This window comes from Henckelia pumila, chromosome 4 (genome assembly GCF_033568475.1).
Source record: "Henckelia pumila isolate YLH828 chromosome 4, ASM3356847v2, whole genome shotgun sequence".
NCBI classification, from domain to species: domain Eukaryota; kingdom Viridiplantae; phylum Streptophyta; class Magnoliopsida; order Lamiales; family Gesneriaceae; genus Henckelia; species Henckelia pumila.
The window spans coordinates 159,588,273-159,732,451 of NC_133123.1; the positions used below are offsets into that span (position 1 = coordinate 159,588,273).

The window sequence follows — 144,179 nt, forward strand, 5'->3', positions numbered from 1 at the left end:
CTGTAAATGTGTTTTAACAACTCATTCACCCCTTTTGGATAAAATATGAAATACTTATGATATTTTTACTCCAAGCTGGTCATAGTAAAAGTAAATCTGTCTCCATTTTGATATTTGATTATTTTGATCATCTTAATGAAGTTTTTGAAATTTCTTGTCTTCTACAAAGTTGAAGATGCCTCTTTTGTGATTCTACAGGATTTAAGATTACTCCATTATGACCTCTGTAGCTTGAGTAATTTTATTTTTACCAAACCTGCGCAAACCGTAAAATACAAAATTTTAGTAAAACATTTAAATATAAACACATAACACTAAAATAATACAACTTCATAATTTTAATTAAACTTTAATTTTAAAACTCACTTTTTAACATATAAATAATTACAAATTTTAAGTTTCATCACACCCCCAAACCGGCTAATTACTAGTCCCTTAGTAATAAAATTTCATAAAATCACAAGTTAGATTTTTATTCCTTAATATATATATTCAAATTTGCAAACTTTGAAATTTTAAAACATACTTGTAAGAAGATCATATGTTTATTTATAAATCTTGATATCAACTAATATATTAATATATAATTGGATGAGGTATACATATATATTTCACACAATATCAAAATATATATAATTTTTTTATATAAATCTTTTCTAAAAACTTTTTGAATAATATAATCAAAATGATAATAGAAATCCTTTTCATAACATGTATATCTTTAGGAATTTTAATGTAAAAGTCTCAACTTCATATTCTCTCGGGTTATGATATTTTTTTTTATATATATATAACTGGTTTTCACTCATGGAGTTGGAAGAAAATTATACACTCATTGAAAATGATTAATATGTAAAGCAGACAATCAAATAACCTAATATTGAAAATAAGATAGAATAAGATAGGATAATTTATAAAGAATAAACCCATTTTGTTTTATTTTGTTTTTATTTTTTTTCTTTTTTCTATTTTTCTCTTTTTTGCTTGGCTGCAAAATTGTTTTTACATAACCAAATACCTCCAATAAACTTTGAAAATGTAACATATTTTTTTCAAAGTTTATTTATTTGTTTATTTTTTATGAGGTAAATCTATTACATTGATAATTATAGTAGAGATATTAATACTCTACATCTTTACAATCAAACTTCAAACAATCTTTGCAGCCAATTTTCATATGCACAATATATTTTCTTAAAAAAATGGGTTTAATCTAGTAATCAACCATTTCTTAATAATCAATAAAAGCTTATAAGTTGTTTTCTCAATTCTCACCTCTCACTCACAAAATTTATGTGAGTAAATATTGCACTTTTACAAATTAATTCCCTCAATTATACATGTTATTATTCATTCAATCAATATCACTTTAATTATATACTCATAAAAGTTTTAAAAAATATGTTATTTGAAAAAACACAATTATATATTATTTATAACTTATATCCCATCAATTATATATTTTCTATTAAATTGATAAAAAGAAAAAAATAAATAAAAATATATACAAAAAGACTTCATTTTCTTAGTAGTTTGCAATTTAAATATATACGGAATATTAAAATCTAATCTATTGTGATAATATGATAAATAAAAACTAATGTGTGTCAGGAGTTTTTGACTCCTTACTCTGCCATTGAAAAATGAAAAATATATATTATTATAGAAATATTTTTTAAAAAAATTTTAAATTTTTTTTTTTAAAATAAACCCTCCCCCAAACCTGAATATGACATTTTTTTTAAAAAAAAAATAAAGAGTACATGATGAAAGAGATATCACCTGGAATTTATTGAAGATGAGGAACAAACACAAACCATTTCGTGACATGTTGAATCAATGATGACTTCAACATCTTCTTATGAGTTGAGGGTTGGCTTCCCATCTAATTTTCTTTTAACCCTCCTTTTCTTCGCATAAGTGTTTTTTCCTAATCCAGACATATTTCGAATAGGTAAGATTTTTGGAACTTCGCCACCTAATCGAACATTGGCTTCAATTATAAGACGAATATCCTCCGGAATTCTTTTTTGCATAAGAATTCTTAATCTTTCACGCCTGCATTCAAAAATCATTCTTCGAACCCTTTTAGGAAGAGAAGAAGTGAAAACTTTTCCATGTTCTTTGATAGCTTCTTCCATTTTGAAAATAAAGAAAATTTTTGTTTTTAATTTTTGGATCAGTTATTGTGGGAACCAATTTAACCGACTATAAGAGCCACGGAGTACCGTTATCCGCCACTTAACCGGGAAGTGAACTAATTTCTGCAAAAATAAAATGAAAATATTAATAACAATTAAGTTGGATCATATAAAGGCATAAACTCTTCATCAATAATTTCATCTTCTATAAATGGTTTAAGTCTTTGTCCATTAACTTTAAACACATTATTATTTTTAAGATTTTTAACATCAACAACACCATGAGTATATATAGATTTAACAATAAATGGTCCAAACCATCGCGATCTAAGTTTTCTTGAAAATAAATGCAAGCGAGAATTATAAAGTAAAACTTTTTGTCCGATTTCAAAATATTTTCTCATAATATTTTTATCATGAAAGATTTTTATTTTATCTTTATAAATATTTGCATTTTTAGTTGTTTTCTTTGACAACAATTGATCTCTACATACCTCAGAACGAAAAAATTTAATGACACTACTCATTGTCGGGTATGCATCGTCGAAAATTTTGATAAGGATAATACTTAAACAAATAAGGATCATCCCAATAAAATTTTTTTACCTCTTTCAAGAATTTGTTTTTATCTTGTGAACTACAATGAGAATGCATTTTATTTGTCACAAGAAAATTTACAATATTAGCAAACCAAGACATAGTAGTAGCATAAAATAGTTTGTTATCTGGAAAATTTTCATTTATTGGCATTTCATTTTGAGATGATTCAGAAATCATTTTTGATAAATGATCGACTATTACATTTTCTTTTTCTTCGTCAAGTTGATTGTTTTCTCCAAATTATTTTGATTCAAAAATATTTTCCAAATCAAAATTTTTCACTAAACAAACATCAGATTGTTGATTTAAGTTTTCTTGTTGGCATTCTTCCACGATATTTTCTATTGTATTATCATCTCCATCTTCATTAATACTTGGTTGTTTACTTAAATTGAACACATTAAGTTCTAAAGTCATATTTCCAAAAGACAATTTCATTATTCCATTTCGATAATTAATTAAAGCAATTGAAGTTGCTAGAAATGGACGCCCTAATATTACTGGAATTTCATTATGCATTTCTATTGGTTGTGTATCCAAGACAATAAAATCGACATGACATATGAATTTATCGACTTGAACTAACAGATCTTCTACGATACCTCTAGGTATTTTGATTGACCTATCGGCTAGTAGAAGAGTAACAGATGTAGGTTTTAAATCTCCCAATTTAAGTTTTTCATAAACTGAATAAGGAAGTAAATTCACACTTGCTCCCAAATCTAACAATACTTTTTTAATTTTATTTTTTCCAATAATACATGAAATTGTTGGACAACCAGGATCTTTATATTTCAAAGTAGAATTATATTGAATAATAGAACTTACTTGTTCAGTTAAGAATGCTTTCTTCTTTACATGCAATTGTCTTTTCACAGTACATAAATCTTTTAAAAATTTTGCATAAGAAGGCACTTGTTTAATAGCATCTAATAATGGAATATTTATTTTTACTTGTTTAAAAACTTCATAAATATCAGAATCATTTTTTTGTTTTTTATTATTAACTAATGCATGAGGGAAAGTAACATGTTTATTTGACTCACATATTATTTCAGATAATTTATCATCAACTTTCTTAATCTTAGGACTCAAAGTATCATCTTTCTCGAAAGTATCAAGATTTTCATCCTTACTCTTTGAGTTTGACTGATCTTTGTTTTCATCACTATATGGATCATTAACTATTTTACCACTTCTAAGAGTAATAACAGATTTTACTTGATCAAATTTTTCTTGATTTTGATTTTTAGGATTAGGTTGTGGTTGAGATGGAAATTTTCCTTTTTCATGAATATTAAGTGCAAATGCAAATTTTGCAAGAGTTTCTTTCAAATCATTCATAGATTGAATGTTTTGAATATTGATAGACTCTTGCTTTTGAACGTATGCATGAATTTCATCTTCAAAATATTTTCTTAGAGGTGGGATATAAGGAGCATAACCTTGATGATTTTGGTTATTTTGAAAAGGTTGTTGTGAAGGTTGTGCATTATTATCGTTCCTCCAACTAAAATTAGGATGATTTCTCCAACCAGGATTATATGTTTGTGAAAAGGATCTAATGTTGGTTTTTTAAAATTGTTAACATAATTGGCTTGTTCATGGAGGCATTCTTTAAATGAAGGCAAAGTAGGACAATTTTTGTAAGATGATCATGTGTGTCACATATATGACAAACAATTTCTTGAACACTTTTTAATTGATTACTCTTTTTCATTTCTAATGACACGATTTTTCTTGCTAAAGATGCAAGTTTAGCTTGAACATCTACATCATCTTTAAGATGATAAATACCACCCCCATTTGTTGAATTATTGGTTTTACTTGGTGGTTCAATTGAGCCTATATTATCCCAATTTTGAGCATTTTCTGCTAATGACTCCAAATATTCCATAGCTTCATTTGGGTTTTTATCTTCAAAAGTTACATTACACATGAATTCTATCATTTGCCTATCTTTAGGTATTAATCCTTCATAAAAGTGAGAAACTATCCTCCATATTTCAAAACCATGATGTGGGCATGTATTAAGTAACTATTTATATCTATCCCAACATTGATAAAATGTTTCTCCTTGTTTTTGAGAAAAAGTTGTAATTTGTCTTTTAAAAGAGTTTGTTCTATGGGAAGGGAAAAACTATTTTAGAAATTGTTGTTGCATTTCTTTCCATGATCTTATTGAACTTGATCTCAAATTTTTCAACCATGTTTTAGCTTTATCTTTTAAAGAAAAAGGGAAAAGCTTTAATCGAACAATATCCATGCTACAATTTTGATCATTATAAGTGTTTCAAACCTCCTCAAATTCCATTAAATGCAAATATGGATTTTCAGAATCTAGGCCATGAAAATTTGGTAAAAGTTGAATGATTTGTGGCTTAAAATTGAAATTAGACGCATCAGGAGGAAAAACTAAACAAGATGGTGTACTAGTTCTTATTGGATTCATATGGTGCCTAAGTGTTCTTGGTTGTTCATGTTCTTGATTATTATTATTATTATTATCATCTTGATTATTAGAATTATCCTTCATGTTAAAAGTATTTTCAGATACTCGAACAAGTCTACCACTTTGTTTACGACTCCAAACAATCATACAATTAAAAACAACATACTATTTACATAAATAACATAAATAACAAAAATTAAACTTAATTTATGCCTCCCCGGCAACGGCGCCAAAAACTTTCTACAACTTAAATTGTAATTCACCCAAGTGTAGGTTGTCTGCAAGTAATATACTCGTGAGTACGAGATCGATCCACGGAGAGGATGCTGTAAGTTTAATTTTAGCAATGATATATTATAGATGAAAATATTATTATAAAACTTCAAATACACAAATTATAAAATTTTCAAGGCTTCAAAGGTTCATTGTTGGTTTATTCTCACACACAATATTTATTTTAAAAATGAGGAATTCTCTACACTCTTGCACACTACAAAGCTTATACAACACATCTATTTATAGGCCAAATGAGATCAAGGGTCCAAGACTCATTAAATGTGGAATAGTAAAGTTGGTGGGTGCTTGTCTCTTTGAATGTCAATACATTGACCCAACTTTAATTGGCATGTTTGATGCCTTAGACTTCCGATTTGGCTTCTGCACAAAACATATAACACGTATCCCTTTGTCTGTAGATGTGTTTTGACAACTCATTCACCCCTTTTGGATAAAATATGAAATACTTATAATATTTTTACTCCAAGCTGGTCATAGTAAAAGTAAATCTGTCTCCATTTTGATGTTTGATTATTTTGATCATCTTAATGAAGTTTTTGGAATTTCTTGTCTTCTACAAAGTTGAAGATGCCTCTTTTGTAATTCTACAGGATTTGAGATTACTCCATTATGACCTCTGTAGCTTGAGTAATTTTATTTTTACCAAACCTGCGCAAACCGTAAAATACAACATTTTAGTAAAACATTTAAATATAAACACAACACTAAAATAATACAACTTCATAATTTTAATTAAACTTTAATTTTAAAACACACTTTTTAACATATAAATAATTACAAATTTTAAGTTTCATCAGATAACATATATCTCCGTGATGACATGGACCTTAATCACTTTCGTGAAGAGGCTCTGCGCAACCAAGTGATTAAGTCTGAAGAAGAGCATAACAAAACGAAAGGGTAAATGGAGGCAGCTGAGATAGAGCATAAGCAGACGAAAGACAGATTGGGGACAGCACAGGACACCATAGCAGAGCTGTCTGGTGTTGTTAGCCACTTGACTAAACAAGTGGAGCATGAGAAGCAGTTGGGGCAGCAGTCCTGCGCAGAACATGGGCAGCGTCGTCAACAGATGCGAGATCGTATCCAGCAGCTGGAAGCTCAAGTCCAGCAATTGAAGGGTACAGTGGCAAACTTGAATAATCATAATGCTATTCTACTCCAGGCTGTAAATCAGCTGCAAGGATAGGATTCTGAGGAAGAACCCGAGGAAGATCCGGAGGAGGATCCGGAAGAGATAGAGGTTGAGGAAGAGCCCGTCGAAGTCGTGGGGGATGGAGAAGTTATAGAATTAGATTAGTATGGATGTTTTAGTCATTATTCAGCTGTGTTTCTTTGTCACTTATTTCCAATTCTGTTGTTGTTTTAATTCCAACAAACACTATCAGTTGTTATTTTGATTCAGTGTTATGTTGAGATTCAATGAATGATCTTTTGATTATCTATGTGTCCAATTTTTCCAGTTATGTTTCTAATACATAAATCTATCAAAATCTTAGAAACTTTACGCGATTGTAGGACATGGATGAGAGGCCGGTACGCAACAATCGTAACCCACGCTATCGAAACCGCAACAACAACAATGAAGGAAATCCACCACCACCACCACCAGGGTTAGGCTTGAATCAAGCAGATTTGATGGCCATAGCAACCATTGTGGCTACCACCATTCAAGGGTTGGGAAACCCGCCTGCCAATGGAAATCCACCACCACGTGCAGTACAACAGGTGCAAGGGGTGAAGTATCATTATGAGTCATTGAGAAAGAATTGAGCCCAAACCTTTAAAGGAGATCCAGATCCCGAGGTTGGCCAAAATTGGCTCAAGAATATTGAGACTCAACTTCGCCTACTCGAGATTCCTGACGAGTTTAAAGTGGATGTCGTTACACCATTTTTGGAAGAAAAAGCAGCCAAGTGGTGGGAGGCAGTTTCACCACCTATGATTGCAGTCGGTCCAATCACGTGGCGACAATTTAAGGATGTGTTCCTGAAGCAGTATTATCCAGCGGAAGTCAGATTGCAAAAATTAAGTGAGTTCGAAAATTTCACTCAGACTCAGGATATGTCAGTGGTTGAGTACACTTCAAAATTCAATTCACTCGGAACGTATGCTCCTACTATCATGGCTGATGATATCTTGAAGATGCACCGTTTCAAAAGAGGTTTGAGTAGTCGTATTCAGACAGCTTTAGAAGTATACCATGCCACAAGTTTTGCTGATTTAATGGGAGCTGCAATTCGAGCTGAGAACGATATCAAGCGAAGGGAAGACGAGAACACGAACAAGAGACCTCTTGTGGGGCAATCTTCAACAGGAAAACAGCCATTCAAGAAACCATATCAGTTTACTGGAACAAACAAGAGCGCTCCTTCAAAACCAAGCAATCAAGAAATCAAACCAAGTAGTACCTGTGGATTTAAACACTTCGGAGAATTCCGCAGAGAAAGTGGCGCCTGTTTTGGATGTGGGAAGACTGGGCACCGCATTGCAGATTGTCGAGAAAACAAGGGCAAAGAAACTGAGGCAAAAGGCAATTCTACTCCGAATAAACCAAAGGAGAACAAGCCGAATGCCCGAGTTTTTGCCATAACCCAAGAGGAGGTCAAGAATGCAAATGACGTTGTAGCAGGTACCATTCTAATCAACAAAACTTCTGCTTATGTGTTGTTTGATTGTGGTGCTACGCATTCATTTATATCTAAGAGATTTGCTAAGAAGTTAGGACTTACTCCTGAGATACTTGTGGAACCTTTTAGAGTAGCAACTCCCACTAGCAACCCAATTGAAACACATAGGGTTCACAGAGATTGCGTAATTAACATTAGTGAACACATATTTCAAGCTGAACTCATTAAACTAAACATGGTAGAATTTGATGCCATCTTAGGAATGGATTGGCTAGCAAATAACCATGCTTTAGTAGATTGTCGCATGAAGAATGTCAAATTGAGAGCTGCAAATCTCGACGAAGTCATTTATCATGGCAAAGTCAAGGAGCAGAAGTCTCTTTTATCTGCTTCTCAAACTTGGAAAGCTATGAAAAGTGGCGAAGAAGTATACTTAGCAGTGGTAGGCGAGGTAAATGAAGAAGTTACACTTTCATTAGAAGATATTCCGGTAGTTCAAGAATTTCCGGATGTGTTTCCTGAAGAACTTCCTGGGGTAATTCCCGACCGCGAAGTGGAATTTAAAATTAATCTGGTACCTGGTGCTGCACCTATCTCGAAAGCACCATACCGAATGGCTCCAGCAGAGTTGAAAGAATTAAAAGAGCAACACCAAGAATTGTTGGATAAAAAGCAGATACGACCAAGTGCATCTCCTTGGGGAGCCCCGGTCCTGTTTGTAAAGAAAAAGGATGGGAGTATGAGATTGTGTATTGACTACCGAGAACTCAATAAAATCACAATCAAGAACAAGTATCCTCTTCCAAGAATTGATGATCTGTTTGACCAACTCAAAGGAGCAACAGTCTTTTCCAAGCTAGATCTAAGGTCAGGCTATCACCAATTGAAAGTCAAGACAGAAGATGTTCCAAAAACAGCTTTCCGAACAAGGTATGGACATTACGAGTTCATGGTGATGCCTTTCGGATTGACCAATGCACCGGCAGCATTCATGGACCTCATGAAAAGTGTATTCAAGTCGTTCCTTGACAAGTTTGTAGTGGTGTTTATTGACAACATTCTTGTATATTCACCAAGTGACGAGGACCATAAAGACCATCTCCGGCTCACACTTCAGACATTGAGAGAAAACGAACTCTACGCAAAATTTAAGAAGTGTGAATTCTGGCTAAAGAGCGTAACTTTTCTGGGTCATATAATTTCCAAAGACGGAGTGTCAGTGGATCCCAAGAAAGTGGAAGCCATCATGGATTGGTCTAGACCAAAAACGGTAACTGAAGTTTGGAGTTTTCTAGGCCTGGCTTGTAGTGACCCTGCATGGTATCACCTACTAACTGGCAACTAATAGCATGCATTAAATTTAATACAATAAAATAACTTAACAGAGTAAAACGTGCGGAAACATAACCATAAATTACATATCAGCTTAGTATAAAAGTGTCAAGCTTATTCATCAGTAGTGATACAACCATATCGAAATATTTAAAAGTAAACATTATACAGCTATATCGAATCCTGCTGTATAACTAACTCCTCAAGGCCTGCTCCCTAATCCTGCCTTGAACCACCTGCTCCATTCATCCTGCGACCTGCCCCATGGAATAGGGTGTCCAAGATAACAACTAGGACGTGAGCGCTAACGCCCAGTACATAAACATGAGTACACGTATAAATATGATGCATGCAACATGATGACTGGTAAATGGTCATCTGAAAAGTCATGCTCAGTACAGGCACCACATGAGTGCTGCCACCGCACGGATCAACCTCTGGGTGCAACCACACTCGTCAAGTACACCAGAGTAGTCAGACATAAATGTCTCCGCCGTCGCGGTACTCTCAGTGACAGACTATCGAATATAGAGCTGAGCGGCTATATAGTCAGGTATAACAAGGTATAGGCTCAACGTGTATATGCACATGACATATGAATAAAGAAAATGGTAAATCATATCTCATGCCATATAATAATGCCAAATAAATGCAACATATAAACATGTATACTCGCTGGCAATCTCAGTCAATGTGTACGTACCTCTAGGCTAGTTCAAGTATAGTAGGATCTTAGGTTCCAAGCCTATATTCAAAAGTTCACCGTATCACTACATAAATTTTATAAGCCTTAACTAAGCTAATAAGTACTCCCAACACTTAAATAGATTCCCGAACCATACCTTCGTCCGTAGATAGCCCTTTGGAGTCGCTAGTCCCGGATGACTATAACCACTCCTTGGTTATTCCAGAACCTCTATTATAACCGATAGGGCCCTCAAGTGTATAACTCACACTATATAACTGAAGAAGGAACCTCGGGAATTCGTATTTCAAATTATGACTCCGAAGAGTCCTTTTTATAGCCAAAAATCCATCGGAGTTCGGAGCCTCCGAACTGGGTTCGGACCCTCCAAACCTGCATGTACGACATTTGTCAAAAATCGCGGATTAGTCATCTAGCATTGCTGTCTGGGGAAGTTCGGAGCCTCCGAACTGTCTGAGTTCGGAGCCTCCTAAGTGCTGGGTTCGGATCCTCCGAACCCAGGTTCGGATCCTCCGAACTTTGTATTTGAGTTCGGATGGTCCGAACTCATTTCGGTGCCTCCGAACTGTCCGAGACCCCCAAGACCCTTCCTACCATTTTCGGACGTTCCGGAGCTGATTTTTCACTTATTTTTACCAAATAAGGACTCCTTAATCATGTTTTTCCACATTTAAAATTATATGCCATATCATAGCATGGAAAGTGGAACTTGGATATCACCCTTATATGCAGCGATCCCTCTGGTAATTCTGAAGTCCAATTATGCCCTGGAATTGGTTAATTACTAACCCTTAATCATGTTTAACATATCATTATATTAAAATGGAGTCTGGGTTACTACATTCTCCCCACCTTTAGATATTTCGTCCGCGAAATAAAATCTAAAGACAAATTAAGATAACAATATGAAACAGAAAACCATGTTTTATTACAACAACTGTAATTACATCTTACCTGTTCATCAAAAGTATAAAGCAAACAACTCAGGATATTCAGCCCGCATATAACTCTCGGTTTCCCAAGTTGCTTCTTCAACGCCTCGGTGCTGCCACTGTACCATTACAAGTGGTATAGTCTTGTTCCAAAGAACTTTCTCTTTTCTGTCTAAGATACGGATTGGTCGTTCAACAAAAGACAGATCTGGCTCTAGCTGAATATCAGTAGACTGAATCACATGAGATTCATCAGCTGTATACTGTCAAAGTAACGACACATGAAAAATATTATGTATACTGGAAAGATTTGGCGGTAAAGCCAAACGATATGCAACATCTCCGATCTTCTCCAGTATCTGGAAAGGTCTAATAAAACGAGGAGACAACTTGTCTTTCACGCCGAATCTCATCACCTTCCTGAAAGGTGATACTCGTAGAAACACATATTCATCAGGCTCAAACTGAAGTGGCCTGTGACGAATATTAGCATAACTGGCTTGTCTATCTTGAGCAACTTTGATCCTATGCTTGATCAAATCTACCTTGTCTACAATCTGCTGCACCAATTCAGGACCCTCGACTTGTCGTTCCCCGACTTCATCCCAGAATAACGGAGTACGACACCGTCGACCGTACAATGCCTCGAAAGGTGCCATATCAATACTACGATGATAAATGTTATTGTAGGCAAATTCGATCAAAGGTAACTGATCCTGCCAAGATAAGCCAAAGTCCATGACAGAAGAATGTAACATATCCTCCAATGTACGAATCGTCCGCTCTGACTGTCCGTCAGTCTCCGGATGATATGCAGTGCTCAAACTCAGAGTGGTACCCAACGCCTCCTGAAAACTACCCCAAAAACGTGAGGTAAATTGCTGGTTTCTATCACTGACTATGCTCACTGGAATCCCATGCAATCGCACTATCTCCTGGATGTATAAACGTGTCGTGCGATCATAAGAATATTCCCGGTTATAAGGAATAAAGTGTGCTGATTTCGTCAAACGGTCAACAACAACTCAGATAGCATCACACTGACGTGAAGTCATAGGTAAGTGGGCAACAAAATCCATAGTTACGTGCTCCCACTTCCATTCGGGAATCTCAAGATTCTGCAATAATCCACCTGGCCGTCGATGTTCAGCTTTGACCTGTTGACAAACCAAACATCTCTAAACAAATTGATACACACTCCTCTTCATCCCTTTCCACCAGAATCTAGTTCGCAAGTCCTTATACATTTTCATGCTTCCAGGATGAACTGATAATCGACTCCTGTGAGCTTGAGACAGAATATCGTTCCTGAGCTCCGCAACATTAGGTACGACCACTCGATTAGATAAGCACAATAAACTATCTGCCTGAAAATGAAATCCAGATGTATTAACTCCATTGGCTAAACGTGCCAAACGCTGAGTCTTAACATCAGATATCTGAGCATCTCTGATCCGAGAATACAATGTTGGCTCAGACAAAATAGTATACAATCGAATCTCATTTCTCCCTTTCTTGTGCTTGAGCGTAAAACTCAATGAACAGCACTCTTGAATCATATGAGATACTTCACTAGTCTGAAGTGCAGAAAGTCTCACCTACCAACTCAAGGCATCAGCAGTAAGATTAGCAGAACCTGGATGATATTTGATTTCACAATCATAATCCTTCAAAAGATCCATCCAGCGTCTCTGTCGCATATTCAACTCCGCCTGAGTGAATAAATACTTCAAACTCTTGTGATCCATGAATATCTCAAATTTCTCGCCATAAAGATAATGCCTCTAGATCTTGAGTGCAAATACAATGGCGGCTAACTCGAGATCATATACTGGATAATTACTCTCATGCATCTTCAACTGTCGAGAAGCATAGGCAATAACATGTCCATGCTGTGTCAGAAAACATCCTAACCCCTGACCAGAGGCCTCAGTATAGACAACATAACCTCCTGATCCAGAAGGTAGAGCTAGCACAGGTGCAGTAGTAAGACGTCCACGCAGCTCGTGAAATGACTCCTCACAATCCGAGGACCATATGAAGGCAACATCTTTTCGTGTAAGCTGTGTCAAAGGTCTAGCCAACTGTGCAAAATTCTCGATGAACCGACGGTAATATCCAGCTAGACCCAAGAAACTACGAATTTCAGCAACCGTCGTCGGACGAAACCAGTTCAGCACTGCCTCTATCTTACTAGGATCAACAGATATCCCTTCATTAGAAATCACATGATCGAGAAACACTATCCGATCAAGCCAGAATTCACACTTGCTCAATTTCGCATACAGCTGCTTATCTCGTAACGTCTGTAAAACAATCCTCAAATGTTGTGCATGCTCATCCTTGTCATGAGAATAGACAAGAATATCATCAATGAAGAAGATGACAAATCTATCCAGATATTCTCGAAATACCTGATTCATCAGATTCATAAAGACTGCCGGTGCATTCGTTAAACCAAATGGTATAACCAAAAATTCATAATGCTCGTATCTGGTCCTAAAAGCAGTCGTAGATATCTGAGTCTTGTACCCGCATCTGGTGGTATCCAGATCTCAGATCTATCTTGGAGTAAACAGAAGTACCCTGTAGTTGATCAAATAGATCATCAATCCGCGGAAAAGGATACTTATTCTTGATGGTGACATGATTCAACTGTCTGTAATCAATACACAATCGCATCGATCCATCTTTCTTCTTGACGAACAAAACAGGTGCTCCCCACGGAGAAACACTTGGACGAATATATCCCTTATCAAGCAGATCCTGTAACTGCTGTTTCAATTCCCTCATCTCTGATGGTGCTAGACGATAAGGCGCTCGGGATATAGGCGTAGTTCCTGGTACTAAATCAATACCAAAGTCAACCTCTCGCATCGGAGGAAAACCAGGAATCTCATCAGGGAATACATCAGGAAACTCACCGACTACCGGTAACTGATCAATACCCGTACTACTCATGGACATATCAACTGCATAGATAAGGTAGCCCTCCCCACCTGACTCCAAGACATGACATGCCTTCAGAGCCGAAACAAGTGGCATCGGAGGTCGCGCACCCTCACCATAAAAATACCAGCTATCACCCTTAGCAGGATGAAACTGTACCAGACGCTGATAACAATCCACAGTAGCGTGATACAAAGTCAGTATATCTATTCCCAAAATACAATCAAAATCTGTCATTGCTAATATCATCAGATTAGCTGACAATACATTACCCTCAAACTCTAGAAGGCAACCCATCACTAGATGCTTAGTTACTATCTCCTGCTCCAACGGAGTAGATACAACTAAATCCATATCTAATGATACATAAGGTAATCTATGTCTCTTAACAAAGCGACTAGAAATAAAGAAATGCGATGCTCTAGTATCAATTAAAACAAGTGCAAGAATACCACATAACAGAAAGGTACCTGCCAACATGTGATCGCTTCCCTCAGTAGCCTGTTCTTGAGACAGAGCAAATACCTCCCCTTGAGTCTGGGGACGGTAACCAGAAGAACTCTGTGGTGCTGGCTGCTGTCGTGGAAAAGTAGAAGCCTGAGATCCAACCTGTGATCCCGATCCACTAGCAAAACCCATGCGCTGAGGACAATCTCTCCGCAGATGTCCCTGCTGACCGCAAATATAACAAGCACCAGTAGCTCTCCGACATGAAGCTGCAGGATGCTTCCCTCCACAGTGACTACAAAACTCCTCCTTCTTCTTCTTCTTTCCAAAACGGAACATACCTCGTGAACCGCAAGATCCAGATGAAGTAGTAGGAGTAGAAGAAGACGTAGGTCCAGATTGCACAACAGATTAAGCTCTAGGCTCAAATGATCCACTAAGCTGTGCTGGCATCAACAACTGTGCACGCCTGTTGCTGGTCTCCACAAGACGGCAATGGTTCACCAAAGTCTCATAAGATACTGGGTCATCACAGACAACAACCTGTGAGTAGATATCTTGGTTCAGGCCTTGTAGAAAGAGATCATACTTCGATGCATCACTCTCATTAATATGAGGACTGAAAGGTAGCAGATCAAGAAATCGTTGCTGATATTGATCAATAGTCATTGATCCTTGCCTTAGAGTAAGCAACTCCATCGATCGTTCTTGGCGAACAGCTGGAGGAAAATACAGTTTCTGGAACTGCTGACAGAAATCTCCCCAAATCATCTGTCCTCTCTCAGTACGTGCCTGAGCAGCTTTGGCATCCCACCAAAAACGTGCTCGATCCTCTAGAACAAATTCTAGAACTTCCAATTTCTGATCCTCAGTACAATCGAAAGCACGAAAAGTACTCTCGAGTTTAGACATCCAACTTCTTGCTTGTTCAGGATTCTCGCCTCCCACCAAAGGTTTCGGTCCTACTTGCATGAATTTATTGATAGAGTAGCGACGTCTACCCTCATGATGACGATGTTGATCATCATGATGGCGGTGATGACGATGATGATGATCACCTCCCTGGCCAACACTACCGTGACTCTCGTCAGCCATATCCTAAAAAGAATTGCACATTAAAATCCCAAATGCGCAAGAATTACTCAAAACTAATTCTAAATCCCAAGTACTAATCCCAAAATCTAAGCATGCTTTGATACCAAAAATGTAGTGACCCTGCATGGTATCACCTACTAACTGGCAACTAATAGCATGCATTAAACTTAATACAGCAAAATAACTTAACAGAGTAAAACGTGCGGAAACATAACCATAAATTACATATCATCTTAGTATAAAAGTGTCAAGATTATTCATCAGTAGTGATACAATCATATCGAAATACTTAAATGTAAACATTATACAGATATATCGAATTCTGCTGTATAACTAACTCCTCAAGGCCTGCTCCCTAATCCTGCCTTGAACCACCAGCTCCGTCCATCCTGCGACCTGCCCCATGGAATAGGGTGTCCAAGATAACAACTAGGACGTGAGCGCTAACGCCCAGTACATAAACATGAGTACACGTATAAATATGATGCATGCAACATGATGACTGGTAAAGGGTCATCTGAAAAGTCATGCTCAGTACAGGCGCCACATGAGTGCTGCCACCGCATGGATCAACCTCTGGGTGCAACCACACTCGTCAAGTACACCAGAGTAGTCAGACATAAATGTCCCCGCCGTCGCGGTACTCTCAGTGACAGACTATCGAATATAGAGTTGAGCGGCTTTATAGTCAGGTATAACAAGGTATAGGCTCAACGTGTATATGCACATGGCATATGAATAAAGAAAACGGTAAATCATATCTCATGCCATATAATAATGCCAAATAAATGCAACATATAAACATGTATACTCGCTGGCAATCTCAGTCAATGTGTACGTACCTCTAGGCTAGTTCAAGTATAGTAGGATCCTAGGTTCCAAGCCTATATTCAAAAGTTCACCATATCACTACATAAATTCTATAAGCCTTAACTAAGCTAATAAGTACTCCCAAAACTTAAATAGATTCCCGAACCATATCTTCGTCCGTAGATAGCCCTTTGGAGTCGCTAGTCCCGGATGACTATAACCACTCCTTGGTTATTCCAGAACCTCTATTATAACCGATAGGGCCCTCAAGTGTATAACTCATACTATATAACTAAAGAAAGAACCTCGGGAATTCGTATTTCAAATTATGACTCCGAAGAGTCCTTTTTATAGCCAAAAATCCGTTGGAGTTCGGAGCCTCTGAACTGGGTTCGGACCCTCCGAACCTGCATGTATGACACTTGTCAAAAATCGCGGATTAATCATCTAGCATTGCTGTTTGGGGGAGTTCGGAGCCTCCGAACTGGCTGAGTTCGTAGCCTCCTAAGTGCTGGGTTCGGATCCTCCGAACCCAGGTTCGGATCCTCCGAACTTTTATTTGAGTTCGGATGGTCCGAACTCATTTCGGTGCCTCCGAACTGTCCGAGACCCCTAGGACCTTTCCTACCATTTTCGGATGTTTCGGAGCTGATTTTCTATTTATTTTTACCAAATAAGGACTCCTTAATCATGTTTTGCCACATTTAAAATTATATGCCATATCATAGCATGGAAAGTGGAACTTGGCTATCACCCTTATATGCAGCGATCCCTCTGGTAATTCTGAAGTCCAATTATGCCCTGGAATTGGTTAATTACTAACCCTTAATCATGTTTAACATATCATTATCTTAAAATGGAGTCCGGGTTACTACATGGCTGGCTATTATCGGAAGTTTGTGGAAGGATTTTCCTCAATAGCTATACCTCTCAAAAAACTCACACAAAAGAACTCTAAATTCAACTGGGATGAATTGTGTGAGAAGAGCTTTCAAACCTTGAAATAAAAGTTGGCATCCACTCCAATGTTGATTCTACCAACTGAAGGTAAAGATTTTACCATATACAGTGATGCGTCAAAAGGAGGGTTGGGATGCGTACTCATGCAAGAAGGAAGGGTAATTGCTTATGCATCAAGACAACTGAAGCCGTATGAGCAAAACTACCCCACACATGATCTTGAATTAGCAGCAGTGGTCTTTGCACTAAAAATTTGGAGGTACTACCTCTACGGGGCAAAGTGTGAAATATTTACTGATCACCAAAGTCTCAAGTACTTGTTTACTCAAAAAGAGTTGAATATGAGACAGAGAAGGTGGATTGAGCTACTGAAAGATTAAGACTTGACGATAAGCTATCACCCTGGAAAAGCAAACAAGGTCGTTGATGCGTTAAGTCGAAAGAATATGGGTAAAGTAATTCTAGCTTCACTCTCAGCACAACCATGTCTTCGAGAAATAGTCAAGTTGAAACAGAATCAAGATCCTTCTTTAATCAAACTCAAGGACCAATTCAAGGAAGGAAAGACGCCTAATCTCCAAATAGATCACAATGGAGTTTTGTGGATGAAAGGACGATTGTGTGTACCCGACATCGATAATCTTCATCATGAAGTGATGTCTGAAGCACACAAATCAAAATTTTCAGTTCATCCCGATAGCACGAAGATGTATCGAGATTTAAAAGGAAATTTTTGGTGGAATGGAATGAAAAAGGATGTCACTGAGTTTGTGTTTCGATGTTAGGTCTGTCAGAAAGTCAAAGCTGAACATCAACGACCTGGAATATTACTTCAACCTTTGGAAATTCCATAATGGAAGTGGGAACACATTTCTATGGATTTTGTTGTCGGCTTACCCAAGTCAAGGCAGAGTCATGACGGAATATGGGTAATTGTAGATAGACTTACAAAGACAGCACATTTTCTACCGGTCTGAATGAACTACAACCTGGATAAACTAGCTACCCTGTACATGGACAATATCGTAAGTTTACATGGCGTACCTGCTAGTATTTTTTCAGATAGGGACCCGAGATTTGCGTCCAGATTTTGGAAAAGCTTTCAAAATGTCATGGGAACCAAGGTCACTCTCAGTACGGCCTATCACCCTCAAACTGATGGCCAAACTGAGAGAACGATCCAAACATTGGAGGATATGCTGAGGGCTTGTGCTCTAGACTTTAGTGGTAACTGGAGTGAACACTTGCCTTTAATCGAGTTTTCTTACAACAATAGTTACCACAGCAGTATTGGAATGGCACCATATGAAGCCTTATATGGGAGAAAGTGTCGCTCACCTTTATACTGGGATGACGTCGGAGAGAAAGCCATCACTGGACCTGAACTGGTTCAAGAAGCGGTAGAAAAAGTAACCATCATCAAGGAAAGACTCAAAGCTGCTCAAGATCGACAAAAGAGTTGGGCTGATATGAAGAGACGACCGTTGGAATTTGAAGTAGGTGAAAAGGTGTATGTAAAAATCTCACCCATGAAAGGAGTTGTTCGATTTGGTAAAACTGGAAAATTGAATCCCAGATATGTCAGACCATTCGAGATTCTGGACAAAGTAGGAACCTTGGCATATAGACTGGCTTTACCGCCAGATATGTCAAGGATTCACAATGTTTTCCATATTTCTCAATTAATAAAGTACATTCCAGATCCCAGTCATGTCCTTGAAATTGAACCTCTGGTAATTCAAGGAAATCTAAATAAGGGGCTCAAGTACGAAGAGGTTCCAATTCGAATAGTTGATACTAAGGATCAAATTTTGAGGCGAAGGACCATTCCATATGTAAAGGTCCAATGGTATAATCACACTGAGAGGGAGGCCACTTGGGAATTGGAAGAGAAGATACGCAACCTATACCCATTCCTCTTTGAAGAACAAGCCAATCCAAGTTTCGAGGACGAAACTTCTCCCAAGGTGGGAGGAATGTGAAGCCACGGTTATATGCATGTACTTGAAGGCAAAAGTTGTAACTCTATCAGTCATATAAAAGCAAATGTAACTGATGGTGTAATGATTTTGAATTTCGAAATACAAAGGGGCAAGAACCAACTGAACATAAGGAATGGTAACAGTCACAATGATGGAGAGTAGTGGCTGCTGAAACTGATGGATTATGTTGTTAATTTCGAAATTCATGCTGCATATAATAGTCAAAAATGTAACAGCCACAATAATGGAGAATGATGGCTGTTAATATGAGTTATTGGCCATGAATGGGAGGCCCTTCAGCTGCTTTTTATACCTATAAATAGTGGCAGATTCAGAAGGAAAATCACACCATTTTCGAGCACAAAAACTAAGTAAAACTCTGCACATTTCGAGTTCCAACCTTCTGCCACTTTCGAAGCAAAGCAGAAGCAGCACCTGTTTGATAGCAGCTGTTCAAGCAGATTCCTGTCCAGAGTTTGAGCAAGGTTTCTGTCCCAGTTTCAAAGCAAGCATTATGTTCTATTTTGCTCACGTTTGAGGCTTACCATCAACATCAGTTTCTGCACGATTTTCTTACAAATCACTTAAGGTAAGAGGGCTTATACCTATATATGTTTTAAAAACGTTCATGATCTTGTTTGTGAAAGTTCAATCGTACATCTCCTGGTTCATATTTCTTTGAATTATGTACAAGTTTATTCCATGAAACTCCTTGTTATGCACTGTTAGAATTTGACTTAAGAATTGGTAAGGAATTCTGAAAACATGATAAGATATTATATGGCCCTGATGCGGTGGGTTATAATAACCGTTTAAGGCCTCGCCCCCTTAGAGGAGTAAAAATTAGGGACTGATCAGTAGCCATGCTTAACAAGATGAATAACAGTGTTATGTCTAAGTTTATGTTTCATTCATGATATGTGTTGATGCTCAGTTTCAAGTTTTGCCTTGTCTTGATCTATGTTGCGACATGTGTTGGAACATGCTCCCTTTGAACTCCTATATATATGTATATTCGACATTTGCATGTACGATTGGCCCCCTCTTGCTGAGTGTTTCCCAAAACACTCATCCCCCTTACTTCCCTTCCCAGATACCGAAGAGCATTTGGATGACGATGAGACTGCTAGCATTTCCATAATTTTAGACTTGATCACCAACCCCCGAATGCGTGTTGCTCATCCCCCTTACTTCCCTTCCCAGATACCAAAGAGCATTTGGATGACGATGAGCAACACGCATTCTGGGGTTGGTGATCAAGTCTAAAATTATGTAAATGCTAGCAGTCTTATTAGTTTTATTATATTTTATGTTTCGTTTCCGCTATTGTCATGTTTTGATCTTGTAAAGACATTTAGGGATTTGTAAAAGACTGGTTGAAGGCTATTTATACACTACATGGCTTGTTGTTTTACGATTTAAAATTGTTAACAACGCCAATGCTGCATTTCGATCTCGGGGAGTGACAACACTGCTGCTGAATCTGACTCTGAGATTGATCCTGCTAAGACATACAATCTTTAGTTTTATTCAAAGGAGTCTGCTGATGAATGGGAAGCTCTGTCTTGAAAAGATTGTTGGGAAGAAAGAAATATTGATGAAGCGTCCTTTGAAAAGCAAAATTTGGTGACATTCTTGAAACAGCAAAATTTATATTCTATTGTCACCACTGCCGAACCATTTTCAAGAAGAGCTGTGCTAGAGTTTTACTGCAATATGAATACAAGGACTGGAAAAGAAGAATCGTTTAAGTTTGGAAGAGTGTACATCCGGGAAAAGGTGTATGATTTCACTCCTGCTCTGATCAATGAGCACTTCAAGACTGCTGATGTCGATGATGATGCAGTTAATGAGGATATTGATTAAATCACTAAGGTGATCACTGGAAGAATGGTTCAAAAATTTCCACTGCATCCAGACAGGTTGTCAGCTGCAAAGCTTACTTCCTTCTTTTCTGTTCTTCACAAAATTGCAATCAGGAATTGGACACCATCTACCAATACAACAGTGGTTACTAGACCACAAGCCCTTGCTCTGGTTGCCATTGGAACTCAAGCTCCTTTGGACTTTGGAAATTTGGTGTTTGAAAATATTATGACCTTTAGAGAAGGTGGTTGGAAAGCAACTAAATTTTCGTTTTCTTCATTGATCTATGGTATGCTGGAATCTCAAGGCTTCAAAAAGGATGATGATGAAGAGTTGATTGGAGGAGATGAGCTTATCAAGATCGCACCTGATTTGCTGAAGGGAAATCGGAAAATTGATCTACCATGGACTGGTGTCATACCCAGTGTGGCCAACACTGAGGTTGTTCCACCAATGACCGTTCATAACACTGTTATTCTTGTGTTAAATTCTACTGCAATTCGAGCTCAAATGGCTCATGCTGAACTGAAAATTGCTCAAGACAAAGCTGATCTCGAGTACTATGAAGCCTTAATGGCTGAGTACAGGAATAAACTTGGACTACCAGGGCCCTCTGGACAAAAAGGGGGAGTAGGATCAAGTGCTGATCAAGCTGAAGAGGAATATGTTTAGACAATTGGGTTTAGGATTTTTCTTATCCTTATCTTTTATTATTTTGCTCTCAGCTCGAAATATATTTCTAAGTTGATTAGTTTGTGCTACTTATTACTCTCTGATATGCTATTAAACTATATGCTACTTTGATCTAGTAAGTGTTGAGAGTCTGTGTTGCCAACACGACCGCACCACACTATGTTCTGAGATGATTAAATTCAGGGGGAGCTTTAGTTGCATAAGATAGGGGGAGTTATTTGCATTTGTGTGTGTGTTTTGTCCAGAAAGGCAAAAAATATGAGTTTGAAAGATCATGTCGTGCACATGTGTTTTAAATTATTTTCTTATTGCATTCAATTTCTATCTTTGGAGTTTTGCCTTTCTTAGACAAGTTTTAAAATTGGTAATTTTTAGTATTTCTGATTCGAAATATTTGATTCTGATGATATATTGTTTTCATGCTTTGTAGGATCTTATTTACGGAAATATATTGAAGATCTATTTAAAGGAGTGCTTGGACCGATCAGAAAAGAACAATCGAGAGAAAAGAGAAACGTAGAGAGCAAAATACATAGAGAATTACTGAATAAATTCTAGAGTATTGAAGATCAATCATTGAAGAATTTATGAAGAAATACTACTGCTACATTGTGTTGCCGAGTAGTGTTGGAAACACTGAAGAACACACGAGTGAAGTGTTGTTCAGAAAGTGTTTCTTTGGTTTTTGTTTTTCAGCTTAGAACTTCCAATTGATATTTTATTCTAGTTTTTAGAAAGTCGTTTATTTTCTCAATCTGTTGAGAAAAGTAGTTTTTCATAAACAATCACTAGTTGGTTTTTGTAAACTGTTTTGAATTTCTAGTGATTATTTCGCCATGAGGCATCGTCCAAGTACTTAGTACTTGTGCATAAATATCTGTGTGCTATTTACTTTTACTGTTAGTTAATTATTTCGCTGCATAGTATTTTCTTGAAATGTTGACAACACTGAAAGATAACACACACTCGAAAAGATTTCTGGTATTATTGTGATTTCAGACTCTCCAAACTTTACAAGATAATAAATCGATCAAGTTGCCTAAGTATACTTGTTTGCCTAATTGATTCTTGATTTTCTTGCTTGTAGGCTTCTACAAACAGTTGGCAGGAGAAAGTTGATTCGTGACAGGTATAAAACCTTAAATAACTTCAATTGCATTTCATAAAATATTTATCATCACCCAAAGATCATGCATATGTAGGAAATTTGTGCAATATATGTAGTGCATACTACATATGACATATGCTTGCAAACACTGTATAGAACTGATGATACCTCATTTTCATCAGACGCTTAGCTGATCGCAAGAAAGGAAAGGCTGTCGAAGATAGCGGGGAGACCGAATAAGCTACAAGAGACGACTGCGGGAGGTTCCTTGAAGATGAGAAGTTACATGCATTGATCACGATAGAGAACACTTTGACCATACTATTATGTTTCAGAGCACTGAAAGTGAGTGACTAAAGAAACTAGCTCGTCTAATGAATGTTTTTGAAATCGTTCCATGATTTTTTACAATTATGATATTACTTCTGTCATAATATAAACGATAAAAAGAGATTGCACAAGCACAAGTGAGTCAATACACTAGTAATTATCAAGTCTAAGGATAATAGAGACAAAAGTTTGGTTTCAATGGTCTATATTGTTTTTTTTAAAATTCCATCAATTCAAATTACAGTTAATCGTCTTTAGTTTTACAATTTTGATATGAGCTCGTACAAAGACTGATATATCGTACCAAAATATTGAATTATCAGCATATCGTATCGAAATTTTTTCGATATACAAACATTATTTTGGTATACCGAATTTTTTTATGATATCAATATGGATTTTTTTTTATACCAAAATTTCACAATTTTGATATCGGTATGATTTTTTAATACTAGTATTTTTGGTACTGTATAATGAAAAAGCACCAATATATATATTCAATACAAATTGCAGTAGTTATGATATTAACTATTTTCAAATACAAATTAAGCTAATAATTAAAAAATATATATTGTATGATCGCGCAACGAAACATTGGTTTCACGTAGACTTGTCAAATTGGGCTAGGCCCGTCGGGCCGGCCCGCCCCGCCATGAAAATGGGTTGGGTTGGGTTGGCCAAATCTCAGCCCGTTTGGAGGCGGGCCAAACGGGCTGAGCCCGCGCGGGCCGCGGGTTAGGGCGGGCTGGCCCGTCGCGGGTTGGGGTGGCCCGCCAAATATTTTTTTATTTTATTTTTGCAAAATTGTATTTTTTTTTAGTGTTTTTTATACATATTTTTTTGTTTTATTGAACTTATTTTGAATGAATTTTGATGATAATAAACTATGTAGTATTTTTAAATTTTTTTCATATTTTTTTTTACTAATTAATTTTATATATTATTAAATTTTAATAGTAATATTTTTTAATATTGATTAAACTCTTTGATTAAATTTTATTTTTCATTTTCTTACCATTTCAAGTGTTTTTAATTTTTTTTTTGAATTTAAAAATTAACATTTATTTTATAAAAAAAATTAATAAAAAATTAGGCGGGCCGGCCCGCCCGACCCGCGGCCCAAGACGGGTTGGGTTGGGCTGAGCATTTGGAGGCCCGCCCAAATGGCGGGCCGGCCCGCCCCACCCCGCCTAAAGGCGGGTTGAGGCGGGTTGCGGGCCGGCCCGCCCCGCCGGCCCGTTGTGACATGTATAGTTTCACGTAATAATTGAGCTCAGCCTTGAAAATCAATACAAACATGTGTCACCACTCACCATAGAATTTTAAATTTGCCTTCCGTCTGGCGCCATGATGATGGTTTCCCTCAACAGCCGTTTTTTAACTGTGGGAACTTTCATCAAACACTTTCCCGTCCCGAGAATATCAGACTTCAAATTCATCCACATTCCCGGCGGAAAAGCAATCTCCGCGCCCACCGCCTCTGCCTCCGCCGCCCTGGACAACCGCCATTTCCAGACCTTGACTCCTCATCAGAGACATCAAATTAGTCTCTACATGGATTCCCTTCTTCAGTGGAACGAGGTTCTGCATACAATTATGTTACTAACGCTTCAATTGCTTTTGACATCTATCTATCTGTCTTTCAGCACGCCAACACTCAAATGAAGAGGATTTCGACACTGTCATAACATAGGATTAAATCATGAGCTGAATTACTGGTTTCGTCCCTCGTGCAGAAAATGAATCTCACTGCCGTCAGAGATGAAAATGAGGTGATGGAAAGGCACGTGGAGGATTCCTTAGCGTTAGTCGAGCCCATTTGCAGTTCATACATATCATGTTGCGGGAGTTCTTTCCAGAATTTGAATGTAGTTGATGTTGGAAGTGGAGCAGGGCTACCTGGAGTAATTCTTGCCATTGCGTGCCCTGGTTCATGCTAAATATTTTCTTGATACTGGAATTAAGTTATCGTGATTTTATATACACGACATCATATGTAAAAATTGGACCGAATTTGTAATCATTTCTTTTGTTTAAAATTTGTTTCTTAGGTTGGAAGGTGACTCTGTTAGAGTCCATGAACAAGCGTTGTGTCTTCTTGGAGCATGTCGTTTGCTCCGTAGGGTTGCAAAATGTACAAGTTATACGGGAACGGGCTGAGGTGTGGAATTCATATCTTACTTAATATTGCATATTCCTACTCTGTTTTAGCTTTTGCCTGCTTTTTTTTTATTTCACATAGCCAGCAGTGTGTGACGAGATAAGTCAAAGGTGCAACCTTTTTTTACTAACATTCTGCTATATTGAAGAATGTCATTCTCCAATTTTATGAGACAAAAATCACTTAGAATTCATTAGCCAACTCGGTTTGAATGTTCCTTGATTTCTGAATGGGAAAAACGATGTGAACGTTGCAATTATTTTCATGCATGATATGTTTTGCTTTGAAAAGAGGCACAACATTGGATTCATACCGAACCAACAATGGGAGTTGATATTGTTTATTAATTCAATTAACTCTATGGAATAGTCAGTCTCTTGTGGTTTTAAGCATTGTAAGTGAGGTTCATGAGCTCTAGTCAGTATTTATCATGCTCTGAATTTCATAGAAAATTTTCATTCATGATGAGCTAATAACAGGAGTCCAACTGGATGTTTGTTATGGAAAACCTGGGATGCATTTATTTTTGGATGATGATTAGCATCTTTAGGCAATCTCTAACCAGGGTTCTAAATTCGCTAGACGCTTGTCGGGTGGCGCCTAGGACGCCTAGGCGGGGACTAGACTCCGCTAGGCGGATTCCGCGAATTAAGCAGAAATTGAAGCATGAGTATGACATTATCAATTTTATTATTCAGTTAACATACACACACATCCCATATCTCCATACAAATGATTTCTCCGCCTTGGTTCGAAAGTTAGGGCAACAGAAAATTGAAAATTGAAAATTGAAAGATGAAGATGAAGTTTGGTGTTAGGACAAGCCGACTAATAGGTTTTCTTGTTGGACGTTAATTTAGGGCCTATATATTTGGGTGTTGTTTAAAGCCCAACACAAAAATATAGGTTTAAAAGTTTAAAAAAATTTACCTTTGAGTTTTTTTTTATTGACGTTTTAAATTAAAAGCTCAAACTAAAGCCTTCCTGGGAGCCTACGGCCGCCTGGACCGATTAGTCGGCGCCTAGGCGCCAAGGACGCCTAGGCTGGCCGACTAGCACTTTTACAATGCTGTCGGCCAACGCCTAGCGCCTAGGCGGCCACCTAGGCCAGTTTTTAGGATACTGGCTCCAACAAAGAAGTTGAGCTTCTAAACTATACAAGAAGTCCCTTGTCACCTTTCCATTGTTATGCTTGAACATTCATAATGGAATTTGTATATTCTTACGACGTGGTTTCTTACTTACTATGAGACATTGTTGCCAGTTCTCATACTTACTATGAGACATTGTTGCCAGTTCTCTAACGGATATTTTAACGTTGAATATGTTCACATGTGATCTGCTTTAGATATTTCATTCTTCCTCATATATCGCCTGAGCAATGTGAACCTTTATTTAGGACAGAATTTGGGACAAAATCCTGCCTTCAGAGAGGGTTTCGACATTGCAGTTGCTAGAGCAGTTGCAGAAATGAGAGTGTTGGGTAATCGAAAATAAGAAATAGCAATATTTTTATGCTCGAATTGGAAATTATATCTCTTTCTGAGTGTCGGGTTTTCTTTGGTTCACAGCGGAGTACTGTATACCTCTCGTCCGTGTTGGTGGTTTGTTTCTCGCAGCAAAAGGTCATGATCCTCAGGTATTCTGCTGTGAAGACGAGTCTGTTAAACTACTTCTGCTATGAACAATTAAATGCTTGAGCTTGAATATTTAGTTTTCTTTACTTTTTCATTTTTGAGTTTCAGCATTTGATGGATATTTGTGTTTTTATTCTCTTTTGGCGTGTTTATGTTGGGTAAATGTATTCATATGAATCATATTAAGATATTTTTTTATATGTATGTAGCTTTAGTAATTATTATATAACCACGGATATTCCCTTTGCAAAAACATGTATCTAGGAGGAAGTTACAAGAGCTGAAAGAGCTATTCATTTGATGGGAGCTTCTCTCTTGAAAACATGCTTTGGTACGTTTCTCTCTTGCAAACATGCTTTGGCACGTTTCTCTCTTGCAAACATGCTTTGGTACGTTTCTCTCTTGCAAACATGCTTTATGTCGGGTAAATGTATTCATTTGTACCCCTCATTTTTTTAAACTTTGTTCTAACAACTTATTTATTCTTGTAGTCATGATGTTCCAAGACTAATTTTAATCCATCACTCTTTTGCGACAATGTAGCATAATTGAGTGCTGCATAAGCCCCATTTTTCCTATCACTCTGTAGGCTGTATGGACCGTTACAATCTTCGCTTATCTGTCCTATGAATCCTATAACAACCAAAAGGAATCTCAAGCACTTGCTATAGGGTCTAGATTATGACTACAACCTCAGCATATGGCCTGATACTATGCTTTACATTCGACTGATCATCCTTAATAGTTAAAAAGTTGCCAACTATTAAATCTGGTTTTACAGCAACATTGGTCTCTCAAAAGTGAAAGCAACCAAGTAATGAAGTCACTTGTGTTGTCAACCGTTTACATTATTAACAGTATATTTTTATTTTATCCAGTGGAATCACATAACAAATATGGACAAAGAACAGCCATTATATGCCGAAAAAATGGTCCCACTCCAAAAAAATATCCTCGTGTTCCAGGCACACCATCCAGGGCACCATTGTGAAGTAGATGCTCAATTTGTATTCTGTGAGTTTTTTCTCGTGTTGTTCGTCAGGCATTATAATTTCACATTATACAGGGATTGAATTTTGCTGTTTTGCTATTTAAGTGGGTAACAAACTGGTGTACAGCTTATAAAAGTTTGTGGCTTGTCCCTCCATCGGCGGCTTGTCCACATTTACTTGCTCTTTCTCGTTTGGCACTCGAATAGTGTGAAACAAATTTAGAACGTCCCAACTTTCCATCCTATCCCACTTGGTAGCAATGATAACTTTGATGTGTCAATTTTATCTGTTACATTTGGTTTGGGTATCCTCTTACAATTTTGGCCGATGGCAATGTAATCTCATTTTGCAATTTCTGCAAGAGTCCCATTTTCACATGAAGGTAATAAACATAATGGTTTTTCTGGTGGATCCCTGAGCTTTATACCTCCTTATGTGTTTGTCTGCTAACACTATCTTTGTAGTGGACGCAGGTAATGTATACATCTGAGTTACGCTCTCAACGACAATGTCTTTAATTAGGAATTAGGATGTAATTCATGTTGGGAAGGTTAAAAAAAGAGTTGCAGGCAAACAAACTACATCCATGTGATAGTAATAAGTCTAGATGCAAACATTTGTGTGTCCAAATTTATAAATAGTATGATAGCCGAGAGGGGTTCCACACCTAGCTAGAGATTTACAGCCTTGAGGACAGATGCCTAAATGGCCAAATTGTATTCATCCCTTTTAGATTATAATTCAATTCATATGCATGCATATATTAGGAAACTATTCCAATTGAATATAACAAAATAATTCAACAAAAACTATTATAATTGTGATCATATCAAATCCAATCTCAGATGATAATCTTAGGTTATGTTTGGTTAATTTGTAAACAATCAGATCCCATCAAATGTTTGATTGAAAATTTATATATTGATTATGATATTATCCTTCATATCTTATTAACAAGGGTAAATTTTGTAATCAAGTACCTTATCCCAAGTTTAATTAATCAAAATAGAAATATTATTGTTTATCATTATTATTTAATATTATAATAATCACGCTATTTTGTCATATTAAATCCTCTGTGTGTGTTTGTGTGTGTGTGTGTGTGTGTGTGTGTGTGTGTGTGTGTGTGTGTGTGAAAACAAGGTTAAATTTGAAACATGTTACTGTGTCCAAACTCCAACGGAGAGCATACCACAAAAATTACATGTTCCATCTTTTGTTGAGCAATGCCAAATACTCGTTATGATTGTGCCCGTCAGAGGACAGGCAAATGAAACTAGCTACATAAAACATTAAAAATATATGAAAACTTTTTTTTTTTACAATACAAGTGACAAAAATTTTTTTAAAAAACATAAATTTTTATTTACTACTGTGATGCCATGATTAATTTTGAATATTGAAATAATGGAGAGGCAGCAAACATAGCATAGGATTCACATGCTTCATTCATAGGGCCTACATAAACAGACAAATGCCCATAGGCATAGAAGTCTAATTAAATTCTCTTAGTTGTGAACACAAATATCACTTAGGTGAGAAATTTTCAATTAAGTTGTAATAAGTTATATAATAAATTTATAAAAAAAAAAAATTAGTGACATCAAATTTGATTCCAGGTTTCCAACATATGTTCACTTTTGAGTTCTAACCATAGCGTTCATAATCATTTCTTATAACTACCGTATTGTGTGGTTTGTTTCGAAGCTATATGCAATTGCTTCATTTTTGTGTAAACTTTGATTGTCCAAAAGTATCTTCACAGTCATGATCTTCGATATAAGGCGAAAGAAAATTGAAAACCCAAGTTGCTTAATGTTACTGCTTGCTGAACTTGGAATATAAGATAAGATATTTATCTAACTTCTTCATGATATTGGATTTTAAGGCAAATCATTAAGCCTTCAACTTGTTGAACACTCCGTAAAAATATTGAACATGCTAGTTCTGCTCCTTATTTACGTCATGTGGGGGTGCTGAATTATTTTCTCATGAGAGTGAACAAAGGGAGATATGTTTTTGGAATAGCTTGTAATCTAGTTGTCTTGACTGATTTCTGTCATTATTAGGAACATGGATTCTATAACTGAAATTTCCTGCGCTTAGATATAGAAAGATTTTAAAAAGCAGTTCAAGTGACTATAATATATATTAAGTCGATGTCCAGTAGTTATATCAGGTGGAAAAGATGAATGCTTTTTGCCAAGAAAAGAAAAAGATGAAGGTTAAAATTGCACCATAATTCTATAACTTTCTTGCCTATATCTCCTTTTTTGCTAAAATTAGTGTATTATTGTGATCTACTTTTTGAAATGGGCTTTTGGGTCTGCCCAAATTTTACTTTAGCCTTGCACAAATTGGCTTTCTTCTCTCTTTATGATCACTTGTGAACTTCATACTATTCATGTAAGAAAAGTGATCTTCCATTATCACTTTAGAAGTTATAGAAGCAGAGTTGATTAATTGATTATTTGCTTTCTTAGGGAGACGTTTGCAAAAGATTATATTTTTGTAGAAGTGATTAAATTTATAAATTATGAAAAAGTGGGGAAAAATCGGAAATGTTTAGTGTTTGATAATAAGCTGAATTTTTTTTGAGATGGAGTCTTTGATAAATAAATGGTCGTCGTACTATATTTTTAATAAAATAACAAAAAAAATGTTATTAGAGAACACATCTCTCTCTTCATTTATTCGAATTAATGTATATAGTAATTTTGGATTAGACAAAAATATTGGGATCGGATAAGAGTGTGAGAAGAATTTCTATTTATTTACCAAAATATCGCAATCACTTTTGAAGAATCGAAAAGGTTTGAAATTTTGATTAAATTTAGCAGAAGTAGACGCAAAATATGCGATTAAGAAACACCAAAAACATTTTTTTATGTGAAAACTGAATAATTGCTTTTTTTAAGTGATTGCAAATGCTTCCTTAGTACTTTGATTAGCTTAAGATAGTTCCAAGCAGGGGTTCGAAACTTTTGGTGGTTGCAATTATTTGTTCTAGACTTTGGAAACATTATTCTTAGTTTTAGGGTTTATTTAGATGTTTGTGTGTAATTAGGAAATGCTATTTAAATACTTTAGTGCATGTTTAAGTTTAGTGGAATCTTTTCCCAAGGTTGTGTCTATGTTCATAGTTTTTGTTGAGAACATTGTAAATGTTATTTAGCGCGAGTGTTTAGATATATGTATCCATTAAAGTTCATATAGATAATGTAAGCCTACTTTTTGAGACATCCGCATTTTGGGGTGACTGGAACCTATGACTTGAGTCCTGGAAAACCAACTGCTTTCTTGAATAATTGGTTGCGTACATAATTACATTCCAGACTTAAACTTACTCCTAAATATACGGTGTTTATATTCAATCAATTATAACTACATAGGTCATAGGATGGGTTATTCTATGCTACATCGGAAGTGTTTCACCCCTAATTCAACACCATTAAATCATGTGGGTCCCTTGTATTTTTATGAAAATTGACATGTGTGTGGATGATCCAATGACTAATATTTGACCACATCATGGGGGAAAGTACTTCAGGTGTAGCATAAAATAATCCGTCTTAGGATAGGCCTAGCTAGAAAGCTGGTGGTTCACTTTTAATTTATGAACTAAATCATAGTTTGGTTATTTTTTTGTGAACTATACGCATAGTTTGGCTACATTCAAACGTCGAACGTGATCCAAATAAAATAAAATCCTCCTATTGCTTCATGGTTAACTGTGCTTTTAGCCAAAATGTATGCCCCTTGCACAGTTTAAACACTCTTTTTTCCTGTCTATAAGGAAATTGCAGTTTAAATAGCACCTCCCTAATTCTTGGTTGGAATTAGAGAATAAAAAGTTTATAACTATTGCTGTTTCGAAGTTGCAATTGCATACTGATAAGTGTAGAGGGGAGAAACTCTTCCTGCGGAACAACACAGAGGAAGCTACTATGATAAAAATGTCTCGAAAAACAAAATCTGGAAAACCCTGAAACACAGGAGTGTTTTCTTGTAATTACACTTTAAAAAATCTATCAGTACTTATGCCGGGGGTAGAAAAATCTGCCACACCTTGATGTCGAAATCCAGACTTGCACTATAAAGAAGATATGTTGATGTTGTTTCTGATGATGTAGGATCAAATGCCACAGTAATGCACTTGACTGGCCCTTTGTGGCCTTCAAGAACCGCTACACAAGAGTATGATTTCTCAGCCCCCCTCCAAATCCTCACCGTGTTGTCGGCGGAACCACTACACACTAGATCCGATACAGTAGCCAGACACAATATGGACTTAGTGTGCCCCCTCAGTGCCCCTATTGCCGCCATGTAGCCGCTGCCAGCCGCCGTTTTTGTCCAAACTAGGATTGATCTATCACCAGCTCCGGAGTACAGTGTTGATCCATCTCTGCTTAGTGCAAGTGCATTCACCCCAGACTTGTGTTTCTCTAGTGTAGCCACTAGGTAATGCTTCTTATTATCACCTGGACTAGTACTACTCTGTTTCCAAACTTTGATCTTCTTGTCTGATGATCCCGTGTAAATATGGTCGTCGATCGATGTGATGATGGTGTTTATTGCATCATCATGTGCTTTGGCTATTGATTCCAGGCACTTGAAATCCGCTGTCCTCCAGATTTTCAGTGTTCGGTCCCAAGAAACTGAGTATAGTGAGGATCCATCTCTTGATATGGCTAGCCCCGAAACTGTGTCGACATGATGGACCCATGTGCATGTCTTGTGCCTTCTTACTTGGACATGGTTCTTGGGCAGGAAAATTTTGAGGGCACGGTCACTTAGTGTTGGGAGTGTGGCTACATGTGTGAACTTGTGGCGATCGTTATCGAGGTTATCGATTTTCCATACTCGGATTTTGTGATCTTGATGAGCACTGATGATGATTTTATCTTCTGATGCTACTAGAGCTTTAACCGCACCTTTTCCTGCCACAACCATGTTATGATCATCAGTGATCAGATTCTCAAAGTCGTCTTCCGTCATAGACCTTAGAGAATCGTGTTTCCATAACCGAATTTCTCTGTCCGAAGAGCCGGTGAACAAGAATCCTCCGGAAAGAAGAAGGGATGACGTATAGGAGTTTCGTCCCTTAAGAGTCGCCACACATCGATGGTGCATGGTTAGGACGTGACATTGGTGTTGGGGCGACGCTGCAAGGGACGGAACAGAGGCGAAGCTCAGCTGGGAATCTAAGAAACTTGTCTCCTGTGATAATGGATTGCTGGAAAAGACATAGGAATCATTTCTTGAGGTACAAGTTTGGTCACATGGCTTCATTTCTCTGTGGGAAGAAACATGGAGAAATAGATAAATATATAGGGATTGGAGTTGTACTTAATGGAGTGAAAGCTGTTTGAGTAGCATGTGTTTTTAGAGTAAAGGTGGCCCCGTTTTTGATAGAGAGTGTGGGGCATTATCACAATTCACAAAACTACGAGTTCAGATATAAATATAATTTACGTGTACGGTAAACAAATTTTTACATGAGATCAAACCCTTGTTTGCCACCCTTATTTCTATGGATAACAAAATAATTGATTCTAGTTAATTTATATGAAAATTTACGTCGCACGAGTCTCCTGTATGAAACACGAACAGCTATTCGAGTCGTACTTGATAAAATGGCTTTGTGTCGTGTTAGATGGTAATTGATTCAGTAAATTAATTACTTCAGATATATAAAATAAAACTAACAAAATGAGATATCAAGATTGATAGAGAATATTCTTCCCTTGTCGATATCTACTATTCTACTCTGGGTTTTTAGAAAAAGAATTGATCATTTTTCTTCTCTGCATTTCCTAAATAGAAAACTCCAATGAACCAAAAAATTCCCAACAAAGAATTTTTTTCATTAATTCTCAAATATCCCAACCAAGAGTTTTCTTATTCACGACAGCAAATTTTTAGTATAAAATTCGAAACTCAAAAATTCATAAACATCGTAACAATATTATTGCTGCTAAATATTTTGACATAATTTTAGAGTTGTCGAACTATGGTTAGTATTTTACGATTTTCTTGCTCAAATATTCCGATTCAAACCACAAATCATGCAATAGGACCGGGGTTAAGTTGGGTTAGGATCACGCCATTTTCCGGTAGTTTTCTGGCGTCACTTGACCGTAAATTGGAACAGGGAAGGGCTGGAATCTGGATGAGAATGGGGTTGTGGCCTTGTGGGAGTGAAAAAGCAAAGAGTGAAAAAGTAACAATTTGTTTTCAAACTACCAATTTTTAGCCTTGGCTGAGAAAAAAAATTTAATTAAAGACTACTATATTTTAGCATGGGATAAAAAAATAATATAAAACTGAAAAAACAGAAAAAAATAATAATAATAATAATAATAATAATAATAATGAATGCATGAATGAATAGGCCCTTGTCTCCGCCCCTAATAAATTATTTAAGTTATATTCAATTCGTTACGTTATTTTAGTGTAACATTAGCTTTAAAATGTAATTTCTACATCAAATATCAAATCATTTCCAATTCATCAACTCTCAACTCTACGCTAAAAAAAATATTCTTGAAATATTTCCTTTTATTTTATTTACAACAAATAATTTACCCCATAAAAAAATAGTTATTAACACTTTAATTAAAATATCACCACTTTAACTTTATCTTTAATTAATTTCTATATTGTAATTTAAAAACCAATTAAATTTCTTTAAATATTACTTTAAATCAAATTTGAAGATTACATCGTATGTATAATTCTTATAGTTTATTAAAGGAAAAATAAGTTTTTTAGTTCAATAACTTTACTTCCTTTGAATTTTGGTCCATTAACTTTTTCGATATGAGGTTTGGTACACTAACTTTGCAATTTCATTGTTTTTTGGTCCAACTGCATACGTGTCGGCTTTTGATTGATCCACGTTATCATTTTGGATCAATCAAAAGTTGACACATATGAAGTTGGATCAAAAAACAATGAAATTGCAAAGTTAGTGTTGGGATCGGTTCAGAGGGTAGAGGGGGGGGTGAATACACTCTGAAACTTTTCTTCTTCTTCTTTAAAATGATCAAGTGAGGTTTAGTTCACTTAATCAGTTTTCTCAACTTCTAAAACGTTTTGAACAACTTAAATAGTGCGGAAAAAGTTCAGAGGTTTTAGTGATGCAAAGTTTATAATGCAATGTATGAGCAGGATGTGAGATAAGTGGCAGTAAATGCTAAAGCACGATTTTATGGAAGTTCGAAGGCTTAATCCTTCTACGTCTCCCCTTCTTCCACTTAGGAAGGAATTCACTAGAAGACTTTGGTTATTACAACGTCTTGTAATACACCCACTTCAGACTTAGGACTTATCCAATGCCTAATCCGAAACTCCTAGATTTACACAGATAAGATTCTCAGTTCTTATCAGACTGGTGGAAGCTTTCAGAGCAGCTTCAAGTCTCTTCAACACTGAGTATAGTTGAGTTGAGCTTCTCAGACTGCAGAGCGGTCGAGAGGCTTGAAAACCCTAGGATGATCCTTGACGATCAGATATGTGAACTGTAGGCGAGGGTTTATTTGAGCAGCAGATGAATGATCTTGTAAGTGTGCTCAAGTATATCAGATGAGGACTTCTGATATTAGTCAAGTGATTGAAATTTTTCTGAGTTGCTTGTCTCTCTTCGTTGTCTCGTATCACTTCTTATTGTTGTTTGAGCAATCTTCCCTTTATATAGGTCAATCATCAACGTCTTTATTTTGAACGTTCTGATGCTGCATTGAATGCACATTTAATGCTCATAAATGCATTGATGATTCTGCATGAGGATCGTACACTGCAGACAACTTCCAGGGTCCAAAACTGGAATAAACGGTCGAATGCTTTATCTGCAGTCATTCTGTGTTTTTGCCATTTTGGTACAACCTGTTGTCTTGATTTGCAGGAGTCAACAAATCTTCTGAAACGCCGGTTCTGCTTTTAATAAAAGATCCTGCAAAGAACATCTTGTCACAGGTACTTGTCTCGAGATATCTAGATAGGCAGTTGGCATTCTACCGGTAGAGATATTTGTCCTCTGCTGGTTTGAATAACCAGTCGATAAGCTTGTGACTTCAACCGGTCGAGAGATAAAGGCGGTTGACAAGCTTCCGGTAGATAGATTTATCCTCCGCTGGTTTTGATAGCCAGTTGATAGGCTTGTGACTTCAGCCGGTCGAGAGCAAAGGCGGTTGACAAGCTTTCGGTAGAAGTTGTAGTAGGTTCCTGAAATACAATGGTTGGCAGCACATTCCTATACAATGAGTTGTTGTTTGTTATCACCAAAATATCGGATTCAACAATTTCCCCCTTTTTGGTGATGACAAAACTTAAGTGCTCCAAGAACAATATGAAAGCATTAAAATGAACTTCATTGAGAGAATGAATTTCATTAAGTACAATAAGCATTTTTATTACACCTACAGAAAAAAATAAGATGCGGCTGCGATAAGTAAAGAAGAGATAAGTTGTTCATCTTTTGAACCAACTGGCTCCTCCTGACCTATCGCCTTCTCTTCTTCTTCTGTCGGCTTCTTCTTTTCTTCTGGACTCTTCTTCACGTCTTCTTGCCTCTGCTGCTCTACGTTGCTCTTCTTCCCCCTTTTTGGCATCACCTTGGTTGAGCCGAAGGATGACTTCAGTGAGTTGAGTGCCAAGGCAGGCTTGCATAGTGTCTATTTTTGCATCGATTTGAGCAAGTAGAGTGGCTTGCATAGTGTCCATCCGATCATTCAACTGCTTATGAAGGCGATTTTCGGATCGGATAACTTGTTCGGAGACGGTAGAGAGCGTGTTGATTTGAGTGCGATGATGATTAGTGATCTCTGTGGACAGACGAGCGAGGTCTCGAGACACGGTCTCGAAATGCCGAATCATCGTCTGGCGTGAATTATCGACCGATAAGGATGAGTTTGTTATGTCTTGAGAGAAGGACCTAACCGTTTGCATGAGCTCATGAAGCCGATTTATCAAGGTATGATCTAGAGCTGCGGCCATGGCTTCAATTAAAGAATCATCAGTCTGAATCATTTGCCCTTCTGAGTCATTTCTTGGTGAAACAGGGCTAGACTCACGATGATGTGGTGCGGGTGAACTTGCTGGAGAGCTACCCGATGGACCTTCCAATAATGGTACAGTTGGAGATGTAATAGTTTCGACTGCAGCCAATATGGTTGGTGGAGTACCAGGATCAGCACTTGGTTCATCCATAATGAGATCTTCCATAAACTTTTCAGTAGATGGAGACGGTTGAAGTGCTGGATCAGCATCAGTCACTTGCTGTTCTGGAGATGCAGGTGATACAATAGTGCTTGATATCTCCGTTGGGGGCACTGTTGCTTCACTACTGCAAGGAGCCTCTGTCACAGAGGTGACAGGTATCTCTTGTGCAACCACTTCTAAAACATCTTGTGAATGACCGGGAGAAGTGTGAGCGGTCGTCACGGGAGAGGAGCGAGCAATCACAACTGCTTCCGGTTGAGTAACTGCTTGGACTGCGGTTGAGGAGGGGTCGACCGATGAAGATGCTGCTACACTCGATCTTAGAGCATATGATTGAAAGAGGTCAGCAGTGATGAGATCGGTCAGAATCCCATCTGAAGAAGGAAGAGCATAGACGTCTTCTTCACCCTGATCTTGAGTGAGAAAGGTTTTCATCATCACTTGTGCTTCCAGCACATAAGCTTGCAAACAGGCTGCTGAAGCTGGTGTTTTGACATTGTTGAGAGCTTGGAAGTGCTGAAGTAGTTGAGTGATTTGACGTAGACTATCCTGTAGTCCAGTCAAAATCACAAAGTCATCGGCAGCGGTAGGACTCTTGGATTTGAAATTCTTGACACGCTCATTAATTAGCAGTGATAGCAGGCTTCCTCGAAGCTTCAAGTCTATGAGATGTCTTCTTCCCAGAGCCTCCACGATGTCTTCAGTATCAGCAAATAGAAGCATCTTCTGCTCAATGACGTTTAGAGATTTCCATTTAGGAAATATTTGAGCGAGTGTCAAGTGAGTGCGGGAGTGATGCCATCTGTCAAAACGTTGTAGATGACGCTTGACAGTACGGAGTACGTGAGAGATGATCATATTGAGTTCTATCGTAGCTGCTGGTTGAGCCTTGGGTGTGTAGATCATCACACCTTTCCCTTTGTCTTTGGGATCAGCTAGAGTGACCTCAGGAGCTGATGAGGCACCTTCCCGGATTATCACACCTTTTGTAGGACGAGGAGCAGTAGAAGCAACAACGGTAGTAGTCTCGACCGTTGGCAGGGTAGGAGCAAGTCCAGAAAGAGACTTTAGCTTCTTGTGCTGCCTCTTCTTCTCGCCTGCAGGCGTGGATGACACAGCTGCTTTGGAGACCGAAGGGGATGACCTGCTGAAAGCTTGAATCAGTGGAACATTCTCACGTGATTCATCTTCAGAGTCAGATTCGATGATCAGTTGACGCTTGGCAGACTTTTTGGTATGGACTGGTTTGGCCACGACCGAAACCGTTGAAAGCGGTTGAGGGATAGCAATAACCTTTGCGGTTGAGGGCAAGGTGTCGACCGCAGTCTCTTTCTTGTTCAGGAATTTGAGAATCGTAGACTTGTTGAGCCATTTGGTGGGATGCAGAGGCTCAGTCTTGGAAAAGTCCACTCCAAGGACGCCCAAGATGTGGCAGATTTGCAAAGCAAATCCCTCGGATTGCCCTTTGCCCCTGATCATTTCACATAGAATATTGAACAGAATGTCTGACCAGTTTATGTTGATCTTGGAGGCAATACAAGCCATGTATTGAAATTTCTCCAGCGTCACCTTGTCGTAAGATCCAGCCTTGGCCAGAAGATTCTTGGCCACGATATTAGTCAGTAGCCTGAATGGAGCTTTGAGAGATGTCTTCTGGGCCGGCAGTTTGATCGGAGCATCAGTAGTTGAGAACTCCTTCAACCAATAAGAGCAGTTACCATCTGGAAGATCCGTGCATTTTGTCAAACCCCTGGAGGGCAGATCAAATGTGCTGGCGAAGAACTTCTGATTGAAGGAGTAGACCTCTGTCTTGATCAAGCATTTGATAGTCCCATGCTCGATTTGAGCGGTTGCGAAGAACTCCTTCAAAACAGGCAAATCGCAGATGGCGCTGCATTCCAGAAATTTCTTCAGTCCAGAGGCTTCAAGCATGGTGAAGACCTCAGTTATTCCTGCGTTGTTTGCCTTAACAACGGAATCAAAGTTGATGGCGAGGCAAGTCTTCTGGATCGACATGATATCTATAGATAAGAACTCGAGCAAAGAGTAAGCAAAAGCTTGAGAGTAATTCGATGGAGCGTTTAATACAATATGAAAGTTTTTAGCAAAGGTGAAAGATTGATATACGAGTGTAAAGAAGTATATATAGGAACCTATGGGCCATAGGGTGATGTCATGAAAAGTATTTTTGAAATTCAAAAAGTTTTGAAGAGCATAATCACGGCGCCCAATTAATGTCATTTGGTTCAAAGCACCAAGCTGCTAGTACGAAGCCTGTCAGAGACTAGTTAAAGGCGGATGATATGCCAATATTAATGGCAACGTAACAGCTAATCTATTAATGTCATATTGACAATCATTCCCCCTAAACACATGCATACTAACTTAAATCTACTAAGCCAAGAATATTTCGAAAATATGAAAACTTAGCGTCCGGTAGAGGCTTGGTGAATATGTCTGCTGCTTGCTGATCGGTAGAGATGTATTCCAGCCTAATTTCCTTCTTTAAGACATGATCTCGGATAAAGTGATGCCTGACATCAATGTGCTTTGTCCGAGAGTGCATCACTGGATTGTGAGTGATGGCTATGGCACTTGTATTGTCACAGTAGATTGGAGCTTCACTCGACCGAATCCCATAATCATTAAGCTGCTGTTGAATCCAGAGTATTTGAGCACAACAGCTGCCAGCAGCAAGGTATTCTGCTTCGGCGGTCGAGGTAGCAATTGATGTCTGCTTCTTACTTGACCACGAAATTAGTCTATCTCCAAGGAATTGACATGTGCCACTTGTACTTTTGCGATCAATTCTACAACCTGCATAATCTGCATCTGAATAGCCAATAAGATTAAGATTTGAATCTTTGGGATACCAAAGACCCACATTAGTAGTTCCTTTAATATATTTAAGTATTCGTTTGGTAGCAATGAAATGAGATTGCTTAGGTGCGGCTTGAAATCTAGCACATAAACAAACTGAATACATGATATCCGGTCGACTGGCAGTCAAATAGAGCAGTGAACCAATAAGGCCTCGATACATGGTTACCTCAACCGGAATTCCCCCTTCATCTTTATCAAGCTTAATTGATGTACTCATGGGGGTAGATACAGTTGAGCATTGTTCCATTCCAAACTTCTTTACCAATTCCTTGGCATACTTGGACTGATTGATGAATATTCCAGTTTCAAGTTGCTTTACTTGAAGTCCAAGAAAGAAGTTTAGCTCGCCCATCATGCTCATTTCAAACTTCTCCTTCATCAGTTTAGAGAACTTTGAGCACAACTTGGGGTTAGTTGACCCAAATATAATGTCATCAACATAAATTTGTACTAGTAACACATGATCACCTTTTACAAATTTAAACAGGGTCTTATCGACCGTTCCAATTTGGAAATCATGTTCCAGTAAAAATTTTAGCAAAGTGTCATACCAAGCACGCGGTGCTTGTTTTAATCCATAGAGAGCTTTGTCAAGTTTATAGATATATTGAGGATGAGTAGGATTGACAAAACCTGGTGGTTGTTCAACGTACACCTCTTCTTGAAGTAGACCATTGAGGAATGCAGACTTCACATCCATTTGATAAACTTTAAAATTCTTGAAGGCTGCATAAGCAAGAAAGATGCGGATTGCTTCTAGTCTTGCAACTGGCGCGAAAGATTCCTCAAAGTCTATGCCTTCTTCTTGTCTGAATCCTTGAGCAACAAGTCGAGCTTTGTTACGCACAACAGTGCCATGTTCATCGAGCTTGTTACGAAACACCCATCTAGTTCCAATCACATTTTGATTTTTCGGTCGAGGAACTAGATGCCAAACATTGTTGCGGGTGAATTGATTCAACTCTTCTTGCATAGCTTCAATCCAGCTGGCATCTGATAGAGCTTCATCTATTTTCTTGGGCTCTACCTGAGATATGAAAGCGGCATGCAAGAATTCATTAATCATTTGACCACGTGTTTTTCGAGGAGCAGAAGGGTCACCTATGACCAACCCAGGTGGATGATCTTTGTTCCACCTAAAATAATTCCCTAAAGGGTTGTCATCAATTGGTTGATGAACGTCCTCGTTTACTGGATCATCATTGGCTGGAGGATTGTTATCAACCGGTGGATCCACTTCTGGCCTTGTTTGATCACACCCGGTAGAGGGAACTGGATCATCCTTCTTTGGAGGATATAGATCACTGTCACTCTCTTCCTGTAGATTTGTGTTTTCCAGTCTGTGACTCAGATCATTTATGCTCCCTTGAGTTTGTTCTGTACATAGAGTAGATTCATCAAAAACAACATGAATGGTTTCCTCGACCGTTAGTGATCTTTGATTGAACACTCGATAAGCTCTGCTAACGGCTGAGTAACCAATAAAAGTTCCTTCGTCTGCTTTGGCATCGAAGGCTGTCAAATGGTTTTTGCCATTGTTGTGGATAAAGCATTTGCACCCAAAAATTTTGAAATAAGAAATGTCAGGTTTTGTGCCATTCCAGATCTCATATGGAGTTTTGTTAAATCGTTTATTAATCATAGATCTGTTTTGAGTATAGCAAGCTGTGTTAACTGCTTCTGCCCAAAGTCTTTGAGAAACATTTGAATCAGCAATCATAGTTCTGGCTGCTTCTTTTAAAGTACGGTTCCTTCTTTCAGCCACCCCATTTTGCTGTGGGGATCTAGCAGCTGACAACTCATGCTTGATTCCCTGATCATCTAGATAAGTCATAAGAGTGGTGTTTAAAAATTCAGTCCCTCTATCACTCCTGATTCTATCTATCACAGTAGATTGTTCATTTTGCAAGCGTTTAAAAAGCTTAATCAGGTGAGGTGCAGTTTGATCTTTTGAAGAGAGAAAGATGACCCAAGTAAATCGAGAAAAGTCATCTATAACAACAAGAGCATATCTCATTCCCCCTATGCTTCTTACTGGTATAGGACCAAATAGGTCCATGTGAAGTAAGTCTAAACATTTGGAAGAAGACATACACCCTTTATTTTTAAAATTTGCTCTCACCTGCTTTCCTAGTTGACAAGCAGGACAAACTTTGTCTTTTATAAAATCTCCTTCGGGCAGACCAGAAACCAAATCATGCTTTCTCAAGTTAAAAATGGACTTAAAATTTAGATGATTTAACCGCTTATGCCACAACCAATGTTTATCATGATGAGCAGTAAGACAAGTGGGTGAAGAAATATGTGAGCAAGACCAGTTTACCTTGTAGGTGTTTAGGTCTCGTACACCGGTCATAAGAGTCTCACCTTTGTCATTTTTTATGAGGCAAGTGTGTTTGTGAAACTCGACCGAATGATCATTGTCACATAGTTGACTAATACTTATCAAATTATAGCATAGTTTGTCAACAAGTAACACATCTTTAATAATGATGTTACCATGGATGATCTTACCCTTACCCACGGTTTTACCTTTGGAGTTGTCTCCAAAGCTGATCTTTGGTCCTTTGCACAACACCACTTCTGTTAGAAGTTCTGGATTCCCTGTCATGTGTCGTGAGCAACCGCTATCTAAATACCAGGTAGTGTCCTTGATAGAAGTGGTTTTCTCGCCCGTTTGGACTTTTAGTACCTCCTCAGCTTCTTCTTCGATGTCGGCCATAAGGCATTCCACTTTTTCATCATCGCTGTCATCTGAAGAGCTTCCGGTATTGGAGTTGTCAGAGTCAGACTCAGCCCACTTGCTTTTGCTTTCATCTGCTACTAGAACCCTTTGGTCTTTTCCTTTTCTAAACGTCCTTTTATCCTCCTTACCCCTTCTTCTTTCGGAGAATTGCTTCTGATCATTGTTCTTAGGCTTGGTGCAGTCTGCAATGAAATGGCCTGGCTTTCCACAGTTAAAACAAGTAGGACCATCGTTTGTATGGTCCGATTTATGATAATTTTTAAATTTAGAATTGTTTTTACGCATAAATTTACCAAATTTCTTGACAAAGAGTGTCATGGCTTCATTGCTGATTTGCTCAGCTGATCTCTTTGGAGGTTCCTCGACCGGTGGACGTATCACGGTTGAGGTTAAGGCCTTGGTTGGTTGAGATGTGGATGGTTCATCTTCTGTTCTCATGTTGAGCTCGAACTCGTAGGCTTTGAGATCAGCAAAGAGATCATGCAGTTCAACCTTGCTCAAGTCTTTTGACTCTCTCATGGCCACTGTCTTGATCTCCCATTCTTTGGGCAGAGCTCTCATAACCTTCACAGCAATTTCACGGTTAGTATAAGTTTTACCTAAAGCAGTAAGATCACAGATGATACTACTGAACCGTTCATCAAATTCAGCCATGGTTTCCCCTGGCTTCATTTTGGCGTTGTCATATTTTTGAATGGCCAGAGTGAGCTTGTTTTCCTTTGTCTGGTCATTCCCTTCACACAGCTGAGTGAGCTTCTCCCAAATCTCCTTTGCTGTGGAACATGACTTGATTTTGCTGAACATATTCTTGTCCAGTGTTTTGTATAGGATGTCCCGGGCCACATTGTCAAGATTGGCCTTCTTTTTGTCCTCAGTGGTCCACTCAGCTCTTGGTTTCTCAATCATTTGTCCTGCACCATCGGCTAGAGCTGGGTTGACCTTCATAATTTTGATAGGACCGTCTGTTATGACATATAGCATGTCATCATCCTGTGCTGCAAGATGTGCCTGCATGCGAATTTTCCAATCATCATACTCTTCTTTAGAAAACATAGGAATTCTGTTGAAAGAAGTCATGATTTGAAAACTTCAGATCAGCAGTTGAGAAAGGAACCCGCTCTGATACCACTTGTTGGGATCGGTTCAGAGGGTAGAGGGGGGGGGTGAATACACTCTGAAACTTTTCTTCTTCTTCTTTAAAATGATCAAGTGAGGTTTAGTTCACTTAATCAGTTTTCTCAACTTCTAAAACGTTTTGAACAACTTAAATAGTGCGGAAAAAGTTCAGAGGTTTTAGTGATGCAAAGTTTATAATGCAATGTATGAGCAGGATGTGAGATAAGTGGCAGTAAATGCTAAAGCACGATTTTATGGAAGTTCGAAGGCTTAATCCTTCTACGTCTCCCCTTCTTCCACTTAGGAAGGAATTCACTAGAAGACTTTGGTTATTACAACGTCTTGTAATACACCCACTTCAGACTTAGGACTTATCCAATGCCTAATCCGAAACTCCTAGATTTACACAGATAAGATTCTCAGTTCTTATCAGACTGGTGGAAGCTTTCAGAGCAGCTTCAAGTCTCTTCAACACTGAGTATAGTTGAGTTGAGCTTCTCAGACTGCAGAGCGGTCGAGAGGCTTGAAAACCCTAGGATGATCCTTGACGATCAGATATGTGAACTGTAGGCGAGGGTTTATTTGAGCAGCAGATGAATGATCTTGTAAGTGTGCTCAAGTATATCAGATGAGGACTTCTGATATTAGTCAAGTGATTGAAATTTTTCTGAGTTGCTTGTCTCTCTTCGTTGTCTCGTATCACTTCTTATTGTTGTTTGAGCAATCTTCCCTTTATATAGGTCAATCATCAACGTCTTTATTTTGAACGTTCTGATGCTGCATTGAATGCACATTTAATGCTCATAAATGCATTGATGATTCTGCATGAGGATCGTACACTGCAGACAACTTCCAGGGTCCAAAACTGGAATAAACGGTCGAATGCTTTATCTGCAGTCATTCTGTGTTTTTGCCATTTTGGTACAACCTGTTGTCTTGATTTGCAGGAGTCAACAAATCTTCTGAAACGCCGGTTCTGCTTTTAATAAAAGATCCTGCAAAGAACATCTTGTCACAGGTACTTGTCTCGAGATATCTAGATAGGCAGTTGGCATTCTACCGGTAGAGATATTTGTCCTCTGCTGGTTTGAATAACCAGTCGATAAGCTTGTGACTTCAACCGGTCGAGAGATAAAGGCGGTTGACAAGCTTCCGGTAGATAGATTTATCCTCTGCTGGTTTTGATAGCCAGTTGATAGGCTTGTGACTTCAGCCGGTCGAGAGCAAAGGCGGTTGACAAGCTTTCGGTAGAAGTTGTAGTAGGTTCCTGAAATACAATGGTTGGCAGCACATTCCTATACAATGAGTTGTTGTTTGTTATCACCAAAATATCGGATTCAACAGTTAGTGTACCAAAACCCACATCGAAAAAGTTAATAGACCAAAACCAAAACGGATAATAGCCAAAATAGTCCTGTAAGTTTGCTTGTTTTGTGATTTGGTCCTGTAAGTATTCAATTTTGGATTTTAGTCCTATAAATTTAGTTATATTTTGGTTTTTAGTCATTTTTCATTTAAGCAATATTTTTAATTTATAATCGAACCGATGATCAAATCGATCTAACCTAAAAAAAAACGGTCCAACTGGTTGGAATGTTTTAACCAGATGGTCAAATCGGAAAATCGTTTATATAATATAATATAATTATTAATTAATAATATATTTTAAATTATAAAAACCTAAAAATTTTATATAAATAGAAATATATATATATATATATATATCGTATTTTGAAAACTAAATAGCTATATAAATATATTCAAAAAAATTATGAACTCTAATATTAACAAATAATATTTTTAACGAAGAAAAAATTTCAAATAATCATGTATATATATAATAAAATATTAAATTAAGGTTTTAATATAAAAAAAACTAAATTTTTAAAAAAAATTCGAAAAACCAATTTTTCGGTTCTTGACCAGTTCTATCGGTTCAACTGTTAAAACGGTTTTTGGAGTGTTTCAGATCAAATCAGTGACCGGTTTCAGATCGAACCGGTTAAACCGGTCGGTACAGTCCGGTTTTGAAAATATAGCATTTAATTGTTGATACCACAATAGACACATCATCATTTCTCAATGTCACTCAAGAATTTTTAGCTGTCACGTCGATATTTTCTGATGTCACGTCAATACTCTATGAATAAAAGACTAAAAACCAATTATAACTTAACTTATAAGACCAAAACACAAAATTAAATACTTACAGGACCAAAACACAAAATGAGCAAACTTACAGGACCATTTTGACTATATTCTCAAACCAAAACATGAAAAAGTTAATGGACAAAAAACTTATTTTCCCTTTATTAAACATTTATAAAATACATTACATGAACAAATAAAACAAAACCATAACAAATATAATAAATAATCGAAAAAAAAAAAATGAAACCTAAACCCAAGATATCTTTGCTACAGTGTTGCACCAAATAGTGCGAGATTGGAGCAAAATACCACAACACTATTTTGGTGTTTTACGCTAAAGTAATATTGGATTGGAGATGTACATAGTCTAACTTAATATATAGGCAAACATTCACTCAAAAGTGAATTGAATCTAAATGAGTTAAAAGTCTTTAGTCTCGATGATATTATATTTCTTATATACGGGAGAAATGGTGATCAATAGACTCAGTATTTTTATTCTTTCAGTCTCTCTTACTCGATTATATTATAAAAATAAAATAAAATAAAAACAATCGATATGATGAAGCCAAATACGACCCAACTCGACGTCAATTTCGGGCTCGGCTCAAAGGGAACAATGGAGGATGAAATGGATGCCAAGAAAAAGGACACTTCATGTTGAATCTGTAACTCAACAAAAGAAAATTTTACCAAATTATCATTCATCACATTTGACTTCTTATAAAGTGGAAGACAAGCCTTTTCCACTTCTCTGAGTTTGTCTTGCCCATTGCAAATAATTCCAATCCAACCCAGACGCCACGTTGTTTAGGACTTGATTATTAGAAAAAAAGTAATCAATTTAATTGATTAGATAAATTAATGAAGTTGAAATAAATTTTACGAAGTTTTGAGAAATCACACTTTCCTTTTTTAGTGATGGCTGCTTTCTCTTTTCACCATTTAAAAAATAAAAGAAATAACACTTTCAACTCCAAAGAGCACATCCGAGAAGAGATTAGAACATAAACGAAGTGTCTCTTCATGCACTTTCTTAAAATGTCGCTTCGCAATTCACATGCACTCTGTTTTTTCACCATTGATTGACACTTTTTCCCGCAAATGATTGGTATACTAGAGGTAAATAAGATTCTCTTAAATTAACCTTTATTCATAATTATAATACCATAAACATATGGGTTAATATCGCATTCGTAAAATATCGATGTTGCTAAAAACTTTTTATGTAAAAAAAAGATCTATTATATCACGAGTTTTTGAATCTTGAGCACTTACGTCCTCATATTTTGAACACATAACCTCTTATTTAAAAACAATAAGTGTTAATATTCAAATAGTCTTTTCAACAATCACATGATTTTATATGAGTAGTGTATGCAATTATTCACAGCTATTTACCAACCATACCAACAATCAGACACAAACCTCTTGGTCTAAAGTCTAATGACACTATGATATTGTTTGACAGAGTTTTTAGGAAGCATTTCACAGTGTTTTCTTAACAAAATTTTCAATTTTTTGTTAAAAAAACTGAAAAATGATTTTTAAAAACTCTCATAAACACTGTCTATATATCCCTAAAACAGAACAAATTTCAAGTTCGAGACCCGTTAACCATTGGACTCATTGCTTCCCACAAATTTACTATTGGACTCATTAATTATTTATATCATAACCAGGGACTCAACAAAATGATACTCTTAAAAGTAATTTTTTTTTTCAAAATCATACATCAATATATTATTTTTTTCGTCAAAATCACATGATAAATATAATATAGTAAAGATTTGTATGTTAAGTAAATTACTAATTAAATAAGGTTGTTTTGGTTGGTTTAAATTCATCTTTATTGATATTAATCCAATCAAATGAATAGTGTTTATTTACGTCACACTGATCAAGACATTAATTATTATAACATATCAATCAAATTATACCATTCTATGTCTTAATCATAATATTATTATCTACACAATCTCATCGATCCAACAAACGACCTTATACGAGAAGGTCACAAACCAAGAGACCAAATCCGATCTATAAGCATCCCTTGTCTAACAAAGATACGTAATTGACAAGACAATATATGTAATTATCTTAAAAACTGAGGACTTTCGGGTATCTTGACGTAATTTATTGATTAACTAATTTGTTTGTTACCTTAATTAGTTGTATAATTATGATTAGTACACTGATTTAGACATTTACCATCCGTTCTGCTTCGCCCAAAAGATGCCTCCTTTAGTCAATTTGCGTTTGGTTTCGACAATTAATTTAATATTAAGCAGGATTTATTTCGACTTGTCTTTGTCATTATATTCTAATCAAATATGTAAAGTAAATACAGCTGTGCAGATTTAATGGATTAATGCTTTAATTTCACACATTCGAATTCTGGTCGAGAAAGCAAGTTCACCAATTTTTTTGTTACGTTTTGAAGGGATAATTGCATATATTACTTATCTTTATGAAATTTCGAAATTATCGAGAACTTTTAATGAAAAAAAAATGTGTTCTATCAACTTTTTCAGTTTTAAATATTGAGCGCACGAACCCCTAAAATCATGTGCCTACAAAGTTGAGTGTGCTTAAGATTTGAAAATGTGGCGAGTTAACAAATCATTTTTCATAAGAATTTTTTAGCAATCTCGATATTTTATGTCAGTGAAAGAAAATAACAATTTTTTCAATGAAGTATTTACATTTTGTCCTCCCAAAAGTATTTTTGTTTTCTTGATATAATTTTTACGGAGTATATTGAAACTAAAACTAGAACAATAAAGCAAAATCTAGTCATTAATACTTAATTAATATTTATGTTGGGCACAATAATTATCTCTGAAGAAAGAACAATCGAGCTAGGCACCTAAAGCTTGGTTCACGTACAACTTAAAATATTAGAGTTGTGCAACTATTATAGTTTTTTTTTCTAACTAAAACTGATAATTGATATAAGAACTAAGATAATATGTTCGATTCTCATGGACTGAAATAAGCGCAAATTTTGAAAAATAAATTGTTGAGGTGTAATAATTGTTTTTGCAAAAAATGAGATGGAGACATATTCTAATATGGTTTAAACATATTTTTGGTAAACGGCTACCACAAGTTATAATTTTTCAAGCATTGTTAGTTAACAAGAAAGGGTAAATTATATATATAAAAAATTTAGTCTGATTTATATTTTATTGCAACTCACCCCAAAAGCAATCGTCATATACACTGTTATGACCTCACACTAATTATATTGAAGATAATCGTGGAATAATATTATAAATTTCAGATATGTTTCTGTCTGAACAGTAGCTCCAATATTTCGAAGCTACACAAAGATTAAAATATTTATTACTTTTTAACTTTAATTTTAAAAAAGCAACACTTGCTTAAAATGACACTTTCGAATGTGAATCTTAAGTTCCGTCAGCATATCTTAGCTCCAATATTACTTCTTTTAGACTCTGGCCATTTCTGGAATATCGGATAAACTCCAATGCTTTAATTTTAAATTTAGGCCGCAATATGATTTCATATTAGTTTTATACATACACACACATTATATAATTAGGCTAAGGAAATCTTACTAAAACCTAACTAACTAAACCTATCTATTAGGAATCATTAATAATATTATTATTTTGAAAGTAGAAATCATTTTTTTTATTTGTATATATTGTATATAAATCAAAAGAGTGTTTGCAATCAATAAAAAAATTTATTGTTAGATTTTGACTTAAAAAAATCATTATCGTGTGTTTTTTAAACCTATATTATGTGTTAATTTATATTTAACTTAATTGAAATTCAAAAGTTAGTCATATGATGATTATGATTCTCCAAAAGTGATTATAGTAATAAAAAAAATTAACGCCAAAATCACTATAATCACTTATTTATAAATAACTACTCAGCTTTGATTTTAGCTTTTTACTTTTGATTTTAGCTTTTTCTTCATTTTTCATAATTTATAAGTTTAATCACTTATAAAAAAAACATATTTTTTTTACAAACACTCTCTAAATATGAATATCTAAATATTATATATAAAAATAAATTTGTTCGATATAGGGAAAATTACATTTTTTTTTCATGTAGTTTACACATTTTCTTTTCTGATTAGTGGTCATGTTGTCAGACCATTTACGGTTTTTAGTCTACTACATTTTTTTTTTCAATTTTATAATTTTTAATAAAATATTTAGCTAACTTTGAAAAATGATGATGTAAGATATGATGTGTTTTCGATGTGTTTGATATCACATCATTACTCCGATCCGGGAATAAAAGATTAAAATGAAGAGAGAGATTAGTGTCTAAAATCTGGAATTTTCCGACATGATGACCAAATTGATAAACATGCACATTACGAGAAAAAAGATACAATTTCATCCGTCAGTATATGTTAATTAATTATCAAGTTGACCATAAGATGCTTTTGTTTCAAAATTAAGACGAGTAAATAATAAATTGACTACTTTGATGCTGAGAATATTGTATCCAACTGCTTATTATCTACAATTAATAATTATACTAAGAACTGCTAGATAATAAAAATCAATATTGTATAACTTTTTTTTGGTCCTGAGAATATTGTGTTCCAACTGTTTATTACTTACAAGTTACAACTGTTTTTTCCTCTCCCTCCAAAAAAAAAGAAAGAAAGAAGAACTGCTAGATAATAAAAGTCAATATCGTATAAATTTGTCGGGACCAAGTCTATTATTTCAATATATATATATATATATTTGATATTCCACACACAAATTAATTTAATATATAAAAATAACTTATCACCACTGTTGAGCTTGACTCTATGTAAATGACCTGTGGGAATGAATAAACTGCAACAAGCTAGAAGACAACTTGAGCATGAGAGGGATATCTTTATAGGATCATAACATCGTGATATATACATTAATTCAGAAACTGAAGTTAATTGAAATATTTTTGGTTTTTTTTTTTTTTTTTCATCACTAAAACCCACTACCGAGTTTTAATGGTCGCGGATCAGATGAGAAAATATGGTTGGGCAGCTGAAAATTCTTATATATATGACAACTTGAGCATGAGAGGGATATCTTTATAGGATCATAACATCGTGATATATACATTAATTCAGAAACTGAAGTTAATTGAAATATTTTTGGTTTTTTTTTTTTTTTTGCATTACTAAAACCCACTACCGAGTTTTAATGGTCGCGAATCAGATGAAAAAATATGGTTGGGCAGCTGAAAATTCCTATATATATATATTCAAGCTTGTAAATATAGATCGAACTACAAAATTCAATTTCGAAATTGAAATCATTTTGTTTCTTAATAATTTCTCCTAAATTTGCTGACTCAATGTCCTATATCTAAAGCTATATTTGACATGACCTTAGTCGACGTTGTAGGGTATTGTTGTCCGGTCAATGGTTGATGATAATAAATATATTGGAATATCCCAACCAATGCATTTGAAAATAAATAGTCTCAAATTTTAAGAAAAATGACTAATATTTTTTGGTGTCATGTCTGTCTTTTGTCTTTTAGGCTTCCTTATGTCTTGCATTTTTCTGTAGATTTCTTTGAGGGTTGACGTTGTTCATATTTAAAATGAAAATATATATTTTTGAGATAAAAAAAATATCTGATAAAAAATTCATTTTATAAATTTGATTCATGAGACGTTCTTATGAAATTTTTGTGTAAATTTTATTTTTACACCCTCATCTTAAATTTAGGCCTCTTATACATATTTCAATAGATAGATAATGTTATTTTTATGAATAAAACACAGGGTTGGGTTTATTGGTTATAATTTACTCTATATATGAAATTGATGACCAAATTACAAACTATCGTGTTTTTTACATTTATAGTGATCACTAGTATGTCACTCAAACAAGAGAAGAATATATTCGTTAAACACAAAATTTCATGACACAGTTTTATGGATAAATTTTGTAAGACGAATCTTTCAATTGTGTCATTCATGATAAAATACTACTTTTAATGAAATAAGTATTACTTTTTTTTAATACGGAAACGACCACACGGTTGACCCGTCTTACAAAAGATTTATTCGTTGAATTAAAATATCGAATCCAAGTGGTTGACAAATATACTTATTGTATGACGATTTAATACGACATGCTCACACCCTTGACGATCATATAAGCTAAGACTAGAATTAGTGTGTCATTATGGATCGACACGAAATTATAAACCATAGACTAGCTAGAATCAACATGTCACGACTTAAATTCATGTCATGTTGCCGAAAGGTTTTTGCTAGGTCAAGTACATTATTGTTTCCTATATACAATAATTTCAATGTTTTAATTATCCTAAACCATATATCCTATGATCTTCATGAGTCATAATTAATTCATAGACAAATCAATCAATTTCATGTTACCAGGTGCCATGCATTTATGTGCCAGTGTAAATTGTGGGTCAAACGAGTCAATAAAAAAAAAGGAAAAAGAAAAAGGAAATATTTAATAAAAAAATTGTTTACTAAAAAAAAGTACAGGTTTTTCTGAAATAACCCAAATAAAGTATGCTATTACTAAGTCGAATCCAAAAATTGTCATTAGGGGCTAAGGAAGGAAGGCCCAAATCATATCGGAACAGGTATTGCTTGGCCCAAACTTTCTCTGAGATATTAGTGGCCCATAATTTTTACACTTCATGGCTCAAGCATGCACGATGCAATCCGGCCCAAAATCTCCCTACAATAATTTTGATATTTTGATTTTTGGTGTAATTCTGTACTGGTTTGATTTGGGTTTTAAATAATTAGAGTTAAAAAATAATTATTTATTCTTTATCATTTAATTATTATTTTATCATTCATCGTCTCATTGCACAGCCAAACATTAGATTTTTATTACCACAATTAAAAAAAGTTCTCTCTTCAAAATTTTGTAGGGCTCGATCGAATTTTTTATTTTATTTTATTTTTTTAGAAATCCAAGTGAGCCGATAGTATTTGTTATTATTGTAGTATGTGTGATCTACAACCGTTAATTTTTCGTGTGTACTGATAAACCATGAAACTAGTGTACTAGTTTGCAAGTCATGCTAACCAGGTAAACTACGCGTGTGACCTTTATTGATATTATATTACTTACACCAATAAAATTTCAAATAAATACACATCCCAAATTACAAAAATTCATTTTCTCTTGAATTTTTTTTTAAAAAAAATGTACTTCACAAGATATGCCCCTTATGAAATTACATAAACCAATGACAAATAAAAAAAATAAAATAATTTACACAAATTCACCAATTTGGCTTCACAAAATACCCCAACGAAATGACAAAAATCCAAGATCTCTATAAAAAAAAAAAAGTCACAAAATGAAAGAATATTCTAGAAAATATAACATATATTTATTTTACATAAATATTCATTATATTAAAATATTACAAATGCATATAATTTATGCTCTATGCATCAAAATCCCCCCTCATTACACTTTCCCCTCTAAGTGTCAATTTAATAAATTAAACATAACCATTGAGCACAACGTGGGGAGCTCAATCTTGAAAATGAATTCCAATTCCTTAATTTCCACAACGTGGAGGCTACCACCCATTGGCCTCTCCTACTTTATTATAATTATTATATCTTTTATAATATCAAATTAATTACCAATTTTCCAAAATTCTTACATTCCCTTTAAAATGTATATATATGTCACATTAGGAAGAGTTCACAAGATTACCCAAAAAACATACAAGAAAATCAAACATGGCCACTTTGGCACCAGGATATGCCATTCTTGCCTTGTTGGTTTGCTCATTTGCCTTGGATGTAGCCACAGTACAAGCTTTCGACTATGGCGCCGCCCTGGACAAGAGTCTGTTGTTCTTCGAGGCACAACGGTCCGGTAAACTGCCTATGAGCCAACGCGTGAACTGGCGTGGTGACTCGGGGCTACGTGATGGTTATGATCAAGGGGTAAAACCTCCTCCCCTTTTTCTTGGTTTTGAAATGAATAAAACTATGTAATGATTTCGACTCCGTCCATGTATGTTTCATGTTCAGGTGAACTTGGTTGGAGGGTACTATGATGCTGGAGATCATGTAAAATTTGGCCTACCAATGGCATTTGGTGTCACAATGCTTTCATGGGCAGCCATTGATTTCAACAAAGAGCTGCTCTCTCTCAACCAGTTGGGAAACACTTTGGAAGCCATCAAATGGGGAACTGAATATTTCATCAAGGCACACCCCCAACCAAATGTTCTTTGGGCACAGGTACCAGATTTCTGCATTTTCTTGGTCAAATTGTTGCTTTTCATATGAGTTGTATCTCACATGTCGTAGCGGAGATTATACTTTCGTGTCTAGGTAGGAGACGGGGTATCAGATCATTACTGTTGGGAACGCGCGGAGGACATGAGCACGCCAAGGACTGGATACAGGCTAGACCCTGAACATCCAGGATCCGACCTTGCCGGAGAAGCCGCAGCCGCCTTTGCTGCGGCCTCCCTAGCTTTCTTGAACTATGATTCTGCATACTCTAACCTTCTGTTAGTACATGCAAAACAGGTTGGCATTTGTTCATTTAGTTTTTTTGTTTTCAAGTCCACAGAAATGTAAAGTTAAATTCAAAATGCATGGTGTTATCTGATTTCCTTTCTCTGCATTTGTTCTTCCCAGCTTTTCTCATTTGCGGATGAATTCAGGGGACTCTATGATAATTCCATTGACTCAGCCAAGCAATTCTACCCTTCATCTGGCTATTTTGTGAGTTGTGATCTCTCTATTTTATAGTCTATATTGGTCGAGTTACCGAAAAATCGATCTTGTTTCTTTTTCTTGCTTTTGATCCTCTGATCTTTTTCTTGATATTGTGATTAGGATGAGCTTTTATGGGCAGCAGCATGGCTTTATAGAGCTACAAACGACGAGTATTATTTGAAATACGTCGCGGATAACTGTGCCTCCTTGGGAGGAACTGGAATGGCTGTCAAGCAATTTTCATGGGACAACAAATATGCTGGAGTTCAGATTCTTCTCTCAAAGGTATACTCGATGTTTCTAGCATATGAAGATAACAGTCAAAATGTGGTGTTTAAACTGATTCGCACACGTTTCTAGAATCAGCTGTCAAACTAAAGCGACAAACATTCGATCACATTATCAGTGAGTTTATATATTTTGTGCAGATTTTGTTGGATGGAGCTGGAGGACAATACTCGTCAATACTCCAAGGATATCGCGCCAAAGCCGATTACTTCACCTGTTCTTGTCTTCAAAAGAATGATGGCTACAATGTGCCCCTGACTCCTGGTCAGTATATTCATTAACTATTAAAAATTTTTGAATAAATTTCAATCATTTTTAGTTTAAGAAATGAGTTTCCCCAACTCAACCATGATTTTCAGGTGGCCTTGTCTATATAAATGAGTGGAACAATCTTCAGTATTCTTCCTCTGCTGCATTTCTCCTTGCTGTTTATTCTGACTATCTTGCAAAGGCAAAAAATGTAGTCAGCTGCCCTGATGCCCCACAAATCCAACCTCAAGATCTCCTCAACTTCGCAAAATCGCAAGTACGAATACCACATCGCCCCCACTTTCGCCGTTGTTAGAGTTCTTTCTTTCTCCTAAACTCTGTTGATTTCATGCCTATGACTACCATCTGCACAGGCTGATTATATTCTTGGCAAGAATCCCAAGTCATTGAGTTACTTGGTAGGCTACGGCCCGAACTATCCAGTGCATGTTCATCACAGAGGCGCTTCTATCGCCTCCATTTCCGTCCTCCAGGCCACGGTTGGATGTGTGGAAGGATTCGAGACTTGGTACAAACGCCCTGAAGCCGATCCTAATGTTATACATGGCGCATTGGTTGGAGGACCGAATGTCAACGACGAATTCACAGACGACAGGTCTAATTACGAACAAACTGAGCCAACTATATCAGGCAATGCCCCACTTGTAGGACTTTTCTCCAAGCTCCACAGCCTGCCTCAAGATTCTACAGGTAAATGACATCCAGAAACTATCAAGAAAAACTAAAACTTTAATCTCAACATGAATATAACGAAGCTTGACCGAATTCGTTGGCCTCAACCAGCAGGTTCATACCATCAAGAACAACCAAAACCATACAGTAGTACTCAGAGCAACTCACCAAAAGGTAAGAACTAAGAAGCACACAACATTAGTACATAGAGCATAATCGACATCTTATATTCCGATCGGGTGATTCATAGACAACATATATCCATTGTTCCTTGCAGGTATCCCTGTTGAGTTTCTTCACTCGATAACAAGCTCATGGGGAGTAGGCAAAGAGACGTACTATCGACACCAAGTGATAGTGAAGAACGTTTCGAAGCAGCCGATCACAGAGCTGAAGCTTGGCTTTGAACAGTTATCAGGGCCATTGTGGGGGCTGTCCCCTACACAGGAGAAGAACACTTACCAGTTCCCTGAATGGATCAAAGTGTTGGAGCCTGGTTCTCAATGCACTTTTGTATATGTTCAAGGTGGTCCTCAGGCCAAGATTTCAGTTCTGAGCTATCATTAACACAAATCTTGATAAAAATTTTAAACATATATAATTTGATGCCCATGATTTTGGATTGAGTTTCTTAACATTTTTCTTCTTGTTATGATGCTGAAAAGTGGATGAAATGTCATGATAATTAAGAGACTGTATATGTAATGAAATGCTTGGATTCACTGATCATATATCCATTCATATACTCCGGTGCATTTCATTTGAAATTCGTTCTTTCGAATGAATTTTTATTGTTTAGATAACTTAGATGAAAGATATTCAAATTCATCTCTTGCTTATTTTTTTAGGCGCTTGTGGTTCTCAAATATTCACAATCAAATATTGACTTAAAACGAAATCAATCCTATACGGCTGTTTTTTTTCCCTTATCCTAGGATCAATTGATAATATAATATTGTCCAAAAAATTAATAATTTTAATGAAATTGCATATAATAAAATATAAAAATTATTGATTTAAGAAGGCGATATTTTGTTTATACCTTCTCTTGATTAGCATAAACAACAAATGGGAATCTAAATAGAGTTACTTGCACCAAACACCCCTGTGAAATATTGAAAATGCACACTTCTCTCCTGTGAAATTTTAATAGGCATCTTCAACCCTAACCTTTTAAAAAATTAGCACACTCGACCCTTCAGATGAGTGATTGTTGCGCACGCACCCCTCATGCGACTGAGCAAAGATTTTGATAATTTTTTTTTGCACCAAATACCCCTATAAAATATAAAAAATGCATATTTGACCTCTGTGAAAATAATTTTTAAATCTATTCAAACCATAATACACAATTTTTTATTAAAATCTAATTATAAAATATTTAGTAAACACTTTTTGTTTTATTAATTTTATTTTTAATTTTAAATTTATTATGATTATATAATTATTTTCTAAAAAATATTATTATTTTATCTTATTATCATTATTTTATTAAACTTTCTTCTAGTTTCCAACTTTTTCATTAAACATGTATTCATAAACAAGTATTTAAATAATTTCAAGTACTAAAATATTGAAATAAACCGATAAGTTTAAACATATTACTTTTTCGATTTAGGACTATATATTATTGAACCAAAATTTAATTTTTTTGAGAATATGCATTGCACAATTTGTAATAAATAATAAAAAAAATAACATGCTTATATAATTCTAAATCGAAAAAGTAACATTCATGAACTTATCATTTGGTTCAATATTTTGGTATTTTTAGATATTTAAATCTTTATTTATGAATCATGTTTAATGAAAAAGTTGAAAACACGAAATAATTTGATAAAATAATGATAACGAGATAAAGTAATAATTTTTTTAGAAATAAATTAAAAAGTATAAATTTAAATTAAAAAATTAAAATAAATAAAATTAAAAATGTTTGAAAAAATATTTTATAATTAAATCCTAATAAATATTGTGTATTATTATTTAATGCAAATTATGCAATGCATTTTAAAAAATTTAGATTTTGGTTTAAAAATCTATAATCCTAAATTGAAAAGTAATATGCATGAAATTATCATTTTGATTTAATATTTTGGTACTTTTAGGTATTTAAATCTTGTTTATGAATGCATTTTTAATTGAAAAGTTGGGAAACAAAAAAAAAGTTTAATAAAATAATGATAACAAGATAAAATAATAATATTTTTTAAAAAATAACTATATAATCATAATAAATTTAAAATTAAAAATAAAATTAATAAAACAAAAAGTGTTTGCTAATATTTTATAATTAGATTTTAATAAAAATAATGTATTATGAGTTGAATAGATTTAAAAATTATTTTTACGATAGTCAAATATGCATTTTTATTATTTCACAGGGGTATTTGGTGCAAAAAAAATTTCAAAATCTTTGCTCAGTCGCATGAGGAGCGCGTGCGCAACAATCACTCATCTGAATGGACGAGTGTGCTAATTTTTTAAAAGATTGGGGTTGAAGATGTCTATTAAAATTTCACAGGGAAGAAATGTGCATTTTTCAATATTTCACAGGGGTGTTTGGTGCAAATAACTCACCTGAATATTTAAAACTTCAAGAAATGCCATATTTCAAATTATGGGTTTTCTTCACTTTCCTTTTTAGTTTTATTTATGTCTTCTATATTTAAGAAGAAAGATTCTTGGACAAAGGAGATGTTAAAAGCCAAAGAAGTGGACAACATACCAAATAAAGTGAATTTTTGTGAGGTCAATGTGATACTAATTGTCTAATTTGGTATTACAGGCATGGCCATCAATGTTTTGCCACCCCAAGAATACTTGACAAATGCAAATAAAAATAAAAATAAAAATAAAAATAAAAATAAAAATAAAAATAAAAATAAAAATAAAAATAATAATAATAATAATAATAATAATAATAATAATAATAATAATAATAATAATAATAATAATAATAATAATAATAATAATAATAATATCGCATAATAAAATGTAGTAAAACTTTAAAATAATTATGTTTATATAAACAATGAAATATGATAATACATCTAAATAATATTAGGTGGAATAAATTTTCCATCTTGGCATGGTATCATTTCATTGAATTATTACAAGAATTATTTGATTTTGAAGTTGGATAATAAAATAGACTTATATTTTGTAATTAGATTAATTTGTTTCGGCTATATCTATATATATATATATATATATATATATATGAATTATTTTGATATTTAGCATTCCTCATTCCCGATATATAGTAATTGGGTCAACTATTCTATGAATGTAAAAACTGGTCACTTGTTATTTTTTTGTTTTTTGTTTTCCAAAATTAAATCATTCGAACCATTTTAATTAAGTTTCAATTTGACCAACATCGATGATCCAAAGTCCAAACACCCAGTCAATTACTCGGTAAAATAGGCATGATCTCAGTTTAATCAAATTGAAATTATTTATTTTAAGAGCAACGCTACATGTAGTGGTGTGCATTAAACGGTTCAAACCGAAAAAACCGACCAGATCGTAAATTTTGATTTTTTTATTCGGTTTAAATGGTTTTTCGATCGGTTCTGATTTTGATTTTTTATAACTTTGATTTTTCGGTCCGGTCTACAACTTTGAATTTTAAAAAACCAAAAAAACCGAACCGACCATTTAAAATATAACAAATAATAAAAATAATTAATATATGTTCTTTTCATTAGGTTTTTCAGATTTGCCTCCTTTCTTCTTTACTTTTCACCGTTAATCCCTAACTTGATAACCGTCCATCGTTATATTTATTATTATTTTATTTTGATATCTATAAGATAACTAACAAATTGATCACAAAAATCATAGTTATGCCTATTTTTATTACTTAATTTTGATGTTTTAAGATAATCAAAAATTTGTTTTGATCACTGTTTTTTATTATATTTATTTTAAATAATTTAACATACAACTTCATTTATAAGTCAAATTGTTACTCAAATCGTAATAATCGAAACCGTAATAAAAATAACCAAACCAAACCGAAATAAAATGGTTTGGTTTAGGATTAGGAATTTGAAAAACCGTAGACCGAAACACCGGACCGAAATTTGTTAAAACCAAACCAAACCGACCATTGCACACCCCTAGCTACATGTACAACCAAATTTGTACAACAATTTTTACACTACAAAAAATTCAATACAAAATTTTAATTTATCAAATCTCACGATACATTGAATGCAAAATATCACGATATCATATCAAAATCTCACGAGATAATAACAAAATATCACGACATAATTGTTGTAAATATCGTTGTACGATATATTGGTTGTACCTCTAGCATTATTCTTATTTTAATTCAGTTTTGATCAAGAATAATTTTTATACAATCTCTTCAAAATTTATATATGATTCTAGGAATTGGAATTACATGATATATACACAGTATACTAGCAGATTGTTACACACACGACGCGTATGTTATGTAAAAAAAAATAAAAATAGTAAAATAGTATTTTTTTTAAAAATTGAACTAATATGAGATAAAATAAAATAAATTATAAAAGAAAAGAAAAGAGAATAAAATTTTTATTATAAATTCAATATTAAGATGTAATTAACTTATTTCAATTTTTTTTTTGCCATTAATTTTATCTGTTAATGCCACTCTTTTCCATTTTTCTCTTATGTGATCCACAAAAGCATTCAAATCAAAAAAGTTTTCACCAAAAATCACCAATTTTATTAATTTACATATTTTTTTTTATAAAACTCTATTTAATTTATTTTTATATTTGTCACTCGCAATAGTAGTGTGTGTATATATAATGTCTTTACCTTTTATGCGTATAATATAATGGATATATATGATTCTGGTTTTTTCGTGGTTGATTGTCTGAATTCAACGTAAGAATCCAACAGCTCTCTCTCTCTGCCGGCGTGCCAATTTGTCTCATTCTCCCCAAACTCCGCCTCCATTTTTATATACAATGATCGGCACCCCTTCGAATCATCACCCACTGTTTCGAATCCTTTCTACGCTTCCTCAACAATGGCCGCCGCCTCCTTTTCTTCTTCTCTCCCATTTTCCAGCTCTGTTTCAGCTCCTCCTCCGATGGGTTTTCTCTTATTCATCTTCTTGCTTGCTTTTGCGGCGCCTATGGCCGATTCCTTCACGCTGGGTGTGAAGTACATGTCGAATCTTCTGGAGATTCAAGACAGAGAGAGAGCGCCGCCGTCTGTGCAGCTCTCTGCTGTTTACGCCGCCGTCAACCGCATCATTCCTTCCCATTCTTCGAGCTTTGAGTTCAGCATCATCTCCAGGGTACCCGATTTTGCTCCCTAACTGAAGCATTTTAATGTGTTTTTGTTACTTTAAAGCTGCGATATCTATTCTATTTAGTCACTGGTACTGTTCTTTGGATTAAAGATGATGAAAATGTAATTTTCTAAAAGAATATTTCGAAAGTTCGCTTTTTTTATGGTCCTTTGTTATATCTACATGCAGAAACAGATATGCAACTGTATATTGGTTTCCATTTGCATGTGGATTATTGGAAGCAAAAAACATAATGGCTCAATGCCTGTGGAAGAAAAAATGTGTGAGAGTAGAACTTTGTGTTTTGGCTTTTTTCCCAAGTGTGGTTTTGGTTTGAGGGGCAATACACTACATTTTTTTTAAAAAAAAAGTTCAACTGTGCTAGGCTTGCGTTTACATACTTCCGTAGTAGAACAGGACCACATAATTTCTTTTTTTTTAGAACAACCACAAATTCATTATAAATCTTTCGATGCTACATCCACCACCCAAGGTGGGTAAATTCCTTCAATCCAATACATTGGTGAAGTAGTGTTTTTACTGAGCTATCCAAGTTCCTCGTATTGTAAACAATTTAGCACATTGTCTCGCACAATTTGCTTTAGCACCTTGAATAGCTCAGTTAAAGTACTACTTCACGTAAAGCACAAGGTTTTACTGGAGAATATGTAATGGTCATGAAGTGTTTATTTCAAGTCGTGGAATATGTCTCACCCTTCACTTTATTTTACCCTCCTGTTCCTCTTTATGCTTTGCAGGATTCCTGTGATGGAGAATCTTGCTTTAAGTTAAACAATCATCCTGGTGTTAGCCCCATTGGTTCTCCGGAAATTTTGTACGTGTCAGTTGTGTTTCTTTTTGTTATGTTTTGGACTGAACAAGGAGTGTGGGACATTCTATCCTGTCATCATCAACCAAGTTGGAAATTTTATTGCATAGATTAGTGTTAATGTACTTGAGCTTGGTGGAAAATTTGCAGTTTTTTTGTTTACATAATTGGAGTAGAAATAGATTAATACATGAGGATGTTCAGAATTTTTTGGAGAAATAGCCTCTCTTTTGTCAGAACTGGTGGAATTCTGCAAGTTAAGTTGCAATGTTATGATATCTGCAGTTATAAATTTGTTTCGCCGTCTTCAAAAGCCTGTTTATTGCCCAAAAGAAACTATCTTTACTGTTTGTTTTTCCACAGCATAAGTGGAACTACTGGGGTGGAGCTTTTGTCTGGGCTTCACTGGTACCTTAAATATTGGTGTGGAGCACATATATCTTGGGACAAAACAGGCGGTGCACAATTATCTTCGATGCCGAAATCTGGATATTTTCCCCGTATTCAAAATGTTGGGATAACAATTAAGAGGCTCACTCCGTGGAGCTACTATCAGAATGCTGTTTCCTCAAGCTGTAAGCCTTCATCCTCGTCATAGTTTCTAGCTTTTAAATATTTTCTGATAGGTGTTGGTATTCATATCCCCATTATATCCTTAAAAGATACATTTGCATGGTGGGACTGGGTAAGGTGGGAGAAGGAAATAGACTGGATGGCTCTTCAGGGTATTAATCTGCCTTTAGCGTTTACTGGTCAAGAAGCCATCTGGCAGAAAGTTTTCCAGGTACTTTTATTATCTATTTGGCTAATGTATGCAAAAAAGTGTAAGAATCATATTAATACATCTATCATATAAATAAAAAGAACAAAAGTGTAAAGCAAGAAGAATAACAAAGAGTATAATAACTCTTCGATAATATGATATACAGAAGTTTGTTCAAAAGTTCTGCCCATCTTTTTTAATATTATCCAAAAAAACATATATATGAGTAACGTCAATATTATTTTTTCGTAACTTGGCAACCTTAATCGTCAAAATCTATTCTGCATAAAATAAAGCCTCAGTGATCAAATAATCAGTTGAGAATAAAGCAGCATGTATTGGAATAATAAATAGTTTTCACATCATCTTAAAATTCTCAACAACATCCCTAGGAAATATTGTTTTCGTGAAGTTTAGCACATGTTGTATTCATTTTCATTTGATATCCAATGATATTTTACAATGATGAATAGATATAGACCTCAAATTTGATTGCTCGCAACAACAAGTCATTTAACTTCATTCTACCTATAAAAATATTTATGAAAATCCCAAGTTTAAATCATTAAAACCAATTTGTTTGTTCGCTATATGCATGATTTTATTTAAACACGATGGTTGTGTATTACTCTTTTCATTCTTCTTTCTCACGTTGATGGTTAACAATATGCACCATCTTTGAGCAGAATTTCAACATAAGCGCTAGAGACTTAAATGATTTCTTTGGTGGTCCGGCATTTCTTGCATGGTCGCGCATGGGAAATCTACACGGGTAAACTTATAGAGTAATATATGAAGCAGACTGTTCTCTCCATCACTGTTTTAAACCTGATAGCATGATTAACTCGATTCCATTTGCCACATTAATTCTCTCTATCCCATCTAATGAGTAATGAGAACTTTCTATTTTATCACAGCTGGGGAGGACCACTTCCACAAAGTTGGTTAGATCAACAACTGATACTGCAGAAGAAAATTCTTGCTCGAATGTATGAGTTAGGAATGACTCCAGGTACAGCACATTGTAAATCACAAATGTAATATTTTTTAATGAACGAATGTAGTTTGCAAAGTCTGCTGGTAGTTTCTTATTATATTTTCGCTTTTCAGTGAATAAAAACAAGTTTTTGATCATATTTTTCACTATTCATACTTCCATTTCAGTCCTGCCAGCCTTCTCCGGCAATGTTCCGGCAGCTCTTAAGCGTGTATACACATCAGCCAAAATAACACGCCTTGGAAACTGGTAAGTGCTGCCTCCTGAATGACATATATTATGCCAACATAGACTGTTTCTTGATCCATGTATTTTATCTCATTGACTGCTCTGAAATAGGTATCTAATGTTACGTAAATTTGTGATTATTGGACATTGGTAGAGGGGATGATACAATTATTGAAGTTTAATTCATGATATTTATTGGTGATTGTTTGGTTCTGAAAATCCAGCATTTCTGCTGGACCCGGTCTTATGAGATACTTTTTTGAAACCTATTTTATGGTAAATTGAATACGTACGTGCTTTTAATTCAAGAATTCATTTTTCATTCTTTAGGTATACCGTTGGAAGTGACCCCAGATGGTGCTGTACCTACCTGCTTGATGCAACAGATCCCTTGTTTGTTGAAATAGGGAGAGCTTTTATTCACCAACAATTGAAAGGTACACAATAAAAAATTTCACTGACTTACTTCAAGTAAGCATTTCATATGTCTACTCATATAAAAAAAGTTCCTTATTGTTCCTGACATTTGGATATCCCTATGTTGTGCAGAATACGGAAGGACTAGCCACATTTATAACTGGTAAATTTGCTTGTTCTTCGACTATCTAAACCTATCTTAGTTCGCACTTTACGTGTTCTTTGATCTGCTTCCCCTATATAAGTAGGTGATGACACCTTTTACAAATCTAAATGTCACCAGATCATAAACTTCTCTTTTACTGAGCTGCAAATGTTGCAGCATGCCAAAAAGTTAGTACCCTGAGGGCATGTATAAGTTTTCTTTTTGCATGCACAAAATATATATGTATAAGACCATACCAAAAAAGTGGATAACTAATTGTGAACGAGAAAAAAAAAATGGTATTCTTTCCACAGCTGCTTCATTTAATCTCATGGACGCCATAAGCATGTCTTAAAAGACCGCATGTCTTTATGTTTTAACATATAGCTTTCGATGTAATGTAGCTCATCTCCTCCCCCTTTTTGGCGTATGCTTGACATTGTAGCCTGATCAAAATCGATTAAACATGAATTCACTTACATTCTTTTTCACACTGGTAATCTGCTCCAAACAGTCTTTAATGGTTGTTTCATGAATTTTCGATACAAATAATGCAGTGATACTTTTGACGAAAACACTCCTCCGGTTGACGATCCTGAATATATTTCTGCATTAGCTGCTGCAATCTTTGAGGGCATGGAAAGTGGTGATGTTGATGCAGTTTGGTTGATGCAGGTGACAATATACAAGTTTCATCACTTCGATTACATTTCGATCAAAGCCCTGCATCACGTGAATGCTATTCAATTTGATACCTAAGATCTTGTTATGTACTTTTTATTTATGTGCAATCCACAAGTCTCACTATGCTCTAATTTCTCTTATGTTCTGTAGGGATGGCTTTTTACTGATGATCCATTTTGGAAGCCTCCACAGATGAAGGTGAAATTAATATTTGTCTTTCATAATGTGAATGTCATTCTTTTGAAGGCCATGCTCGAGAAATTCTGGTTTTTCTTCTGTGTTTTTTTGGGGGTCTTCCTATCTAGAATAAAATTTATCCCATTTTTAGGCACTTCTGCATTCTGTTCCTGTCGGAAAGTTGGTTGTTCTTGATCTGTACGCTGAAGTTAAACCAGTTTGGGCTACTTCAGAGCAGTTCTATGGGGTTCCTTACATATGGTACATCTTTCTTTCTCTTGGTTTTGTGTGGGACTTCGCCTTTCCCCATGAATTCTAATTGTCCGTTTTTTTTTTTTTTTAATTAAGAATATTGACGTGATTAGCTATTTTCCTCAAATGTGTCAAAAGCATGTGTTATATTTTGCATTTCTTCTTGAATTCAACCGAGATTGCTTTGTCCACGTATCATGCCCATGATTTTACTCGATAGAGCTAATATACTATATTAAAATGGGTTTTTCTAATTTAGTGTCAAAATCATTTAACTGTTCTGCAGTTTCTTTTTAGAATGGATATTTAGCATTAAGATTATTGGTTGAAGCTGTGATAGCAGATAAGGATCGCCTACCAGAAATAAAAAGTGTGAATAGGTTCAATCAGCCTTTTTCTTCTGCTTAATTTTTGCAATTTTTTCTCACTTGTAATACCTGTTCAGGTGTATGCTGCACAATTTTGCGGGGAACATAGAAATGTATGGAGTTATAGATTACGTGGGATCTGGACCTATAGATGCTCGCCTCAGTGCTAACTCAACCATGGCAAGTCCACTAAATTTTTTTCAAGGAACTGAAATTTTTACCTAGTAGAACTAGAACTGTCTCCTCTGCACGACTAGCCAAATGAACTTTATAATGTATCATTATGCTTATCTTGCTCATCTTACTCGATTCCTCTATGTAAGGTCGGTGTTGGGATGTCAATGGAGGGTATCGAACAAAATCCCATTGTCTATGATCTTATGTCAGAAATGGCATTTCGAAACAAGAGAGTTGATGTCAAGGTAAGAAGGCTTTTCTGTGCCTCAGATCCTAAATATTCTTAGCAGATGCATCTGTGATGCACAGTACGAGGTTGCTCCTGTCCATGACTCTGATTCCATCTTATTTTTTCAGAATTGGATAAAACTGTATACCCAAAGACGATATGGAAAGTTGGTCCCATCAATTCAAGATGGCTGGAACATTTTGTATCATACGGTTTATAACTGCACAGATGGATTAAATGTATGCTGCTGTCTTAACAAATTTTATAGTTTTCATTTTTATTTGTGAATTTCAAGTAGTTGCATCAAAGACATCACATATCAATTTTTATTTGATTTTTGTGGTCTGATTCATACTAAATTACTGTTCTTTCTAATTTTTGACAGGACAAGAATAGAGATGTTATCATGTATTTCCCAGACGTCGATCCTAATTCAATTTTTACATCCCTTCATCTATCTCTATCTGGAAAACACCACAAAAATAAACGAATTCTTGGCCGGAGAGCTATTTACGAACAAACAAGCTACTCTTATACTCATCCTCATCAATGGTATTCCACCTCCGAAGTGATACGAGCCCTTCAACTTTTTATCGCAGGCGGGGATCAACTCTATGAGAGTAACACTTACAGGTTCCGAATAATTTGCTCCATATCATGCTTTATTACTTAATTTTTTTTTGTCTTAAACTGGCTTATTTCACTTATTTGGCAACATAAGGTATGACCTCTTGGATCTGACGAGGCAAGCGTTGGCAAAGTATGCGAATCAGCTTTTCGTAAAGGTGGTTGAAGCATATCAGCTAGGTGATCTGCAAGGAGTGGTTAACTTTAGCCAAACATTTCTTCAGCTCGTGGACGATATGGACACACTTTTGGCATGCCATGAGGGATTTCTTCTTGGACCTTGGCTTGAAAGCGCGAAGAAACTTGCGCAGAATGAAGAACAGAGAAAACAGGTATAGGTTCCATCCCTTCCGAGGAATCTGAGCCTAAATAGTTTACTTGTTTCTAATCTGATGAACCGTTAAACTTTCACAGTTCGAGTGGAATGCAAGAACTCAAATCACAATGTGGTTCGACAACACGGAGGAGGAAGCAAGTCTGCTTCGCGACTACGGTGCTTTGAATCCCTCTTATCATTTTCTTGTTACTCAACCACTGTTCAAATGATTAATCAGTTTTTTTCTTGTAGGAAACAAGTACTGGAGTGGACTTCTGAGGGATTATTACGGTCCTCGAGCTGCTATTTACTTCAAGTTTCTGATAGAGAGCTTAAAGACGGACAACGGTTTTAGCCTGAAAGAATGGAGGAAGCAATGGATCAAACTAACAAACGAGTGGCAGAGTAGCAGGGACATTTTCCCAACAAGTAGCAACGGCAACGCCCTCAACGTATCCCGTTGGCTCTACGAGAAGTATTTGAAAGATCCCGAGCCCCGTGAGATCAAGAGCCGAGGCCACTCGAGGTCCAACATTTTTTTATACAAGTAGCAATTAACTACAAGAATATTAAGCTCAAATATTGCTGTACTTGTGCACTAGCTAGACGATTAATAATTCGAGTACTCGAGCATATGTCATTTGACTGAGCAGCTCGGTCGTTAGGTCCTTAGTAAGTCAATTTGTCCCACATCGGAAAAAAGCAGAAGGAAGTTTAAGGGTGAGTATTATATAAAGTGAAATGCTAGCAGCGTAAAAAATTGCCTTAAACTAATGAGTAAGGAAAACAAAGTGGTTGGTGAGAACTGACTGCAGCACCCGTATAACCAATACAATGGTGCAGGAATTTATGGAGGGGTTATAGGCTGGCCGGGTGTTGACGCTGCTTACTTTCGCAGAACTCGCTTGCGCGGGCCTCCCAATAAACCCACCCCCAATTCTTAACTTTAAGTTTTAATAATAATTAAATTAAATTAAATATAGAACTAAAAAATTAAGCTGCGTGTGAGGCTGATAAATAAATTATGCAATTAGTTAATGTATTTTCTAAAATAAATATTCTCTAATTCAAACTTTGATCTGATTTATGATATGTATAACAAAATCTAGTAAAACTTATATTCGTAAGTTTATATAGCATAGAGCGATTTAACACAATAAAGGTAGAATAAATCAATATTTGATTGAGTGTATCTTCTAATTGCTGTTTTTTTTTTAAATAAAAATTTTTATGAGATCGTTTTGGTCGATTTTGTGATATGAATCTTTTATATATCTGACTCATAAAAAATTATTATTATTTATATAAAAAATATTACTTTTCATTTCAGATATGGATTGAGACGACCTGTTTTACACGAGACTTTCATTATTATATTTTACATTAAACTCATCTTATTCTATCTCACAAAATATCTATTCTCAAATTAATTATGACTAAAATATAAATATTATTTATTATGTATAGATATATTGTATTTTTGTTTTAAATCAATTTAAATTTTAAAATAAAATCAAAGCACACAATAAAATTATATATAAATGAAGTTTAAAATATAGATAGAGATTGAAATAAAGATACAAATATAAATATTTTGTTTTTTTTTAAAGATATTTAAGATATTTTATTTTAGATTTAATCAAATTAATTTTAATTCGATTAGCAAGGAGTGAACTTTAGTATAAGATAAGATAGTAAATATTCAAAAAATAATAATATTTTAAATTTTTTGTATTGGGATTTACGAAGAAAACCCTTTCGCCCTTCTCATTTATTTTTTCCATGTTCCATCTTTTTCATCCATCGACAGAAGCAGCGGTTGGGTTATAACCGATTGTTCACCCCGCCAAATCCTTGCTTCCACACAGTGATCGGAATACGATGAGGCTTCTGAAGGTGGCGACCTGTAACTTGAATCAATGGGCAATGGATTTCGATTGCAACATGAACAACATCAAGGACTCCGTTTCTAGGGCTAAGCAAGCTGGAGCTGTGATTCGGCTCGGTCCCGAGCTTGAAATCACCGGTTATGGCTGCGAGGACCATTTCTTGGAACTCGACACTATTTCCCATGCGTATGTATCCAACTCCACATGTATACATGTAAATTTCGACCAATGTTGATGCGTTCATGAATGGATGGTGATTCAGGAATAAATTCATTTGACTGATTTTGAACTATCAATTGGCAGGTGGGAGTGCTTGAAGGAACTACTGCTCGGTGATTGGACGGATGACATGTTGTGTAGTTTTGGTATGCCTGTCATCAAAGGTTCCGAAAGGTACAATTGCCAAGTACTGTGCTTTAATAGAAAAATTGTGATGATACGGCCGAAGATGTGGCTCGCAAATGATGGGAACTATAGAGAACTAAGATGGTTTACGGCATGGAAGCAGAAAGAGCAACTCGAGGACTTTTTACTTCCAAGCGACATAGCTGAGGCTCTGTCGCAGACTGTGGTACCTTTTGGCTATGGCTATATTCAGTTTCTTGACACGTATGTTACTATCTCACATTTTTTTTAAAAAAAATTTGATCCTCGTACTTTCATGTCATATAATGCCGCACATCTTTTTTCCATAAATTGAAGATCTTAATTTTGATTTTTAAAAAATTAAGATGTGGTTTTTTTACAATGACATCGCTGGCAAGCTTGAAAGGATTTCGTTGGTGCAACTTTTCAGTGACATCTCTAGTTGCATTAGAATGATGTTTGATTTTGCAGCTGCAAGAAACATTTTTATGCACAGTTGTGAGCATTATACATGCATCAGAGTTCTTAGATATGCTTATTCTATTGTAAAACATTTTTGTTGAATTGGGTCATCTGGTCAGCATGACATACATGCCTTGAGATGAATTATGTACCTGAATACTTAACTCTAATTAAATTGTTTTCGAATATCTAATACGTTAGAGTTTATTTTCACCTCAGCGCTGTTGCAGCTGAAGTTTGTGAGGAACTTTTTAGCCCTATGCCTCCTCACGCTGAGCTTGCGCTTAATGGTGTTGAAGTTTTCATGAATGCTAGTGGAAGTCATCATCAACTACGAAAGCTTGACATACGCCTTCGTGCTTTTATAGGTGCAACACATACTCGTGGAGGAGTTTACTTGTACAGCAATCACCAAGGATGTGATGGTGGTCGACTGTATTTCGGTGGGACACACGCCTTCGTGAGACGATAGCTATTAGTCCTCAATTATACACCAACGGTTATTTGTTTTCTCACCATATCAATCAACTGTAAAGTATATATTGGATCATGTGTTATGAAAATCTATTCAAATAATCAGATTCTAGTCTAGCATATCATGTCTTGGGGCACTTCACCTCAATAAAGAGTTTTACGTTAGTGTGCCTTGCACTTCTAATCAATGTGGCCTCAGTTTGTGAAAAATGAATTATTATAAATGATAGAAATGATTTACCTGATTAGTTATTCTGCTATTGAATTTTCTAAGATATATTTCTTATATATCTATGTATGCAGATGGATGTTCTTGTGTTGTTGTGAATGGAGATGTGGTTGCCCAAGGTTCCCAATTCTCTTTGAAAGATGTAGAGTTGGTGGTTGCTCAAATAGATCTAGATGCGGTATGCATCGATTTTTGCCTATTATTTCATTAAGCGCCACGAAAAGAAGAATAGTGCTTGTGTTTCGTTTTTGGTAAATGGATAATGAAATGGTTAGATTTACTTGCTCGTTTTTTGTGTTTTCTATTTAAGTGTGTATGTTGCTAATCTTCCGTGCTGTAACTCTATTCATTGTTCATATGATGCACTGAAAATTATAATCCCTTTACGCTGGTGCAAGATGAATATGGCGTGTAACTTCCTGAATATGCTTTTCTGATGTAAATTAGCTACGTGTAACGCCATTTATTTCATATATATATAGTCATTTTTTGTTTCGCTTTTCCTAGTATAAAAAATCTTTTCCACATGAGTATATTCGTGATACGATTCACCTCTTGTGCTTAAGGTTTTGCGATGAAACTGAATACTTGTTATTGCTGTCTGTCTTTTTCAAAGCACAGAATTAACTTTGATTTGTCAAATATGTTCTAAATGGCAGGTTGCTAGTCTTAGAGGATCTATAAGTAGCTTTCAAGAACAAGCAAGCTGTAAGCCAAAAGTTTCATCGGTTGCGGTGCCTTTCAAGCTTTGCCAGTCTTTCAAGCTTCAAATGTCACTTTCCAGTCCACTTAAGGTTAGCACTTTCTAGAAGGGTTGAACGTGGTTAGAGGGACAAACGATGCAATTATAATTATTAGGGAGATTAGAATTGACACCCGATATAGTTCCAGGGAATTAATTCCAATTTACCCTAAGATATAATTTTACCTTTATTCCCATGCATGCATGCATTAAGGAGTTCATGAGATCTCTGTAATTCATAAAACGGGGATTTACATATAAGGATAACCATAAAGAACATTATGAGTGATTATGGTCTCTATAATTTTGTCTGGCCAATGAACAATCAAAAATATCTATTTATGCTCATTGGAGATTGTTGTTCATGGTGGGTGGTATAATTTGGGTGCATCGCGTTTCATTGATATTGATATAGGGATATCAATGCACACGAATGAGTGCCGATTTGAAATAAATTCACTAAACAACCTTGATCAGATTTATCCAAGTGGATCCTTTTATGCAGGTCTGTTGTTTCTGCTTCACATTTTTTGAGAACTTAATTTTTTTTTATCTTCAGATACAATATCATTCTCCTGAAGAGGAAATATCTTTTGGACCAAGTTGCTGGCTGTGGGATTATTTGAGAAGAAGTGGTGCATCCGGTTTTTTGCTTCCACTTTCAGGTGGGGCTGACAGCTCCTCTGTTGCTGCCATAGTTGGTTGCATGTGCCAGCTAGTCATTAAAGGTTATTTCTTTAATCTTTTACTCAGCTTATTTCCTTTTTCCAACATGCATAAAGGAGCTGAATGTTTTTCTAGGTGTATTTATGGGTGCCTATTTTGTCTATTGTTTTGGTTATATTATATTGATCGAGGATGGATTTTTCTTGGTTGATCATCTTGTTTTGAAATATTTTGAAATTTTCTCCTTTGTAATGTTTGTCTTGTTTATAAAGATTAGTATGCAGTAACCTGATGATTTGAGGGCCGTCACCATAATCACATTGGTTGAATGAATTTTTCTATTTTGTATTGGGCCATTTAGCTTTCAGAGTCTCTTGTTTCATGTTTCATGAGTTAATTGGTTGAGGGTGCAAAGATTTCTTCAGAAATTGCAAAGGGGGATGAGCAAGTCAAAGCTGATGCTATCCGGGTCGGCCATTACACCGGTGGACAGTTTCCAACGAACGAGAAGGAATTTGCTAAACGCATATTCTACACAGTTTTCATGGGATCGGAAAATAGGTGAGAATATTATACAGAACCAAATTTGGGACCCTGTGCACCTTACATGTTTCATGTAATGTAAGAATACAGAAGGACTTTGATGGGATCCATGGGATTCACTAAATAAATAGTTACTTGATTTGGCAGGGATGAGAATTTAAAAATCTGTTGTGGCTGTTAATGTTATTGAGCGATATAAGAATTATTTCTCTATTTATACAATTGGCCTCCTACATTAACGTTTTTGGAATTGTTGAGAAATAGTTCATATCTGAGTGATTTTCCTGTAATTGATTTGTGATTAACGCTGTATAGTCAATTAATCTTGCTTGGTTAATTTAATGTAAAAATAAGAAAGATTTGAAGGGTCCTCTGGGTTTCATACATAAACAGTTAGTCGTGAGGATGAATACCATAAAAGTCTTTTGGTGGTTGTTATTGCTGGAATCACATTGGAGTCCTGCATCTATTTATATGTTATAAAAAAAATTTGGAATCGATGACGATTGTCGATATTGCGTCTGTGAGTTTCCTGTGATTTTTTGAGAAACAAACTACTACCTCATGCTTGGCATGTTTTGTGACTTTGGCTTTGCTCATTGGTTTGAAAATTTTTGAACTTTTGATTCTATAAAGTATGTCAAAATACGTTCATGGAAGTCGTGTCAGCCCGCAGATGTGAAATTGCTAGTTCATGTAACACAGGCACACACAGAAATATGATTCAGGGAAATATAAAATATTTTATCCGAGTCCCTGATCACAGATGCACTTTGACATTCATTTTTGTGTGTTGTCAAAAAAATTTCTTGTGCATGTGTGTGGCATTGCATGATGAAATTTCAAAATGTTCTGTTTCACGGAGTAAGAAATCATGATATGTATAAATGAAAGCAAGAGCCAGTTGATCTCTCTTTTTCTTTTTTTTTTCTTTTGTGCTAAGTGCTGGTTTGAAAGCTATGTTGTGAATCCCATGATTTTCGACTTATTTGGAGTTTCTGACACAAGAAATTAAACATGTTAATGACTTTGAATACCTCTCTTGTGCAATTGGCTATTGATAACCTTTTCTCGTTTTAGTTCTGATGCTACAAGGACTCGGGCGAAGGTGCTTGCTGAAGAAATTGGGTCGTGGCATCTTGATGTTTCGATTGATGGAGTGGTTTCTTCCCTGCTTTCTTTGTTTCAAACTCTTACTGGAAAGAGGCCACGGTACAAGGTATGAGAAGAGTTTAAACTTAAGTTTGTGCTCATTGAATGACCTTTATGGTTTGACTTGAAGTATATTATATTATAACTAAGTGCATGAAAATGCCAATTTTATACCAAATCTCGATACTTTTTTATTCATTTATATTACTTTGTGAGTTAGGTCATTGCAAGCAAATGTGTCTGTTTAAATTCTATTTCGCACATGCTAGACAGTATGTTTTGAAATCCGCAAATAACTAAGTTTTCTTTGTTTGTAATTTTTCTCTAGGTGGATGGGGGATCAAATGCTGAAAACTTGGGCCTCCAAAATATTCAAGCTCGAATTAGAATGGTCCTGGCTTTCATGCTAGCGTCACTATTGCCATGGGTTCAGAACAAACCAGGCTTTTATCTGGTCTTAGGTAGCTCCAATGTTGATGAAGGATTGCGTGGTTATCTTACAAAGGTGCTTCAGGATTACAAGTGTGAACGTTTATTGACATGGTCATCTGTTTTGTTTTCATTTTATTCATCATTAGTTTAGAAGTACAAGAACTGCAATCTCATATTTTTTACGGACATTCCTAGAGTTATTTTTCCTCCTAAAATTGATTAAACTGTCATGTGCAGTATGATTGCAGTTCCGCTGATATTAATCCTATCGGAAGTATTAGCAAGCAGGATCTCCGAACATTTTTGAAATGGGCTGCTGTCCATCTTGGTTACTCATCTTTGGCAGAAATTGAGGCTGCTCCGCCAACTGCTGAGTTGGAGCCTATACGATCCAATTATAGCCAGGTATTTTTTCAAACTGCACCCGACCAAGGGGTTGAATGTTGAAACCAAGTAACCAACCATCCCCACAGTATGCTTTGAAAATTCATCTGATGTCTTGGATTAAGCCTTTGATCTTTACTTTAATATTCTCCTCTCCTATTTGTTCTCACAAAAGTTCCAGTTGAAAGAAGTTTATTTTTCCCTTGCTCTCTATACTTCCTCTCTTCCCCTCCTGATCTTCCTGACTGTTAACATTCTTCTTCGGGCCACCTTCATGCTTTGCAAATTTGTTTCTGGGGCATTTGATCATTGTTCTTGGTCTCCTTGCCAGAATTTTGTTCCGACATGCTTTTTTACCATGTTGTCATTAAAAGTTTAGATAATCATTATGAACCTTTGCATGTTGAATGTGATAGTATGTTTATTTGGAAACAGCTGGATGAAGTGGACATGGGAATGACCTACGAAGAGCTCTCAGTATATGGCAGAATGCGAAAGATTTTCCGCTGTGGGCCTGTATCCATGTTTAAGGTTTGCATGCAAAAAAACTTGATTAATGAGCCTGTGTGCCCCATTTCTTAGTCTAGTCTAGTTGATCCATTCCTTTGTCAGGGATGTTGATACGATTGAAATATAGGAGGCAATTTTTAAACAAGTTTAGTAAGTTACAGCTTAGTTTAAGTATATTGGATAATAGTCCTCAAAGTCATCAAGGGTTCAACCATTCATAAACCCAATTTGCTGCATATCCCTTGACATGGCCATCTGTTGAGGGGAGAGGTTAGATAACAATACGATGGTCTTTCAAGAAAGCTTGAATTAAGTATTTACTGGTACCCTCAATTTGTTTGAAATTCTAATACAATAAGTGAAACTTTTTGATGGTTAACTTTTAGCGTACCTTATCGTGCATAGTTGTTTGGTATCTGCTTCATATTGGCTATGTTGTGGCATTTCCAAGGATTATACATTTATACTGAAATATTGTTGTGGTCTTTGCCAGGACAAACAGAAGCTATTACCCTAAGAATGTTTTTTTTCTTTAATGTAGTTTTTCTCAATTTAAATCTTACATCTTTTCAATATACTAGGTCTCAGGTCCGTTCCTAATCCAATGGCTCTCAAAATATAGCAGTTCATATTAATTGTAATTTCCTATTATTATATGATTTATAAATCTTGGTTTTTTTTCTTCTTTTGACAGAATCTCTGTTATAAATGGGGACCAAAATTAAGTCCAGCAGAGATTGGTGATAAAGTTAAGCACTTCTTCAAGTATTATTCCATCAACAGGCATAAGATGACTGTACTAACGCCTTCCTATCACGCGGAGGTACTTCATTCTGCGGAACCAAGAGTTTAAAGTTATTATTATTATTATTATTATTATTATTATTATTATTATTATTATTATTATTATTCCACGTTCTTCTTATGCTTAAATTATCTTGTTTGATTAATAATCACGTGCTATCATCAGAGTTATTCACCTGAGGATAATAGATTCGATCTACGCCAATTCCTGTACAATTCAAGATGGCCATATCAGTTTCGAAAGATCGATGAACTTGTGCAGCAGTCAAGAGATGAAAAAATAGAAATTGATGGTGGCATGGGTGGCATTGTAGCTGCAGGTTCGGAGAATCCGAAAGCTGGGTTTTAGGTTGTTGTCGATGATGATCGATCAGAATTGTCATTGCTGTAAAGTATTGCTCGAGGATTATAGGTTCTTACATTGCCCATGTATAAAATGTGTGTGTATAGCACACATATTCATATTCACACACACACGCTAAGGGCTGGTTTGCTCTTAGCCTCTTCTTTTGTCGTCAATTTTACGTTTTCTTGTGGATGATTAGAAAGAAATAGTAACATTTATTTTATTGTCAACTGTTGATATTTATTTGCCAATATAAGAGAAATGATGGCATTTTTGCGTGAAAATTAAAATCGAGTTATGTGTGATGCACGATTAATCAAAATACTTAGCCCATGGGCACCATGCTTCATTATGCGAGAAATTTCATATAAAAATATTTGATGATCTATAAAGCCTCCTATTTGACACACAATTTTGGTATTTACATATTTTTTGGTTAAGAGATCAAAAAATCAACGTCAATTATGAAAGAAAAGCAGGAAAATTCGATACCTGAAAGAGTACATCTAATGACTCAAAATCAATTACATTGGGCCTTATATGATAGTATCTTGGATTCTTGCCAACATCGACCCTTGCCAAAAGTAGATTATCTATTATTTATCAAATGTAGTTGGCACACAATAAATTTTACAAAATGGAAGACATAATAATAAATATATATATATATATATATATATATATATATATTATTGTTTATATATATATATATAAACAATAATAATAAAAAATATATATAAAATTATGAAATTCAATGTGTAATTACACAAATTGCCCCTTCCCTGTCATGTGATAAAATGTTGGCGCAGCCATTGCTGCGAAGAAGCAGGACCATGAAATGTCTCCTCACTCAATCACTGCTGCAATTTCCTCTCCCTCATTTTCCAATTTCGGCCGCTAATATTGCTGATACCAACCAAATTCTCAACCTTCCTCCTTTTTTCTCTGTAATTCGCACCCTTTCGCATCATCACACTCCAGCATGCTTCAAGATCATTGCTTTTCACTACACTATATAGGTTGATTGGAGTTTTTTTCTCGATTGTAGGTTCGTGGTTTTTTGGGCTCGAATTCGAGGATTAAACTCAGAGGGTATTGTTCGAATTCTATTACCGGGTTGAAGTCGATGGCGACGGCGAGACTTGTGCAGGACCCAGAGTCTATTTCATACCTGAATCAACGAGAGGCAGCGGAAATCGATGAAATTCTCATGGGTCCACTTGGGTTTAGCGTCGATCAACTAATGGTCAGCTATTTTTACGCTTTTGTTTAGCTGTGATTGTGCTTGAATGAATCAGCTTTTGGGATTGAAACTTGGAAAATATCGATTGCAGGAATTGGCTGGTTTGAGTGTGGCTGCTTCAATAGCTGAGGTAAGATTTATGGCCGCGTCTTAGTTTGTAAACCGTCATGTTTTATTCCTTTTTGTTGGCAGTTGTTTTGTAATTTTTATCAATGCCTAGGAGCAGCAATCACATCTTACCTTTGGTCGTTAGCTGATGAGGTGCTTATTAGTAGGGGTTCTTTAGAATGGTTGCTCTCTTTTTCAAACATTAAATATTATAATCACTGGCCCTTCTACATTTCCTTACTAGTTCAAAGTGCTACAACAGGATGAAATACTTTGTGAATTCAAGGGAATGATGGAAAATACTGTTGATATTGAAAGTCTTAAAATGACAACTCACTCAGAAGCCTCACTTGATTTTTATTTAGGGTCGTTATATCTGGAAATGAAGTCGAGCCCATACCGGTGCTTTAGATATGTAAGCTGTGTGTCTAGTTGAATGGGCCTACCCATAATAATGTGCAAGGTCTCTATTTTCTTTTGGGTTAGCTTTTGGAGAAAACATTTTTATGGAAACTTCCTCGTTGTTATGTGCACTGTTATATTTTGGAGTTTTGAATACAAGGGAGATGTTTTACTTGAACTGAACTCAAAAGAACGCTCTTCTTATGCAGGTATATAAACCAACCGAATGTACCCGTGTTCTTGCTATATGTGGCCCGGGGAATAATGGAGGTGATGGCCTTGTAGCTGCTCGTCATTTGCATCACTTTGGATATAAACCAGTTATTTGTTATCCAAAACGCACTGCTAAAGCTCTTTATAATGGGTTGGTAATGCAGGTATTGCCGTATTGGATATGGCTCAATTTTATTAGCGCACATAACCTAACCTAGCAGCATTGCTTATGCATTAATTTTTTGTAGTTGGAGTCACTTGCCATTCCTTTCCTGTCAGTGGAAGACCTACCTGTGGATTTGTCCACAAGCTATGCCGTCATAGTGGATGCAATATTTGGGTTCTCATTTCATGGTACTTATTAGTTTATTTTAGTTGTATCTTTCTTTTAAAAAGAATTTTGTTACTAAACAATTTTTTATGATGCTTTTCTGTTTGGCGTTTAACTTTTATGATTTTTATGGCACATTAACTTCTGTAGTTTTCTGAAGAGCGATACTTTTGTAAAAAAATTCTATATTTCAAAAATATATGGAACTTATATTAGTGTTGAGATTCTAGACTTCCTGGTCTTTGCAATTTTGAAATGTTTGGATCGTAATCATAGGTTAAGGAGGAAGTCATGAGATCAATGAATTAGTAAGTTGTGAGATCGCCCGTGTATCAGTCAAGTTCATACCCACCCTTACACGTGGAGATGGCAATAATTGTTGCCAGAAAATGTCTGGCTGCCTGTTGGGTAATATGTCGAAAGACTACTGACTAGTGACTACTGAGATCTTCTAGGAAGATCTTCACTGTTAATTTTTCCGCTGACATATCTCTGTAAATTATTCTTATTCATAATTTTTCAACTCCTAGTTAGGCCATTTTAAATAAATAAAATAAAAAAAGTTGTATGGGTATTCTTATATTTTTCTGATGATTTATTTAATTTACTATTCATTTATATGAGACGGTTACATTCACTCTATTGAGTTCAAATAATGCAATTTAGAGATTATTTGCCATGGGCTACTGCAGTAGCTTTCATATAATCCAGCTATGTTTGATAACGTCTATTCTACTCATCCAGGTAGTCCTAGGCCTCCTTTTGATGGTCTGATACAGAGGTTGGCAGACTTAGGAAATCTCAATCAAAAGCAACAGAAATTACCTGCCATAGTCTCTGTTGATATTCCATCTGGATGGCATGTTGAAGAAGGTGATCTTAGTGGCGAAGGAATCAAACCAAATATGCTGGTATCTATTTATTTTGGGAATTTCTCTTCTTTATCACTAAGCATCTTTAAGATGGCATTTTTCTTTTCCTCTCCTGTCGATGAGAACATTAAAATGTGGCTAGCTGTGTATAGGTTTCATTAACTGCTCCTAAGTTGTGCGCCAAAAAGTTTTCTGGTCCTCATCACTTTCTAGGTGGCAGATTTGTTCCCCCATCAATCGCAGAGAAATTCAAGCTTAACCTGCCAGAATATCCTGGAAGTTCTATGTGTATTCGCATTGGAAAGCCTCCACGTGTTGACATGTCCACTCTTAGAGAAAACTATATCTCTCCAGAGTTTTCTGAGGACCAAGCTGATGCTGATCCCTTTGCTCAGGTATTGGCTTCACATCAAACTGTGTGACTGTTTTCTTTTCCACTTAAACATCGTCTGTGTCCAGAAATGGATTTTGGCATGGACCATTACTTGTGTAGAACAGAAGAAAAGGAAGTACTGTGCCGGACATTTACATCAAGCTGAATATAGATCGAGATGAAATTTCTTAACAGTATTACATATGCTTTTTGTAATTTATAGTTTTTTCTTGTGTTGCTGTAGTTCCAAAAATGGTTTGATGATGCCATGGCATCTGGATTGAAGGAACCTAATGCCATGTCACTTTCTACAACTGGAAAAGATGGAAAACCGTAAGTTTCTTAAAATTTTGATTTTATGGGCGCTATGGCACTTGCAGGTGAGAACTCTTACAAGTTACAACTAGGTGAAGTGGCTTGGTTCCTGCAAAAATGACCTTTTGTCTTTTACCGTGTTGGTGTTTCTCCTTGTTACTTCTGTTGAATTTTCATTAAAGCCTGTGTAATTTTATGTGTTGCTACAGTTCATCAAGAATGGTCTTGCTGAAAGGGCTTGACAAAGATGGTTTTGTCTGGTGAGCCTGCTGTATTACATCATAGTGATATACAGTACATTGCTTTGATGAATTTAGTCTAGTTTTTCTTCTGAGAATTCACAACCTCTCATCTTTTGGATAGGTACACAAATTATGAAAGTCGAAAGGCTCATCAAATATCAGAAAATCCTCATGCAGCGCTCCTGTTTTATTGGGATGCTTTGAATCGTCAGGTATTTGTTATATTTTCTCTAACGGTGGCAGCATTTTCTTTATCTGAGGAACTTCATTGTTTCCTATCACTATTTTAAAATCGAGGAGAAAATAAAAATTGTGGTTCGTGCACTGTAACAAACATGCCTTGAGAAGAATTCACAAAGGTTATAACTGGTATCAACGCCTTCTAGTCTCCGAGGTACTTAAAACATCATTTCCAAATTCTAAATACCAAATCCCCAGAACTAGGTTGCACCTTGAACTAGACCTTAACCATCACTTGGCTAGCTTGTGCTTCAGAGTTTATAAGATTCTCAAAAAATGCTTACTATCATGAAGAATTAAATACTGCAACATTATTTGTCTTGAATATTTCTTGGATGAGCAAATGTTCATTGTGCATTGTTGCTTCAGGTAAGGATTGAAGGGCCAGTGCAAAAGGTTTCAGACGAAGAATCTGAGAAATACTTTCACAGCCGACCAAGAGGAAGCCAGATTGGGGCAATAGTTAGCAAACAGGTTTTTTTTTTTTTTGCCTTTTTAGGTTTGATTTCTTGCATCCTGTCAATATCTCTGTTATGTTCCTACATATTGCCTAGATCTGTCTCTTATTTTCCTTCAGAGTACGGTAATCTCTGGAAGACATATTCTCCACCAACAAGAAGAAGAGCTGGAGGCTAAGTTTGCTGATGGGTTAGTTATTTATGCTTAACCACTAAACACCTTATTTTTATATACATTCTGCATGGATTAGCCTGGGTGGAGAGTTTCAGCTGCATTCCAGCACGCATCATATTCATGCATTCCTAGATTTAAATTTAAATTAAATGTGCAAACCAATCCATTTACATCCGCTTTTGATCAGTTTGGCTGAATCCGAGGATCAGGGACAATTCGCCGTCATGTTGATGGTGGATTTCTCATTGACTGGTTTCATTATGATAATATAGCAATTTTTGCATTCTGGCATAGAATATCCTCTTTTGGCAATGCATTGTCAAAAGTGGAGATAGAAACTCAGCACTCCACACTTGACCAAGTTGGTCATGATGATTATCTGTTGTAAACCAACTTTGTAAAACCATAAAATTTATTGCTTGTAATATGGATGGGCTAGAGGGACTAGCCAATGGACATCCTTATTTTCAAGTTGTGTCAAATACCATATTAACGTCGTGCTATCTGGCTTGATTATTGACTGAGAAACGAAGTGTTTTATTTTTACCTTTTCTTCATGTGGCAACGCAGAAGCCTGATCCCGAAACCAAAATATTGGGGAGGATATAGACTCAAACCGCAGCTTTTTGAGTTTTGGCAAGGACAGCCATCTCGCTTGCATGACAGGTGTGTTATTGAAAGTGAGAGTCTTTGAAACAGTAGAACACGTTACACGCTAGGTGTTGATTCGATGAATTCATTTGTATTGAAAATATTTACAGCTGTATCCATCCTTGATACATAAACGTGCCTGTACATAAATATACATTCATTTGTGAGCGTGTGTTACAACTATTTATTTTCCTTTTTTGATAACATCATATGACCCTTGTATTACAATGTTTCAGGTTACGTTACACTCCAGAGTTCGGGGAGAATGTTTGGAAAATTGATAGATTGTCTCCATGACTAGTATTCTCAGTATCTTCATTATGAGATCTTAATTCTAAATTTCCATTTGTTTCTTTTTTTTCTTTTTCTTATTTCTTTTTTTTTTTTTTTTTTTTTTTTATAACAGTACAATGTTGTGAGACAATATGCACACATGATTATAGCCCCGGGTTACATGAAATCTTCTTAGTTCTCGGTACAATTTGCATGGTGTGGCAGTTGAAATCATCTTAGTGTAATAAGGCACGGTTTTGAGTTACATATCAATCTATTGATAATTTATCTTACGTAATCTCATGTTTAATTTATCATATTATTTATTCATCCCTAATTATTTATGTTACATCAATCAAATTAAATTATGAATAATTTATTTTACGTCAATCAAATCATTGAATTGATGTTACAATATTATCTTTAAAAAAATAATATTATTTATATTTTATTAATTTTTAAAAGAATAAAATAATAATTTATCCTCTTATTCGAACTTTAATCATTCAAATAAAAAAAACTATTATTTATCAATCAAACACGATATTATATTTCTTTTTTTAATTTATTTTTTTATTATATTATATTATTTATCTCTAAATTATTATCTAATCTTTAACATCAAAGATACTATTTAAGGATATTATCGACCACTTACAAAATCGAACGCTGGTTTAACAGTTTTATCACTAAAAAACTAGCCGGACAAAACAAAATCCAGGTTCACAAATTGAACTCTACAGTTATATAATTCTTCTGTTAAGAGTAAAGTGGAGCCTCAGAAGGGAAAAAACAAAACAAAAACAAAAATGAAAATAGGAAAAAACAAAATTCCCCAAGCGATTCAAGTTACTGGTTGATATTAAGAATAGCAACTAGTACAAACTTTCAGTCAATGTACATGGAAACTAAAATTTGAGAAGGGGTCAAGGAAGTCAACGCAGATCCTAGAGTCTATCATGATAAAATCCAGAAATGAATTGTGAATAAAGTTGCATAATTGATCGTTGTTACAGATGCATGATTCCTGCGAGATTGCCAGAGTGCATTGAGTATATGCCTTCTTCATCAGGGGCCATTCACTCTAAGTCAACAAATGTACCTCCGATCTTACGGATTTAGGTGTACCCCAGCTATTTGAATAGAAAATGGGTGTTAGGAAGTTAGTTGTATATGGTTCTTGCCAGCAACTTCAGAGTACCATGATTTCCATGCTTCAACATAGTGCGAGAACAGGTCCTTCAAAGCTGAGAAAACAACCATGAAACAAGTTTCTGGTTAACAAAATTTGGGACAGCATTAGTGAAAATTATTGAGTGTATTTTAAGAGTAGTGGTGTATATGTGCGTGCACTGAATTCTTCTGTTTGGAAACCACATACTGAATAAATTGAATAATGCCACTCAATGAGGAGTCTCCATTTAATAAGTGTGGTTAAAGAATGGAAGGTTTCTAACTTTCTCTTCCTTTCCCACATGTATAATTGATCAATAGACAAGAAATGGTTAAGTGTAAGTTTAACCACTGGACTAAACAAATAATCAGTTGATGATAGCTCTTCTAATGTGACTGAAATCAATCGAGTAAAGTACCTTGATTATGATACTGAGGCCGATAAGTGGAGGCTAGACTATCCCAATCTATGACCTGTTTTTCTTTTTCATCTTGAGAAGCTCCGGCCTTGTGCACATTTGCAGGAGCAAAAGGACCAAACTGGTAGCTCTTGCCTCCCGTCTTTGTCCTTTCAACCTCATTATCCAAATTCTCTTGTTTAATTTGAATTGGTATATGTGGTTTGAGGAAATGGGATGCATCCCCATCCACCTTGAACCTCTTTATAGTAGCATTAGTAAGGTCAGTTCCAAAAACCCTTTTCTTGGGCTCACTCAAAACTAAGGAATCCACATTTCCATTATCAGGTTTTCCATTCAGCCCTAACCATCTGAAAGCAGGTTTTCTTGTTTCAGGATGATGTGTCTGAAAATCATTAAAGAGATAGATAAGCGTTAGAGTTACATGTATTTTAATCATTTGGAGCTTGTTCATGCGAAAGTTTATTGATGAGAATAAAATATTGAAGTTCTGTACAACAGTTTTGGTTCTATACTCCTATCACTTAATAAGATGTCTCACCTTCTCTATAAAATTCATTGAAGACAGAACATTAGCTATATCATACAGCCTCCTAACCTTTGCTGCGGAGTTGCAAAAAGTAAGCATTAACCAAAGGAGTAATGCATATTTAATTTCAGAAATAACAAAACAAAAGTGAAGGTACATTACTTCTTGTAGTCATTGAACTGCGGTTTCCATCCCCAAGCAGTAGTTTTGCAGCATCATCAAGAGAAATCATATCCATCTGAACAATAATCACAGCATTATAAAACTGTATAGATTACAAATGAAATAAACCACAACTGCAAATAATTTAAACATTATCTTACATCAGTGCAAAGAAAAAGCTTAACAAAATTCTGAGTCAGAAGCCCAAGAGACTTCTCTTTTCTATTTTCACCTAAATATGGAAATAAATCAATCAATATTCAACACTCGCAATGTCCAAGATTAGGAACAGCCACAATCCACATAGAACATTGAACAATGAGGAGTAAATGACCAAGATTAATTACCAGATCTGTTTGACAAAGAACATTTAGGAACAGAAATAGAGTCTGATTTATCAGTTTGACTTGAGTTGTTCATATCTGAGCACATCTCATCTTCTTCATCATCTGAAGTCTAAGGAAAAGAATAATGTCAAATAAGATGATAAAGAATCCTGCAATCTGATGACACCCAAGAATTTAGTGGTGAGAAAACATCAAGGAGCTAAAAACATGAATTGAAAATATATATTTAAAAATAAAAGGAAAGAAAAACTTTCATTTCAGTTGGATCTGCCCACGACCACATAACCAGAATCATCCAAATTAAAATTTTCAATAAATAAATCTTTAGAGGGGCATACTTTCTCAGAGCAACTTGTTTCAAATGCAGAGCCATTCTCCTTGAAGCCCTCTTTCTGCAGGGGAAGAAAATATCGAAAGAACTTATAAATAAACAAATTCAGCCAAGCCTCGAGGAAAACAACAAAAGCAGTAAGAAAAAATGTCATTTACTTTTAGGTCTTCCAAAGCCTTAGGGATTGCCCCGAACCCTTTCCATGTGTAGCGATTCTTGGCCTTCCGTGCAAGGATCTGAGATACAGATATGCAGAATCCTAGTTTTCAGGTCTAGACTAAAATCCCATGTAATTAAACTCCCAATTTTTCATTAAATTATGAAGAGATTCGGATTTAAGAACTTCTTACGCCAATGCTTTCCAGAACGTTCACGATGTCATAAATTCGTCGCCTTTCCACCCCTGCAATAAAATTAAAGGAAATCCCAGATCCAGATTACCGAGCAATGTTTTTATAAAGAAGCTCATTAAAATCAGACTCAATCAAATTTGAGGGAGTGCCTTGCCGATACATACCAAGTCGCGAAGCTGCATCGTCGAGCCCAATCGTTTCGACACCATCTCTATTATACAAGCTCAGGAAACTGAACAAATACGAAAAACAAAATCAACCCACAAATTTTCCAAACTACAGCTCGTGCACAAAAGTATGAACTTGAAGTTTCAACAAAACACACACACACAGTTAAAGAAATGAGAAGAATGGGTCCTTGATTTAAAATGAAGGACAAAAAAAAATTACTTGGTGCATAAAAGACCCAGAGATTTCTGTTTGCGGCAATATGGGGCATCTTTAGATCCAGAATCCATGGCTGCCGCTGCATGGACCTCGGGTAAAGCCATGAGAAATCTCTTCAAACAAGTATATCGATCAGTAAGCAGTAACGCAGAATGTATATACAACCCAAAACACACACAATAAAGCGTATCACTGCGTGTGCTTGGATACCGTTGAAAAGGGTTCCTTCAGTGGCGGCAATCGGATGAATCGAGGGTTTGTATGTGAAATACGTACGATTGCGATAATTTGTCGATTTGGGGGAGGGAATTCGAATGTTTGAAAATGGGCCATGCAAAAACAGCGGGAATTTGAACGTTGTTTTTGGATGCGCTGACGCGCCGATGAATACGAAATTACTGTTTTGACCTCGCTGGAGCGTGGTTTGTTTCCTAACGTGGGAGGGCATTCGTGGAATTTCGCACGGGGTTGGGTGATTTGCGGGGAATCTTATGATGTAATTACTCATCACGTGGATAGATTTGCCTTTTACTCCGTTGTTTGTTTAATCATTCATCATTTGTTTAACTCAAAAAAAAAAAAAAAAAATCACTCATCATTTGTTTTTACTAATTTTATTTTTTATTTTTTTCTATAGGTCAATCCGATCACGGTTATTTTCGTTGAGTCGAAACGATCGTATGGCACTGAAAGTCGAGACCGTTGTTTCAGTTGCAATCAAAGTTGGAATCGAAAACTAACGATTTTATTTTTGGTTTGAGATAACGAAAATTTATAATTGAGATCAGAAACGAAATTACATGAAATTGTAACCGATATCATAAATTGGTTTTGGATTTTAAGTAACTTTTATTCTGTTTTTTTACTAATTTTTTTTAAATTTTCATTTTATTCGTTGATCCGATCATAGTTCTCTTCATCGAATTGACATGATCGTCCAAAACCAAAAAGCTTAAATCGTTTTATGAGTTCCGAATCTAAAAATATAATCGGTAACTAACAACTCTATTTTGGCTCTAGTAAAAAAAATAAAAAAAAAATAAAAAAAACTGGAATTAAATTTAGAAACACATTTATGTACATTGTAACTGATATCATAAATTATTAAATTTTAAGTTCCCGCGATACATTGAGATTATTGGATTTAGCTAGATTTAATTAAACAGCTACTTTTTCACTCTTCAAAATGATAAATATTTAATGATTTAATTATTTTAAGTAACAAATATTCGATCATAAGTTTATTGCTTATTATTTAACGGTGTATCTTAAATTGATATTTAGAATTCAGAAACCTGTAGATATTTTATGGACTTTCAATTTTTTTGTTAGAAAATTGAATCCAACTTCCTTGATTGAATATAAAACTATTGCATTAAAAGAAATGAATTCAACTTCCTTTTATTAAATATAAAACTATTAATTTCTTGATGACTAAATGGACTCTTATCATTTTCAGAAATACAAAGGCTCCGTTTGATATCAAAAGGTGTTTGCATGACCATTTAAATATTTAAAAAAGTATTTTTTAAGTAAAATTTAAAGTTTTTTCAAAGCCCAAAATTAAAAATTAAAAATTAAAAAAGCACTTTTTAAAAATAAAAAAAAAATCTATGAAATTCAAACGAACTCAAAAACTCCATTGAACTTATACAAATATAGATCGGATTTGAAATTCATCTAAATTGCGTTTAACTTGATAACAGATTTTAGTATATGATTATAAATAACTCATGTGGCGATGAACTTATTATTATTTTTAAAATAATAATAATAACAACAACAACAATAATAATAATAATAATAATTGATGATGGTTGTAAAACCAGGGTCCGGGCTATTAGGGTAGTGTTGTGGGCCTGACGTGGTGGCCGGGCTAATGGAAGTAATACATGAACTGCCCTTCCTTAATCAAGGTGATCTGCACACCAAAGAAGGGAATAAAAAGCACGTTAGTGGGACGCCGGAGGAAGTTCCGGCGGGGCCACTCTGATGCTTAAGTTAGACTTAGAAATAGAGTGGGCTTTTTAGAGAAAATGAGTATAGTGCTTTGGAAATTTAGGTGAACATACCTCTACAAATATCTGTGACCAGATATTTAAAGGCCTTGGAGTGAGAGTGTCACTCCGCAATTCCCGGGTAGTGGCCACGATCTGGATCGTGGGTGTGGTAGTTGCTCATGTTTGCCTGTCATGTACGATGAACCCGGAAAGCTTGGGTTGGTGATAATCGTGGGGATCATGCCCTTAAAACACGGGCTTTATATAGTCCTGCAGACCTGGTTTTCCGGGCTCCTGAGGCTGCTGGGCTACCTTAATACGGCCCTACCACTCCGGGTCATTCGTGGCCCGGGCCTCCTGGCTTACCGGGACATCACTACTCATCCCAAAAATAGTCGGGCTAGAGTCTTAATCGCTGTCCCGACTTATAGTTCCGCCACCCTTGCTTTAATACAACCCTGTAATCCCTGACTCTTTATGTCCCTGTTCCCCGGGGCATATGTGGCCCTGCTCCCCTGTCTTGCCGGGGCATCACTACTCAGCCCAAAAATAGTCGGGCTAGAGTCTCACTCGCTGTCCTGACTTACAGTCCTGCCCCTGGCTGTTCAAAGCCTTGCTACCCCGGCCTTGTGGGTGTATCGTCCAGTAATGTCCAAAAATTCTAGGGCTGACGTTAACCCTAGAATTTTGAAAAGACGGGCAGGTGTCAGAAGACGTTATCTGTCCTTTCGACTGCCCGCGTCATCATTACACTGCCCGGTTCAACTTCCCAAGATCATCCTTACCCTTCGATCATATTTTCATCTACGGTCAGCATTAAAGCTCTTCGCCTATAAAAACAAAACCCCCTTCCTTCACTTTTTCTTTACTTTTCCTATTCACGTATTCCCTCCCTGCTACTAAACTTCTCCGGCTCCGGCGACTCCGCGTAGCAAGCTTGCTTTCTTTTGTAAGTTTTCTGTCTATCTTACCTTAAAGTTTCCTTGTCCTTTGAACATGTCGAATTCCACATCTTCAACTTCCGGTGGCCACGTTCGTGGCTCTTTTGATATAGAATCCGAGGCCTTACGCCACGATTCTCCCCCGCCTGTCACCTCCCATGTCCAATCCCTAGTAGCTCCCTCCTCCTCTCATCCGAAGAAGGCTAAAATCGGGCCTTCTAAGGACAAGGGTAAGGCTAAAATATCCGACTCTGGGCCTCTCCTTCCTTTGCCCAAACCAAACCCCGAAAGTCCCTGGTTTTCCCACTTTACCAGTACCCTCCGCCCAGAATCCATAGAGGAACTTAAGCTTATGGGTAACATTCCTCCGGCGTACTCGATTCTCATTCCGGGGCCCCTAGGCCGGGCTGACCAGCCGCCCGAGGGGTTCTATACCTTCTTCAGGGAAAAGCTCAGGAATGGGCTTCGTTTCCCTATTCATCCCTTTTATTATAAAATTGCTTCTTTTTACAAGGTTCCCTTGAACCAATTTCATCTCAATGCCTTCCGCATGATGGCTGCCACTTATGTTCTTTTCAAAGCGAACAACTTAGCCATCACCCCTCTCATCTTTCACTACTATTATGCCTGCCGTTTCATGGAGATGGCTTTCTCTTTGAATGCCCGGCAGAATGCCCGGTTTCTAGATTATACCCCGTCCTCGTGGAAGGGATGGAAAGAGAGATTCTTTTATATTCAACTCCCTGGTGCCCGAACCAGACCTACCCAATTCTTGACGGCCCTTCCTCTTCAACCCGAGCTCCCTAAAAATTATAAGTTGGAGGAACCCTACCTCCGAACCCAAGAGCTAGTGGAAAACCAGAAGTTTCCTTCAGCCCCTCTCCTGGAGGAAAAAATTTTGAATGATTACGGGCTGGGTGCCCGGGTAACTGATCCGGTTGACCGGATTATTGATGCATATGATGAGTCGGCCCCAGTCCCTGGTATGCTTTACTGTTACCATGTATTTGCTTCTCTTACAAACTGTTTGTAATGTACCGATTTTTATCATTTTTGCGCAGCATCCCCAGCCCCGCCTAAGAAGAAAAAATCTCGACTGATGAAGCAGGCCTTTGCTCAGAAACGGGCAGCCGAGAAGGCAGCTGCCCGGGAAAAGGAAGAAGCCAGGGCTGCAGTGGCAGCGAGAAAGGCCCGAGTCCTTCAACTAGCGGAGGAACGCAGGGCTCAACAAGGCCTAGGTGAGGAGGCTGCCACTGCAGTTGTCACCTCCGAGGTCGCCGCTCCTTCACCTTCTGTCGTACCCCTGCCATTTCCATCTGTGGAGGCAGGGTGGACGAATGAGCCGGCTCCTTCTGCTGCCGGTCCCTCCTCTCCTTTGACGCGGAAGAGGAAAACCATAGAGGAGCCAGAAATGGTCATTCTTAGTAACCCAGAAGAGGTGGCTCCTTCCTCTCCCTCTTTCCCCCCATTGGCCCCCTTTTACCAGGCTGCCCAGGGATCTAGTCCCTTTGGTGCAAGGGAAAATATATTCCAAGCCGGGGCCTCTGGCCGGGGAGTGCGGATGTTGAAGGACCTTTTGACTTCTGCGGAGCAGCTCCACCTCTATAACCAAAACCCGACCGTGAAGTATTTCGAGGGCACCAACCGGGTTATATCCGTAAGTTTACTTCTCCTAGTCTCGAACGTGTTCTGTTTTCTATTTCTAACACCTCTGCTTTCAGGGACTGCATATGCTGGTGGACAGCTATGAAGATGCGACCAAATTTGGTCGGATTAAGACTGATCGGGCACACGTAGAGGCTGAGAAGTCTCAGGCTGCCGCGGAGTTGATCAAAAAACTGGAACAAGACTTGATGATGGCACAACAAAGTCATGATCAAGCGACGTCTAGTCTCCGTTCAGCCCTGGAGGCAGCCGAGCAAGGTCTTCACTCTACTCAGCTAGACCGTGTCCGCTCTGAAGCTGATCTAGGGCAGGCTCGAGATGCTCTAGCCACCACTACGGGTGAGTTGAGGGCGGCTGAAAACCGAGCTGCAGAGGCTCAAGCTGAAGCGGCCAGTGCAAGGGATAAAGCGGAGAAAGCAGTGTCAGCTCTGGAAACTCGCCTGAAGTCAGAGGAAGAGCTCAAAGCAACCTTCCTATCTTCTGCTGAGTTTCAAGAGACAGTGGTAGATAGATCGTACACCTTTTTCCAGGTCGGATTTTACAAATGCCGAGATCAATTCGAGGAAGCTGGCCTATAGTCTTCTGACAAGAGAGATTTTCCCGACTTGGATAAGGCCATCGACTCCCTCCCCGCCACCCAAGGAGCTGAAAATGCGAAGGCTGCCCCGAGTCAGACAAATGCAGATGTCGGTCCCTCTAATAACCCCGCACTTTGAATTATTATTTGTAATTGGGCCGCAGGAGCCCCTCCTCTCATAATCTGTTGTCAATGGAACTTCTCTGTTCTTGTTATTCATTATTTAATGCCTGATATATATAAATAAAAGAGTAGGTAATGCCAAGGGCTTATATATGCCTTGGGCTTACGATGGGTGCCGGGGCCTGGAACCTCCCGGGCTTATATAATGCCAAGGGCTTATATATGCCTTGGGCTTATGATGGGTGCCGGGGCCTGGAACCTCCCGGGCTTATATAATGCCAAGGGCTTATATATGCCTTGGGCTTATGATGGGTGCCGGGGCCTGGAACCTCCCGGGCTTATATATGCCTTGGGCTTATGATGGGTGCCGGGGCCTGGAACCTCTCGGGCTTATATAAAGCCAATCCTTCTTTCATGATAAAAATCCTTCATTAATAAAACATTAAATACAAATCATTACACAAAATACTTCTTCAAATGTAAAGCATTCCATGGTCGCTTGAGGGGGCGTCCCTGGCCATCTTGTAGGTACCAAGTATTGGCACCGACTTTTCTGATAACCTTATATGGTCCCTCCCATCGGGCATCTAGCTTCCCTACTTCCCCTGCTGGATTAACTCTTTTCAACACAAATTCTCCCTCTTGGAATTCCCGAGGTCTGACCTTCTGATTATAGGCTCTCATCACCCGAGCTCTGTAGGCCTCCATTCTACGAGCCGCCTTTTCTCTTCGTTCTTCAATGAGATCTAATTCTTGTGCCCGGGCTCCTTCGTCTGTGTCCTCATATGCTTTAATCCGAGCTGAAGGCTGTCCGATCTCTACAGGCAAAATAGCCTCCGACCCATATACCAGGCTAAAAGGTGATTCTTGTGTTGCAGTGTGTGGAGTGGTGCGATAGGCCCATAACACACTCGGGATCTCTTCAACCCAATCTTTCCCCATTCCATGCAATCGCGCCTGTAAAGACCGAACAATAGTACGATTGGTTACCTCTGTTTGGCCATTAGCTTGAGGATAGGCGACCGAGGTGAAAACCTGCTTAATGCCCATCTCAGCACACTAGTCTGCCAATTTTTGGCCCTGAAATTGCCTGCCATTATCCGAGACCAGCTTTCTTGGTAGCCCAAATCGACATACTATGCTTTTCCATAAAAACTTCATCACCTCGGCCTCTGTTATTTTCGCCAAAGGCTCTGCCTCCACCCACTTGGAAAAATAATCAACAGCTACCAACAAGAACTTCTTCTGTGCCCGGGCTAGTGGAAAAGGTCCCACTATGTCCAGACCCCATTGATCAAAGGGGCAGGATGCCCATATCGGATTCAAGTTGCTTGTCGGGCTATGTTGTATATTTCCGAACCTCTGACATCCTTCACAAGACCGGAAAATCTTGGATGCGTCTGCCTGCATAGTTGGCCACCAATATCCTGACAGCAACACCCTTCGGACCAGACTCATAGACCCTCCATGGTTTCCACAACATCCCTCGTCCACTTCCCGCAAGACATATTCGGTTTCTCCTTCCCCCAAACATTTGAGCAAAGGGCCCTGGTAGGAACGCCTATACAGGCTTCCTCCCAAGATAGCAAACCTGGCTTCCTGTCTTCATATGATCCGGGCTCGTCCTTTGTCCTCCGGGAGGTTCCCCTGAGTTAGGTACTTGACAATCGGGGCTTTCCATGTGTTTACTTGGAGGACCGGCTCCCAGGCTTCTATGGCAGCCACCGTTTCCCTTTGCAGAAGGGATTCTCTACTACCACCTTCCCCCGCGGCCGCTCTTTTAGCCAAGGCGTCTGCTTCCATATTTTCTTCCCGGGGTATCTACTCTATACTCCAAGTGTTGAAACTGGCCCCGAGCTCTTCAATCATCTTACAATATTTTATCAATTTCTCCTCTCGAGTACAGAAGGTTTTGTTTACTTGTTGAACAACCAACTGAGAGTCAGAATAAATTATGATATGACTTACCCCGACATCCCGGGCTTGTTGCATCCCCGCTATCACAGCCTCGTATTCAGCTTCGTTGTTGGAAGCCTGGAAGTCTAGATTCACGGCTATCTCAATCTTCTTTTGGGCAGGTGAGATCAGGATGATCCCCACACCACTGCCTCCAGCACCACTTGCTCCATCTACAAAAACCCTCCATACTTCCTCTCGGCCAAAAACGGCCACCTCTGTCAAAAAATCCGATAAAGCCTGGGCTTTGATGGCCTTACGTGGCTGGTACTCAATATCATATTCTTCTAATTCCACCGACCATTTCACGAGTCTTCTCGAGGCATCTGGATGAGTCATAATACGCCCCAGGAGGCTATTAGTAAGAACAGTTACCGGGTGAGACAAGAAATAAGGTCTCAATTTCCGGGTCGTTATTACTAGAGCCAAGGACATCTTCTCAATTTCCGTATATCTAACTTCCGCCCCCTTCAAAGCATGGCTGACGTAGTACACAGGCCTCTGATCTCCCTTTTCCTCTTTTATCAAGATAGTGCTGACCGCCTTTTCTGTAGTGGATAGATATATCAACAATCGTTCCCCTGGTTCCGGCTTAACCAAGATAGGCAAGCTAGCCAGATGCTCCTTCAACTCCTGAAAGGCCTGCTCGCATTGCTCAATCCAGCCGAACCTCTGGGCTTTACGCAACACTTGGAAAAAATGATAGCTGCGATGAGCTGATCGAGCTATAAATCGGGCCAGGGCTGTAATCCGGCCGGTTAATCGCTGTACCTCCTTAATGGATGTTGGTGAAGGCATTTCCCGCAACAGCTTCACTTTTTCAGGGTTGACTTCTATCCCCCGTTCAGTGACCATGAACCCCAGAAACTTGCCACTTTTCACCCCAAACATACACTTAGCCGGGTTCAATTTGATCCCATATCGCCGAACTGTCGCAAAAGTTTCCTCCAAGTCGGGTAAGAAACTATCCTGGGTCCTGGACTTCACCAATATATCATCCACATATACCTCCACATTTCGGCCCACCTGTTCCCGGAACACTCTGTCCATCATCCGCTGATACGTAGCTCCTGCATTTTTCAAACCAAATGGCATCACTACGTAGCAGAAAGTACCTCTCGAGGTGACAAAGCTGACTTTGTCTTGATCTTCCAAGGCTAAAGGAATTTGATGATAGCCCTGGTATGCATCCATGAAGCTCAGCAACTCACACCCGGATGTGGAGTCCACCAATTGGTCAATTCGGGGTAGAGGGTAACAATCTTTGGGACAGGTTTTATTTAAATCCCGAAAATCCACACACATTCTCCACTTCCCCGTGGCCTTTGGTACTAGCACTACGTTGGACAACCAAGTAGGAAATTGTATTTCCTTGATGTGCCCGGCCCGCAGTAGCTCTTGAACCTGCTCCGCTATCACCTTATCCTTCTCGGCCCCAAAATGCCTCTTCTTTTGTAGGACAGGTCGGGAACCTGGGCTAATGTTTAGTTTGTGTTCTGCCACCCGAGATGAAACTCCCACTAAATCACCCTGAGCCCAGGCGAACACATCCTTATTCTGAATGAGGCAACCTCTCAATGCTTCAATCAACCATGCGTCTAAATCCCGAGCTATTTTAACAGACTTCCCTGTTTGCCCGGGCTCCATCTCTACCTCTTCATACTCGCTCTTAGATTCCTCCACCGAACAGACTTCTCTTCCCCCCAAGGCTCCTACCTTTCCATTCTGTTTTGCCCTCTTGTAGTCTATCTTCACTGTCTTGGCATAGCATTTTCGAGAGGAAGGCTGATCTCCTCGAACTTCTCCGACCTTATCTCCCACTGGGAACTTGATCTTTTGATGGTAAGCTGAGGCTACGGCTTTGAAAGAGTTCATAGCCGGCCTACCCAAGATGACATTATAGGAAGAAGGTGCTTCCACTAATGTGAATCTTGTCATGACCGTCCTCTTCTCATCTCCTGATCCCAAGGTGATAGGCAGCAACATTTCTCCTTGGGGTTGGACAGTGTGCCCGGCAAAACCATACAAGGCGGTTTTTACCGGGCTCAACTCATACCCTTGCAAATCCATCTGCTCGAATGCTTCTTGAAAAAGGACATTCACTGAGCTTCCCGAGTCAACGAACACCCTTCGAACATCATAATTGGCGATCCGAGCTTGTATAAGCAAGGCGTCATTATGGGGTAAGTTTACTCCCTCCAGGTCTTGGGGTCCAAATGTGATGATTGGCCCCGCCCCCTGCCTTCCTTCCTCCACCCCTAAGCTTTCCCTCCGACTCCAGGCCTTCCTAGCCCGGTTGGAATCTCCATCCGTAGATCCTCCCGATATCATGTTAATGATACCTTTGTCCGGCCCATCCCCAGATGTTTTGTCTTTTTTTGCATGATCCATTTCTTGTTTTCCTTTTTCCCGAGAGCTGGTGGCATCCCGGGGAGGAATCGACGTCTGTGACCCCCGAAACCAAGGCACGCTTCGGGGCTTTTTGGGACCGGCCTACCATCTCTAGCATAAGGCAGTTGGTGTCTTTGCTGCAGAGTTCGACACTCACTGGTGTCATGAGTGCACTCTTGATGAAGTGCACAGTACTTCCAGAGCTTCTCCTTAGAAACAGGGGTCTGTGTGTCGACCCTTTCTTCACACATATGAACAGCCTTATCTCGGGTCCCTCGGTACGGAGCATACCGGGACAATCGCCCCATGGGATCATGGTTCTCTCTACTTCTTCCTTGTTCCCGGCCTCCCTCCCGCCGGGCCACCTCCTTTTTCTGCCTCTGAGCTTCCTCCATGTTAATGTATTTTTCAGCCCGAGCCAGCAAATCTTCGAAGGTCCGGGGTGCTTTTTTCACCAGTGATTTGAAAAATTCCCCCTCCCGAAGACCTTGAGTGAAAGCCGTGATCTTGGTCTCCTGGGCACAAGTCGGGACCTCCAAAGCAATTTTGTTAAACCTTTTGATATAGGTTCTTAAAGACTCCTCTCCTGACTGCTTTGCTTCAAAAAGGCTATAGGCAGTTTTCCTATACCTCTTGCTACTGCCGAAGTGCTGCAAAAACACTTGCTTGAATTTTGCAAATGATTGAACACTCTGGGGCTCCAACTTCTCAAACCATCTTTGGGCAGAATCCACCAAAGTGGTTAGGAAGACTTTGCATTTGATCTTATCTCCATAGCAATGTAACATGGCTACATTTTCAAACCGAGCCAGGTGCTCCTCTAGGTCTGTGCTCCCATCGTATTCCCGGATTTTAGCCGACTTGTAATTTAGTGGCAAGGGTTCCTCTATCACCTCCTGTGAAAAAGGGCAACCCGGAATTTTGATAGGGCAAGCCATTTGGGAACCCCCCTCCTCCAACTTCTGTACCTTCCTCCTGAGCTCATGCAACTCATCTGCCATGGACGGCTGTATTGAGTGCATCCAAGAGCTTTCTTCTTCTTCTCCTTGTTGAACCTGGGCAATAGGGTTTGGATTACCCTGATTTCCTTCTTCCTCCACTGTTATGTCCTTTGATTGTGGCTGCTTTGCAGCTATCAACGACTTCCGTACCACATCTTGGACAAATGATTCTAACTGCTCCAAGGGAATGGTAATATTCCGCCCTGGCTGATGGTCTCCAGGTAATGTTTGATCATGAGAAGCCATATCTACGTCTATAGAACAAGCTTTCCACAGACGGCGCCAATGATGATGGTTGTAAAACCAGAGCCCGGGCTATCAGGGTAGTGTTGTGGGCCTGACGTGGTGGCCGGGCTAATGGAAGTAATATATGAGCTGCCCTTCCTTAATCAAGGTGATCTGCACACCAAAGAAGGGAATAAAAAGCACGTTAGTGGGATGCCGGAGGAAGTTCCGACGGGGCCACTCCGATGCTTAAGTTAGACTTAGAAATAAAGTGGGCTTTTTAGAGAAAATGAGTATAGTGCTTTGGAAATTTAGGTGAACATACCTCTACAAATATCTGTGACCATATATTTAAAGGCCTTGAAGTGAGAGTGTCACTCCGCAATTCCCGGATAGTGGCCACGATCTAGATCGTGGGTGTGGTAGTTGCCCATATTTGCCTGTCACGTACGATGAACCCGGAAAGCTTGGGTTGGTGATAATCGTGGGGATCATGCCCTTAAAATACGGGCTTTATATAAGTCCTGCAGACCTGGTTTTCCGGGCTCCTGAGGCTGCTGGGCTACCTTAATACGGCCCTACCACTCCGGGTCATTCGTGGCCCGGGCCTCCTGGCTTACCGGGACATCACTACTCATCCCAAAAATAGTCGGACTAGAGTCTTAATCGCTGTCCCGACTTACAGTTCCGCCACCCTTGCTTTAATACAACCCTGTAATCCCTGGCTCTTTATGTCCTTGTTCCCCGAGGCATATGTGGCCCTGCTACCCTGTCTTGCCGGGGCATCAATAATAATAATAATAATAATAATAATAATAATAATAATAATAATAATAATAAAGCTCCACTGGACTTAAATAATTAGATATAGACCCATTTTGAAATTCACTTCGATCGAGTTTTGGATTGAAATCCGTCACAAAGGTTCAAAAATTAAATATAAAGGATATGAAATCAATGTCGAGTGGACTTGACCAAACAAAACAGCGATACGTTATTACAAATTTTAAACTGTTGAAAATATATTATATTATATTAGAATTGTTGAAAATTGAGTTGTATTATTTTGAAAATTAGTGTGTGATGATGTAGATGATGATGATTTAATTTTTGGACTAATCTTCCATTGAGATCTATAAATAGGTCTCTCCATTTGTGTAGAAAAACACAATTTGAGAGAATAAATTTAAAGTATGGAGGTTGAGAATATTTTGAGTTTTTTAGTTTTATAAATTTTACTTTTCACAACACGTTATCAGCACGATCGCTCGAAAGTTCTCTATAATTTCCAACGCTCCAAAATACAAGAAGAAGTCAAAAATATTCAGCAAGTAAGAATTTTTATTTTACTGTTTATATATTTTTATTGTGTATATATTAATATATAATATCTTGTTATGAAAAAAAAAATAATTTTTTTTCAAAACTTGTTATAAATCCTGGGAGGATGTTAAGACGATATCCCACACTCCCGGTAAGGGATATGCCAAGTATAAAAGACTCTAAGGTTCTTAAACAATATAATCATATTTGTATAATTTCATGTTATTATATAAAATGTTGTCTACGACACCGATCTTATAATAATGTGATATGATATACTATACCTGACTTTATACTAACTATATTGGTATAATTTTACAATATTATATAAAAGGTTGTCTACGAAACTGACCTTATAATAATGTGATATGATATACATAATTATTTAATTATGATTATCATTATATGCATGGCATCATTATCATGAATTTTTATTCAACATATACTCGATTTTTTTTTACCCTCAACGGTCACAAACGGCTAGTTTTTGGCCTATAAATATGTTCACTCAGACTTATTTTCAATCACACCAAAATTCACTCTTTCTCTCAAAATATTTTTACTCGATTTTTCGAAGATGGAGATGATGGCATTTATAAGGCTATTTTCATAACGATTATGATCATCATGCTCACGAGTCTTGTACTCACCAGCGATTTTCCACCACATACTTTTTATCTATTTGTATACGCACTTGTAATTTTCATTTTTCCATTATTTTGTATTGTCATATTAATGAAAATTAACTAATAAAATGCATTGTTATTTTTCTAGTACCACCATGTCAAACTTGGCAAAGCTTGAATTCGTTGCACTCGATATCACTGAAAAAAATTATATGACATGGACTCTTGATGTTGAGATGCATCTTGAGTCATTGGGTCTAAGTGAAAGCATTAAAAAAAATAATATATCAACCTCACAAGATAAAGCAAAAACTATGATTTTCTTGCGCCGACATCTTGATGAAGGGTTGAAATGTGAGTATCTCACAGAAAAAGACCCAATGACTTTATGGAAAGGGCTGAAAGAAAGATTTGAGCATATAAAGAAAGTGATACTCCCGACCGCCCGTGATGAATGGAATACGTTGAGATTCCAAGACTTTAAAAAAGTCAGTGATTATAATTCTACGATGTATCGAATAGTCTCGCAATTAAAATTCTGTGGACTTGAAGTCACAGAGATGGAAATGCTTGAGAAAAAATTTTCCACTTTTCACGCATCGAATATAACTCTACAACAACAGTATAGAGTGCGTGGATTTTCGAGATATTCCGAACTAATTGCATGTCTTCTTGTGGCGGAAAAGAACAACGAATTGTTAGTAAGAAATCATCAATCCGAACCCACTGGATCAACGGCATTTCCTGAAGAAAATGTCGTAATGAAAAATGAAAACCAAAATCAAAGGAATAGACCAGATTTTGGTCGTGGACGAGGTCGAGGACGTGGACGTAGAAATGACCGTGGTCGTGGACGCGGTCGTGGATATGAAAATAATCGAGATAGTTATTTCAGTAACTCATCTCAAAAGAGCGTCACGCACCACCCACTAAAAAGGCAGCATGAAAACATGAGTGAAAATGAAAATTACTCAAAAATAACCGAGAGTGTTTGTTATAGATGTGGCACTCCGGGACATTGGTCACGAACTTGTCAAGCCCCCGAGCACCTTTGTAAGCTCTATAAAGAATCGATAAAGGGGAAAGGAAAAGAGACCAATTTTGTTGAAAATAGTGACCATTTAATTGGTTCAACTAGTTTCAGTGCTGCAGATTTTTTGAATGATTTCGAAGACATTGATTAAAAGATTGGTGGGACTAGATTGTAATAAATTTGTATTTTTTATGCATTTTTGTATTATAAAGCATGTTATATTTTACATTTGTATTGTACTTAATTTTTTTTTATTACATTTTTGTGAAGTTTGATATGGAAAATGCTATGAGCAAACATGGAAATAATATCATGGAAATTTGCATACCGGATAGTGGTACAACGCACACTATTCTGCGAGATGAAAGATATTTCTTGGAACAAAAACCAACAAAAACAATGGTAAATACAATATCAGGTCCTGTAGACTTGATTGAAGGTTTTGGTAAAGCGAAATTTTTGTTACCTAATGGTACAAAAATTTTGATAAATGATGCTTTATATTCACCACGATCGAAAAGAAATTTGTTGAGTTTTAATGACATATATTCTCATGGGTATGATATCGAGACAATGACTGATGGAAATCAGAAATATATGTGTCTTAACACATATAAGTCAGGAAAGAAATTTGTTGTTGAGAAACTACCAATGCTCCCTACTGGATTGCATTATACACATATAAGTCCAATTGAATCAAATATGGTAATAGATAATTCATCAATATTAACAAATTGACATGATCGATTGGGACATCCTGGTTCAACAATGATGCGAAGAATTATTGAAAATACACATGGTCATCCACTGAAAGACCAGAAGATCTTTCAGAATAATAAGTTTTAATGTAAAGCATGTTCACTTGGAAAACTTATTATAAGACCATCACCAGCTAAAATCCAAACTGAATCACCCATATTTCTTGAACGTATTCATGGTGATATTTGTGGGCCAATTCATCCACCATATGAACCATTTCGATACTTTATGGTATTGATCGATGCCTCTAGCAGATGGTCACATGTATGCTTATTGTCAACTCAAAATGTGGCATTTTCAAGATTGATGGCTCAAATAATAAAATTGCGAAATCAATTTTCCGATTATACAATCAAGAAAATAAGACTTGATAATGCTGGAGAATTTACATCCCAGACTTTCAATGATTATTGTATGTCAATGGGAATCACTGTTGAATATCATGTAGCTCATGTTCATACGCAAAATGGATTAGCTGAATCATTGATTAAACGTCTACAACTGATTGCTAGACCAATGATTATGAAAACAAAACTCCCTATTTCTATATGGGGACATGCAATTTTACATGATGTGGCATTAATTCGCATCAGACCAAGTGCATATCATAAATTCTCCCCATTGCAACTTGCATTTGGTAAAGAACCAAATATCTCTCATCTAAGAATTTTTGGATGTATGGTGTATGTGCCTATTGCACCACCTCAACGATCAAAAATGGGTCCTCAAAAAAAAATTGGTATTTATATCGGTTATGATAGTCCATCAATCATTCGATATCTTGAGCCTCAGACAAGCGATGTGTTTACAGCACGCTTTGCTGATTGTCATTTTAATGAAGAAATATTCCCAGTGTTAAGGGGAGAAAAGAAACACATCGAAAAAGAAATCACATGGTATGTACCATCATTGTTACATTTGGATCCAAGGACCAAACAATGTGAAAAAGATGTACAGCAAATTGTACATTTGCAAAGAATAGCAAATCAAATGCCAGATGCATTTGCAGACACAAAAGGGGTGACAAAATCATATATACATGCTGTAAATGCCCCAACTCGAATTGAAATTCCAAAAAACAGATTGAAGACACTTATGATGTCATTAAACGCCTGAAGCGTGGAAGGCCAGTCGGTTCCAAGGATAAAAATCCTCGGAAAATAAAAGGCATAGAGAAGCACGATGATCATAAAATAGAAAATGGTGTTCCAGAAGAAACACCTGATGATGAAAATGTTCTGTCAGAACCACAAACTGACGAGAATCGTGAAATCTCAATCAATTATATTAATACTGGAAAAATATGGAACCGAAAAGACATAGAAGATATTGATGAGATATTTTCTTATAATGTGGCTTGTGACATCATAAATGAAAATGAGGATCATGAACCAAAATATTTTGGTGAATGTAAAACTCGTCATGATTGGGCCAAATGGAAAGATGTCATCCAGGTTGAATTGGATTCGCTGAATAAACGTAATGTTTTTGGACCTATAGTCCTCACACCTGAAGGTGTAAAACCTGTTGGATACAAATGGATTTTTATTCGAAAGCGAAATGAGAAAAATAAAATAGTCAGATATAAAGCTAGACTTGTTGCACAAAGTTTTTCTCAAAGGCCTGAAATTGATTATGAAGAAACGTATTTTCCTGTTATGGATGCAATTACGTTTCGATATTTGATTAGTTTGGCAGTGTCTGAAAATTTGGAAATGTGTCTTATGGATGTTGTTACAGCTTACTTATACGGATCACTTGATAGTAATATATACATGAAAATCCCTGAAGGATTTAAGATGCCTGAAGCACAAAGTTCAAAACCCAGAGAATTTTATTCTGTAAAATTGCAAAGATCATTATATAGGTTGAAGCAATCAGGCCGAATGTGGTATAATCGGCTAAGTGATCACTTGATGAAAAAGGGATATGTAAATGATCCAATATGCCCTTGTGTTTTCATCAAGAAAACAACATCCAGATGTGTAATTATTGCTGTATATGTTGATGATTTGAACATCATTGGAACGAATAAAGAAATTCAAGAAGTTATGATGTACTTGAAAGAAGAATTTGAAATGAAGGATCTTGGAAAAACCAAGTACTGTCTGGGTTTGCAAATCAAACAAAAAGAATGTGGAATTTTTGTTCACCAGGCAAATTATACAGAAAAGATCCTTAAACGTTTTAATATGGATAAATCAAATCCATTAAGTACTCCAATGGTTGTAAGATCATTAAACATAGAAAAGGATCTATTCCGTCCATGTGAGGATGATGAAGTTATTCTTGGTCCAGAAGTACCATATCTAAGTGCTATTGGTGCCCTTATGTATCTTGCAAATTGCACTAAACCTGATATATCTTTTGATGTAAATTTATTGGCAAGATTCAGTTCATATCCAACAAAGAGGCACTGGAACGAAATTAAACATATATTCCGTTATCTACGAGAAACGACAGATTTGGGACTTTTGTACTCAAAAGACACCAATCAAAGTATCATTGGTTATGCTGATGCTGGATATTTATCTGATCAACATAAGACACGTTCCCAAACCGGATATGTATTTACTCGTGGAGGCACCGCAATTTCTTGGCGTTCACAGAAACAAACACTCGTAACAACTTCATCAAATCACGCCGAGATTATTGCATTACATGAAGCAAGTCGTGAATGTGTGTGGTTAAAATCAATGACACAACATATCCAAACTTCTTGTAGATTATCAGTAGACAAGAAGCCTGTGACGTTGTATGAAGACAATGCTGCATGTATTTCTCAAATGAAAGAAGAATACATCAAAAGTGATAGAATCAAACATATCCCCCCAAAGTTCTTTGCCTACACTCAAGAGCTTGAGAAGAATAAAGATATTGATATCTGTTACATTCAATCAAGTGAGAAGAACTCATCAGATCTCTTCACAAAGGCACTTCCCACGACGATATTCAGAAAGCATATATACAACATTGGGATGGGCAATCTATGGAATATGTGAAGAATCACTCATATTAACATGATGGGGAGTTTACGTGGCTGCACTCTTTTTTCCTTGCTATGGTTTTTATCCCACTGAGTTTTTTCTAGTAAGGTTTTTAACGAGGCAGCATAAAACATGTAATAAAGACAATCATCATATGATGATCATCATCACAAGAGGGAGTGTTGAAAATATATTATATTATATTAGAATTGTTGAAAATTGAGTTGTATTATTTTGAAAATTAGTGTGTGATGATGTAGATGATGATGATTTAATTTTTGGACTAATCTCCCATTGAGATCTATAAATAGGTCTCTCCATTTGTGTAGAAAAACACAATTTGAGAGAATAAATTTAAAGTGTAGAGTTTGAGAATATTTTGAGTTTTTGAGTTTTATAAATTTTACTTTTCACAACATAAACATCTGATATTGTATTTAGATTGATGAATTTTGATCATAGTTTTATTATTTACAATATAATGAAAAATATATCACATATTAAATTTATGTTTTACTTATTTATATATTTGTGTTATATCATGTATTGAATTCATCTTTTATTTATTTATATATTAATAACAAAAAGTAAATTAATTTCAAACGACACGATGTTTATTTGAAGGTTCTGGTCTTACTTTTTCTCAATAACAAAATACATGTAAAATATATAAATTTGAAATTTATCGATACAACACACATAATCTTAATTTAAATTCATTCTTCGATCTAAATGCAATCTCAAATTTAATCATTTCTACAACGATTTCAAAATCCACTTATTTATCAATCCAAGATAACCTTGAATATTTGTTGACAAATGTTACAATTGTGCATAAGAGTGCAAATGAATCGAATGGAACCGAATAATGATAGAAATTTAAAGCTCGAATTTGGCTTGAATTAAGTATATTCGAGTTCGTGTTCGATTCGAAGCTCTAAAACTTCAAATATTTTGGCTCGAGCTCGGCTTGAAATGAAGTTCGAGTTCAGCTCGAACTATTGCTCGGATATTATGATTCAAAAAGCTCGAAATACCCGAAAATGTTCGAAATTTATATATATTTATTATATAATAATAATAATATATTAATAAAATATTAAAACTCGCAAACTATTCGAGAACTATCGAACAAATTAATTTTGGCTCGAGTTTGGCTCGAAAAAAGTTCAAACATTTTCGGATTCGGCTCGAGTTCGATAAGTTCAAATATGAATCAAATATTTATAAAGTCAACTCGAAAAACTCGCGATATGCCTCGATTCGTTTGCAGTGGACCCCTTGTGATAGAACCCACAAATATGGATCAACACCACGAGTCTAACGATTTTTTGTAATTATATTAAGTAGTTTGTGACATATTTGTTTGCAATCCGCCATAACTTATAATTCGATAATTTATTCAACAAGGTCCAATTAACCAATTTTGATTGTTGTGATGAATGGGCATATTTTTTTTTACAATTTTACTTATTTGGTACAATTTTTTAGCTTTATTATTTGTCTGAATAATTTTTTAGCTTTATTTTTGTACTAAAGAAAAAGGATAAATATTTTTTTATGTTTTTGTAAAAAAAAATACAAGTTCGATAACTATTTGAGCTTAAACCACCGCACGAGGCGGCGCCGTCGACAGAATCCAGCCCCTTCACCCTCCTTTCGTTCCCTCTCGAATTCAAATTTCACCATCTGAGCTACACCTTCGAAACCCAACAACCTTTTATTCACACGAAAAATATCCATTCGAACACGCGCATCGAGTGAGAGAGAGGGATGTGAAGAATTAACAAGACGGGAAGCAAAATTCTCCTGAACAATGTCCTCTAAAGAAACCTGCCGTACCGAGCTTCGCGCCGCCGTCCGCCACCTCAGTGACCGTGGCCTATACACAGCTTCCAAATGGTAAAGCATTTAACGGCTTCAAAAACCCATCTTTTTTTTTTTTCAATTGAAGGATCCCGATTAGTTAAAAGGCCCAGTCTTTTCTGTCTGGTTTTTATGATTCTTGATTTCTTCAGGGCAGCGGAGCAATTGATGGGAATAGAACAAGACCCTTCAAAGCACACCCCGTCACACACCAGATTCCAGCGTGGCAGCTCCAGCATCCGTCGTCGCTTTCGGAGCACTAATGCCGGAGATTCATCGGCCACCCCTTCTGCCGGGATGTCGTATGTTGCCACGCCGACAATGATGGGGATGGAAGAGTATGATTATGATCCGATTGACGGTGATATTTATCTGCTGGCAAAGTCTTACTTTGACTGCAGGGAGTATAGGAGGGCTGCTCACGTGCTACGGGATCAGACTGGGAAGAAAGCAGTATTCTTGCGCTGCTACTCTCTATATTTGGTTGGTTTCTGACTTAAACGTGGGCATCGTTTGTTTTTTGATTGTTGCTTTGCATGTTGGTTGATTGAACTTTGGCTGTTGCTTGAACTAATAGTTCAAACCTTTTTGAAGAAATGAGAATTTGAATTCTCCATTATGCAATTCCTAAGCTTTTAAATTTCAAGCAACCAGTAAAGGGGTGGCTCATGTCTGGTTTTCTAATGCTACACTCAAGCCTTAGCATTTTGAACTTGAGTGTGTTGTATTTATTAATTTAGTATCCTTACGGGTTGATTTAACCTATTCAGATCATTCTAGGAATTTGAGATGCTCTGGAAATGATTATTTGTCCTCTAACCCTTATTCTGTGTCAATTTTAGTATCAACAGACGTTAAATAAAATGTGAGTTGAAGGGTAGTTTTTGTTTCTTAGATTGTGGTAGATGACTCAACACAAGCAATCGATTTTCTGAAAGTACCCTCCAGTATATTTCGGGGTGTAGATGGGGTGTTTAGCTGCTTCATGCTTAGGTTAAATGAATGGGCATTTAGATCTGATTCTTTGTTTGCAGATACGTGTCTTGTGGATCAGTATATCTAATGAGACTTTTTGTGGAAATACCAATATTGCGTTAGCTTTTTACATTTTTACTATTGAATCGGAAGAGATTTTCATTTGGTACTTCGATATGTATGAATATTGAAAATATCTTTTGATTTCATCTGAGCATTTCATCGGGTTCCAAAAGCATCACTTTGGATGAGCAAATCAATGGTCTTCTGTAAAGCATAGGAGATTGACATTTTTTTCTGTTACTTATCTTTCCTGTGCGAAAGGAAGGAGGAGGCAACGATGCTTGTGCTTCATTTTGCTTTAACAGTTAGCTTGCATGTATTCCTTCGAAGTTCTGCTTGAACATTTTTTCTAATTGTAAATACAATAAGACAAACATATGATTGAAGATTCATGCGGAGGAAATAATAGAAACTTTTGATTTTGGAACTCATATGATTAATGTTATATAAGGGTAGATAACAACATTAATCATCGTGTTGTGAATATTTGTGTACTTTTCGCTTTTCTTGTTGTGCATTCATGCTGCAGTAAATGCATATAACCAGCAACACTGCTTGATGCAATATCAGATCATGTTAAAATCCTGAGAACGCAGAATTATGGGGAAAAAAACTGGAAAGTGGGAACAAGAAATCCATGTAAATTATGGCAAAAAGTGTTAAACAAGAAGATTTTGAATGGTACCTCAAAAGAACCTCTGTAAGTAGTGAGACAAGAAAGCTCATTTCTATTTTAAAAACCGAAAGAGTTTTGCACATGGAATTTATGTACAAGTCGCTCATGCGATCATCTATCAATGTCCCATATGGTTATAATTAGCAATTCTTTGCATAAAAAAATGTTATATGTAGATACTCATGCTCAGGGTGTTAAATTTTGACATTGGTACTCGAGCATTGAAATAGGATCTGACATATGAAAAGGAAGGAACGCAAACCCGGCCATAAGATTTTGCTTTGGCACTCTTCGGTCTGTGCTCCTGTTGGCCAAAATGATCAGTGAGATTTGGGAAAAGTAAATTCTTCTTGTTATTATGTGTTTGATCAAGTGACCACTATCTTATATCTCTCTATCTTGCCCACTCCCTCTCCCAACTCATTCTTAATATGTATCTGTGCCCATCATATATAAGTTTCTAACTGATGGCCTATTGGTGAAATCACAAGAAGTTCCTTAATCGAAGTTGTCAGGCTTTAAAGAAGTTATGCATGTTTGATGAGCATTGTCTGTTAGACCTTATGATTCACCATGTAGAAGGTCAGGTTATTTGATATTTAACCAGTGGTGGCATGATCCTTTTTTCTTTTCTTTTCTTCTTTTTTATTATCTTAATTTGTTGAAATATTGTCCCACATTGGTAGGATATAGTACTGGGAGCCCTTAATATAGACAAAAGGCAATCCTCACCTCTTGAGCTAGCTTTTACGGTGAGTTAGGTCCAAGTCTCATTTCTAATATGGTATCAGAGCCCAGGTCCTCCGTGTGTTGGATCGCCCATAATTGGGCTGCCTATAATTAGGCCAATCTTCAAGCTCCAGATGTTCATTCCAGGGCGTTTAAATCACCCGTTAATATCTCCACGCTCCAGATGTTCATTCCTGGGCGTGTGGGGGGTGTGTTGAAATATTGTCCCACATTGGTAGGATATAGTACTGGGAGCCCTTAATATAGACAAAGGCAATCCTCACCTCTTGAGCTAGCTTTTGAGGTGAGTTAGGTTCAAGTCTCATTTCATTTCTAATATAATTAAAGAGCTGGCATGATTTTAATTGCATGTTTACTCAACACGGACATAAGGCGTACAGAATGCTGATTGCTGCTATGAGGTTTTGGCAGTGTAACTTGTATCTATTGTAACCAACGAACGGAAACGAAAACAATTTGGAGCAAGCATATGGGTCTTTGGTGTTAGGTTTATTTCTCTATGTGATTCTAACATGCATAATTATTAACTATGATGGAAATTTCCAGCTGTTTGTGGTACTGGGCATTGCATACAAATGATCCTCTTTTTCCCATTATTAAATGTGCAGTGTGGCTGCATGAGCTGTATCATCTTACAAAAAGTTCTGTGTGTGTTTTATTTTCCGCAAAGGCTTGATTAAATTTTATTCACTTCCCTTTCTTAATGAAGGCCGGAGAAAAACGGAAAGAAGAAGAGATGATAGAACTTGAGGGACCTTTGGGCAAGAGTGATGCTGTGAACCGAGAACTGGTTTCTCTTGAGAAAGAACTGTCAACACTGCATAAAAATGGAACAATTGACCCTTTTGGTCTCTATGTGTATGGACTTGTACTCAAGGAGAAAGGCAGTGGGGATATCGCTAGGTCTGTGCTTGCTGAGTCTGTGAATAACTACCCTTGGAACTGGAGTGCTTGGTCTGAGCTACAAGTATTGTGTACCACAAGTGAGGTATTAAATACTCTTAATCTCAATAATCACTGGATGAAGGACTTTTTCCTTGCCAGCGCTTACCAAGAACTCCGGATGCTTAATGAATCCTTGGCAAAGTATGAATATTTACAAGGAACATTCACTTGCAGCAATTACATCCAAGCCCAAGTAGCTAAAGCTCAATATAATCTCAGGGAGTTTGAACAGGTGGAAATTATATTCGAAGAACTCTTAAGAAACGATCCTTACAGGATTGAAGATATGGATATGTATTCCAATGTGCTCTATGCCAAGGAATGTTTCTCGGCGTTGAGTTATCTTGCCCACCGAGTGTTCTTGACTGATAAATACCGACCTGAGTCATGCTGCATAATTGGGAATTATTACAGTTTGAAAGGGCAGCATGAAAAGTCGGTTGTGTATTTCCGTAGGGCTCTTAAACTGAATAAGAATTACTTATCAGCATGGACTCTTATGGGCCACGAGTACGTGGAGATGAAGAACACCTCAGCTGCAATTGATGCCTATCGAAGGGCAGTAGATATAAATTGTTGTGACTTTAGAGCTTGGTATGGATTAGGCCAAGCATATGAAATGATGGGAATGCCCTTTTATGCACTTCATTATTTTAAAAAATCAGTGTTCTTGCAGCCAAATGATTCTCGGTTGTGGATTGCAATGGCTCAGTGCTATGAAACCGAGCAACTTCATATGCTCGAAGAAGCCATCAAATGCTATAAACGAGCAGCAAATTGCAATGACAGGGAAGCCATTGCTCTCCACCAGTTGGCGAAGCTTCACTGTGAACTTGGACAGACCGAAGAGGCAGCATTTTATTACAAGAAGGATTTAGAGAGAATGGAGGCTGAAGATAGGGAAGGGCCCAATATGGTCGAAGCATTGATGTTTCTTGCTCAACATTGTAAAAACCAGGAGAAATTTGATGAAGCAGAACTTTATTGCGCTCGTCTTCTTGACTATACTGGGCCGGTAAGTTATATTAGATTGTGTGCTTTATGTTACTTGTGCATTGTGAATTGTGATTCTCATTGCTTCATCGCTTTTGTGTGCAGGAGAAAGAGACTGCTAAGAATCTTCTTCGAGGAATAAGATACTCGAGAGATGTTGAGCATTTCCCTCCTTAAATTACTTAAATTTAAGCGGTGAGGCTGCTTTGATGATTGTTAAAGCCATGTATAGCAATTTCTTTTCTACTATTTAATGTTATTTTTCTCACATCAACAGATTATAAATCTTTATCAGATGGAGTAACCTGAAATCCGTCCTTCCAACTCAAAACCAAATCCTTCGTTTCAAACTCTGTCCTAGAAAATTTCATGAATCTTGAACCGAGGATATGAATCTGATTCAGCCAGATTGGCTGAATCACATCAGAAAGCCGAGGACTTTACATACTTCATTCAACAGACAATGACAGTGTTTGTGATATCGATTGTTGCTCTTAGGTTTTCTTTCCATAGTAGTTTATTTATGATATCATTATTGTAAGACCGTAAACATTAGAAGGGACTGCTTTTCGAGGCCTATGTTTTTGTATGTCAAAATTCTCAATTTATCCCGTGGAAATATACCATAAACTTCTAACTATCGTTGTGTATTTGCTACCTGTAATTCTGTGCATTCCTTGAAAATTCTGATTTTGGTTATTCCAAATCCTAAATAGATTTCTTTATCAATACAATGACATTGAAAAGATGTTGACACAATTCACAAAGGAAAACTAAACCCTGTTGCTGAGGCAAAAGAACAAGAAGCGCATAATTCTCCAAATTTACTTCAAATTTTATCCATTAATAACTGCCTGGAATGTCCTTAGATTTCACATCTTTTGTACAAATCTTCCTGCCTTCTTCTTGTACTGAAGTGGCTATCTGGTTACACTTCAGCTTAACTAGTTAATTCTGTCAAAACGGAATTGAAAAACAAGTGTGGTCCTTAATGACCGTTCCACGAATAAAGGGGATTCTTATATCACTCAAGGAAGCCATAGAGCTGGCGAAGCTGCTATTGTGTTCAAGCATGGAGCTGACATTGAGGCACTGATGCCGAAGCTTCGTCACTTTGATTATTCTATGGAGCCACGATTTCAGGAGCTAGCTGCAAAGGAAAGAGCTGAACCAAGATTTTGCTGCAATGTAAAGGACTTCGTTGTTGGAAGACATCGATTTTGTAGCATCAAGTTCTTTGGGGAAACAGATGTCAGAAAGCCTGATGTCTGCGTCGAGGTGAACGAATGCTCTAAACCTCAAAGTAGTTCTTCTGGAATCCAATGAACAACAACGATCACTAGAGCCTTCGTGGCAATTGAACAATACAAAATCGAGTAGTAGCTGCCCGGGGTGGGACCGCGTAGGGAGGCTTTGCGGATTGAGAGCAACTAATTATAACCATCTATAAATGTATCCTTGTCTAATGGCTACCTATTATTCTATGCATTTACTGAAAATTCTTGATTTTGTTTATCATTGAGCTTAGATTTCTATATCAAAACCAGGTCCTAATTTCATGCATAACTTGAAAAAAGGAAAACAAATGTGAACACAAAAGATATACACAAGTCACAAAAGCACAGCAAAGACAGCACAAAGTTCCATTCAAAACTGCACGTCGAGTACACACCTAAATGAACTCTACACCCGCTGCTGGGACAAGAGAACAAGAAGCCCCTGCGGGCCGACCAATATCTCACTAAGAAAACTGACCAATCCAAACCAGACAACTGGGGTGACATCGACTCCACCGAGAGGCGGAATCAGCTTCCTTGTCTGAACAAGAAGTGGCTCCGTCGGAGCGTACGCCACGACGTAAGGGAACTTGTCGACGGGCAACTTGGGATACCAAGACATGACTATCCTCAAAATGAAAAGGAACCCGAATGCAGAGAAAAACGGGCCTAAGAACCCGATTGCTAGCTTTGCTGTAGCAGGGTCCAAATCCATCAACACCAGTGTTTCCAGAAATGGAGGGCGTGGAATCTTGGAGACTTCATGTCCGCTGATTGAAGGGTCTGTGGATAAGGTTGAAAAGGAGGAAAGAAGAGGGTGATTGGAGGGGGAAGATGAGGGGGTTCCTAAAGAACATCGTGCTCTGAATTTGCGTGGAAATCTTGGGATCTGGTACGTTGTTGGAGTGGATTCTAGGATTCCGACAGCAGCAGCAGTAGATAGACAATACATTATCTGCCTTTCCTCACTTTAGAGTGAGTTGCAGTGGTTGGTTTAAATTCTAATATTGGAGCCTGGATTCTAAATTTTTACCCCAAGAGGCAAGAGCAAAAATTATAAAATTTCATAATATAATAAGATTTAATCGATTTAACATATTTTAATTTAAAATGTATTATGTAATAAAATAAAATGTATTGTAGTTATACAGTGTTTAAAAAAAAAGGTTCACTATGTTAAATATGGGTAACCATCATCTGTTTGAATAGAAAAACTTTACAAATGTTACAAGGGGTGTCGAATTTGATGGAGTAGTTGAACTCTTGATCAGATGTCAAGAGTTTGATTCCCCGGCCAACAACTTATTGAACTACTCTGTCACACAGAGCTTGTTCAATGTAGTTTTATCGAAAGACTTAGCTAATGATTTATAGTTCTAGTTCATCCAACGTCAAAATCCTCATTTTGAGATATATGATCACATTTCAACTGGAAGGAAAAACAGACGATCAAGATCACCAAGTCTAGCAAACGTTATTGGACATGTCATATTACAAAGTCCATTTTCACTTGAATAACACACGATAGCATGATCCATGCCTTATTTCAGGCACATCAATCTTAAACAAAGCACAACACAACACAACACATTTCACACAAATTCAGGAGTACAAAGTCATAAATATGCCACAAATCCAACAAAGATTAACGTTATTATAACTCAAAGGCAGGATGTTTTGCTTTGCCATCGCATCTTGGTTCGAGGCAGAACTAGCTCTTTTGAGGGTCAGTGAAGAAGCTGTTGATGGACGGCATGATTTCTGGTCGCCTGTTGCGGACAAATTTCCTAAGAGCATGCTCACAGTATTTCTCCCCCTCTGCAAAATTCTCCAACACACCAGCAGCCCTGCCGGCCTTGTTAACCCTGTTTATATCGTCACCAGTTAGTTTCCAAGTCTCCCTTCTAGCATATAAAGATCATAGTACAGCAAATGATTTGTGGCATATAACAGAAAATATACACAGGGCAAAGCAAGCCTGATTTGAATCGACGACCATATCGATACTTGATAGTTTACGGTGGTTTGAGCAAGAAAACTAGCGTGCTTTTGGTCCAACTCAAGTTAGAGCGAACACGATATTGAGGGAATCCTTAAAATTAGATGGATCTGACCAAGCATATACATGGAATCATACACAAAAAATCAGTTTTGTTATGTGCCCCTAGCCGCATCAGCGCCTGTAAATAATGGGATTCGAAACCTGACACACAGTAAAGCTTTTGGAGAAACAAGCAGCATATCTCCACTTATTCAGTGAAATCGGGTGCTCTGCTTTGAATTCTTTCAAAACAAGGGGACACAAATTCATTAGGCCTTTGAAAGAAAGATGTCTTTGGTGTAGTCACTGACAAATCTGTGTCCTGAACAAATCCTTTCACTAGACAAGTTGGATTCATTGAAATCAATGGAACATGTAAAGAGGAATATCGAAACAACCCACATCACCTATGTTCATTTGCAACGAATTCAAATCCGAAAAAACCGATCTTTCACCAGACAAGAAGGCCCATTTCCCAATTGATTTTTGAAATCTTGCTTTCACTTATTGTTACACAACATCCTTAAGATTAAAATCAAGTTGATTCTTGTCCCCCTAAGCCCTTCACCAAAATTGAACCTCCCAATTCCCAAATTCATGTTAGCTTCTTTCAACCAAAAAGCTAAAATAAAAAGATTTATCATCAGACCCAGAAAGATATCCCATCTCCGCTTCCACCGCAAGCTCCACAACTTTCCCCCAAAATTCAAGAAATATTCACAGAAGCAAACATTTTTTTTTAAAATCACAGCTCAAATTTTCATTCACACACAGTAAGAGTTATCTGATGAAACTTATATTTTAAGTATTCACACATGAAAATCTTACTTTCGATTAGGTACAAAGACCAACTTTTAACAAAAACTCATCATAAAACTAGAAAATTTTCTCCCGTCATCCGCATAAAATCTAAGTACCTGACTTCGGGATTGATACGAATATTGCGTATCAGCTGAAACCCACAGATCCCCACAGCAACACCCATGGCTGCAAACAGTGGATACACCTGTGTTTACATGCACAGAAATCCATTAAAACAGCTCCAAAGACAATTCTTGAAATGAAAATTTGCGAAGAAGAAACGATAAATCGAAAACCTCGGGCCTTATCCAGCGACTGTGAGCCATCTCTAGTGAAGAAGATGAATCCCAATTTGGTGAAATTATTGTTTTTTAACTGAGTACAGTGTGGCTAAAAGTTCTTGGAATTGACGGAGAATGAGAAGAAAATTGATTGGCTCTTTCGTTGGCGGACAGTTGACTCTTGATCCCGAATTTTATCCAATTGACGGAAGACACGTGTTAAAAATTTTAATATTTTTTAAATTATTTTGTAATACAGTTGAAATTTTACATTATCCATTTTTCTGTTTTATACTTATCAGTTATCAGTGGCTTTCACCGTGCTTTGCATGCTTGTACACTTGCAATAGCTATTTAAAGATTATAATATTTCACCATTCTTTACATGCTTGTACTCTTGCAATAATTATTTAAATATTATAATCTTTCTAATAATTTAAATATTGAAAATTGGATAATATTACATAGATACACAAAAGATAATAATTCATAAGAGTTCCGAAGTTCATATATACTAGTATACGGAACACATACGGTGCATGTGCATGAAATATATTATTTGAAATTAAATATTATTTTATAAACTTGAATTTCATTATAATTTTTGTTTCAATGTTAGGATAGTATGACGAAAGTGGTTAGAATAATGAAGATATTAGAACAAAATGCGGATAACTTGAATTTCATTATAATTTTTGTTTCATTATATTTATTTTTTTGAACCTTGATTATTAAATATCTTAGAATAATGATAAAAAAGAGTAAGAAAGTGTTTGGCTAATCTTATTAAAAAGGGCTTATAAGGTTCAAGAACTTAAAAAATATTTTACGAGCATAAAAATTATTTTACGAGCTTATAAGTTGTTAGAACTTATTTTAAAAATAATTTGTTAAAGTGTTTCGTTAAAATTATTTTAAATAACATAAAGATGTTGATATATTTAGTATTATAAGATATTTTTATTGTTAAAATTACAAAAAAAAAAGTATAATTTTATGAAAGTAATGTTTCGAGTTATACATATACAAAATAGTTTTAGAATAAACTTATATTAAAAAATAACATTGTTTTAATATTTTACTCTTATAAAAATTGATTATATGATAGATATTTATGAAAATATTCAAGGATATTTAGAAAGATAGAATGTAAAAAAAGATTTTTTTGAAAAAAGTGCATCCCCTTACTTTTTTTAAACAACTTATAAGTCGTCAAACAACTTATTTTGATAGCTTATAAGCTGTTTTTAAAAATTTTTATCAAACAAATTTGTGGAGTTTATAAGCTCAACCAAACACCCACTAAACTTGAAAATACATTAAAATGACCAAATATATTTTTTATATGGGTTTATGTATTATAATATAGTAAAGATTGGTGTTACATGTACATACATCTTAATTTTTTATGTGTTTATAATTTTTGTATATAAAATATGTTATTTATCAATATATGTTAGATATGGCTTAGGGAGGATTTTATTGAAATAATTTAAAATTTGATATATAGTAGAGATAATTTGACTAAAAATCGAAAGATAAGTTCAATAATATAGTATGGACATACATATATGTGTATATATAGAATCGAACGTTTGCCGTTTTATCAAAAAACTATTAGCAGTTACAATTATTGCATCCCAACAATCTTCTTCCCAATAATTGCACTATTTGCAATGAGAATTGAACTCATGACATTGGCTCTGATAACAATTGTAGATCGAACGTTTGTCGTTTTACCAAAAGCTATAACTGATGGTAATGGTACAAATCAAATTTTTTTAAATTGCATGCATAGCAACCCAAGCGTCATAGTTTGACCGCTCTATCAACAGGAAAAATTATTGCACTTCAACAATATATATATATATATATATATATATTCAAACATTTGGACTTTTATAATATAATATAAATATTATTACTTTATAAAATATGGAAAAATTCTTTCCATGCTATAATTTGTATGTCAATAAACTGTATTTTCGTTTTTTTAAAATAAATGATAATCTATATCACCAATGGCGGAGCCAGGATTTCAGTTTCACCCGGGCTAAAATTTTTAACGAGAAATCCAAAAATCATGAAAGCTGAAAATATCGATTTTTGCAAAAAAAACAGTAAATTTTTTTTATTAAAAAAACCAAAAAAAATCGCCTCAAAATTAATCACAAAATATTAAATATTTCTCAGCGAATATACAAATTCCATCATTGTTTGGTCGATATATACTTTATAAAAGTAAGAGCAATATAATGGCAGAGAACTTTAGAAGATAAATAGAGAAAAATATGACACTAAGACAAGGATAGACATGAAGAACAACCCATTTTTTGTTTTATTGTTTTTTTTGGGACTACTTTTGAGAACTAAAAGGTGGACTATTTTATTTTTTTAATTGAATTATCCAAGCTAGTATAACATTAGCCCTAAAAATAACACTTAAAATTTTTTTTTAAAATTTGTGAGCAATATAAATTTTTTTAAAAAAATTTGGAGCCCGAGTGGCTTAGTACCTACCTCCGCCCTTGTATATCACAGGATTTGTGTTAAACTATGATCTTTTATTGGTGAATATTTTTCTGATTTTCTAAAATAACTTTGTTTTAATCTTTTACTCTTATTATTACTGACATAAGTTAATTAATTATTTTGAAATGATATTTTAAATAATTAAAATATTTTTTAAATGTTTATAAATTTTTTATATATAAAAATAATGTTTATTTTACGCATTGTGTGCTCAAGTGCCAGTAAGTTAATAAGTGTCTCGTAATAATTCCAAGAACCAGGTTTTTTTTTTTGAACGAGTTTTATTATTTCCCCCCAAAATGTATTAAACGTTTTTTTTTATTCATATTAAACGTTATTAGTCATGATGATGATGGTGATGGTTTTTATTAATTTAGTCGATGGACCAGGCTGCCTCAGATTGGTGGGCTTTAAAGTTGGGCTCACGTACAAAAATATCCGATCTGTATAAACAAATAACCAAAATATGATAATTTAGATTTTTTAAAAAATATTTTTACCTTATATAAAAAAATATATATTTTTACCTATTCAAAAAAAATTACGATTAAGATTTTTATCACATGTATATATGTGTGTGTATTTGTGCATGTTACTTTATGTCTAAAATATTTAATTCAAATATATACCTGTCGACCAAGACTGTTTATTAATTATTAAAAAAAACAAAATATCTAATATCTATACCTATTTATTAAGTGTGAGGATCTTAATTTGAATTTTAAATTATTTGAAAAAAAATGGTTGAAAATAACTAATATAAATATATAATTTATGATCTTTTAATTACTCATAAACTTATGATTAATATTCAACTCAATAAACATTTCTTTTTTGTTCCCATAAATTTGTTAGATTTTTTTTCAAAATTAATTTTAATAAAAAAATCAAATTTTTTGTCACACAATGAGTGTGCAAAAACGCTGGTTGAAATTGAAAGATCTATACGAGTAGATCAAATTTGGGACGTGTTTCAGTATTCATGTTGGCGATGCATCATTAATTTTTTCCCCTAAAGTTTGGACGATGCACCATTTAAACACTCATTACACGTACATATCTTCTTGGGCATGTATATGACTGAGTATTAATTACGATTTACGAACATAATAATTTTAGTCATTTATATTTGTTTTTTCTTTTTTACTATTTTGGTTCATTATATTGTTAAATTTCAGTCTCAGTGATGTATTTTTCGATTTTTGACAATTTTTGATTTCAATCAGGATTACTGATGTAATACTGAATATATTTTTCGCTTTTTGACAATTTTAGTTGATTTCAATCAAGATTACTGATGTAATACTGAATATATGTGTTACGTTGTGAAAATTACTAAAATTATATATATATATATAGAGTTCTTTTATGGTGCCCAACTCATATGCCCAACTCCATGCCCACCATGTACAATATGTGAGTTGACCAACACAATTGATGAGTTGACTTATCACATATTGTACATGGTGGGCATGAAGTTGGGCATATAGAGTTGGGCACCATAAAAGAACTCTATATATATATATATATATATATATATATATATAATGATGATGATGATAGCGAGCTAAATTGAAATTTGACTACGTAGACGATCAATATGACAAATTGAAAAACCTATAAGACCAAACAAAATAAATTTTTATATCAATCATATATAATAGTTATATATATATATAATCCGACGAATTAATTTATATTTATTTTTAAGATGAAATGTCCCTAAATATTTTTGGTCACCTGTTATTTTCAAACCCTACAAAAGAATCTACCTAATATTTTAAATTTAAGGCACTCAAATGCCACATGTGACCCCGTTTGACAAAGGGTACGTATCTATAATTATATGATACATGCATTTGGATTTATCTCCACTATTTTTGTAAGTTAGAAATTGCCATAAAATTTTTCTTATTGAAATCATAATCCAAATTCATAATATGTAATTATTTTAAGATATTTTGGCGTAATTTAAAACTGCACCGTCCATATTATTCCTATTTTCTCCATTTTAGTTGAAAATAAAATGTGTAATTCAAAGTATATAAAACAAGTTCCATCTCAAATTTTTTAACGTCAAAGTTTTTTAAGCTTGCGCGCGCGCGCACACACATATATATATATATTCACGCATTTCATAATTCTAAATTTCTAAGGAAAGCTGTAATTTAATTTATCGATTTATAGACTTTTAAATTTTAAAGCATATAAATAATTTTAGTGATTGCGGTTACATCCCACATGTGTCGGTCATTAATTTTAGTGATCTTGTTTCAACCACTTGATTATTGATCCCGTGATATGTTTGATATGTTTCGATATCGAAAGCCAAACACTTTTTTTTTCCTAATTAATTCAACATTTTTGCCACTATTATTATAATCCGCATTAACAAATGCAATATACAATCAATTATTGAAAAATTATCAAGAATTCGATTTCTCTAACCAACATTTTTTCAGACGTCAGTCGCATAAGGCTTTTTCAATACAATTTATCTAATCAGAGTAGTTTGCAGAGCGTTACGTCAACTCGTAGATTTATCCAGTATGCACTGAATGATAGCGGCAACAGTTTCCCACTTCATAAAAAAAAATTCAAATAATTTCAACAATATTTCATATCTATACATATATGTAAAATAAGTATAACTATAAATAAATTTAATTTGTGAGAATATTTAAAAAAAAATAATTTTAATGTTTTAAATTTCGAAGAATTAACTTTTGGGAAAACTAAAAGATTAGTAGTTACTAGTTAGTACTACTCAGTTCATTATATATAAGCACCGACGAATCGTACGATTTCGTAATATAATTTTAAATATATATCACGCCAAGACAAGTGAATTGACTTTACATTACTTTATTTTCTTGTTCGATTCACCAAATTATTATTTAATTTTATTTATTCTTTTTTTTTTAGAATAAATTTATTCATTTTATTATTATTAATATTTAATACACGGATAGTTTTTCTTTTAAAGAGGAGCTGATCACAAATAATGCAAGAAGAGGAAATGACTTAAAATGTCGGCCATCTGTTTCACTAATTATAAGGAATACAGTAAATACAATATATGATTTCAGAGCAAATATATTGAAGTATTTGGTTTGTACGACCGAAACCAATTATCACAATATAAATATATAGTCAGATACTCAAATTATGTTTTGATTTAAAATATTTCAGTTACATAATTACATTTATATCTTTAGCTGCATATAGTTGACGGTATATAATTTATTTAAAAATTTCTATCTCGGTACCAATTTAAGTAGATAGATGCACAAAATCATATGATTGACTCACCAAATAATCGAATCGATCGAAACCGTGATCTTGAATATGTATATCGTTCAAATTTTATCGGATGTCCGGGAGGAGACGTACATATGACTTTGAATCTAAAAACACATATGATAGTAAACGTACATTAAATATCATTTAATAAATGCAAATGCCCTATAGGATAGGATAGTATGGGCAATTAATGTAATAATGTTATACCGCAATTCTTTTGATAAATAAATTCAAGAAAATATAGTATACACAAAATAAGAATATATAAAAACAAATAAAATAGTTATTAACGAAATAATGTATACTTGTATAATATATATTATTGCGGTAATTGAAGGGGTGGAATAGGGTCGGGACCCGTCCCGTAAACCCCCTACCCAACTCCCGTCCCGAAAAAAATCGGAAAACTTTTTTTTCTCCCGATCCCGTACCCGAAACATTTCGGGACCCGAATATTCGGGATCCCGTCAGGTAGGGAGAAAAAATCCCGATTTTTTTTCATGTTCAAGATTTCGTTCAAAAAATTAAAAAATGTGATAATTTTATTAAATATACTATTTAGAAACTTATATTTATAAATAAAAATAAATATTCAACTTAAAACATATAATATTAAAATATTCCGGATAATGTTTCAAAGTTTTGTTAAGAGAAAAAATGTATTGGATAATTATTAATAAAATGTTCGGATACAATTACTGAATAAATTTTGTTAAATAGATTTTCAAATTAATCTCTTGAGTCTTGTTCTACATATTTTTTCTAATTAGATAATTATAAATATGAATTAATTAAATTATTAATTTAATTTTTTTTAAAATACACAAAAATAAAATGGCATTTCGTGATTTTACAATTTGATCGTCCCAACAATAAAAATTATACGAATTAAGTCCACAATTAAGTGTTATATGAGTTGAAACCTAATAATATTTAGCTTATTATATTAATAAAGTTAATAATAAAATATATTATTATATTATTTTGGGACGGGTCGAGAATCCCGTCGGGATAAGGTTTTATTCCCGATCCCGCTTTCGATATTAATCGGGATGGAAAAAATCCCAAAATTTCGGGTCTGAAAAATTTTGGGTTGGGATTTTTTTTCGGTACGGGAATGGGATGAGATTCGGGAAGGGTCGGAATTTTGGAAATTTTTGCCATCCTTAGGTAATTGCACATATTATCCATGTGAAATATCTAGATGACTAAAAATCTTTTATGGAAAAAAATGATCTATTAACTCTCTGTGTGTTTTTTTTAAATCTTTAACGCATACATGTAGTAGCCCGTAACAAAAATCAGTAATTAAGGGATTAATCATAATTACTTGGGTAGAGTTCGGAAGCTCCGAAGGTGAGTTCGGAAGCTCCGAAGGTGGATCGGAAGCTCCGATGGTATTACGTCAGGCATGACGTATGGTTGGATCGGAAGCTCCGATCACCCCTATCCGAAGTCAACAAGTGATATTTTGACACGTGGCAGATCAGGATCTTCGGAAGCTCCGATGTCAGGATCGGACGTTTCGATCGAGGTTCGGACGTTCCGATCGAGGTTCGGACATTCCGATCGTTGTCTATAAATAGAAGGCCGAGAATTCATTTTCAATTGCCAATTCCGGATTTCCTCTCTACTCTAGTCATATTCGAGTTGTTCTAGCCTTCCTAGGCTTGACCCGGGAGTCTTCGAGGCGTTCGATAGTCGTAGCGGAGTTGTGCCCAAGTTCTGGAGGCATCGACATCAAAGGACTAACGACGGACGAAGGTATAGCTTTTGCTTTCTATAAATATTTAGGAGTATGCAATAGCTTAGTTAAGGCTTTTAGAGCACTTTAATGATAGTAGTATCATTTGGCAGTGTAGAGCAGACTATAGGCGTGGACCTAGAATTGGTAGAGCTTGCACTGATTTGAGGTACGGAAGTACTGTTCGAGATATCCTGACTGAGTATGCATGTATTATGTGACTGCATGGTTTATATGTCATTGATTATGCTGCATTCATTTGCATACTGAGCTATCTTCTTCGAGATGTCTATTAGTAGGGTTTTTCCATATCCTGTTAGTGGTTGGACTTCCATCGATTTAGGTCCGGCATATCCACTTGTATTATAGTATGGGAGCCACCTCCTGAAGCGACGGCACAACGTGCTACATACCAGGGCCCGGTCTGTCTCTGTTATCTGATCCTTGACCTCGAGTTTATAGGGAGTTCACTTTGCATGCATGTATACTCATACTCTCGTACTGAGCGTTTTATGCTCACGTCTCGTACTCTGTATTTCTGGACACCCTATTCCATGGGGCAGGTTTGCGATTGGACGAGGCGAGTGGTTCCAAGAGGGGCTAGACAGTGGTTGGCCAGCTGGAGCTTCGTCTAGGTTTATTTCTGTTGTTTTGGGTTGATACAGCTTTCGATTTGGTTGTATAATCTATTTTGGATATTTACAGATTCCTTGCCTTGGGATTGTAATTTTAGTAATGTTTCCGCAGTTTATTCTGATATCTGTTTATTAAATTAATTGCATGCCTAAGTTCTGTTTAGTAGGTGATCCGGGTAAGTGTCATTACATTTATGGTATCAGAGCATGCATAGTATTCTTGGGATTTAGACTCTGCATAAGGTAACCGTGAGGTGCTTTTGTAGATGGCGAACTACGATGACCAGAGTAGCCATGGTAGTGGAGGTGGACGCTGGGGAGATGACGATCGTGAGCGTCATCGGGACAGTCATCATCGTCGTCGTGATGAGGATCGTTTCACTGTACGGCGATTTCTGCAGATGGGTCCTAAGCCCCTTGTTGGAGGTGAGTCTCCGGAGGTTGCGGAGAACTGGTTAGACCGCATGGAGACGACTTTTCAGACTTACCACTGCACCGAGGAGCAGAAGATGGAGACCCTTGGCTATCTTCTGGATGGGCGAGCCCGTAGGTGGTAGAGGTTTACTTCTGCACCCTTTATTGCAGCGAGAGGAGTGGCCACCTGGGCCGAGTTCCGCACAGCTTTTCAGAAGCTGTATTTTTCTCCTGCACTCCGTCAGTCGAAGACAGGTGAGCTACCGAGTCTGCGACAGGGAGCCATGTCTATTGATGAGTATCAGCAGAAGTTCTTTGATCTGCTATCCTATTGCCCCGAGATTGCTGACAGCTCTGGGATGAAGTATAATCTGTTTCTTCAGGACCTTAACCCTGAGATCCATGACCGTGTGGCGGTTGGCGATGACATGTCCTACGAGGGTTTGGTGAGCCGTTGTCACCAGGCGGAGGACAACATTCGACGGAACAGGTCTTTCTCTCAGTCAAGGCCTGCTAGTTCTTTGGGTCCCCGTGCCCAATCTTTCAAGAAGTCTGGATCTACTTCTTCCTCTGGTTCTGGAGGTGTTGTCTGTTTCGGTAAGAAGGACAAGTGTGATCACTGTGGGAAGAACCATCCATCCGACCATTGCCGTAGAGCTTCTGGAGCTTGTTTCCATTGTGGAGAGACTGGTCATATCCGGAGGGATTGTCCACTATCTGGGGGAGGAGGTTCTGGTTCTGGTTCAGGATCTGGTTCTCAGGCTACCGTTCAGCAGAGGACGCAGGGACAGCCTGCTGGTAGTTCTCATTTGAGGCCACGAGCTTCTGGCCAGGTGTTTGCCCTGAGACATGATCAGGCGGTGTAGGAGAATGAGAAAGTCATCGCAGGTACATTTCTGCTTTATGATATACCTGCTCTTTTACTTATTGACACTGATGCATCTCATTCCTTCATTTCTGTACATTTTGTTAAGAGACATAAGTTACCATGCATTGCACTAGACGTAGTGATGTCTGTTTCTACTCCGACGGGCCAATCTGCTTTGGCTAAGCGTCTAGTGATGGGTTGCCCTTTAGAGTTCGAAGGGAACATTCTGTTAGCGAATCTCATGGTCCTGGCGATGGACGACTTTGATTTCATTTTGGAAATAGATATGTTGACTACCTATCGAGCTTCAGTGGGCTGCTATCAAAGATTAGTACGTTTTCATCCGGAAGGGAGTGAGAGCTGGTTTTTCTATGGTGAGGGAGCGCGACCCCCGATGCCCTTGGTATCAGCTTTGAGAGCCTGTCGAGCTCTAAAGTCTGGCGGGGAAGACTACCTTATCTATGCAGTTGATTTGTCTGCTGAGAGCATTGGGATAGAAAGTATTCCTGTTGTGGATGAATTTCCAGATGTTTTTCCTGATGAGATTCCGGGTTTTGCTCCTGCTAGGGAAGTCGAGTTTGGCATAGAGTTGATGCCGGGTACTTCGCCTATTTCTCGAGCACCGTATCGTCTGGCTCCGTCAGAGATGCGTGAATTGAAGAATCAGCTACAGGATCTTTTGGACAAGGGATACATTCGTCCTAGTGTATCTCCTTGGGGAGCTCCTGTTCTTTTTGTAAAGAAGAAGGATGGGTCGATGCGGCTGTGCATTGACTATCGGCAGCTGAATCGAGTCACTGTGAAGAACAAGTATCCGTTGCCTCGTATTGATGACTTGTTTGATCAGCTGCAGGGCACGTCAGTTTACTCCAAGATTGACTTGAGATCTGGGTATCATCAGTTGAGAGTCCGTGATCAGGACGTAGCCAAGACTGCATTTCGTACTCGCTATGGGCATTACGAGTTCCTAGTGATGCCATTTGGTTTGACTAATGCGCGGGCTATGTTCATGGATCTGATGAACCGCGTCTTCAGGGAGTATTTGGACAAGTTTTTTGTGGTCTTCATTGACGACATCTTGGTGTATTCGCGTAATACGAAAGATCATGTTTCTCACTTGCGGTTGGTACTGCAGACTCTTCGAGATGAGCAGTTATACGCCAAGCTGAGCAAGTGTGAGTTCTGGATGGATCAAGTGGTCTTTCTTGGCCATATCATATCCAGGGAGGGGATTTTTGTTGATCCAAGCAAGATTGAAGCGGTACTTAATTGGTCGCGTCCGACGACAGTTGCTGAGATCCGTAGCTTTCTAGGTCTAGCAGGGTATTATCGTCGCTTCATTCTGAACTTCGCTCAGCTAGCTCGACCTTTGACGCAGCTTACCCGCAAGGGTGTGGATTTCGAGTGGTCCTCCGAGTGTGAGGAGAATTTTTGTGAGCTTCGACGATGGTTGACTTCCGCGCCGGTGTTGGCATTACCGTCAGGATCTGGAGGGTATGTGGTGTACACTGATGCTTCTCTGCAGGGGTTAGGTTGCGTCCTGACTCATAATGGGCATGTGATCGCATACGCTTCTAGACAGCTGAAGCTTCACGAGGACAACTACCTAGTCCATGATTTGGAGTTAGCAGCCATTGTGTTCGCTTTGAAGATCTGGCGTCATTATCTGTCTGGCGAGAAATTTGAGATCTTCACCGACCATAAGAGTCTCAAGTATTTGTTCACTTAGGCGGAGTTGAACATGAGGCAGAGATGTTGGATGGACTTGCTTAAGGACTATAATTGCGAGATTAAGTACCATCCGGGAGCTGCTAATCTCACCGCTGATGCTTTGAGTCGCAAAGTGCGACTATCTGCACTTCAGACTTGTTCGATGTCTAGTGCGATTAGTGACTGTTGTACTTCGGGATATACCTTCAAGCATAAGAAAGGTATGCAGAGTATCCAGATATTTGCGATATTATCTGAGACAGCTTTGTATTCGCGGATTCGAGAAGATCAGATGTCTGATTCAAAGACCCAGCGTTTAGCTCGTCTAGCTAACGAGGGTAGCTCGTCTGGATTTCATTATCAGTCAGATGGCTTTCTGTGTTTGTCTGGTAGGCTTGTGATTCCACAGGATGAAGAGTTACGAGAGGAGATTTTGTCTTAAGCACATCGCACTAAGTTGAGTATTCATCCCGGGAGCAACAAGATGTACAAGGATCTACGTACTCATTTTTGGAGGAAGGGAATGAAACGCAGTGTTTATCAGTTTGTTTCGAGATGTTTGGTGTGTCAACAGGTCAAGAAAAAGCACCGACGACCTGAAGGATTGCTTCACAGTCTGCCTATTCCTAAATGGAAATGGGAGTTTATCACAATGGACTTTGTGATCCATTTGTCGTTATCCCCGAGGAACTGTGATGCTATCTGGGTTGTGGTGGACCGACTCACCAAGTCAGCGCATTTCATTGCCTATATCCAAGAGTACAATGTGGATCGTATGACTCGGTTGTACATTCAGGAGATCGTTCGACTTCATGGAGTGTCTGTGAGCATTGTCAGCGATCAGGACCCCAGGTTTACTTCTAGATTCTGGGGGAGTGTTCAGCGTGCGATGGGTACTACTCTCAGTTTGAGTACTGCCTATCATCCGGAGACTGATGGTCAGTCAGAGCGCACTATGCGTACTTTGGAGGATATGCTTAGAGCGTGCGTCATGGATTTTGGTTCAGCCTGGCAGGATCACTTGCCATTGATCGAGTTCGCGTACAACAACAGCTATCATACTAGCATTGGAATGGCACCTTTTGAGGCGTTGTACGGGCGACGTTGTCATTGTAGTGACCCAATCCGGATCCACTTACTAATCAGAGTTATAGAAAAAGCGCACGCAATAAAAGCCTAAAGCGTAAAGAGCGGATAATTAAAATACAATAAATCCAATCGGCAGAATACAACCGACGTCATCACAATTGTATAAATACTGTTATACAACCCAATCGAAGGTTCAGGGTAAATAAATCCCTACCCTCTACAACCTCGCACTCCCCGAGCTTAATCCTGCTGAGAGCCGCCTGGACCGTCCAGCCTCAAACCTGCCCCGCCACGAGGTACACAATACCCAAACACAGGGGTGTGAGCTAGAACGCTCAATACGAAGCAATGATATAAATACAAATATGAGCATGCACATGACTTTTAAAAATCAGGGTTAAATCACTTTACTAATGGCGCCTGGAATACACAGTACCGGGCAAGAGAGCGACTCCGCGTGGTACTCGTATATTCCCAAGACACGAATCCTCAGGAAGAATCGCCTCGACTGATGGAAACTGTCATGACTCACATCATACCCGATGCAGTCTCCGTAAAAACATATGCATGTGCTAAAAATATTAAAACATAGCCAATACAGCACATACATCATGCATCACACACATATGTATAAATATCATGCCGGCTATCTCGGTCAGTACTTACGTACCTTACTACAGGCAGTTCCTAGCAGTCCCACCCTAGGTTCCAAGCCTATCATGAATTCTACAATGCAAAATACCCATGCATCATTCAATAAGCTCTAAAAGCCTTAACTAAGCTATTGCATACTCCTAAATAATTTAAGGAGACCATAGCTATACCTGCGTCCGTCGTCAGCCCACTGATGGCGACTATCCCGCAACTAGGGGCACACCCCTGCTGTAGCTCCACAGTCTCGAGCACTGCTCCGCTACACGAGAACTACTCTACTACTATGTCAGACACTGTCTGACTATACTAAAATATGTTCCCTACTCCAACTCTAAAATAAGAGTACCCAAAGCCCTAAATAGAGCCACGTGGGCGAAGGAGAGGAACTCGGTGCGCTTTGAAATGAAGCCCTCGCACCTATATTTATAGACATCGATCGGAAGCTCCGTTCCTGATCGGAAGATCCGAACGTGCAGATCGGAAGCTCCGTTCTCCCGATCGGAAGCTCCGTTCGATACGTGTCAATTCGGTCCACATGCAACCACACACCTGTCACCGACAACCATCGAAAGCTCCGATCGCTGATCGGACGTTCCGATCTCCCTGCTTCCGATGTGGTTTCGATCTCACCAAGATCGGAGGCTCCGATCCTGGATCGGTGGTTCCGATCCCACTCGAGTCTTGGAACCCTCTAAGCCATTTTCGAGTGTCCTGGATCCATTTCTGGAGTTCATTAATCCTTTTGTAGTTTCCTTAATCACGTTTTACTTAATCCAAACATGATTACTTGATTAATTACTCATTAATCGTTAATTATGGATACGGGTCACTACATTCTCCCCCCCTTAAAATATTTCGTCCTCGAAATCTAGGGTAGACCCTCGAGAACATATTATAGATACTTGCCCGAGTGTCTGGTCGAAATAGCTCCCGACACACTCAGACTCTTGTCGAATTCCCTATAAGCTCCATTAATGCTTAACCGCATTATTATTCTTCCACTGAAGATTACTGCGCTATTGGTCGACAGTCGAACTCCTCTGGTACTAGTGTATCACAACACTTCCAGTCAGGAAACAATAATCCCAGCACTGTGCTGACACTACAATACCCTAATTCCTATTCAAGAGAATCTAGTTGACACAAAGTTACAATCCAACATAACTGCCTAATATGATTCTATAGACTGATTATCTTTTCCATGCCATTCCAAAGCAAAACAAGCTTCCCAAGGCAATACCGGAAACTCAGACCATCCAGTCTAATACAAATCACAGTTCATGTTTCTTAGTAAAACTTATCAATATTTCCTGATGAAAACTATCATCACTTGCCCATAATGACGTTAAGTCATCTCCTAGCCATAGGTTAATCACCTCATGAATTTCTAATCGATGGAAATCCTCCTGATAGTTATACATACTCGCAATCACTGCACGCTCATCAAGACTAAGGCAAGCTCCCACCAATATGCTCGACTGGGACATTCCACAGTGCACAGACATATGGAAGCGCTTCCTGTTCCGTCGCGAAACTCGGCAGTTACATGCGCCTGGTATAACTTACTCGGAGTTCCTGATGATATCGTCATCTCATACCAACCTCCCGAGGTTGAACACACTGATCCTGGGACTAAATCCCAATGGATATCGATAGTCAAATCGCTCTCTTGCTGAACGCATCGGTCTCAGCACTGAACGAACTAATTCGATCCGTCACGATCTTGCGAAATCTTCGATCCCAAAAGCAAACCTCGTTGGTTACTAGTCGAAATTCTACTATCTCTGTCATTTCAGAGACACCGTTCATCACACGCTAGAAGACTAATGACACATCCTGCTAGATCTCAAGAATCAAATCCTAGCTAATGTGACAAAGATCAGACGACTAATGTCTCCTTGCTAATGTTCATTAGCATTTCCAACTACTCGTCGGATCCAAACATAACGGTACACATACAGATGTCCTCGCAGGAACACTTAACCGAAATGTCCGATAAACAATCTTCATTATTGTTGTTCAATGGACAACTCCCACATGCAACAACAACATGATCCCTTCCTGACCTATTTTTATCACCAAGCAATTGACTGGATCAATATCAGTTTCCTTCTTAACAAGAAAGCACTACACTAGAAACTACAAATTTCCTGCTTCTTTCCACTGTCAAGTTAGCACCTTAACTTGATCATGCAAGTCCACTTGCAATCATTCCCGATTACAGCAATCCCAATTTTTTTTTATCTCTGGCAACCCTAGAGACTTCAAATCATCCAAATTTCCGAATGCTCTGAGATTGTACCAAGTAACCATCTCCCTAAGCTCAAAGCGATAAAATACTATCCCAAGTATTCCTTAATTGCTACATCCTGATCAACCCTGATTGGCTCAACCAATCGTACTCGTCGATCTTATTAAGCTCGTACTTATCAGATCAGACCACTACTGATCATTCAACCTACATGGCTCGGTCAATAACCATGACTCAGTTGTCACGAAGAAATATTTCCAAACACTTAGGAAAATCGAACGACTGCATCAGATGTCTCTCATCCATTCCTGACGATGTCAGATAACAGTACATACGTAGTTTATTCGGCACAAGTCTTGCGCCATCCTAGCATCACTAACCGCTGTTTTGTTCATCCGGAGCGAACACCAAAGCGAATCAAACCCAAATAAGTTTCCACGATCTATCAACCTAGATCATTTCCATTCCATGGAAAATCCTATGCTCAACTTCTGAAAACATCAGTGAGTACTTAACGTAAACATCGGACTCATTGTCCTTTCCTCGTTCATTCATAATGAACACCACGGCTCGTCAAGTCTAAGAAGAATAACTAAAGAATCCCAAAGATTTCCACAATCTTCGGACACTCTCCTGATCATATCCCTTGTTAAGATTGTAAAACAATTCAAGACTAAGGTAGCTTACCACGATATCCCACCTGGATAACAACCAAGGTTTCATGGGTGTAGGCCACGCTTCCTTCATATCTTGAATAATACTGTACAATCCTTAGTATTTGATATAATTCAATACTGATGAAGTCAATCATCAAGGAGTAGTCCTCGTGTTCGAGTCAAGGTCTCGAAATAATATTCCATCCCGTATCTTGGATGATTTCCTATCGTAAGGAATTTCGAACCATAACTCTGATGACAACCCCTAACCATTGCTGGTAGAAATCCGTCCACCTACTAGATCCACACGTCTAGCAGTAATCCCAAATATAGGATCCCGCTGCTCATAGTACACACACGTTCAAGGAAATCCCTCCAAGACTGGTCCCATAGCAGAAAACTCAACATATATCTCTGGCGTACCAGACGATATCAAACTATCGATACCAATCCTGATATCTAATCCAAGGTCATACCTCGTCATGACTGTCGCCAAATCCCTAGACTGAGTAGCCTTCCCACCGCCATCTCCTGAAGCACAAAAGCTCCCAGGTAACACTGGCATAGGGTTGCGCCCTATCACGTCTAGTCATGGTCATAGTCCACGACTCTTGGTATATACTGGACCTGGCATCCTGATGACAATCCATCATCACAAGTCTCAACCTAACGAAGGTTAGATAGCCTACTGTTCTAAGGAAACATCCTAGAACAAAGCCCAAATGTTCTAAACCGAACAATATGCCTAATGCCTCTAGATGAGTCCACTCATCGCTGGCACTATCTTAGTCTTCTGACTAACTAGGTCAATTCTAGGAAAACGCCTAGACTAACCGCAAGTCAAAAAATCACAGTCGTCCCACTCAAATCCCATGAGCTACTATAGTTGAACGCTAATCAACTAAACCAAGCCAACTTTAACAAAATCATGCAATCATTCACGATTCACTGAATAAACAAAACATGTATCATTGCTTCAAGTTATGTACAATTTCTTTATTACAATCACATGTAATACAGTATTCCAAAAATACAATAAAATGTACAACCAATAACTTGAATGATACGATCGTCTCCTGATGATCCATTACAACTGAAATACTGTTTACAACTACAATAGTACAGTATTTAAATCATCGTACTACTCTTCGTTCCTTGAGCATGAAGCTTCTAATAGACACGCGCATCGATATAAGCATACTCCCGTCCAAGTCTCTCTACATGTCCTCCCGCAAAGAACTCCGGAGAAATGACACGTGTTAGCTAACCAGCTATGCTCTGCGTCAGTGCATGTCCGTCAACATCTTCTGCTCACGATATACCATCAGCGTTCTTCTTGTATCCATATCATGCTTTTGAACATGGAGTTTCCCGTGTGCCTACCGAACGCATCGATATAAGCATACCGGCAAAACTATGTTCTGCATGAGTTTAATGACAATCTCTCCAACTACGAGTGGAGAATTTTTAGAGTAGTGTCATCATGGTACTGACTGTACAGATGCAAACATCAAGTAAGTCCCTACCAATCCTCTGCCACTGCCTCTGGCATCCGGTACTCGATCCAAAGCTAGGATCCACTTGAGTAGAAATCTTGAAAACTCGGACACGATCTATCACTCCTGTCTGCACTTGCTGGTATCTCATAAGCCAAATCTTCAGAAATCTTGTCGATGATGATAGTCTTTGGGCAAACTAATTGCCGCATCATCACCTCTTCCCAGGTCTCATCAATCCTATAAGGATAACCCAAAGTCTTATTACTATATCCCAAGTCTCTTGCATGCATATGCTCTGATATCGATAAATGTAGTGACCCAACCCGGATCTACTTACTAATCAGAGTTATAGAAAAAGCGCATGCAATAAAAGCCTAAAGCGTAAAGAGCGGATAATTAAAATACAACAAATCCAATCGGCAGAATACAACCGAAGTCATCACAATTGTATAAATACTGTTATACAACCCAATCGAATGTTCAGGGTAAATAAATCCCTACCCTCTACAACCTCGCACTCCCCGAGCTCAATCCTACTGAGAGCCGCCTGGACCGTCCAGCCTCAAACCTGCCCCGCCACGAGGTACACAATACCCAAACACAGGGGCGTGAGCTAGAACGCTCAATACGAAGCAATGATATAAATACAAATATGAGCATGCACATGACTTTTAAAAATCAGGGTTAAATAACTTTACTCATGGCGCCTGAAATACACAGTACCGGGCAAGAGAGCGACTCCGCGTGGTACTCGTATATTCCCAAGACACGAATCCTCAGGAAGAATCACCTCGACTGATGGAAACTGTCATGACTCACATCATACCCGATGCAGTCTCCGTAAAAACATATGCATGTGCTAAAAATAGTAAAACATAGCCAATACAGAACATACATCATGCATCACACACATATGTATAAATATCATGCCGGCTATCTTGGTCAGTACTTACGTACCTTACTACAGGCAGTTCCTAGCAGTCCCACCCTAGGTTCCAAGCCTATCATCAATTCTACAATGCAAAATACCCATGCATCATTCAATAAGCTCTAAAAGCCTTAACTAAGCTATTGCATACTCCTAAATAATTTAAGGAGACCATAGCTATACCTGCGTCCGTCGTCAGCCCACTGATGGCGACTATCCCGCAACTAGGGGCACACCCCTGCTGCAGCTCCACAGTCTCGAGCACTGCTCCGCTACACGAGCACTACTCTACTACTATGTCAGACACTGTCTGACTATAATAAATATGTTTCCTAATCCAACTCTAAAATAAGAGTACCCAAAGCCCTAAATAGAGCCACGTGGGCGAAGGAGAGGAACTCGGTGCGCTTTGAAATGTAGCCCTCGCACCTATATTTATAGACATCGATCGGAAGCTCCGAACGTGCAGATCGGAAGCTCCGTTCTCCCGATCGGAAGCTCCGTTCGATACGTGTCAATTCGGTCCACATGCAACCACACACCTGTCACCGACAACCATCGGAAGCTCCGATTGCTGATTGGACGTTCCGATCTCCCTGCTTCCGATGTGGTTCCGATCTCACCAAGATCGGAGGCTCCGATCCTGGATCGGTGGTTCCGATCCAACTAGAGTCTTGGAACCCTCTAAGCCATTTTCGAGTGTCCTGGATCCATTTCTGGAGTCCATTAATCCTTTTGTAGTTTCCTTAATCACGTTTTACTTAATCCAAACATGATTACTTGATTAATTACTCATTAATCGTTAATTACGGATACGGGTAACTACAGTCGTTCTCCACTCTTCTGGGAAGAAGTGGGGGAGAGACAGGCTGAGGGACCGGAGTTTATCCAGCAGGCGATAGACATTGTTGATCAGATCAAGAAACGGATTAAGACTGCACAGGATCGTCAGGCCAGCTATGCTAACACCAAGCGTAGGCCTTTGAAGTTCGATGTCGGAGAGAAAGTGTTTCTGAGAGTATCACCTTTCCGCAAGATTCTCAGATTTGGCCTTAAGGGCAAGTTGTCTTCCAGGTTTATCGGTCCGTTTGAGATCTTGGAGAGCATTGGCGATTTGGCTTATCGACTAGCCTTGCCACCGCATCTTTTCGGTATTCACGACGTGTTTCACGTATCTCTGTTGCGACGGTATGTGGCGGATGAGTCTCATATTCTGCAGCGGTCTGAGGTTCAGGTAAGCAAGGATTTGACTTATGTTGAGAAACCTATTCGTATCCTGGATTATAAGGATAAGGTTTTGCGGAACAAAGTCATTCCTTTGGTTTTAGCTCAGTGGCAGCGCCGAGGCACTGAGGAAGCTGCTTGGGAGTTTGAGGACAGGATGCGTGAAGACCATCCTGAGTTGTTTTGATTTCATTCTTTAAGTTGTATTCAGTTGCGAACTCTGTAAACGTTTGATTTGAATAAAGAATGTTTCTGATTTTTGTATTACATTCAGTACTTAAGATCTGATTTCAAGGACGAAATATCTTAAGTGGGGGAGAATGTAGTAGCCCGTAACCAAAATCAGTAATTAAGGGATTAATCATAATTACTTGGATAGAGTTCGAAAGCTCCGAAGGTGAGCTCGAAAGCTCCGAACAGGATCGGAAGCTCCGAAGGTGGATCGGAAGCTCCGATGGTATTACGTCAGGCATGACGTGTGGTTGGATCGGAAGCTCCGATCACCCCTATCCGAAGTCAACAAGTGATATTTTGACACGTGGCAGATCAGGATCTTCGGAAGCTCCGATGTCAGGATCGGATGTTCCGATCGAGGTTCGGACGTTCCGATCGAGGATCGGAGGCTCCGATCGTTGTCTATAAATAGAAGGCCGAGAATTTATTTTCAATTGCCAATTCCGGATTTCCTCTCTACTCTAGTCATATTCGAGTTGTTCTAGCCTTCCTAGGCTTGACCCGGGAGTCGTCGAGGCGTTCGATAGTCGTAGCGGAGTTGTGCCCAAGTTCTGGAGGCATCGACATCAAAGGGCTAACGACGGACGAAGGTATAGCTTTTGCTTCCTATAAATATTTAGGAGTATGCAATAACTTAGTTAAGGCTTTTAGAGCACTTTTGTAAGGCCCGAAAATATTAAATTATTAATTATGGAATTTGAGAATTATATTTCATATTAAGGGCTAATATTGATTTGAGAAGTTATGGAAATGATAGATTTAATTTTCGAGCCGAAAATATTTAATTTGAGAATTTACGGATTTTGCGAAATAAATTCTGAGAATTCTTAAATTAATAGAATAAATATTCGATTTGAATATTTATGGAATTTAAGATTAAATTCCATGTTTCGGGAATTAACGAAGATTAATTTTGAAGATGAAACCCGATCAGGGACTGATTTGCACATATCGGAGTTTGAAGGGCTGAAATGCAAAAGGCCGGGATTATTGATTTAATCCGAATTTATTTAATTTTAATCCGAGTATATTTAATTTGGGAATATTTAGAGTTTTGATTTTAATTCTAATATTCTTAAATTATTTTGGATTGAAATTGAATTAAAATGAAGGTCGAGGACTGAATTGCAATTACTGAAGACTTGAGGGACTAAATTGAAATTAAGCTATACATATCTGATTTTTAATCGGATTATCAGCATGTACACGTGCATTTTTTTAAATAATTCAGAAGTGAAGAACAGAGGAAGCCGAACCCTCTTATTCCTTTTTCGGTTTGATTTTCAAATCGCCGTAACTTTTGATCCGCTCGTCCGATTTCAATTCCGAAAGATGTTCTGGAATCCTTGCGATGAGGGCTTCGATTTGATGTAAGTATTTAATCCTTTTGGCATGTTTTGAAGAACAGAATTTGGCAGAAAACAGTACTTTGATATAGTTTCATGTTCTTGATCGTATATGTGTTTTGTGTCGAGACCGGAACGATGAGTTATTGTTATATGAACTTCTGAGTATTTCAGCATGTTTTTGACTTGTTAACATGTGATTATAGCTGCTGATATGTGAAGTATGAATGATATGAAGTGATTAGAAGTTGATAAGAAGTTCATAATGAATTCGATACCGAGTCGGTTCCCGATTTTCAATCGCTACGCCGCCGGTTAATGTTTTGACTTCGTTTTGATAGCCTATAACTGAGTTGAGATAGTTGTTTAGATGTTATGAATGTTATGGCATTTGTATTTCTCGATTTCAGTTGAGTTTCGAAGGCTAACGATTCAAGACTCCGAGTTATATCGAATAAGAAGAAGTTGAAGTTTGAAATGATGTTAATTGAATCTGTATTGATGATTTTGATTCAATTTTGAAATGATTAAATAGAATGAGGTTTGATATACATGTTTTGATGATATGTTTCAGAGTTTAATAGGAGACTATTGACTCAAGAACCTCAACTTGAAACCGAAGAAGAAGTGATCAAGATGGAAGCGAATGTGAGTAAAGATGATTGATGTTTGAATGAGCAAATTTGCTATGAATTGTGGTACTTCCTATCCAGATGTGGAACATCGTCAACTCGAGAATGAAAGGTATAATGACGACATCGCGAGTCAGGGACTGTGAAACTCAAGAACGACTATTCTCGAGTTATCCCGAACAAACCACATACTTGTTTAAGTATTTGTTCTTGAGGTAGAACTTATGTTCTTGTCGATCCATCACAGGTAGTAGATCTTTATTGGTTTGATATGATTGTATATTGAATTGATTCTATGCCAAGGTTGCGGTTAACCTTATTTTCTAGCCCGGAATGGCTATGATAGATGGATATCCATGTCAAGATCGGATACGAATCTTGATGGCAACGAAGTGATAAAAATCAATTCTTGAGTTAGCGCGCTATATAAATTGAGTTTTGATTTGAAGTTGAGTCGATATATGCGTTATCTTTACTCTATTCTTGAGTTGATATTTTTAGAGCTGATATGAATTTATTTAACGCATTTATATGTTGATTTTACTGAGAATGATTTCTCACCGGAGTTTATCCGGCTGTTGCTTTGTTTTGTATGTGTGCATTGCAACAGGAGGGGCAGGAGCTTTGTTGAGACGACTTTGATAGCTCGGGAGAGAGATGTAGCAAGTGTGGACTCGGGTTTTAAGCAAAAGAATGGTAGTTAGATAGCATCAAACTTGATATGAACTTATAGACTTGAAGCTTACTTATGACTTTAGTGTAGCTTACGATTTAATGCCTTTTACGTTATTTGTTTGATGTAAAAATCGCATGATTAGATGCTCAAGTTGTTGTAAATGATTATATGCATGTTCTCAGATTTTATAACATGCTTAGAATTGATTTGGATGAGAATTTATACCTTGTACTACAGTTTTGACAGCAATAGATCAGCAGCAGAATTTGAGCAAAAGATGGCTCGCTCGATCGGGTAAAAGTTACCGATCGAGCGAGGCCTGTTTTTCATGGGCAGAGAATTCGATTTTATTGCTCGCTCGATCGGCTAACTTTGCCGGATCGAGCGAGGCCAATATATGTGCAGACCCGAGAATTTGATATTTTGCTCGCTCGATCGGCTGACTTTGCCCGATCGAGCGAGGCTCTGAGATTTAAAAAAAAAAAAAAATTCAGCTCTTGATTTATTATTCTTTAATTATTTGATTAATTGTTTAATTAATCATTAGCTACCCTAAGACGAGATTAGCAACCCGAGGTCCCCACAACTTTAATGATAGTAGTATCATTTGGCAGTGTAGAGCAGACTATAGGCGTGGACCTAGAGTTCGTAGAGCTTGCACTGATTTGAGGTACGGAAGTACTGTTCGAGATATCCTGACTAATTATGCATGTATTATGTGACTGCATGATTTATATGTCATTGATTATGCTGCATTCATTTGCATACTGAGCTATCTCCTTCGAGATGTCTGTTAGTAGGGTTTTTCCCTATCCTGTTAGTGGTTGGACTTCCATCGATTTGGGTCCGGCATATCCACTTGTATTATGGTATGGGAGCCACCTCCTGAAGCGACGGCACAACGTGCTACATACCAGGGCCCGGTCTGTCTCTGTTATCTGATCCTTGACCTTGAGTTTATAGGGAGTTCACTTTGCATGCATGTATACTCATACTCTCGTACTGAGCGTTTTATGCTCACGTCTCGTACTCTGTGTTTCTGGACACCCTATTCCATGGGGCAGGTTTGCGATTGGACGAGGCGGGTGGTTCCAAGAGAGGCTAGGCAGTGGTTGGCCAGCTGGAGCTTCGTCTAGGTTTATTTCTGTTGTTTTGGGTTGATACAGCTTTCGATTTGGTTGTATAATCTATTTTGGATATTTACAGATTCCTTGCCTTGAGATTTTAATTTTAGTAATGTTTCCGCAGTTTATTCTGATATCTGTTTATTAAGTTAATTGCATGTCTAAGTTCTGTTTAGTAGGTGATCCGGGTAAGGGTCATTACACATACATCTCCTGATCTCCATGTTTTCAAATTTTTAACACACAACCTCTTGTCCATACGTGTTTTCAGGGGTGTTTTGTGCTCAAGATTTGAAAACACAAGGGATTAATAGTCAATAATATCATGATTTCACAAGGATAGTGTATGCAATTATCACATACTATTTATACTATAGGCTCCGTTTGGTTTGAGTAGTATGATAAATAATACATATATAAGTAATATAATGTAATAAAAAATAAATGAGAAATGATAGTTAATATAGTATTTGATTTGATTGATAGATTATAATTTATTTGATTTGATTGATTAAATTTTATATAAAATTATAAATTACCATTTTGTCATTTTAATAATAAATAAAATATGAATAATATTATTTATAAGAAATGATATAATAATTTAAATTTAATGATTTGATTGATATAAGATAAATAATTAATGATTTTATTGATGCAAAGTAAATAATTAATAGATGGATAGATAATATGACGAGAAGAACGCGAGATTGGATAAGATAAATTATACATAAATTAAATAATATAGGCTACTGAACGGAGCCTATATAATACAACACAAGATGGACATAAAGTTACTAATTTTCGATAATGATATGATTTTTTTTATAACAAAACTACCCTTACAAAATTACAAAAACACTTCATCTTAATTTAACAAAAATATCTCATAAAAACCTCTTTTTGTCAATTTTTTTTTTAAATTTATCTATAACTATCATATATAACAAAATATTCTTTCATCATTATCTATATTTTTAAATATAAAATGATTACATCCTATTTAACATAAAAAATATTATAGAAAATTATTTTGAGAATTTCTATTTTGATATCATATTTAGGAATTTTACAAAAATATAATATTTTTGGATTTTTAGTCTTTAATCTCAAGCATCATTTATATGAAAATACTTTAAAAATATAAATACATCATGTTAATGTTAAACATCATTTATATGAAAATACTTTAAAAATATAAATACATTATGTTAATGTCATATGTAGTATCAGAATATTATATACACGCAATGTGTGTATCTTGACTACTAGTGTGTATCAGAGTTTTGCTATGCTGTCCATCAACCGTGCCAACTTTTGTGCCCAACATGTACAATAGTTGAGTGATTTATACATGGTGGACACAGAAGTTGACACGGTTGGTGGACAGCATAGCAAAACTCTGACCTACACTAGTAGTATATATAATGGCAAAAGAGCAAATACGAAGTTAATATGACAAACATGTTACATATATCAGTATTGAAATAAGTACCCCATGACCCGGTAGAAAGAAAATGTGGGGTAAACACGGTTCAAATCCATTCGATGTCTTGAAAGAAAAATTTATTTTGGAAGTGATCAGAGTATAATTAAAATTTGGGAGGTCGAAGTAATTTTTGAAAGACAAGGAGTCGTAATTGATTTGTCCTCAAACATCTACTTTGAACGCATATAATCTATGATCGTATTCAGAGACACATCCGACAGAAATATCATCCTCTCCCAAACTAGTTGGGAGAAGTTTGCACACACATCCTTATAGGAAAAATAAAAATAAATCGTTACATATCCCATGGTCTTGGAATGCATAAGTTTATACCCTATTGTTTCTTCTCGAGTTGTTTTCGTTTTTCACAAAACCATAGATGAAAAAGAGCAACCAGCCGGTGCAACTGTCGGCATACGTAAAGCAAATAACCACATTTTCAATAATATAAAATATAAAACATAGATTTCTTTTAAATATATGATAAACTTCATAAATCTTTTTTTTTTGAATCAAATAAACTTTATAAATTAATACTTCGATAATTCAAAAAAATTATCACTTCTTTTAAAAAAAAACCTTCATACAACTTTGTTGTGTGATTTTATTACGATACACTATGTGATTCTTATTGAAACCATTACAATATACCATGAGTTAATTGCAACAACGTGTGTATATTGAAAATATTTAACGCGCGGGTGGCCAACTATGGGCCGTCTAATACATAACGGTGGAACTTGGGGTATGATACCACGTTATAAATTAACTTGGACCCAACTCACCTCAAAAACTAGCTCAATAGAAAAGGTTTGCCCTTGAATATATAAAGAGCTTCCAAGTTAGTTAGTCAATCGATGTGAGACACAAACTAAAACACCAACACCCCGTGTCACATCTCTTGCTGGGCATCATATGGGGCCCTAAGATGTTAGTATGAACATCTTTGAGGTATTTTAAACATCGTATTTTTTGAAATTCGAAAAGGTATGTGAAAAAATGATTGATGTGATATTCTACAATATGTTCATGTAAATATCTTGCAATGGCCACGAAATACCCATCATATCATACATCATATAAAATATTATGTAATACGGATACAAAAGTGATGGAGAACGGCGATCAGATCAATCAGAATTGATACCCGGTGCAGCGGAAGTTTAAAAATTTTATATGGAACGATTCCATAATGGGTATCAAAACTTTACGATTAAATTGTGCGTGTAAAAATTAAATAACAATTATAAATTTTTACCTCCAATCTCGAATCGAGATTATGGACACCAACAGATTGCTCTGCTCTTGTTGTATATCCCTGGAACTGATGGACGAACTGTTCTTCAATCAGGTCCACGAACGGATAATTAATCCTTCTGATAGATTGCACTAGAAAATCTATCAGAAGTTTCTACAAAGAGAATTAACGAATTTGATCCGTTAAACCAGACTGTAATTCAAAATTCACAGACTGGATTTTTCCGAGCAGAGGGGAGGGGGGCGGCCACTGTCAGAGAAAAATACTAGGTTTTTCGAAAATTTGTGACCTGTTGTGTGTAATTTCTGTACTGCAATAACTTATTTATAATGTAAGCCGCTAACAGCTTAGGACCCATTAGTCATAAGTTCAAGCCCGACAAGCAAAACCCGCATGTTCAGAAATTAATATAAAATTCATCATGACTCCGATTGATAAACCGATTTCACCAATGTGCACAGAAACCATTTCTGCACCTTTTAAAGTCAAGATAAATTTTTCTGAATCCGAATTCAGTGATTTCCAAAAATGCTCATCCCTATGTCATTTTAGGAAATCTTACTCCTCTACTCTTAAATAAGAAGTCCAACTTCTTTGTTCATTAAATTTAACTCTTTAAATTTAACTATCTCAACGGGGATTAAAAATCCATTACTCTGTGTGACCCTCAATGGTTCAGGGATACAGCTAGCCGTGGGCTCACAACTCCTTGTGACTCGGAACAACAATTTCCGACTTGCCCATCGAATCATGGTAAGAGCGCCTAGCAACATCGCCCCATGATTCCCTAGGTATCACTGATAGTGCCTGCAAGAACCAATAGATTTTGGTTAGCGTACAGTACGGTCCCTTCATCCATATATCCCGATCGAATCAACAACCATTGGTAAATCGAGAGTCGTTCGAGATTCGATAACTATGCAATACATCTTGAAGATCAAATAGTGACATCGCATGTGCTACTAAGAAACCATTTCTTAAAACACATCATGTACTCTGGCCAGAGATTCGTCACACTAATATCTCCTCAGATCGCATAGGATATCCACACTCGCAAGTATGTGGTGAATCCTTGACAACAAAGCATCGACTCCTATATAAGTCGTAATTGTACCCAATCTCGACACCTGATAACCCCAATAGAGTCGGTAAACGAGTCAAAGCACAGTACTAGCATATAGAGTCTCAATGATGTTTCAAGTAGTAAGGACTAATGGTGTACAACCAAAACCGCGGACTTTATCCACTCGATAACTGATAACCACTTGGAAAGTTCGGATAGGGTAGTTCGATCATTCATCGTATGAATATTCATTTGCATGCTTCGAACATCTCTATGTTCCTTACCAATGAAACGTGGTACTCTGCATCGCAAATGCTAGTCTCAAACTCGAGCGATCCTTATCCTTATTATCGGACGGCTAAATCGACTAGGAACAGTTTAGAATACACAGTGACTATAAGATGTGTTTCATGATAGACATCTCCATGTTCTACCACATCTTACATACACTATAGTATATTCAAGGTCTTTATCAAAACAACAATAGTATATCACAATATAACAATATGAAGAAAGATAAAGTCATTGCCATTAATAAAAGTGTAAATTATATTAAACAAAAGATTGTTTATACAAAGAGTCATCAAAGCCCTTAGCTAAAGTTGGCTCACCGAGCACCCACTCTTTCAAACTCCCACTTGCCCTAAAGCCAACTAGTCATACTACGTAGACCCATTGCTTCGCGATGTTTGTCAAATAATGGTCCTGGAAAGGGCTTAGTAAGTGGATCAGCGATATTGTCTGCAGAGGCCACTCTTTCGACAGTGATGTCTCCTCTTTTCACGATCTCCCGAATGATGTGGTATTTCCTCAGTACATGTTTGGATCTTTGATGAGACCTTGGTTCCTTTTCCTGAGCAACGGCACCCGTATTGTCACAGTACACCGGGACTGGACCAACAACTTCAGGAATGACGCCCAACTCTTGGACGAAATTCCTCATCCAAACAGCCTCTTTAGCAGTAGCTGATGCTGCAATGTATTCTGCCTCAGTGGTGGAATCCGCTGTGGTGTCCTTCTTGGAACTCTTTCAAGAGACAGCACCGCCATTGAGCATGAACACAAATCCAGAGGTTGACTTAGAGCCATCCACGTCACTTTGGAAGCTAGAGTCGGTATAGCCTTCCAATTTTAGTTCTCTTCCTCCATATACCATGAACATATTCTTAGTCCTTCGTAAGTACTTAAGAATGTCCTTCACGGCTTTCCAATGCATTTGACCGGGATTAGCTTGATATCTGCTCGTGACACTCAGAGCAAATGCTACATCCGGTCTGGTAGATATCATCTCATACATGATACTACCTATGGCTGACGCATATGGTACATGTGTCATTTTCTCTATCTCTTCATCAGTCTTGGGACACATAGACTTGGATAGAGAAACTCCATGACACATGGGTAGATGTCCTCTCTTGGACCCATCCATTGAAAACCGTTTCAATATGGTGTCGATGTAGGTTGATTGAGTGAGTCCTATCATTCTCTTAGAGCTATCTCTATAGATCTGTATCCCTAGAATATAGGATGCCTCACCCAAATCTTTCATCGAGAATCTACCTGATAACCATATCTTTGTTGACTGCAACATCCCTACGTCATTCCCAATGAGTAGGATGTCATCAACATAAAGTACTAAGAATGTCACAGCATCCTTAACTACTTTTTTGTACACGCATGGTTCCTCCGGGTTCTTGATGAAACCAAAATCCTTTATTGTTTCATCAAATTTCTGGTTCCAACTTCTTGATGCTTGTTTTAGACCATAAATTGATCTCTGAAGCTTGCATACCTTATGCTCGCTTCCCATGGATGTGTACCCCTCAGGCTGCTTCATATAGATTTCTTCCTTAATGTCTCCATTAAGAAAATCAGTCTTCACATCCATTTGCCATATCTCATAGTCATACCAAGCAGCTATGGCAATAAGGATTCTTATGGACTTGAACATTGCAACTGGTGAAAAGGTTTCATCATAGTCAACTCCTTGTCTTTGAGTATAACCTTTCGCCACCAATTGCGCCTTGTAGGTCAATACCTTACCATCAGGCCCAAGCTTTCTCTTGTAGATCCATTTACACCCTATTGGAACAATTCCATCGGGAGGATCTACTAAAGACCAAACTTGGTTTGTATGCATCGAATCTATTTCCGACTGCATAGCTTCAAGCCATAAATTTGAATCCGCATCAGAAATTGCTTCCTTGAAGTTTCTTGGATCACATCCAACATCGGGTTCATCTTGATCCCCTTC

At 36.9% G+C, this 144,179-nt stretch overlaps 10 protein-coding genes, 1 non-coding gene and 1 pseudogene across 13 annotated transcripts; 8 read left to right on the forward strand and 4 right to left on the reverse strand.

Annotated features, from left to right (window-relative positions):
- Positions 1-7,011: 7,011 nt before the first annotated feature.
- Positions 7,012-18,284, forward strand: LOC140862204 (uncharacterized; annotated as a pseudogene).
- A 6,326-nt stretch (positions 18,285-24,610) lies between these two features.
- Positions 24,611-28,713, forward strand: LOC140866051 (uncharacterized). 2 transcript variants are annotated; one of them, XM_073270917.1, is made up of 8 exons: positions 24,611-24,911; positions 25,067-25,259; positions 25,382-25,491; positions 26,896-26,974; positions 27,063-27,130; positions 27,393-27,459; positions 28,007-28,142; positions 28,247-28,713. In XM_073270917.1, exons 1-7 carry the CDS (start codon positions 24,678-24,680, stop codon positions 28,117-28,119), a joined length of 864 nt encoding a protein of 287 aa, XP_073127018.1. In that variant the 5' UTR covers positions 24,611-24,677; the 3' UTR covers positions 28,120-28,142; positions 28,247-28,713. The 2 variants fall into 2 exon arrangements, with proteins under 2 accessions (XP_073127018.1, XP_073127017.1); XM_073270916.1 differs by having other exon boundaries at positions 28,007-28,713.
- Positions 28,714-31,983: 3,270 nt separating this feature from the next.
- On the reverse strand, positions 31,984-33,394 carry LOC140866904 (protein JINGUBANG). Its single transcript, XM_073271969.1, has one exon. It carries the CDS (start codon positions 33,251-33,253, stop codon positions 32,159-32,161), a length of 1,095 nt encoding a protein of 364 aa, XP_073128070.1. The 5' UTR covers positions 33,254-33,394; the 3' UTR covers positions 31,984-32,158.
- A 20,591-nt stretch (positions 33,395-53,985) lies between these two features.
- Positions 53,986-56,778, forward strand: LOC140862205 (endoglucanase 5). Its single transcript, XM_073265211.1, has 10 exons — positions 53,986-54,195; positions 54,283-54,495; positions 54,589-54,789; positions 54,901-54,987; positions 55,102-55,266; positions 55,410-55,533; positions 55,629-55,795; positions 55,893-56,229; positions 56,326-56,385; positions 56,489-56,778. The coding sequence occupies exons 1-10, from the start codon at positions 53,986-53,988 to the stop codon at positions 56,776-56,778; spliced, it is 1,854 nt and encodes a 617-aa protein (XP_073121312.1).
- A 4,302-nt stretch (positions 56,779-61,080) lies between these two features.
- LOC140863762 (alpha-N-acetylglucosaminidase-like) lies at positions 61,081-68,467 on the forward strand. Its single transcript, XM_073267403.1, has 19 exons — positions 61,081-61,522; positions 62,275-62,351; positions 62,709-62,920; positions 63,008-63,129; positions 63,795-63,880; positions 64,026-64,120; positions 64,273-64,354; positions 64,664-64,770; positions 64,883-64,913; positions 65,453-65,570; positions 65,730-65,777; positions 65,908-66,017; positions 66,454-66,556; positions 66,700-66,798; positions 66,911-67,021; positions 67,168-67,415; positions 67,504-67,741; positions 67,824-67,902; positions 67,978-68,467. The coding sequence occupies exons 1-19, from the start codon at positions 61,250-61,252 to the stop codon at positions 68,274-68,276; spliced, it is 2,538 nt and encodes an 845-aa protein (XP_073123504.1). The 5' UTR covers positions 61,081-61,249; the 3' UTR covers positions 68,277-68,467.
- Positions 68,468-68,485: 18 nt separating this feature from the next.
- On the forward strand, positions 68,486-68,645 carry LOC140869847 (U12 minor spliceosomal RNA). Its single transcript, XR_012146838.1, has one exon. It is a non-coding gene; the product is annotated as a U12 minor spliceosomal RNA (small nuclear RNA).
- An 859-nt stretch (positions 68,646-69,504) lies between these two features.
- Positions 69,505-76,996, forward strand: LOC140862406 (glutamine-dependent NAD(+) synthetase). Its single transcript, XM_073265427.1, has 13 exons — positions 69,505-69,800; positions 69,918-70,223; positions 70,662-70,885; positions 71,220-71,323; positions 71,805-71,939; positions 72,447-72,615; positions 72,979-73,114; positions 74,177-74,315; positions 74,577-74,753; positions 74,918-75,085; positions 75,500-75,595; positions 76,269-76,397; positions 76,545-76,996. The coding sequence occupies exons 1-13, from the start codon at positions 69,607-69,609 to the stop codon at positions 76,725-76,727; spliced, it is 2,160 nt and encodes a 719-aa protein (XP_073121528.1). The 5' UTR covers positions 69,505-69,606; the 3' UTR covers positions 76,728-76,996.
- Positions 76,997-77,510: 514 nt separating this feature from the next.
- On the forward strand, positions 77,511-82,868 carry LOC140863457 (pyridoxine/pyridoxamine 5'-phosphate oxidase 1, chloroplastic-like). Its single transcript, XM_073266906.1, has 14 exons — positions 77,511-77,671; positions 77,773-77,970; positions 78,059-78,097; positions 78,687-78,854; positions 78,939-79,044; positions 79,766-79,932; positions 80,046-80,288; positions 80,511-80,599; positions 80,791-80,841; positions 80,945-81,035; positions 81,433-81,537; positions 81,641-81,711; positions 82,267-82,362; positions 82,584-82,868. Exons 1-14 carry the CDS (start codon positions 77,522-77,524, stop codon positions 82,642-82,644), a joined length of 1,635 nt encoding a protein of 544 aa, XP_073123007.1. The 5' UTR covers positions 77,511-77,521; the 3' UTR covers positions 82,645-82,868.
- A 659-nt stretch (positions 82,869-83,527) lies between these two features.
- Positions 83,528-86,577, reverse strand: LOC140866044 (E2F transcription factor-like E2FE). Its single transcript, XM_073270908.1, has 12 exons — positions 86,532-86,577; positions 86,325-86,434; positions 86,099-86,166; positions 85,932-85,984; positions 85,740-85,817; positions 85,589-85,642; positions 85,251-85,359; positions 85,065-85,135; positions 84,904-84,979; positions 84,754-84,815; positions 84,213-84,597; positions 83,528-83,867 (listed from the first exon to the last, which is right to left on the reverse strand). The coding sequence occupies exons 2-12, from the start codon at positions 86,423-86,425 to the stop codon at positions 83,776-83,778; spliced, it is 1,149 nt and encodes a 382-aa protein (XP_073127009.1). The 5' UTR covers positions 86,426-86,434; positions 86,532-86,577; the 3' UTR covers positions 83,528-83,775.
- An 18,851-nt stretch (positions 86,578-105,428) lies between these two features.
- On the forward strand, positions 105,429-110,836 carry LOC140865150 (anaphase-promoting complex subunit 8). Of its 2 annotated transcripts, none has more exons than XM_073269680.1 (5): positions 105,429-105,830; positions 105,947-106,277; positions 108,968-110,218; positions 110,302-110,391; positions 110,474-110,836. In XM_073269680.1, exons 1-4 carry the CDS (start codon positions 105,745-105,747, stop codon positions 110,371-110,373), a joined length of 1,740 nt encoding a protein of 579 aa, XP_073125781.1. In that variant the 5' UTR covers positions 105,429-105,744; the 3' UTR covers positions 110,374-110,391; positions 110,474-110,836. The 2 variants fall into 2 exon arrangements, with proteins under 2 accessions (XP_073125781.1, XP_073125783.1); XM_073269682.1 differs by having other exon boundaries at positions 110,492-110,836.
- A 182-nt stretch (positions 110,837-111,018) lies between these two features.
- On the reverse strand, positions 111,019-112,467 carry LOC140867046 (protein COFACTOR ASSEMBLY OF COMPLEX C SUBUNIT B CCB3, chloroplastic). Its single transcript, XM_073272113.1, has one exon. The coding sequence runs from the start codon at positions 112,423-112,425 to the stop codon at positions 111,880-111,882; it is 546 nt and encodes a 181-aa protein (XP_073128214.1). The 5' UTR covers positions 112,426-112,467; the 3' UTR covers positions 111,019-111,879.
- A 495-nt stretch (positions 112,468-112,962) lies between these two features.
- On the reverse strand, positions 112,963-114,747 carry LOC140866323 (uncharacterized). The gene is made up of 3 exons (XM_073271296.1): positions 114,612-114,747; positions 114,432-114,520; positions 112,963-113,338 (listed from the first exon to the last, which is right to left on the reverse strand). Exons 1-3 carry the CDS (start codon positions 114,639-114,641, stop codon positions 113,185-113,187), a joined length of 273 nt encoding a protein of 90 aa, XP_073127397.1. The 5' UTR covers positions 114,642-114,747; the 3' UTR covers positions 112,963-113,184.
- Between the last annotated feature and the right edge of the window lie 29,432 nt (positions 114,748-144,179).

What these genes read in the sequence shown, in the direction of transcription:
- LOC140866051 (XM_073270916.1), top strand. Translation starts at nt 24,678, where the DNA reads ATGATGATGGTTTCCCTCAACAGCCGTTTTTTAACTGTGGGAACTTTC. An exon ending in TGCAGAAATGAGAGTGTTGG is followed by an intron (nt 26,975 to 27,062) that starts GTAATCGAAAAT and finishes TTTGGTTCACAG; the next exon opens with CGGAGTACTGTATACCTCTC. An exon ending in CAAAAGGTCATGATCCTCAG is followed by an intron (nt 27,131 to 27,392) that starts GTATTCTGCTGT and finishes ACATGTATCTAG; the next exon opens with GAGGAAGTTACAAGAGCTGA.
- LOC140866904 (XM_073271969.1), bottom strand. Translation starts at nt 33,253, where the DNA reads ATGCACCATCGATGTGTGGCGACTCTTAAGGGACGAAACTCCTATACG.
- LOC140862205 (XM_073265211.1), top strand. Translation starts at nt 53,986, where the DNA reads ATGGCCACTTTGGCACCAGGATATGCCATTCTTGCCTTGTTGGTTTGC. An exon ending in CAAATGTTCTTTGGGCACAG is followed by an intron (nt 54,496 to 54,588) that starts GTACCAGATTTC and finishes TTTCGTGTCTAG; the next exon opens with GTAGGAGACGGGGTATCAGA. An exon ending in CCTGCCTCAAGATTCTACAG is followed by an intron (nt 56,230 to 56,325) that starts GTAAATGACATC and finishes CTCAACCAGCAG; the next exon opens with GTTCATACCATCAAGAACAA.
- LOC140863762 (XM_073267403.1), top strand. Translation starts at nt 61,250, where the DNA reads ATGGCCGCCGCCTCCTTTTCTTCTTCTCTCCCATTTTCCAGCTCTGTT. An exon ending in ACTAGCCACATTTATAACTG is followed by an intron (nt 64,914 to 65,452) that starts GTAAATTTGCTT and finishes CAAATAATGCAG; the next exon opens with TGATACTTTTGACGAAAACA. An exon ending in GGAAGCCTCCACAGATGAAG is followed by an intron (nt 65,778 to 65,907) that starts GTGAAATTAATA and finishes TCCCATTTTTAG; the next exon opens with GCACTTCTGCATTCTGTTCC.
- LOC140862406 (XM_073265427.1), top strand. Translation starts at nt 69,607, where the DNA reads ATGAGGCTTCTGAAGGTGGCGACCTGTAACTTGAATCAATGGGCAATG. An exon ending in CTCGACACTATTTCCCATGC is followed by an intron (nt 69,801 to 69,917) that starts GTATGTATCCAA and finishes ATCAATTGGCAG; the next exon opens with GTGGGAGTGCTTGAAGGAAC. An exon ending in TGCGTGGTTATCTTACAAAG is followed by an intron (nt 74,754 to 74,917) that starts GTGCTTCAGGAT and finishes TGTCATGTGCAG; the next exon opens with TATGATTGCAGTTCCGCTGA.
- LOC140863457 (XM_073266906.1), top strand. Translation starts at nt 77,522, where the DNA reads ATGTTGGCGCAGCCATTGCTGCGAAGAAGCAGGACCATGAAATGTCTC. An exon ending in TTAGCGTCGATCAACTAATG is followed by an intron (nt 77,971 to 78,058) that starts GTCAGCTATTTT and finishes TATCGATTGCAG; the next exon opens with GAATTGGCTGGTTTGAGTGT. An exon ending in TGGCTGCTTCAATAGCTGAG is followed by an intron (nt 78,098 to 78,686) that starts GTAAGATTTATG and finishes CTTCTTATGCAG; the next exon opens with GTATATAAACCAACCGAATG.
- LOC140866044 (XM_073270908.1), bottom strand. Translation starts at nt 86,425, where the DNA reads ATGGCTTTACCCGAGGTCCATGCAGCGGCAGCCATGGATTCTGGATCT. An exon ending in AAACAAGTTGCTCTGAGAAA is followed by an intron (nt 85,360 to 85,588) that starts GTATGCCCCTCT and finishes TCTTTTCCTTAG; the next exon opens with ACTTCAGATGATGAAGAAGA. An exon ending in TTCTTTGTCAAACAGATCTG is followed by an intron (nt 85,136 to 85,250) that starts GTAATTAATCTT and finishes TTCCATATTTAG; the next exon opens with GTGAAAATAGAAAAGAGAAG.
- LOC140865150 (XM_073269680.1), top strand. Translation starts at nt 105,745, where the DNA reads ATGTCCTCTAAAGAAACCTGCCGTACCGAGCTTCGCGCCGCCGTCCGC. An exon ending in CTATACACAGCTTCCAAATG is followed by an intron (nt 105,831 to 105,946) that starts GTAAAGCATTTA and finishes TGATTTCTTCAG; the next exon opens with GGCAGCGGAGCAATTGATGG. An exon ending in GCTGCTACTCTCTATATTTG is followed by an intron (nt 106,278 to 108,967) that starts GTTGGTTTCTGA and finishes TTCTTAATGAAG; the next exon opens with GCCGGAGAAAAACGGAAAGA.
- LOC140867046 (XM_073272113.1), bottom strand. Translation starts at nt 112,425, where the DNA reads ATGTATTGTCTATCTACTGCTGCTGCTGTCGGAATCCTAGAATCCACT.
- LOC140866323 (XM_073271296.1), bottom strand. Translation starts at nt 114,641, where the DNA reads ATGGCTCACAGTCGCTGGATAAGGCCCGAG. An exon ending in GTCGCTGGATAAGGCCCGAG is followed by an intron (nt 114,521 to 114,611) that starts GTTTTCGATTTA and finishes ATGTAAACACAG; the next exon opens with GTGTATCCACTGTTTGCAGC. An exon ending in CGTATCAATCCCGAAGTCAG is followed by an intron (nt 113,339 to 114,431) that starts GTACTTAGATTT and finishes CGATATAAACAG; the next exon opens with GGTTAACAAGGCCGGCAGGG.